General features: G+C 39.7%; 1 protein-coding gene and 1 long non-coding RNA gene across 2 annotated transcripts; one reads left to right on the forward strand and one right to left on the reverse strand.

Moving 5' to 3' along the window:
• Positions 1–1,773: 1,773 nt before the first annotated feature.
• On the reverse strand, positions 1,774–97,037 carry LOC109269983 (uncharacterized). Its single transcript, XR_002081358.2, has 3 exons — positions 96,959–97,037; positions 41,845–41,925; positions 1,774–2,209 (listed from the first exon to the last, which is right to left on the reverse strand). It is a non-coding gene; the product is annotated as an uncharacterized LOC109269983 (long non-coding RNA).
• MUSK (muscle associated receptor tyrosine kinase) lies at positions 10,394–106,833 on the forward strand. Its single transcript, XM_019454224.2, has 14 exons — positions 10,394–10,823; positions 20,970–21,096; positions 26,417–26,568; positions 31,411–31,538; positions 32,802–32,943; positions 59,023–59,147; positions 69,224–69,383; positions 79,215–79,221; positions 86,631–86,894; positions 90,104–90,279; positions 96,961–97,162; positions 97,656–97,847; positions 99,555–99,703; positions 100,850–106,833. The coding sequence occupies exons 1-14, from the start codon at positions 10,745–10,747 to the stop codon at positions 101,530–101,532; spliced, it is 2,586 nt and encodes an 861-aa protein (XP_019309769.1). The 5' UTR covers positions 10,394–10,744; the 3' UTR covers positions 101,533–106,833.
• Positions 106,834–108,974: the final 2,141 nt, after the last annotated feature.

Below are 108,974 nucleotides of genomic sequence, written 5' to 3' on the forward strand. Positions count from 1 at the left end.
GGGGATGACTCAGAGCTCAATGGGTTAGGAAGCCGAATAGAAGATGGGATATTCACTGAAACAAGAGATAAAGGAATTAAAAAAAAAAAAAAAAAAAGAATTCCCAGGCTTTAGGGAAGATGATGAGTTTAGTATTGGGCATATTGAGGTTATAGGACTTAGGATCAATTTCTCCAGGTACTAGCATCTTGGATTTATTTAAATTAAGACAGATTCTTTGGTCAGCAGAAATTTAGGCTCTAGGTCTTGAGAGTCTTGGAAAAGAAGTTTGAATTTCATCAGCTCTGAGACTATAATACCTTCCCAAGCTCTCTCCCACAACTCCCCATAACTACATCCCTCTCCCATACAGGGCTGGGGCAGTTGGGGAACAAACAGTGGAGAACACCATAGGTGGAGATACAGCTAGCTCTACTGGGCTAGCTCTTTTCTCGTCCTATCTTATCCCTGAGAGCACTTGAACATTAAGAATCATGTGTTACAAGTCAACCGAGAGCCATGTCAACCTGAAAAAGCTCTGAATTTATGCACAACTCGTATTTATTACACACATCGCATGTGCCAGTCACTATTCTGAAGTACCTGTTTTCATAGAACTCGCCAATAAGAAAAAGCGTGTATTTTCCAACTTTCCTGCTGACACCTTCATTTACAGGTGCGTGGAACCGGGTACAGTATGTGGAGGCATGTTGGCTTCCAGCTAATATTTTAGCTCAATGACAGCAGTAGAAAGCCATTTTAGAGCTGTGGCTTGTGAAAGTGGCATTTTGTCTCAGAGAGCCTTTTGCAGCAATGGGGAGAGAAAGCAAAGTTTGAAGGTTTCCTGTCCTTCCTCTCTGATTGCATTGCTAATTCTAGTTAAATATTAAACGTTTTTAAGATTAATAATATTATATCTCAATATTATATATCTTGAGTTTCAGTTGCTTGTGAGCTAGCCATACAGGCGACTAGTTATACAGGTGTTTCTGACAGAGATTTAATTCAGAGCTACAGGTAAGAGTCATACATATTTAGGTGTTTTCTAACGCTGTAAAATGGTCGAAACAACTCTTAGAGTATGGCACACTCAAGAGAGGTGTGCCAAAGACTTAACTTGGGAAAATAAACATTTAAATTCTGCATGAAGGAATGGGGCAGGGTGGGGAATTTATGAAGAGGACAACAAAAAAATAACAACAAGAAAACCAGGAAATAACTCTATCATAAAAAGGCCAAGTGAAAGAGAATCTTAAGCAAAAAGAATGGCCAATACTTTCACACGTTGAGGAAAATTCAAGTAAGATACATAATGAGTATGTACGTACGTATCTATTAGCTTAGCAAGTTGTGTGCTGCTTTTTTTTTTAAATTTCACTTTGATATTTAACCTTTGGCAATGTGTTTCTTTTTCCCCCAGGTGGATTTTAAAACTTTATGTAGTCAAATGGAGTCATCCTTATATGACTTCTAGGTTTTGTGTCCTATTAAAGGTTTTTCCATGAGAATACACACACACACACACACACACACACACACACACACACACACATATATACATTATAATGTATTTAATAAATAAATTTAATTAAATTAATTTAATTAATTAATTAATTTATAAATTAATAAATATAAATAATATAAATAAATGTAAATATAAATATAAATTAATAAATAAATTTAATTAAATTAATTAAATAAAATACATTATATTCATATATTATACATTTATTCATTTAATTATATTTTAGATGTATATATATTTCCTACAAATAAGTGTGTGTGTGTGTGTGTGTGTGTGTGTGTGTGTGTGTGTATGTATCATGTAACTCGAGAGAAAGGGTTAACTTGGGAGGAAGGAAATGTTTTGGAAGGCTACTGGGCAGCTTACAAAATACACAGGAATACCGGAGAGGCAGGCAGGAACCAAGGCAGTCAGGTGGCGAGCACCGTGGCCAAGCTCTCGACCGAGGAACAGCCCGGTCAGGGTGACGCAGCTCCGCCGCTGACGCTGGGCATGGCCACCAGCGCTGCCATCACCAGACACTGGATACTGCTGAGGCGCCGCCGTGGCTGCGTGCTGCTCTTGGCTCCGATGCCGTCGAACGCGTGATGCCGCCACCACTGGAATGAATTCTCACTACCTCCTTCTTTGTGTCACTTGCTCCAAATTCAGAGTCCCAGCAGACGTGTCTGATTGGCTGGGCTGAGGTCACTCATCTGTATCCACCTATCAGGGTCCACAAGAGTAAGTATTCGTTTTTCTCAGCTTACAGAGGCAGAGCTGGGACCTGCCGCTTCCACAACCCATAAAACATACGAAACGTTTCGGATACTCAGTTTAAGAAACAAAACCAAAAATGACTTCGCTATAGAGAATAATGCTTTCCTGGCAAAGATGATTTTATGCTTTGTACTTGCTTATAATATGCCATCTGTAGTTGTCATAATTTTTATATATAAAAACTTTAATGAAAACATAAATTGAGCGGCGCCTGGGTGGCTCAGTCAGGTTAAGCGTCCAACTTTGGCTCAGGTCATGACCTCGCGGTTCAGGAGTTTGAGCCCCGTGTCGCGCTCTGTGCTAACAGCTCGGAGCCTAGAGCCCATTTCAGATTTGGTGTCTCCCTCTCTCTCTCTGCCCCTCTCCCACTCATGCTTTGTCTCTTTCTCTCTCTCTCAAAAGTGAATAAACGTTAAAAAATTAAAACAGGGGCGCCTGGGTGGCTCTGTCGGTTAAGCGGCCGACTTCGGCTCAGGTCATGATCTCGCGGTCCGTGAGTTCGAGCCCCGCGTTGGGCTCTGTGCTGACAGCTCAGAGCCTGGAGTTTGTTTCGGATTCTGTGTCTCCCTGTCTATGACCCTCCCCTGTTCATGCTCTGTCTCTCTCTGTCTCAAAAATAAATAAATGTTAAAAAAATTAAAACATAAATTGAATAATATCATTGTACTGGACTCTTTATATATATATATATATATATTTTTTTTTTTTTTTCAATTAGCAATAGTCATGCCTCACTGACTGATTGGCTATAACACTGCTATTGCACAGAGCTACAGATGCTTTTTTTAAGACTTTATTTTTGAGAGCTGTTTAGGTTCACAACAGTATTGAGGAGGTACAGAGATTTCTCCTATTCTCCCTGTCCCTACACTTGCTTAACCTCCCCCTCTATCAACATCATTCACTAGGGTAGTACATATTTTGGCAAAGATGAACTTATCTTGACCCATCATCACCACCCAAAGTCCACTGCTTACCTTAGGGTCCACTCTTGCTATCGTATGCTCTGTGGATTTGAACAAGTGTATAATGACATATAGCTATCTTTATTATATCATATAGAGTATTTTCACCGCCCTAAAAATCATCTGTGCTCTGCCTATTCAGGCACTGTTCTCTTATTCTGCCTATTCTCCCACTGTGTCCAGAAACCACTGATCTTTTTACCGTCTCCATAGTTTGACTTTTTCTACAATGTCATATAGTTGGAATCATATAGTATATAGCCTTTTCAGATTGGCTTCTTGCACTTAGTGACAGGCTTTTAAGATTCCTCCATGTCTTTTCATGGTGCCATAGCTCATTTCTTTGTAGAGCTGAATAACAGTCCATTGTCTGCATGCGCCACGGTTTATTTATCCAGTCCCCTACTGAAGAACAGCTTGGTTGCTTCTAAGTTTTGGCAATTATGAATAAATCTGCTATCAACGTCTGTGTACAGGTTTTTGTGTCAACATTTTTTCACTCCTTTGGGTAAATACCAAGAAGTATGACTGCTGGATCATATGGTAGGAGTATGTTTAGTTTGGTAAGATACTGCCAGTCTTCCAAAATGGCAGACTCCTTTTGCATTGCCACCAGCAACGGGTGAGATTTCCTACTGCTTCACATCCTCGCCAGTGTTACAGATTTTGCCCATTCTAATAGGTGAGTGGTAGACAATTTTTAATTTTTTTTTGGTAATGTTTATTTTTGAGAGACAGACAGACAGACAAAGTGTGCGTGGGGGAGGGGCAGAGAAAGAGGGAGACACAGAATCCGAAGCAGGCTCCAGGCTCTGAGCTGTCAGCACAGAGCCCGATGCAGGCTCAAACTCATGAACAGTGAGATTACGATCTGAGCCGAAGTCGGAGGCTTAACCAGCTGAGCCACCCAGGTACCCCAGTGGATAAATTAAAAAAAAATTCCCTCTGGCAGCAGCATCAAGGGTCTAAACAGCCTGTGCCAGCAGACTGAGGCAGGGTGGATGACCTACAAGAACAACAGCGACCCCGCGGCTTTCTCTGGCAGAGGCCGATGGAACGAACGGACCTCCCCGGGAAGCATGGTGGAGGGCTTCTTCCCTCAGAATGATTTATATCATATGTGTGAACTTCAGGGTCTTTGAACTGTAGCCACGTCTGCATTTTCCATTGGGTTTTCAGACTGAGAGTGGGGCTGGATGAACCAGGGAGAAGCACCGTGTTCATGCAGGCGACCAACAGGTTGGAGGTCTCAGAGAATAGAGAGTACAGAAAATCTAGACAGGCAGACCCGTACTCTGGAAAAACCCCTATAACATGCTGGGGTACCAAAGATATACTTCAGAGAGGCCAGAGGTGGTATGACCGAGAAGCAGTTTAGTCTTTGGGGGTAAGCAGAGAGGCGGGATAAAGTGTGATATGCTGATCGAATGACTGCAAAGGTAACTGTTGCAGACAAATCGGAGAACTGGCGTGAAGTCTCATCTGGTGTCTGGTTTGTGCTCTGGGAGAAGCTGGAACTCTTTAAAGACACCAGCTGGGGTCTCCTTCCATTTGTCCTCCAGATCTACTTGTCCCCTGTTCTGTGCCTATGGAAACTGATTTCTATGAACTCTATCAATGGGCTTTCTTGCCCTCCAGTTCCTTATTGGGTTTGGCCAATGGTGAGGATCTGCCAGAAATCAAAAGCATTCTCGTGAGCTACCTGAATCCCTCAACCAAAAGTCTTAGCTCCTCATAGGAAGCTCTCCCATGACTTAGTCTTTAGATTCCGATAAGTGGTTTTCTGCCCCTTCAACCCTCAGGCCTAGAGATGGTAAAGAGCACCTGTTGGCGGTTCACAGTCTCTACACTAATTCTTGCAGTTTCCGAACACCTTACACCTATATATCTCCTTTTGTTCTAGTTGAGCAGGCCATCTATTTCATTTTGGGACCCAGACAGCAGCCTAAGATATAAATTTATAAATTTTATATGATACAAGTTGATCATTTTAGTAGACTTCTTTTCCTTTCAGAAGTTCCTGCTAGCATACAATTAAAGACTCCACATTCTACATTCATTTGATTTTTCTTCCACCTACCCCCACCCCGTCGCCTGCTCACCCACCCATGGGCTCACCGGCTCTCCACACTCCAGCAGCCCAACTCCACTGAATTTTTCAAGCTGAAAATCTGGTGTTCGTTTTGACTTCATGACCCAATCTTTTCCATATTTGTCTCCAATCTACCCTTTCCTCTCCAACCACTTCATTGTCCTTCATGGGCAAGAACAGTGGACTCAGAGCTGGTCTCCCCTCTGAGAAATGAACTTAACTGCACATAAGCAAAATGGCCCCAGGTCATGGGCTATGTTCCCCAGGTGGACCCCTGAATTAACTTGAAGCTACCCCACATCACTGAATCTCTCTCTTTCCGGGTTTTGCTCCTTCCATTGTCCATGTTCCTACCTTCTTTGTGCTGCCAGTATCTTATTGACTTATTGACTGTGTCTGTTCTCAATACACCCACTTTGCTCCCTAGCATCGCATTTCCCTCTCTCTTCTGGAATGCTGCTTCCCTGGACTAATGTATCACTAACAAATACCCTTTCCTCCCCCCACCCCCCAAAATAAACCCAACCATTCAACATCTGTCATTTGTGAAGCTGAGAATGGCTGGTGAGAAAAAAAACACACTAGGGTGTATGATATCAGCTTATGCTTTGTAACAACAACCTCAACTGTGGGCTCTCTTATTTTCCAGAATAACTGTTTTAAATCTTCTTCAACCTCACCTTCTACTTCACAGAGATGATAGAAGTCATTAGATGAGGGCTCAGTAAACTCTTCCCCATTCTCACCGACAAATATGCCTACTTACCCCTTCCTCATCATCTCCTATTACAAAATCCAGTGCTTAGAGCTCCAGTCCCTCCTGCCTTCCTGGAGACCTTGAACTACCTACTATCTTTTCTTTTTCTGTGTCTTTAACCTCTTTCTCTCTACAGGATCCCTCACAGCACACCTTCAAAATAAATAAAGAATGAGTTCTGGGGCATCTGGCTGGCTCAGTTGGTAGAGTATGCGACTCTTGGTCTAGGGATTGTGAGTTCAATGTTAGGTATAGAGCCTACTAAAAAGAAAAAAAAAAAGAATAAATTCTGTCTCTGTCCAACCCTTCCCTCCAGCTGCTGCTTAGCTTTCTCCTTGTCACTCTTCTTGAGAGAATCCTCCCCACATACTGTCTCTATTTCCTCACATCCTGTTCACTCTCCAGTTTGTGTACACCATCCAGGGGCTTAGCTCCTTCCCCACTGCTCCCCAGGACTGCCCTTCACCAAGATCATAAACCACTTCTATGATGCTAAATTCAATGGAAACCTTTCAACTCCTTCCTACTTGACCGCTTAGGGGCATTCAACATACTCCATGCTCGCCTTCTAGAAATGCTCTCTTCCCTTCCCTTGTGTGCCACTCTACTTTATTAGTATATAGCTTTCTACCCAACTAGCTGCTCTGTGTCCATCTCTTTTTCTAGCTCTTTATCTTTCACTGGCATTTAGAGGTTGGAACGTGTCATGGCTCAGATCTAAGGCTTCCTCTCCTTTCACGTGCTCCCTTCAGCATATCAGATTCACGTCTGTAGCTTGCACTGCAATCTACATTCCCAGGGCGTTTCACTTCTCGTAGAATGAAGCTCTTACTGAGACATACAAAACCCTGAGTGATCTCCCCTATCTGCCTCTGTACCTTTCCCCTTCCTGCACTCCAAACAATTTTCATTTCTATCACAGCACCATGGTCTCCATATCCCCAGCCATTTCCACATTCTTCCCCCACTGCCTGTTAGAGTCTACGCCCACACCTCCCGAGTCTGGCTGTCTGACGTTGAGTGATCCTGCAGCGGGGAGCCTCGGTGGCACTTCCTCAGAAGAGCATTTCTTGCTTCCCTAACTAGGCCAGGCTCATTTTTTTTCAGTCTCAGTTTTTATATAATCTTACAATGTACTGTATCTCTCCAGATTCTAATGCATTTATTTATTTATTTATTTATTTATTTATTTATTTATTTATGTAATTGTTTGTTATTCATTCCCTCACCAGACATTAAGCCCCATCTCTTGTTGCTGAATGTCCCACATACAGTAGGTATTCAGTGTAATTCATTCATTCACTGAACATTTTCTTTCAAGAGTCCTTTCCAATTTTATAAGGTATAGGCTCCAAAAATCCTGATGCACCTCCAATAGCTATCCTCACAGTCAATGGGGAGATCCCATCCATTAAAAAAAAATATAACCCTACCACTATCTCTTTGATTCCCCAGGAGTTTTCTGGAAAGGGCAATCCATGTGGCATTCATGACCCGTTGTCTGCTGACCAGTGAGGCAAAGAATTAGGTCATTGCCCTTTGTGATAATTAGAAGGGGCTCTTTGCCAAGCTTCACCAGATGTATGAGAGCCTGGTGCAGACCAGAAGCACTAACTTGGTGATGTGCTGACTCCAGCACGAATGGGGCTAGTGTCATCAGCTGCTGTGCAGCTGAATGCCAGTGTCTACTTTGAGATGTGGCTCAGAACGGTGCTACTCGCTCTTTGATCCTACTTCCTGGGAGTTTTGGCCAGCTTCTGAGATGAAGAAGCAAAGATAGCAGAGGTAGCCAGGCAAGCTTCATTGGTGTATTTATTATTTTAAATGCTTATTTATTTAAAATAGAGAGAGAGCAAGCAAGCAGAGGAGGTGCAGAGAGAGAGGGAGAGAGAGGATTCCAAGCAGCCTCCACACTGTCAGCACAAAGCCCAGTGCGGGCCTCGAACGCACAAACTGTGAGATCATGACCTGAGCCAAAATCAAGAGTCAGATGCTTAATCAACTGAGTCACCAAGGCGCCCCCGACTGTATTTTATTAACGGGAAGACTGGCCATCCGCCTCACCTACTCTCCTCATGCCCTGAGGACTGGTGCCCAGTCTCACTCCACAGGGCTGACTAAGTCTGCTATTGTAAGGCACAGCAGATTGTACTGTAGGATAGAAGGCCATTTCATATCAGGGGTACAAGAAATTGCTGCAAGGAATGTAACTGGCTGCCACACTTTGGAACCTGCTGTGGTGTTCCTACCTAAACCACACTCCTCATGGGCTTCTCTCAGCCAATGACCGCCTCATCTTGAGCCAGCACTCTCCCTCAAACTCTAGCTTCACTTTTCCCTCAATGGAGTTTTGTCTCCCCTTAACCCTGCATGGCACTGCGGTCACCTTCGGACTCAGGTCATGGTGGAATATGAAGTAGGAAATAACTTCCTGGGGTTCCTGGCCTAGAGGGGGCAGTTCCTACTGGATTCAAGACAGGTGTCATCATTGCTTGTTCTTTATTTTAGGGGAAAGGGGATGAAGAGTGCTCCCTTATAAGTCCTCCTCCTGGACATCTGAAGGAAGAGGGTCCTTGGGGGGCTCATAAATCCAAAGTCGACCAAATTTCCAGAACCCTGCACTTTCTCTAGTGTTATTTATGGAAATGATAGGTAGCCACACTGTTCAGCCTGCTGATTCCTAAATTTCACATAAAAAAATGGGCTCATCTTATTGACATTCAAATTTCTCATGAAATACACAGCATTCACAGGATGTTCTCAGCAGAAACCTAATCAAATCTATATGTCTTCTGTTAAAATTACACTAGCATTATTTTGATTGCAGTTTAAGGACTCAAACTCATGTTTAGCCAAGCTCCCCAAAAGGGTGAATCTATTAATTTAAATAACAAAGAAGTCCGGTAGACAGATCTGGCTTTGCACATTATTTCTTGTTAATGGAGCACAGAAGCTTCCAACAGCCCTGGATAACCTGGTCCTCCCAGGTCCTGATCTAGGAAGGAAGAACTGATTTAACACAAGCTCTCTGTGGTTCGGTAGCAGAGGTGTTCCACATGGAAAATATTGACAGTATATACAACAGACAAAGGACATAAATTATTTATATCGAGCATACATTTAAAATTCCTATAAATAAGAAAAATAAAAATGATGTAAGAGGAATACAGACTAAAGCCACAGAAGAGGAAAATGAATAACAATAAAAATATGAAAAATTCTCATTACCAATAGTATTCAGTGAAATAAGTATAAATTAAAACAATGAAGTATCATTTTTACTCTATTTAAATGTAAGAATTCAAAGGTAAATGTTGATAAGAGTGTGGGGAAATGGGTCCTCTCAACACATTGCTGGGGAGCAAATATATACCATCATACATTCATAATTTAGACAATTATATTGTCAGTAGAAATGATGGGTATGTAGTAGCATGGTAAAGTCTCCAAGACATATCATTCAGTGAGAAAAGGCAATTTGCGTAGTAGAACATTTCGGAAGCCATGGAGGTGCACCTTTAGGAAGATCTGCTGTAAGTAACTAATTTGGCTGACAGCCCCCAGCTTCCAGATCCATGGACTCATGAGGCCAAAGAATGAGGATGCACCAATAAGGCAAAAATCTTAAAACAATGTGGTAAGTGCAGTGATAGACATGTGCACAAGACACACACACACACACACACACACACACACACAGAGGAGGCAAACCCAATGCAACTTTGGGAAGATATAGAATTCTGGGTCTGGGATGGCACCCAGGAGGAGATCATGATCAAGTTGGGATGGATGTTAACTGAGTGCAGAGAGGGGAAAGAATTCCAAGCCGGCAGAACAGCCTGAGTAATTCACAGAGGGAAGAAAGCTGCATATAGAAACAGGTTGCTAAATATTAAGATAGAGGCACGGATTGTAACAGATGAGGCTAACAAGACAGGCAGGGGCCAGCAAGGCCTCCCATGTCATATTAGAGAGGTCTGAATAGGTTTTGATGCGGCCAAGAGGCACAGAAGCCTCTTGAGCAGGAGAAGAGATCTCTCTGAGAAGAGATCAGACGACAACAAGACACAGTAGAGGAGAACAGACAGGATGCTATCGCCATCATTCAGAGAAGATGAATGTCTGGAAAGGAGACTGGGACAGCATTATACTAATCGGAATCAACGGAGGGGAAGAAATGCAGGAATATGGCAGTTGGTACCATCTGTAGGAACTGGTAATGGGCTGGAGGTAGGAGGCGGAGTGAGCGATGGGGAGGAGCCTGATTACATACACCCAGGGTGGTGGCGTGAGCAGAGAGAGGTGGTGAACCGAATCAGATCAGGAAACCTATACCTCAGGGAATACAGTGATGGTTGCAAAGGCATCTGGTATTGTCCTTCTGCCACTGTCTTAAAAGGGATTCTAAAGGGATTTTCTTTCCCTTGTTCCTCCAGCACTACACTTGCATTACTGGCCTAAGTGGATACTCACCAGCTGGCCGTGTCCATCACTACAGCCAAGACTGAGAATTCCTGATTATACTTAGAGCCTGTGGAGCTGCTGACACAAACAGTCATTAGCAGACGACCCTTTTGTAACAAACTGTGCTTTAAAATGTAAACTGTGGGGGCATTTTCCTTGCGTTGTCCAGAAGGAACTTTCTCCTGCCTGAGCCTGGATTAATCATGAGAGAGCTCGTCAACATTCCACTGGTACATATTCTTACTTTGGTTGCCTTCAGCGGGACTGAGAAACTTCCAAAAGGTTTGTTTGAGGAATCTTGTCTTCTTGTTGCCTTGTCACAGTTCTAAAGTGCATGTGTGTGCTCTGATCACGACCGATTCATATTATGGCGGGCTTGGGTTTTACTTGGTGAAGTAGGGGTATGATGTATGGAGAGGGAGCAGTTGACTGACGATCTCCTTTCTACCAGTATCCCTCCCTCGCTTAAGTTCTGCAATAAAAAGTCTAGCCACACAGGGCATGCAGAGTCCTCACTTGTAGGAAAACATCAGCAGGTAGACTGCAAGTTATCAAGGTCCGTTTTGTTTATGCGTGTGTCAAACTTCAGGGTGGTCTAAATGGATGATGAAAACCTTTTCACATTAGGTTTGCTGGGAATATAATCAACCCTACTCCCAGATGTCCAGACTGTTTGCTTCTGAACAAAAGTCATTTCCATTTTCAGTTTCAGTTTTGCAAAATTCTTAGTAAATATTTTAGTTCTTAAAAATTGGAATTACAGAAAGACTCACACAATTTGCCTATATAACAAAAGCCTGAAGACAATGAGTTCTCAATAACTTTGAGGTTGGAGGCATGAGTTGGCTCAGCAAGAGACTGTGAAAGTTTTTTTTCAGAGCCTTTGGAATGTACCGGAAATAACACCACCTCAGGGAAAGGAAAGCAACTTAAGAAACTGACAAACACCTGTTGCAGCAGCAAGAATGTCCACAGTGATATGGTTTCTGGCCAGTGCATTATAAAACAGAGACTAGTGTATTTCAAATCAGGAAGAAAGACAGGAAAGTATGTGATTTACAAAGCGACTGAGGGTTTCTCTGAAAAATTTTTTAAAGACATGAAAAAGACTGAATGATGTCAATTAAAGAGTTTTCAGATTTAATGTATTAGAGTAAAAGAGTTCTGCGTTTTATGATACACTCAAATTAATTATTTTCCTTTTATGTTACTTTCCCAAGGAACTGAACACATTTGTATTGCGTAGGTCAGTGAAGGTAGTATGTGTATGTAGATGGGAAACACAGCTTTAGATTTTGTGGGTCATTAGAATTTCTGGAGCCCCAAGGGCAAGATTCACATGCTAACAAGGTATAGCTTTCTTCACAAACAATCTGATTTCGGAGACTTACGTTTTGTTTTCTTTTTCCATCTTACACAAGTAGAATAGTATCTTCAGATGTATTTAAACATTTAATTGCCAACTAATAGGTTAAGGTATCTCCAGATAAGGAAGAATCTAGATCTTTTCAACCAGCTAATAATAGCCAGAAAGACTTAACATTGGCTTTGGATTATTTTAATACTTCCTGATCATACAACGGATGTCCGGTAAGGTAGCACCTGAATGTTCACATTTACAGATTGTTTAAGTCTTATTTGTGCTCTCCTAAGCCATGAAGTTACATAAAAGTGACATGGGTAAACGCTAACATTTATTAAACTTCAGTCTTATAAGGAACAAAACAATTGATTTTGCTGGTTCAAATCAGGATTTGGTGTATTAAAAAAAAATAAACAAACCCACCTCCCTGTATAAACAACTCCTAATTTATATTCTGGAATGAAATGACTTACAGTTTCCAAACTTTACAGGTAAAGCCCTTAATTCAAATGCACACCGTCTCTATTTCGAAAAATTCAAAATATGGTGATCTAAAGATAAAGCCAAACATCTTGAACTTTGAATAAAAAAATCAGATTGTTAATCTGACTTTGTTTATAATTAATTTATTGCTCTGATTAGATTATAAAACCAAAAAATTAAAAGAATATTTTTGCCTAGTCTACTGTATTTACGGTAAAATTTAAATTAGTTACGGATTTAACACCAATCTTAGCCAAGAACACCAGGCCTAGTAGAACAAACATTCATTCACGACACACACCAGTTCTGAGAATAAACATTATCATAAAAACAGTCCTTAAAATTTTAAATGTTAGAGTTCATGGAATATATTGGTACAAAAAACAATAATATGCTATTATTTCATACTGCTGGAAATAATAAAGATGTTCCACACAAACTATCTCAGAGTTATTTTCTCTATTCTTGACAGAGAATAAAAAGAGTTCTGTAGCCAGGTATCTTTTTCCTAAGTGCTTTAAAAAATGAATGAATCAAGGAATCTGCACAATAATGTGTTACAAAATGACAGATTTTTAAATAGCACAAGGTATTTAGTGGATTCTCTTCTAACTCTCCACATACCATTTCCTCAATAAAATTAATAATAGACTTTGTAGAATTATTAGTTTCTTGTTTTAATTTTAGTTGGAGATTCCTAATGTTCAAAGACAAAAGGAAAAGTCACTTGTTCTAAATAATTACGACTAGTGACACTTTCAGTGACGAGCTCAATATCATAACCCACAACCAGAAATTTACAAACCATCACGTATGAAAGTAACCAACGTTTCATTGAATACTCGCCTTAACCACATATTTCAATAATAGTGAGTGCTTTATCAGGGAATATTAAGCGTGTGGTGGGATTTAAATTCTGTAGAAGTACAGCAGTTCACGTAAGCAGTACTGAGTTTCTTTAATACGCACAAAGAACTCCTGTCCAAACTCCACCTTTTTAAATTACCTCATTTGCTCCCATACCTAGAAGTGTTTGCGCCTAAGTGATTTATCTTCAGATATATTTGAGTAACTTCCTCTTCTAGATCGTATGCATACAAAGATAGGGTTCACAGATTCAACATATGACTAAGTCAGAGCAGGCACAGCTGTCATTGAAATCCAGGACACCGAGTCCTGGATGAATATTGACGTACATTGAAAGAGCAACTCATTGCGTGTTTGGGGAGACACAGTTGCTTTAAATAATACTGCCCTTCGAGAACAGAGAGAAAGAGCAGAAACGTCAAGACTTCTGCCATATTTCCAGAGTAGTAGGCAACTTCTCAGTGAACAAGGACTTAAGTCATGGGAGAAAGGGTCAAGGTGAGGGGAGAGAATGGGACCTGAAGGATGTGGCCCCATTCAAGAAAGTGAGCAAAGAGCAGACCAGAGTAATGCAGAGGAACTACGTGGGCCATGCTGAGGGCCCAGCTGGGGTTGGGAATTAACCTTTATAGTGGCCTTGATTTGCACCAGTGTTTCATTTCATCTAACAATACTATATGAACGTAGAGGCAAGCGAGGACAGCGGGTGAGACTAGTTCAAGGTTGGTGCTTCCCAGGGTCAGGGCAGCTGAAGGACTAGAGAGTAAGGGAGCTGAGATTATATGGCAACATACCGTGCAGTCTAGGCAGAATAATGAAGGCAGTGAAGTGAGGACATTTAAGGCCTGGAAGAGAGTGTTAAGATCAAGTTCCTTTTCCTAGTCTCCAATGTCTTTCTGTGTGTCTTTGGGGATGGCACGTAGTATTTGTGAGCCTCCATTTCCTCATAAAATGAACAAGTGCGTACTAGTGCTCAACATATAACATTAGGTACTATGCTAAAGACGGTCAGTGATTGCTGAAATGATCGCTCTTGGGTAACATGAACATTTTAGACGGGTCTCTACGGGACTATCTCTTAACCCAAATGAATTCACCCAGGAGAGGCAATTTCAGAAATTCTGAACAGGCTGAACCTAAACCCCTTCCGGTCTATGCCCAGTACCATTCCTGAAGGCAAGGACCCAAAGTGTGTTCTGTGACAAAGAATGAATGATACAATATTAATAAGTGGTTGAGATGATCAATGAAGCTTACAAGTTCCAAAGGCATCATAATAAAAAAATAACTTTTATTTTATTGTATCGCCAGTAGAATAAATGTGCCAGTTTCTAAGATAAGCCAAATGATGAGCAATACTGAATATCCTCTTTCTTTGGGGATATCTGAAAATTTTCCAACACCAAAGTGTTTTCTCATACTGAAAAAACAATACTGTATTCATGATATTAGAAAAAAAACACGAATATGTCCCAAGTCTGAGCTCTAATTTTACTAAAACAGAAAGGAGCAAATTCACCTGACTTCTTGGTGTTTACTCAGTCATTTGGTCATGTTCGTCAACAACTAGTCAATCAGAAGCTGGTCTGTCAATGGCCATGCGGTAGAGCCCATAAAAGGGTTAATATCATTTTCCTTCACATCAAGCAGCTAGGATTCAAGTGAAGTTACTCTTTGGGTCCAGAAAAGCATTGTGCTCATTTTCATGTATTTGTTATTCATGTGGTCCTTGGATTGAGGGGAGAAATAGTGCCCTAGTTTAAACAGACTCTGGCTGAGATGAAAGCTGGATAACAGAATGAAAGTAAACAGGAGACAGTCTGCTGAGTCAACAAATATCATTAAATACAACGATGTGATTTTGCCAGTAACAATTTGAATGTGGATTTGTTTGGGTAATTTTGAAAGATGGGCAAAGTGAACTTAGCCAACTATACCCTGCCTATATAAATTGATATTAACGTAAACCTTATTTTTCCCCTCTGTCTGTAATCAGTATTATGCTCAAGGCATGGAATTGCTTAGAGTTAAAAGATAGGAATTTTAAACCGACCTTCACCTTGAAGTTTAGCTCTATTATTTCCTACTTGTGTTATGCTTAGACAGCTATTTAGCCATTCTTATCCTCCATTCTTCATCTGCAGATGAGAATAATAATAGTATCTACCTTTATGTTTGTTGTGCTAAATGAGATAATGAATGAAAAGTATAATGCCTGGCCCGTGGCAGGTTCTTAATTTTGGATGCTAAAATTATTAAAAACAGAATCAAACGATGCACAAGACTATCACGCCACTGCTCATGGTGGGAAGGTGTTAATCTAATAAAGTTCTTAGTAACACCTCATGTATTTCTCCATAACTGTGTCAAGACATTCTCAGATTTACTTTCTTGATCTTTACTGATCTCCACAGTTTGTAAAAATATTAATAACATATGTCTGTTACCTTTGTCACTTCTGAAGTATCAGGTGAGAAGAAACTAATGAATTAAGTTTATTTTCTTATAAAAATAATACATGGCCATTAAGAATGATTTTGTAAATATAAAATACAGAAAAGCTTAAAACAGGAGGGCACCTGGGTGGCTCAGTCGGTTAAGTGTCTGACTCTTGATTCAGCTCAGGTCATGCTCTCTCACGAGAGAGATCTCTCACAAACCGTGAGATCGAGACCCACGTCAGGCTCTGCATTCACAGTGCAGAGACTGTTTGGGATTCTCTGTCTCCTCTTTCTCTCTCTGCCTCTCCCCTGCTGGTTCTCTCTCTCTCTCTCTCTCAAAATAAACTTAAAAAAAAAACCCTCAGACTAGAAAAAGTCACCTTGACTTCCAAGACTGTTTGAACATATATTTTCTCCCATTTTTTTCTATGTATCATAAATAACTGTCTATATACTTCTGCTACCTGCCATTTCTATTTCACATGAATGCATGAGCATATTCTATTTTATTTATCCTCTTAAAAAATACCATTCGCAGTGATTATGTGAATAATATCTTGTTTAGGTAAGAGTTGCTAATATATGCTTAATGTGTGCCTCCCTGAGACAAAAAAAAAGGCCCTGATTTGTTGCATTTGCTGATTTCTGACTCCAACCACAGTCGATTTCAAGCTAACAATGAACACTGAACTGGGAGGGATGAACACTAACGTGGCTTTCTACACTAATTCTACCAGACAGTGACCTTGGGTATAAATCACTTCAAGAGCATAGGTAATAGTAAAACGTAGTAACATAATTAGGAAGTGATAAATTTCGAGTATTATTAGTTTTTAATATAATTTATTGAATTTTAAGTTTTTTATTTTAGCTTTTTACCTTGAGTATAGTTGGCACACAATGAATGTTACATTAGTTTCAGGGGTACAGCATAGTGACTGAGCTTCTCTAGAGGTTATGCTATGCTCACCACAGACGTAGCTACCATCTGTCACCCTAAATGTATGTAATTTAGTTTTTAATAATGGCCGTATTTAACAGTTGTCTCACAGAATTCCGGAGAAATTAACACTTGGCTATAGCAAGCCAGTACAAGCCAGCTCCAGCAGACCGCAGTTACGAGGCAGAAGTGTGTGCCGAAACTTTCCTCCCTTTCAGCACGATTAGTACGATCCAGGACAATTCATCTGTTCTGTACAGTGAAAGTCATCTGTGTGCCTTTCCGCCTTGAGATTATTTCCTTGGGATAGATTCCCAGAAGTAAATATTAATGGTAAATCTGCAAGTAATCCAGAGACTGGGCGAACAATTGAACAGTTCGGGCTTCTGTTTCTAAATTACAGACTCAGATAACACACAGTGTTCCATATGGGGAAAGGACCGTTTTAAATGCTTTACGTGTATTCATTTAACTAATCCTCATGACAAGCCTATGTAGCGGTTTTATTATCATCTCCATCTACAGCTGAACATGCCTAGGCACCAGCTAGGTGACTTGATGCATCAGGAAGTGATGGAACAGGGATTTGAACTCAAGCCCTGTGCTAGCACCTCTGTCTGGCTGCTCATTGCTCTTGCTTTTTAAACAACGAAAGCATTCACTATCATCAATTCACCTTTGGGCCCATCATTATCTGCATCTCACAAACTTAATATTCAGTGTTTTTATTTATCTGTATGACTCTGCAATTGATTGCTTATTCCATCCACAGGAGCCCTGGTGCCTACGTATAAAAGATGTCATTTCACCTAAAAACTTTCTGCTCTTATTTCAACTATTTGCTTTCAACCTTTTCAAAAATTTATGCCTTTTATAAAGGCCTCAGAAATACAGCTTATTTAAACATTATATCAGTAAATCTGCTAACCCTAGGGATAGAAAAAGGTCTAGGACATGGTCCTTGGCCCCAAAGCTCAAGGTTTTTATTACTGAGTATGAGATAAAGACATAAGCGGATCATTTTAGTAGCATCTGTGTGCCAAGTGCTATCAGAGTGACATTTATAGGATGACCCATAAGGAAAAGGGCATTTGGCTCTGTCTAGCTAGTCTGAGAAACTGGGCTAAGATGCTCCTTAAACTGCATCTTAAGACAAGAACCACATTAAGGAGGAAGATGGGGGCTCAGTGGGACACTCCCAAGCACCAGGTTCCCTTACTCTCAGCCCATGAATTTGTCTCTGAGTTTAGTGAAAAAATAAGGTTTAGACTGTGAATGCGTGTTTTATGGCCAATGTGCCCATCTGTCCTAGGTGTCTCATGAGGCTGTCACCCCCTACCCTGCATCTAAAATACTGTTCACACTACTTACTTGGCTCTGATACATACCTTGCATTTTATCTAAAATGACCATATAATCAACTGTCCAAACTCGGGCACTTTTGGAATACAGGGGGCACTACCAATTATGCCAGGAGAGCAGGCGTAACTATTACGGCTGATCGTTCTATGTAACCGTCCATCCTTATTATCTAGATGGTGGGCTCTTTTCTTTTTCTTTAAACACCACAATAGAAAATCACCTTTTAATGGTTTATTGTCTATTCTTCTTCCTAAATATTTATACTTATATTCACATTCCTATTATTTACAAGCTTGTTTTCTTGATACATGTATCATTTCAAATCATCTTTTTCACTTAAAAACATATTTATACATTTTCCCATGATATTAGAAATCCTTCAAAAGTCTTCTTTTTAATATAACTTATTGTCAAGTTGGCTAACATACAGTGTATACAGTGTGCTCTGTTTTGGGGGTAGATTCCCGTGATTCATCGCTAATATACAACACCCAGTGCTCATCCCAGCAAGTGCTCTCTCTCCTCAATGCCCATCACCCATTTTCCCCTCTCCCCTACCCCGCATCAACCCTCAGTTTGTTCTCTGTACTGAAGAGTCTCTTATGGTTTGCCTCCCTCTCTGTTTGAAACCGTTTTTTCCCCTTCCCCTCCCCCATGGTCTTCTGTTAAGTCTCTCAAGTTCCACATATGAGTGAAAACATATGATATCTGTCTTTCTCTGACTTATTTCACTTAGCATAACACCCTCCAGCAGCACTTTCAACAATAGCCAAATTACAGAAAGAGCCCAAATGTCCATCAACTGATGAAAGGATAAAGAAGGTGTGGTTTATATATACAATGAAATGCTACTTGGCAATGAGAAAGACTGTGGGCTCTTCTAAGGCAGAGATGGACTTTACTTGCTTCTAGTCAACCTGGTGCTTGTTACATGGAAAGCAGTAAACAAATCTCTGATAAATAATAGTAACGATAAAGTGGTAATGATAATGATTTTCAATAAGGTCATGCAATGGGGTAGATTTCCAGACTCATGCAAATACAGGTATTGACACTTTCTTTCCCACACCATCCAGCCCTTGAGATGACCAGGACCCCACTCCGTTTGCTCTGGTAGATTCACAGGCTTCCTAAATGATTAAAGAGGGATGCATCCTACTACTAACCGACTCTCATCCTTCTTAACTTCCTTGTCCTTCTAACTCCTATAATCCAAGCGACTCTCATTTCATGGGGGGACAGGAGGAGAGAAGGATCAATGTCAAAGTCCCTCCTATTTTCTTTCTTTTTGTGGAACACACACACATGCAGAGGCACATACACACAAACAATAAAAAACAAAAACAAAACCAGAAAGTGTACAACTAGGGCTCCTGGGTGGCTCAGTCAGTTAAACATCTGACTCCTGCTTTCAGTTCAGGTCATAATGTCACTGTTTGTGGGATGAGGTCCCACACTGGGCTCTGTGCTGAGCACAGACCCTGCTTAGGTTTCTCCCTCTCCCTCTCCCCTTCTCTCTCCCCCTTCCCTGCTTGTGTTCACACACTCTAATAAAGTTTTTGAAAAACTTTAAAAAATAAAGTGTACGATTCACAGAGTTGTGCATTTATCATCAAATTAAGCAGAACATTTTCATTATACCTCAAAGAAATCCTGTGTCCTTTAGCCATCTCTTACCCCCTAATCCCTCCATCTTGCTCCCCTGATCTTAGGCAATCGCTAATGTATTTTCTGACTGTAGATTTGCCCATCTGGACATTTCACATAGGTGGAATCATGCAATATGTTGTCCTTCTGACTGGTTTCTTTCACCTAGCTTATTGTTTCCAAGGTTCATTCATGTTGTGGTATATATCAATACTTCATTCCTTTCTATTGTCAAATAATATTCCATCGTATGGATATATACCAATTTCATTTATCTGTTAATCTGTTGGTGGACACCTGGGCTCCTTTCACCTTTTGGCTATTGTGAATAACGCTACTATGAACATGGTTCTACAAATAAATGAGTCCCTACTTTCTATACTTTTGGGTATATACCCAGAAGTGGAACCACTGGATCATATGGTAATTCTATGTTTAATTTTTTGAGGAACCACATACTGTTTTCCACAGAAGCTGCGCCATTTTACATTCCCACCAGTAATGCACAAAGGTGCATCTACCCACCTGCTTGCCAAGAGGTGTTGTTATCTTTCTTTTTGATTAGAGCCATTCTGGTGGATATGAAGTGGTATCTAATTGTGGTTTTGATTTGCATTTCCTTAATGGCTAATGATATTGAACATCATCTCATGTGCTGTGTCTCCAACACAAATGAAATTTGTACAAATTCTTTGGAGAAATGTCTATTCAGATCTTTGCCCAGTTTTTTCAGTTGGGCTTTTTGTCATTTTATTTACTCTTTTTCTATTCCATTCACATGCAGATCTGATTTTTTATAAATTGGACGAAGCTTAAGCTTATAAAATCTCTTATTTGCAGGAGCCCCCATCTAAGACCCTCAGTGGACTCTAGCAATGTGTTAATATGAACATACATTATTATGAAGTTTAGAAAAAATTGTTTTTAAACAACTGTTAAGATCTCTCTCTCCATTCTGACTTCTCTTCCCTTCAAGCTGATCCGTGTTGGGTGGCCACGGATATTTTGTATTTATAATTTTCTTTTTTTTCCTCAATGTGTGTACTCAAATTTATAACTTTGGGCTTCATAAAAGCTGGATCTTCCCCTACTTATATAAAAAAATTCTAAGTCCTACTCTCCTGAGAGCCTTCTCTTTTGATTCTCAAACGTCTATTTCGGAAGTAGAAACAAAATTCTCTACATACAATCTTCCTTCCTTTTGACAATTTTCTGCTATGGGGAAATATAATTCTCATTCAGTAGGTGACGGCCTCTGACTGCTCACAGAGGGTTAGTAAACAGCATTCTAGAATGTTCTCATCTGATTTCTCCTCTCCTTGTAGCTCCTGTCATCACTACTCCGCTGGAAACAGTGGATGCCTTAGTTGAAGAAGTGGCTACATTTATGTGTGCAGTGGAATCCTATCCCCAGCCTGAAATTTCCTGGACCAGAAATAAAATTCTCATTAAGTAAGTATTCTGCCTTTTTCTGGTAAGGCTGCCCATGGCTGCCTTGCAATTTAACTTTGTCATCAATGTAACCACAGCTCTTGGTAGGACAAAAGCTTACCTTCTAAAATATGTAAAATGCAAATTTCCTCATTTTATAATTGTAAGATCTGCAAGTCAGTGAGGTTAAGAGAGATGCCTAAAGCCAAACACTGATTTAATTGACCTGGGGATGTCAGGGCTATTTCATGGACTCCAGGTTAGGACCCAGAGGAAGTTTCAAGGAATTAAGACACACGATGATATCCTAAGGCCGGGGGTACAGGACACATGTTCCAGGACATGCTGGGGAATTAATAGGGACCAGACTCATCTCTACTTCTATTCCAATAAAGTAAAATATGTTGTCCAAGAACCTGACCTCTTGGTCACCAGAACTTTTTCTTTTGAAAGTCAGAAGAGTTTCCTAATATATAATGAGGCAGCCTCTTAAACAGACAAAAACTCCCATTTGACATGAAAGGGTCATGCTATCTTTTCCTCATTTGCAATAGCTATCTGATCAAAAATACTCCAAAAACATCTGTAACAAAGGGAACCACTGGCTTCTCAGCAGGCAATATAGCTTGCAGTAGGACCAGAATTCTTGAGCTGGTATCTATACATTCGGGTCCATGAACCTGCACAAGGAAAACTTATGTCTTTATTTGCACTAAACTCTAATGAAATTTAGTGTTTCCTTCAATTATACATGTTGTAATATGGGAAATTACCCTGTACTGTGGTCACCCTCAGGGTGTCTACCTGGAAAACTATGACAGAAGTCCTGGAATAGGAAGGCTGAAAATAAGATGCTTGAAATACAGTTTATTAAATCCATTTGAAATCTCTAGAGAGAACAAGGGAAAAGAAATGGGATAAGTCAATGTACTCAGGAATCTTGGTTCACTCAATGTTTATATGGCCAGTTGCTCTTGTGCCTCGGACTTCCCCACTGTCATGCTCTTACAAGGACCAGAGTAAAGTCTGAGCCCACAGGTGGAAGGCACCAAAGCTAAGGACATAGACTTGCTCTGTTGGAGAAACAGAAGGACAAGCGCACCTGGCCATGACGATAGCTTGCCAATTAGCCTGCTGAACAGCCATGGATTTTATCTATGTTCCTTGGGGAGAGTGCACGGGACCATAAAGGGACCACGTTGTATGTCACCAACAGGTGGTTGATTTAGGGGTGACAGAGCTGTCAGTCTAGAGATGGCACGATTATAAGCTTGTCTTTCCATCCCTTTCTACTCTAAGTGATACTCTTCTTTATTCCATCATATTTTCTATTTATTCCATCAATCTTTGGCAGGTTGCTATTTCACTTATGGCCTATATTCAGCACATCTCACCAGCTCTAGCTATGTTCCACAAGTGACTCTCTTCCTCAATGGCTCCATTTAACACGAGTCATTGTGCTAACATCTCATACACTACTAGCTTTACAATTTATATGCTCAACATTTTCATGAGTTTTGTCTATTATTTATGTCTTTCTCTTCTATAATAAAATTAAATGTCTTTAAATAATACAGAAAAACCTCACTGTCAATATGCATCATGAATAACAGTGGTCATAAAAGCACCTGTGAAGGCAACACAGAAGTTACAGAGTTTTGTATTATATTACGGTTGTTGCTTATATCTTGGCATATGATTTATGCACTTCCCTACTTTGAAATTATAATAGTTGTTAGACAGGCAACATTCAATAGTCAAAGGTCAATGATCAAAGATTATTCTCTCCACTATGGCCTCTACCATGCCTGGGAAGGAAGTGTATATATTTGAAAAATATAGCCTTACGATATATATATATATGTATACATATATATATATACACACATATGTGTATATATATATATGTATACATATGTGTATATATATATATATATAGCCTTACGATATATATATATATATGTATACATATATATGTATACATATATATGTATATATATATATATGTATACATATATATGTATGTATATGTATATATATGTATATATATGTATACATATATATATATATGTATGTATATGTATATATATATATACATATATATATACACACATATGTGTATATATATATATGTATACATATGTGTATATATATATATATAGCCTTACGATATATATATATATATGTATACATATATATGTATACATATATATGTATATATATGTATATAGCCTTATGAAGTGTATATATTTGAAAAATATAGCCTTACGATCCTCTCAGATGTTTCTTTCTCAAGATTATAAGGAGATGAAGAAATGGACAATGGAAGAGTTTTTTTAATTACACAAAGAAAATCAACATTGTAAGAATGCTATGAATAAAGTCACTTAATAAATTGGAATCTTCCCTTTATTATAAGGCAAAAATGTTACAATAAATAAGAAATAAATGGAGTTATAGGTTTGAATAGTTAGCTGTTAGTCAAAGGATCTGTGAAATAAGAAGAAATTACATTTTGAAAATATATTTGTGTGCCCTTTTAGGAATAATGAATAGCTTTACCAAAGAAACTTGACAAGCACTACTTTGCCAGGTGATAAAGGTCAATATTGATAGTGAGAAATCATATCGATAGCAGGCACCCTTGTTTTTTATGGGATGAAATGGCCCTCTACTTTTGTGATCTTCCTCTCCCAAAGCCACAAACCAAATTTTATCATAATAAAAATATAAGGCAAACTCCAGTAGAGGGGCATCCTACAAAATACTTTACACGTACTCCTCAAAACTGTCAAGGTCATCAAAAACCAAGGAAAGTCTTAGAAACTGTGACAGCCAAAAGGAGCCTAAGGAGATATGACAAATAAATGTAATGTAGGGTCCTGGATGAGATCATGGAAGAGACAAAGACATTAGGTAACACTGAAACAAATCTGAATAAGCTAAGACTTATATAAACTAGTTAACAGTATCAATATTGGGTCATTAATCGTAACAAATGTACCAAACTAATCTGATTAACAACAGGAGAAACTAGATGGAAAGAGGTATATGGAAAGTATCATCTTTTCAATTTTTATGTAAATCTAAAACTGTTCTAATTAATTCTATTTTATTATTATTTTTATTATTTTTTTATTTTTTTTTAATATGAAATTTATTGTCAAATTGGTTTCCATACAACACCCAGTACTCATCCCAACAGGTGCCCTCCTCAATGCCCATCACCCACCCTCCTCTCCCTCCCACCCCCCATCAAACCATTAGAGACTCTTAAAAACTGAGAATAATGAATTCTATTTTAAAAATTATAAAGACTTGGGGCGCCTGGGTGGCTCAGTCGGTTGAGCGGTCGACTTCAGCTCAGGTCACGATCTCACAGCTCCTGAGTTCGAGCCCCGCATCGGGCTCTGTGCTGACAGCTCGGAGCCCGCATCCTGCTTTGGATCTGTGTCTCCCTCTCTCTCTGTCCCTAACCCATTCGCATCCTGTCTTTGTCTCTCTCAAAAGTAAATAAACATTAAAAAAAAATTATAAAGACTTGAGCGTCCTCACCACCCACAAGCAATTTACTCAAATTAAGCAACATTGATGCAACAGCTTACAAATTTGGAAACTTTCTATTTCACAGAGTGGCTGGACTCTTGGTCCACAAGTATATATGTGAAATATTCCAATGTACGTATTTTCCCACGAAAAACGTAGCAAAACAACATTATGTGACACTGAGTATCATGGCTTTCCACAATTATCTATTGTTATTTTGTGAACTACCCAGTGATTATACTATCCTCAGTCACAAGAGACCAAAATTTACTACATGCTTTTATTCCCTTTAGTATCAGGAAGTGATGGTGGGCACCTGTAGAGATTAGAACATCAAGAAACCACTTCCTTTTCCACTGTTTGTTTGCATTTTAGTTTCCTATTTCTACTATAAGAAGGTGTCACAAACTTAGTGGCTTAAAACAATATAGGTTGATTATCTTACAGTTCTGGGAGTCATAAGTCTGAAATCAGTCTCTCAAGGTGAAAAGCAAGGGTTGACAGGGCTGCATTCTTCCTAGTGGCACCGGAGAAGAATCTGATTTCCCACCTTCCCCCAGCCTCAAGAAGGCTACCTGCCTTCCTTGTCTCCTTCCTCCACTTTCAAAGCCAGCAATCACAGCCCTCTGGCCTCTGCCTCAACTGTCACATCTCCTATCATCCTTCAGCTTCCCTCTATCATCTTTTAAGGACCACTGTGATTACATTGGGCCCATCTGGATAAGCCATGATACTCTATTTTAAGATCCTTGACATCTGCAAAATCTCTTTTGTCATGTAAGGTAACATATTCACAGGTTCAGGGGATTAAGACCTGGGTTGAGGTGGGGGGCATTTTTCTGCCTCATGTATACATTTTGCATAAAGAATCTTTATTTGGTCATAAAACCCCACTTTTATGTTGATGCTTCCGCTCAAATTTTTCTGTTTCCCTAATTCCTTTCTTGACAAAAGCATGTAATTTAATGAGATAATATATGTAAAACATACACTCACAGTTTGAAGCTGTTTTGCTTCCTTTTATATTCCAAGGAAGTAGAACTGTGCTTGGCACTTGTTAGGCATTCAACAAATGCTTAATAAATGAATACTCAGCTAATTGTTAGTTACTCCTCTAAGAATTTAACTCTTCCCACTGGTAACATTTATGTACGTGTGTTTGTTCTCTAGCTGTTACGTTCTAGTAATTGTGGGGAGAAGACTCATATACCTTGGTAATAATATACTTTCCTGAATAAAGTAAACTTTATGTTTGGTCTCATCAACAGACATCACCTTTTGAAGGCACTTTTTTTTTCTTAAATTTTGAGAAAGGTAGAGAGGGAAAGAGAATAAGCATGGAAGGGGTAGAGAGAGAGGGAGAGAGAATGAGCATGGGGGGGGGGGCAGGGAGAGAGAGAGACAGAGACAGAGAATCCCAAGCAGGCTCCATGCTCTGTGCTGAGCCTGTCGTGGGGCTTGATCTCACAGTCATGAGATCATGACCTGAGCCAAAGTCAAGAGTCGGATGAGCCACCCAGGTGCCCCGGAAAGCATTTTTTAAGGACTCAGGTGCTTTGGTCATTGGAGCATAGGACCAATCTATTGGAGCATAGCATTCTAATCTTAGAATGTAATGCTAGCTTTATATTACCAAAAACGGTGATTCTATTATTCAGAACCCATCCAAGTTTCCTTTTGCTTTTAACCTGCTTCTTCCATTGACAAGTCAGCTACTGATCAGTTAATCACAGCCTGAAAAAAAAAAAAGTCACACAGGAGGTCCTAACCTGCCATTTCTGTCTGCGACCTGCAGGCTCTTTGACACCCGGTACAGCATTCGCGAGAACGGGCAGCTCCTCACCATCCTGAGTGTGGAAGACAGCGACGATGGCGTCTACTGCTGCACGGCCAACAACGGCGTGGGGGGTGCTGCGGAGAGCTGCGGGGCTCTGCAAGTGAAGATGAGTGAGTGGGAGAGAGCCTCCGCTCTTGATGTTAAAGCTGACTCGGTACACTCCGAAGCAGGCACTAAACAGTCTCCAGCACAGCTTGGAGGCTCGGCAGTCAGCCAAGCTCAAGTTCAAATCACACCCCTGAGGCAGTGAATTCTAGACCATGTATTCCTGTCCTCAACTACAGGCAAGCCCCTCAGTTCTCTAGGCTCTCCCGTTTCCTTGCCTGGACACAGCTCCCTATTTGCTCCACCTTGACTCCTTCCACCAGGGAACTTCCATCTAAAATCTTCTGCCTGCTCCCTTGAACCGGTTCCGTTACAACCAGACACGCTTTTTATCTCTAACTTCTTTGCAGACACTTCTACCCTTTTGCCTTATTTCAAACTTGATTTTCTTGGGTGACTTTTCAAACTTGAGTGGCCTTTCTGCTTCACTGGAGGCTACTTTTTCACCACCTTTCCTGTCTACAAGGCTAGCAAGGACTCGCGGTCAATCTCCTAGCTCTCATTGCTGCTTTCAAGCCATTACCTTTATATTGCTGTGCAAAATCTTCTCATGAGGGCATGTGCCGTTCTGACCATTCTCTCCTGTAACTCTATTCAAGTCACCTACTCATTTCCAGGTACTCCCCCTCAGCCCCCACCCCGCCCAATATCTACCAAAGACTTTGATTCCTATCTATCATATCTTTCGGTCTATCCGTCCCTACTCCTGCCACCATCCTAAGGGATTTTTTAACAAACCATGAAACAGCCTCTGGCCACTTTGTCCTTACAGCTCCTGACCTCCACAAGTCCAGTGATATTTGCCTTAACTTCTTATCAACCTATCCCATCAATGACCTTGTCACCCCCAGGAAATGGTCCGTATTTAAAATCTTAAGCTCCAGTATACCATACTCAGAACACGGACACTTCTATTCCCAGCGCTGTCCCAAGAAGAAAACACTTTCCCACACTCATGATGTGCCTCCATCTGTCTCTTTCTCAGCTAAGAACCAGAGTCAGGCTCCCTCCCTCCCCTACTCCCTCTGCAGAGCCATCACCGCATGTTCACATTCTCCTCCTTTCTCCCTTCCACCGACCCCCGTGGGGACTTACTCAGTTCTCTCTTCTTTTAGTCTTCTCTTGCACCTGGTGGTGTATCTTTAAGCACTCTTAGCACCCTCAGATCTCATGACCTCCTGTGCTGGAGGCACTAGCTGCTTGCAAATCATCTACCCTGTAATAATGTAACTTTTATTTTCTTCTCTCTGACATCACGCTGCTGAGGGCAAAAATCACAAAACAGCCATACTGGCACATACGAATCAGCAGGGTCCGGTTCCACTCGGAAACCTTACTGCAAGTTTTGCTGTGATTCTTGATTAGCATCACTATTTCTCATATCTTCTTTCTACTGTGTTGTCATTGTTTTTGTTGAGTTCGCTGCTTCTTTTCAAAGTGTGAGCATGTGATCATATATAATCTGAGCATACGTTTTCTGATTCTTTGAATCGCTGAAAGTCTCTGCCTTTGCTCCAGGATAAAAACTTGTCCAGGTACAGACAAGAATTTCAAAAGGCTTTTCCCTCAGCTTTTATTAAACAATTATTCACTATCATATGACACGCTATGCTGCAGCTGAGAAAGCTTTTTCTTATTCCTAAAGGTAAATCTAATGTTTATCTTTCTTAAAAATATTACTATTTTCTCTTTATTTCTAGAATTCATAAGATTTTCACATTCATAGGAATATATTAAATGTATTCTCTTACTATTCCTACTGAGTTTTAGGTAGGCCTTCTGAATCCAAAAATAAGGATTTTGTTTTTCAAAATGAGGTATATATTTTAATTTTTCTTCCTCTTTACTTTATCTCATTCTTAAATTTTTATTTTTTATTTATTTTATTTTTTTAATGTTTATTTATTTTTGAGAGAGACAGAGACAGAATGTGAGTGGGTTAGGGGCAGAGAGAGAGGGAGACACAGAATCTGAAGCAGGCTCCAGGCTCCAAGCTGTCAGCACAGAGCCGGACGCGGGGCTTGAACTCACAAGCTGTGAGATCATGACCTGAGCTGAAGTCGGACACTCAACCCACTGAGCCACCCTCAGGTGCCCCTTAAATTTTTAATTAGTACATATTAGATCTCTTTTTTTTCCATTTTTCGTGACCCCATTTTTTTCTCCTCATACTTTCTACATATCTATCTTGATATTCTACCTTATTGGAGATTTATTTTAACTTTTCCTTCTATATCATGAACTCAGTCTTCAATATGACCATTCTACTATTCTACACTTACACTGAGTACTTTTGATCTTAAAAACCCATGTTTTTAATTTCTAGGAATTATTTTTCTGCTCCTTTTTTTCCTCATAGCAAACTCTACGTGTTATATGATGCAATATTTGTTCCTCTCTGTAAGGATAACACTAATGCATTTAAAGAAAAAAATTCCTCTTTTCCTGGGGCGCCTGGGTGGCTCAGTTGGTTAAGCATCTAACTTGGGTTCAAGTCATGTTCTCACGGTTCGTGAGTTCAAAGTCCCACATCAGGTGATCATGAGCCCCGCATCAGGTGAGCTCAAACCCTTTCTTACCATTGGGTAAGCCCAGCTTTTCTCTCTCTCTCTCTCTCTCTCTCTCTCTCTCCCTCCCTCCCTCAAAAAATTCTGTCTTCTTTTCCTTACTTTATTTCTGTTTTCTTCATAAGTTTTTATTTTCTTTCAGTTCTTTGCTTCTATGTTCATGTTTTGTTTTTTTTTTTTCTCAAACCTCTATTAATCTTTTATGTTTGGTCAGACTTATAAATGAAATCCTAGATTCATCAGAATAGGAATGTAGTAGGGCTAGTGGGACATTGTGGGGAAGCTGGTCTGGGGGTTCTTCTGTAAGTGGGTAGGGATGTGCCCATAAGAAGGCATTCCTTACTTGAGGAGATCAAGTGAGGAAACTGGAAAGTTCTCCTTTGCAACATAATGAAGGCTTGATTCTAAAGACAGAGCACATTTAAGTATTTCATTGCTACCTTTTCTTTGAGAGTTTCTCATATTCTCTCTGGCACTAAATGTTCTTTACTTCGGTTCTATCCCAAATCTCCTCTTTTTTTCTTCTTTAGGAAAGCTCACCCAGTCATGTGGGTATACGGTGGTGTGGCCATCCCAGGTGCTACCATTTTAGAATGCTCCCACACTTGGTACAGAGCTTCTTCCTGAGATGCCTAAGACCCCCCAGTCCCATCACTACTCCAGCTATCCAAGGATCACTCCCAGGAGCTCCCTCTCCCAAATTCCTTGTCACCCATCAGAAAATGGTTCCATGCTGGCACAGCATGAAGGTCCAACATCCCGCTTTAGCCAGATGACCAGCTCATATTAGTCAGTGCTCACGGTTTCACCTGAAGAGTGTTCCCTGACAGCGGGGAATCCATGACTCAACATCAATGCTCACCTCATTCCCAGTGCACTTTATGTTCAACTTCCCAAAAGGGTTCTTCTCACTTCTCACCCAACAGATGACCGAGATATCTATTTCACTGAGAAGATAGGAGTTAACTGCTTTAAACAAAGGTTATCTGCTTAAGACATCTGCCATAGGGATCTTCAAGGAAACCAGTGGAAGGAATGGAAAACACTCTCTTTGACTATGTGATAGGAATATCGACTTTTAAGCTAAGCTTTTGCCAGCAGCTGTGTGACAACCCCACTCACAATTGAGGTGCCTCACCATCATCTAAATGTAGGGGTTCACTGTTGTTGATTAGGAGAGCTGTGTGCTTTAAATAGCAGGCAAAGTGACAACGTTGATATTTTCCTATAACATGCTTAAAGCCTGTCTTGTATTTTGTTTGTCACAATGCAAGATCATACCAATTCTAAATGGCACTAAATTAGACATCAGACCATGAAGTCTTTGCAAATATCACTTCCAACTCCCATCAACCCCCACACGCACAATTAAAGTAGAAGGAAAAAAGTCCTTATTCCATGCTCTTCTGTCAAAGTAGCACACTGATTACAGCACATGACCTAAAAGAAATAGAATGCATCCATTTCTCAGTAGTCCCTCCTGCAAAGACAGTCCTCTGTTTTATAACTGTAACACGAGACTAGTAAGGAAATAAATGTAGTTTTCATTCTATATGAATCCTTCAAGTAGTAAAAGAACAGACATCCTGATTTTGTAAATTCCTTCTACATGTTAGATTTAATCACTTCTGAAATCTTACTACTGGAGAATAAACAGAGGCTGGCATAATCTATTTCTTCTGAAAGAATTAATTTAAGAGTCTTTCACAGCACAGTAAGTTACAAAAGTTTGTCTTGCAGACTACAGTTACCCTAAATTCTATGACAGAATTTCTCCAATTACTGATATAAATAACATCTGCTTTACTTTCTAGAGGATAAATGTACCTAATTTTTCATCACAAAATTTAAAGGTCAAAGTAAGATGAAACTAAAGGGAAAGTAGGTCATAACTGAGAATGACATGAAAAATAGATCAAAAATGTCTCTTCAAATGTTTCCATGTCTGTTGGTATGAATTAAATAACGTCGAATTGTTATGGTGACAGTATACTTAGTCAACTTTTTATTAACTATCTTTTAAAGTGAAGAATACTATGACCTCAAACTCCTAATATGTTTCATGAGTTTGTGTTTTGCAAATAAGATATTAACAAAACAGACATAACCTAAACTTTGAAAAATGATTTCTGTCGATACCCGCTAAAAACCCCTCAGCATTTGATAAATTCTATAATGTCATCAATTATTCTTAGAGTGGATATTTAAAACTAAATAGAAAAGAGAAAGCTTAATGCAGCCATATTGCATTTTTAATTTTGAATTTTTATTTCCCTTTAGAACCGAAAATAACTCGTCCTCCCATAAATGTAAAAATCATAGAAGGACTAAAAGCAGTTCTACCATGTACTACAATGGGCAATCCCAAACCATCAGTGTCATGGATTAAGGGGGACAGTGCTCTCAGGGTAAGTCCTTATTACAAAAACGTGTCTATACAACATATTTTCAAGTAGGGCAATTTTTTGCAAACTCAGTTACGTGAGTCCAAATTTCTAGAATAAAATTTCCCCTTTTATAACATTTTAACCACACGTAAATATCCCTGTTCCCATACACACAAACTATAAGGCATTCCAACTGGGGGTGGCTAGGGGAAAAAAAGAGACGGGAACCAACAGTTCTTTTGAGGGATGAAAAAGGAGGCCAAGCAAAAGCAACGGGAGTGGGTTTTGTTGGCTGGTGGGGTGGTTCGCTCACGCGGGTTTTAACATTGAATCTTTGAGACACAGGTGACAAAAAAGATGAAACTAAAATCCAGGTTTTAGACCCGACAAACAGCTTCTGGGAGGAGAGAGAGAAAGGAGGTTTGGAAGCATGGATGGGAGAACCTCCGGAGTGGAGTTAGAACAGCAACACTCAAGACCAGTGAACTAACACCCTGACAAATTCCTCGGTCACAGAGCAGTCAGATTAAAAACCTAGTGCTTACATGTTTGTTTTGCACTGCTTTGGAATCTCATACCTACGTTTACTGGGAAATCATGACACTGTGTCATTACTGTCACCTACTAACTGTGAACGCAGTGAGGTTTTTCATCCTACTCTGCTCAGAATATTCCACACAGAATACACAGGTGTTGACATGCGTCCGTCAACTGGAATGAAGTATAAAATCAGTTAGCTTGGTTTCACTTGACATAAGACAAATAACGTGAAACTGTTTAAGGTAGCCTAGGTAATTTTCTGACTTTCCTTTTCTTATAAATATCAGTGGGTTTCCTACAATAAAAAAGTAGGAATTTTTGTATGAGACTGAATTTAGAGTCTCCAAAGGTAAATGTGGTATTTTAACTTCCAAGACCATCTTTTTTTTAATTATTTGTAGAATTTCCCAATTTTCAAAAAACGTATATTTTCCTAAAGATACCACATAGAGTGTTTTGAATCAAAGAGACTTGGGTGTAACTTTTAGGAAATCAAGTAAGCCTACTGTCCTCATATGATGAAAGACAGTGAAAATAAACTATATATTATAGAACCATTGTTAAGCTTCGTTTAGGTAATCTTATACTGTGTCATTTAATACAGTATGTTATACAAAATAAATGCCAAATGTTCAAATGATGCTTTTGATGCTAGCAGCGATGATAATGACCTGATGAAATAAGGCACATGTATCCTTGATAAAGCCATGGATGTTTTAAAATTCATGTCCCTATCCCTGGCAGGAGAATTCCCGCATTGCAGTTCTTGAATCTGGGAGTTTAAGGATTCATAATGTGCAAAAGGAAGATGCAGGACATTATCGGTGTGTGGCAAAAAACAGCCTCGGGACGGCATATTCCAAATTGGTGAAGCTGGAAGTTGAGGGTAAGGAGTTGCATTCCTTCCCATTCTGGTGCTGTTCGAGGGACCCGCCCATTCTACTCTGACGGCTGGACTGCTAGCTTGCAAAGGCAGAGATGTGGGTAGACCAGTCCCGTCCACTGTTCCTCATACGACACCATAAGTTCAAAACTATGGAAAGAAAAACTGAAAAGAGAACGAAGTGTTCACCAGTATAATAGGTCATATCCCATCTACTGCCCACAGTCACTGGTAATTTTTAACAAAACCAGACTAAATTCACTAAGATACTAAAACAGTAGAACACCAGTTCAGAACTTCGGTCTGGCTTGGACAATTCTCCCTTGCTTATGAATTTGAAAAGCCTCCTTTTATCTCTTTCAGCACAGAGACATGACTTTTTAAAACATCAAAAGAAAATAAGTAACTTCAGATTGTATTCTATCACAAAGGGTTGAAAAAGAATACAATACTGACTCCAAATGTCTGACTAAAAATGTTCCTAGCCCTATGAAGTTCCCTTGCCAAACTAGTTTCAATGTTTTAAAATGTTCTTTTAAAGTCAACCAATTCAGCAACTGGTTGGCAAGGTCTTCACTGAGAAATCATAATGCAGATAGGGCTCGGCGCTCTACCCACTAAAACTGCATCACATTTTGCTTACAAATAGAAACTACCAGCATGCCTGTGCTGGGTAAACAAAACAAATATAAAACTCTCCCCAGCTCCTCCTGGTCTATGCTATAGAACCCCTCCTACTTTTCTCATCTGTAAAGTAGAGTTGTTAGGAGTTGTCAGTGAGATAAGGTGTTGACGGTATCTAGCACAGTGCCTGGCCTTTTGTAAACACTCAGTAGATGTTGACTGTAAGAATCATCGCCTATTTTTCTGCTTTTCTCTAATGTGATTGATAAAGTGTTTGGACTGTCACACACTAGCCCAAATTATAGCTCAATGGGGAGAGACTCTGAGAGCTCCCCATGGCTTACTTTGATTTCTTCCTACTCATTTAAGCTCACGTCTCTTCCTTCTCCATCATGCACTTTTCTATTAGCTTTTAGACTATTTTTATTTCCTAGCTAGGCCATTCTCTCACAGCATTAATAATCTTACTTCCCACATTTGCTTCCAGTTGAGGTGACATGTCTATTATGTCATTGCATCAATTGCTCATAGAGTTTCTATTAACTTCTCATAGAAAAGAATGAGGACGATAGGAATAATGACTGTCAGACGTAAAAAAGATGTATTCTCGGCATAGTTGCTATAATTTAGTGTCTTCTGCATTAGCAATGGTATTTAAAGCTCAGTATGCTATAACCAGTTGATGTGACTTATTCAGTGAAAAATAAACATACCTACATTCAGACACATTGACTATCTGCCTGGATTCAGTATTTCCTTGAACTGTATGTGGAATGACACAGAATGAATGTTATCCATTTGTATAGAATATCATAAAGATTTTCCTCTTTAAGACATTAAATATAAGCCCTTTGTATTATAACATAGAATTCTGATAGTTTGGGTCCCTGTCTTCATAGATATTGAAATTGTTTGCTTTAGCAGTGACCTAGGGAAAATTAACACAATCACAATTAGTTGGAGTCCGTTACATAGCTTGGCCTTACCTTGTCACTTAATTTTGCATCACACCTATCAGTAAAACTAAATACTATCTTCTTTCTTCTTAACATTTAAGTGGTCATGCTCATCGCCTTAACAGTTAATAGACAGAGAGGTTTCTATTAAACTTGCTAATATTGAGAGCTCATAATATCATTTAAAGTCACTCTAACAGTAAGATGATCGTTTTAGCACATATCTATTTTTATTCCATTTGAGTCCCTATTAAAGCAGCTAATATATGTGAAAATTCGTGGCATGCTTAGCACGGTTGCTGGTACATAATAAGCATTCAATAAATGGCATCAATTATAATTATTACTACTAGAACATAAAAATTGTAACAAATCTGTGTAGCTTCTCTTGAAGCTCGAAAGGTTGGTTTCCACTTCAAGAAACAGTTTGGGCATTTCCACAAGATATAATGCAGATGTGATCTATTTAAAGGAAAGGCCAATTTAACCTACAATTCAGAACAGGTGAAAAACCAACTGAAATGCAACTGGCCCAACCCCAAAAGTGTCTGTAAATGCCTACTAACTAGGCAACAGAACTGAAGATAAAGCCAGGCCATAGCCGGTGAGGCAGATGAACATTCGTTATGTACTGTGTCAGTACCTCTGAAAATTCGCTCGACCAAATTAAAATGAGAACTGCACGATGGCACTCAATGCTGCCAGCTTCTAATGAGGAGCATACCAATCATGGGCTTGGTGGAGCATGCTCACTCAATCTTAGCTGCCATAACAAACATCAAACACCCTTCAACCCAAAAGTAAAGCTCCCTTTCCAGATTGCCATTCTCAGTCTGCTGGATGTCTGGGATGGCAACATGAAGAAATTCCACATTTCTGTCCTGTCTTAAAAGGTTCAAACAGTGACATACAAATTTACTAATGAAACCATCTCACTCACGCACAGCCGAACATGGACGTCTTTCCAAAAGGTGAGCCACGGGAAGGCTAACATTTTAAAATGCTAGATGCTCACGTGGATCGCTTTATTTAATCCTCACTAACAGTCGGTGAGGAAGGTCCTATCATTGTGCCATTCTACGAAACTGAGGAAAAGAGAGGACAACTAACTCACAGACGTGTCTAAGAGATTGATTAATGCTGAATACCGTCTGTTCTATCAGAGAACAGATAACCACATGTGACGTTGCCAAGAGCAGAGTCAGAACAGGGGCGAGAGAAAAAGCCAAAATTCTGTAAATGATGGAGAATGGGAACTGAAAAAAAGAGACAGTGGGGGTCAACAAATTTTTCAATGAACTTGGCAGAGAAAAGAGAAAAGGCAAAAAGGTGAGCAGGAATAGAGGTATATATGGTTTACAGGTAATGTTGCTTGGCAAGATTTCTCTTTAAAAATTTTTTTTAATGTTTATTTATTTTTGAGAGACAGAGAGAGACAGAGCACAAGTGGGGAAGGAGCAGAGAGAGAGGGAGACACAGAATCTGAAGTGAGCTCTAGCCTCTGAGCTGTGAGCACAGAGCTCGATGCGGGGCTCGAACTCACGAACCGCGAGATCATGACCTGAGCCAAAGTTGGCGCTTAACCAACTGAGCCACCCAGGCGCCCCACAAGCTTTCTTTTTTAAAAAGACTAAAATATTAAAAAATACTGAAAATGTTAAAATAGGAATGAGAAGAGCCTCCGAGAAAAGGACACTTGAACATAAAGGAGAGAGGTGGAATATTCAAGGGAATGTGGTGCTTGAGAAGGCAAAAACAGCACATTCAGGGGACAAGTAGAGTGATAAACCATAGACAGAGGGTGATCACTTGTCCCAGTTTGCCCAGGACAGTTCTGGTTCACACCTGTTGTCCTGGCATAATTATTAATAGAGTCCTCCTTTTACTTTCAAAAGTATCCAGGCTTCAATAATAAATTATATGATCACCACACTTAGGAAGAAGGAACTTCCTTCCTTGTAATAGGAAGGAGAAAGGGGTGTATTCCAGTATAAACGAGTTAATGGGTTTGGTGGATGGAATATGAGAAAGCTCTGTTGGTTTCTATTTCCTGTAGGAAGTAGAAAGTAAGTTTATCCTCTGAAAATACTTCTGTAAAGGGGGGTGGAGGGCTGAGGAGAGTGGAAAGATTTTAAAATAGCTGTGGGGTATGAGAGAGATGACTCACAAGGGGAACTAGGACTCCTAGGTAACATGAAAGTTTTAGCAAAGAATGGGACCGTGAATGTGGAGGGGCAGAGAAAGCAGAAGTTCAGAAAAAGGAGAATGGCACATCCAAAGGCAAGACACCATTGTGGAGTTTACCAGGGAGGACAATAGGGCAAAGGATTTGGGAATTATTGCAAGAGAATGGTTACAGCAGCGAATTATCTTTATGTACCAAAAATACAAATCTAGCATTAGACACTTACAGCGTCAGCAATATGACAGACAAGATAACATAAACGTCTTCCTACTATGAACACCCAGAAATGCTGGGTTAGTCATACAATCCACAAGAATAAAATTAAATGTCCAAAGGCCAGGAATGAATAGGAATAGAAAAAACACAGCATTAAGCTCATGAGCTGGTTCTGCATCGTCCTGGAGGTAATGACACAGGTGCCCATATCTATAACTTAGAATATTGATTTTAAGACTCTTAAAGGAACAGGAGACAAGGTCTTGGGCCCCTGGAAAGTGGAGGTTAGCACTGGGAACCTTCTATAAAGGTTAGAATCACACAAGTAAAAAAGATGGATCAGAAAAATTCTATTTGATGACAGAAAGGCAATGAAGAGGCTTGTCTGTCTCTGCACTGCAGGTGTGAGGGAGAAAACCACCACATTTTTTAAAAAACATTTATTTATTTTTGAGACAGAGAGAGAGAGACAGAGCACAAGCAGGGGAGGAGCAGAGAGAGAGGGAGACACAGAATCCAAAGCAGGCTCCAGGCTCTGAGCTGCCAACACAGAGCCCGACGCAGGGCTCGAACTCACGGACCGTGAGATCATGACCTGAGCCAAAGTCGGCCACTCAACCAACTGAGCCACCCAGGGCCCCCAAACCACCACATTTTTAAATGAATCAATCTGTATTCAGTGCTCAGGACTATATCTCACGTAGGTCTGATATTGAATTCATACTGCCAGCAGAGACTGGGGTTCCCCAGCTAGAGAAATTAACATAAAAATTGATTCCAGGCCAAAAAAAGTTAATAACCAAAAAGCTTAAAAAAATACCTGACCCAGGTTACATAGGATTTTCATAATAAAGCCATACTGAGGAGGAGTTCACAAGGCAAAATTCTAGCACCCACTGAAAACAAACTGCCTTAAGTGATAGTCAGCAGATGTAATATACAAAGGGATCAAAACCCCAGGAAATTTAGCTAACACAATACAATAGAGACTCAAAATTAAATATGTTTAAATGAATTAAGACACAAAAGGAGAAAAAAGAACGAAAAAGACATTAGAAGAAAAAAAGCAGAATTAAACATTTTAACAAATGAAAAAATAGGATTATAACTGACATTCAGTGGATGAGTAACAGTATGCTAGAGAAAGGAGATAATGTACACATTAGAAGTCATCTCTTCAGAACTTGGAATTCAGTGCAGAGAAATGGAAAAGATAAAACAGAACTAAAGAAATAATTAGGGATATGCATTACAGAAAGAGAGAAAAGAGAACATATAAGAGGGGCTATACCCAAAAGCATAATGACCGAGAAATTGCCAAAATGAATGAAAGACCTAAATCTTCAAGTACAAGAAGCACATGGAGTCCCAATCAGTAAAAACAAAGAACACGTATATAAATAGTTTCACCCCCAGATGCATCATAATAAACATCAAACAAAAAGAGGTGATCTTAAACTATTGAAGCAAAAAACCAGATTACTTATAAAAGACAATTAGGATGAAAGCAATAAAGAGGGTGTGAGGAAACCATTATTTGGTATCATCTAGTGGAGATCTTTTTGTTTGCTTCTAATAAAAATCAGACTTTAAAATATGTATACATTCGTCTCAATAATTTAACTTCTGATAATTTATCTAAAGCAATTATTTGCACAAGTGTATGTTCAAGATTACCACAAAGTTTTTTATAATAGCAAAAATATTTAAGGAATTTAAATTTGCATCAATAGGAGGCTGATAAAATATGTGATAAAGTCCCATGCAGCCATTAAGAAGAATGAGATCGATCTATACGCATTAACTTCTACAATTACCACCATGCATGTAACTTGGGTCTGTATTCCATCTCTGACCTTCAGTTTTCTCGCCTCTAAAAGAGGGGTAAAAAGCCTAGCACCTACCTCTTAGGTTGCTGCAACGATTACATGAATTAATACAGGCACACAGCAAATACTATATAATTATTTGCTGTTTTTTATTATTTATTAAGTACCTATACAGCGCTTATTATGTGCAAGGTACTGTTGTCCTTAGAAGTACTAACTCATTAGAAATACTAATGTGTTCATAAGTGAAAAAGTTACAGAACAGTATGTTTTATATATTCTATATTAGAGTGGATAACCAAGCCGTTAATAGCCATCATCTCTGCACGTAGAATTACATAGGAGGTTAACATCTATCATATACTTTATACAGTGCTATACTTTTTGGATTTTTACAAAGAGACCTTCATAATTAGGAAGAATCCATACATGTACTTATGCTTTTGAAGAGATTATTTCCTCAAAACATCATCCTATTTTGATAAAAATGGCATCAACCTTTCTGCGCATGATTTTATATACTACTTTTGCAGTTCTCTTGCTCCATTCTGTTCTAGAACAAAAGTTCTAGATTCAAACTTTGTTTCTGATTCCTATGTTGATTAGATATTCACAACACTTGGCTATTGGCTGAGTGTCTGGGATTGAGGGTGAGGTCCTGATGAACAGAACATGAAGCATGCCATTTCCTTGGGGAAGGAATCCATCCATAAAGACAGTAAGTTTGAGACCTGCAAGAGGAAGTAAGGGAGCCACCTGGATGGAGGGGGAAGAGAAGGGGTTGAGAGAATAGCACCTACTGGTGGATTCTCCCTCCCCCCAACCCCGCCGATTCTTCTTTCTTACTATGAGCAGACCCGGAATTTATGATCCCTTAGTGCTTGGTGGATCCAACAATAAAATCCAACTTGGGTTCTGATTTCTCAATGAGTATTTCCTACAAACGTTTGGGTGTTAACTGACTCATAAAATAAACAAAGGTAAGGTCCCATGGAAAAGTGAAGGACTACGCTAGGTGAGAACTATCCAGATATACTGATTTAAGATTGGTGGGAGGTATCTGTGGTTTCCCAAATTCCGTAGGCACTTGAAATGTAGCAAAGAGTTGTCAATCTCACAGCTGTGGAGGCTCTTTCTTAGAAAGGCTTAACCCCTGTCTCATGTACCTCTGTGACAGTGGCCTTTAGGACAGGTAATGAGGGCCAGAGAAATCTCCGCATCATATTTCACAGATTCTAAGATGTTCATTTTAAGTATTTACCGTATCTGGGGTGAATCTCGGAGACATCGGTTTCTTACAATCATCGTTGGCCAGTATTTATTTTCTTTGTTGTGCATCTTAATATCTCTGAAATTGAGATTTATCTTATTGGTCTTAAAGGCAATCACATTTGGTGTGCGGTTTCTGCCGTGAAGCTGAGATCTTTCCTTAGCTGTCTCCAAATATGAGAATATTTAATGATAAAACAGAAATAAGTCAATTGTCTTGGCTCATAAAGATTTCCTCATGGTTAACTAGTAATATTCTTTCCGCTTGAGATCATTTCTTTCAATCAGCTCCTCACAGAGGTGAAAGCATCATTTTCAGTGGCAGGGTTCCATGTAGTCTCCCCACCAACCACAATTATATTTGCTGCATATTAGTTTTGTTGGGCTGGAGACAGAGACAAAATGCTTCTCAGTGCCCTATAGAAGGAATTATTTTCTAAGCCGAAGGAATTATTTTCAAGTCAAGAGGCAGTCTAACCTGTTCCATGTTCTACTTTAGGTATGTATGTATCCAAAGAATGATCCATACTGTTTCTCTCCTGTATCTTCACTGAAACAGTTTTCTCCCGAGTACCCTAAAGGCCAGGAAGATAGACACACAGTGGCATAGGGATGTGGCAATGAATAGGATGATTTGGATGGTAGGGCTGGGATTTTCAAGGAAAGGCTGCATCATGGAGGCTTCAGATGACCTCTGAAGTGGAAGACGCTGATTTTTACTTTCCTGTTTTCAACCAGAAGGATACTCTCCCTTCAAAAAACCGTGTTTAATAAACACTATACCGCAGAAATTAAACACTTTTAATATGATAACGTAATTCTGGTTGTTTTTTAGCTAGAGCAGAGAGGTCGCTGTTACGAAGTTTCTAATCACTGGAGGAGATCCACTTAAAATTGTACAAATATCTCATTTTCTTGTATTTCCCTTACATTCTTTGACTTAACTATTTTGAAATGATTTACTTATTTGGAGCTGAGTGTGGATTTTATTACATTCCGTGAATTTCACGTTCAGACAAGTTCTGCTTTGCATATGGAAACTGGTTGAGTGTAGAATGTTTGCGGCTCGATTTAAAATAGATGTATGTTGGGATGTATTGGATTCCCTGTCAGTTGCATTTTCTACTATTACCTTGTTTACCCCTGGAGGTTTAAGCCATGAAGGAAAATACTGGGCAGAAGAGGAGCTGGAAGCAAGGGAGGGTTATCCGTCCACAATCGCCAGTGGGAAAAGGTGGCTTAGCACCAGTCCAAAACTGCAAATGAGAGCTCGAGAAACAGACCAAGACCAAGAACAGAACCCTCTGAGGGAGAGGGTTAGTGCAGGCTTCCCAAATGTTTAACAAGACCTCATGTGCATGGAGCCTCAGAAAGCAGAACCTTGTCTCAGCACTTGAGAGAGGCATTTTAGGGAGTGAGGAGGGAGGGTGAGCCAACTGGCAAATGTAAGTGGCCTCGGTGAATGAATCTCCATCACTTGTCAGGGCCCTTGAGGGCTGTCAGTCTGCTTCCCTGTAGTCTAAGGCTTTATCGTTAGGGCTGATTTGGTCTTTCAAAGGCTTTTTTTTTTTTTGGAAGATTATTTGCAGACATATGCAGTATATCAGACAACAGTAGAATCCCAAAAGATAAAAACAAATTATTATATACACACATTATATATATATGTGTATATATATATACATATATACATACACACACATCTGTATATATGCATATACGCACATACATCTGTATATATGCATATACACACCTACACACATATACGTGCACACACACACACACACACATGTGACGTCACAGAGGTAAATATCAATAGACGTACCTGTAAGAGATCAGCACGATTTTCCAAAATGTTAGACTTCTGTCTGCCTTCTTTCCTAGACATCAGATTTCCTTACTGCATCTGGAAAAGTGGAAGCCATCATGTAATGTTTACACACCATTTGATTTGCTTTTTCCTTTGTTTATGCTGCAGCTCTTAATATGACAAATGCCACAGAGAGAGGTATTTAAATCCCAATGTGTGTGCTGTGTTCTCAGTGATTGCAGTTTTGATAAAATTTGCGGTGGCCCTGTTCCCGGCATCAGTTCTATTTGCTTGATGCCACTAACAGGTTTGATTGCTGTCATGAGTACATTGTGTGTCTAAACACTGAACCAAAGAAAAAGGCATAAATCTTTGCTATCCCTGCGGGTTACCGTGGGGAAAATTAAATCTGCATGATTAGTAAGGTGCATGCTCTAAAAGAACAGTTCTACCCACTGATTTCCACTTGAGGGACTATTATGTTGTATTCCCATCTCAAAAGCTCTTGGGTGCTCTCAAGAAACACTGGTAAAGTGGCCCTTTAGTTGAAGAGTTGCCAGTGAAATTCTCTAAGGAAAGAAGAGGTTCTATAATGATCATAGCACTGAACAGATAATATGTCAAGTTAAAGAACAAGGTGGCCCTTTTTAACTGCAGGCGTGAAGGAAAAAAAATGTGACTCAAAGATTTGTCTTAAATTGTTTAAGTTGATCAAATTGTTTAATATAATGTGGATATCATATTATTTGAAATGAAAAGTTACTGTGCATACTCTAATTATGCATACTCTAATTAGAGTAAGCTTTGATTTTCACTTTTTAGGTATTAAAACGAGAGACACAAGTTCAAGCATACATACACAAAAAAGGAAAAGTTCTTTCCCTTTAATGCATTAATTCATCCAACACAGACTCATCTCACACTGTGCAAGACGGAGAAGGCCATGCCTTCACTGGCCTTAATTTCAAAATGTAACAGTTTCAAATCATGAAAAGATATAATGGAAAGCTATTAGAACTTCCACGGCAATACGGAATTCAAATAATGTTACCTTCAGTTATTTCCTTCAGAAATCAAATATATGACTTTCAAATTGTAATTAGTATATTCATCTCCAGGAATGATAAACTAGTCAAGCATGATTTTTAGAGTGAACTTCAATGTTCTGGCTGATAACATGGGCTCTAGATTCTCAAGAAAGCTGCATGGGCTCCAGAGTCTGTAGTAAACTCCGGAGTTCAGATCCTGGTTCAGATCCTGGCTCTACCACTCACCGCCTGTGTAATATCAGGAAGGTTACTTAGTCTCTTTGTGCCTCAGTTTCCCCACCTGTAAAATGAGGTCAGTAATACTCTGTACCTTATATGTTGTATTTAGATCACACAGAGCAGTCACTCAGATCCTAGTTTTCAGTGTTAGTTCTAGGACTAATGTAACTTTTGCACAATGGAAGCACTGATTTAAAAACACTTGTGGAGATAGTTACAGCTTTTTACTCTATGTGGCATATTTATCTTTGAGGTAGAAGCAATCAAATTCAATGGCAAAAACAAAACAAAACAAAACAAAACAAAACCCTACATCTTTCTTTAAATAGAAGCAATTTTTATTAATTTTGGTTCCATCAGAAGAGTAATCATAGATTTTAAACCTGAAGTCATAATCCAGTCCCTCATTCTGCAGATCAGGAAACTTGAGACTAGATCATCAGTACTTTTTCCCAAGGTAGCAAGGAGCCTGGACGTCTTGGTTCCCAGGCCAGGATATCTTCCACTGCCCCGATTCTTGAGTTTTTCCTTTCTCTATGTTTATGTTTCACAGACCAGCATGCCGGAGTACCCACATGCTTCAGCATCAGACAGATCTGGGTGCTAATCCTGACTCTGCCTCTTGCTAGTTACGTGACAATTTCCTCAACCTTTGCAAGTCTATGTCCTCATTTGTGAAATGGGGGCGCCATTAGTTGGAGTGTAGAGTTCTTACAAGTAGACTAAGAGAGCATATATACCGTGTCTGCATGGTAACTCTTTGATAAATATTGGCTGTTGTTGGTATTGTTGCCTGTTGTTTACGTGGTTTACATTCTACCCAGAGAATATTACTGGTTAGCCTTCTCCTATTTCACAAATAGAATGTCAACATTACCAACTGCTCCTCTTGTTTCCAAAGAACATAAATCTACCCTCAATCAGCAATGCTTTATACCTGCATGCTTGGTACTTGTTAGAGATTATAACTTTGGTTTGGCCCCACTGTGACAAGTGATAGGAGAAAGCTTCTCTAAGAAGCTGTGTGAAGACACGCCCTTACTGGCAAACTGGAAAGGGGCTGGTTACAGTCAACCTGTACAAAAAACATAGTCTACACAACAGGAAAGTCAAAGCAACCTTAGCGTGCATCTTGAGCTACTGCCTATTTTACTCACTACAGAAATAGCTGTTTGCCAAAAAATCTTGTTGAAAATATCGATCATTCCATCACTCACTGCTTCAAGGTAAATCCTAAGTGAGAAATTGCTTTAAAAATTTAGCACATGGGGGGGGGAAATGGTCTCTCCTGAGAAACTGGCCTTTTGTTTCCCTTCTTGTAGTGAGAATGCTGTACTTTATTTTTACTTTGTTCTTTTGTCCTATCTGGCATGTATCTCAGAATCCAACTTGGAGCTAAGTCATAGTATCCATTACACTAAACCAACCAGAAGTCTCCTCTTCCCTGATAGTAATGGGGTGTTATTTCATTTAATTCACTGTCATATGATTGATCATATTCACTTCAAAACCTCTACGGTTGGAAAGGGATGGAAAAAACCCTCGTTGATGGATTAATGAAACTCCTCCTCCAAGGTAGGGGTTCTCAAACTTCAGTGCACATCAAAAGCATCTGAAAATCTTATTAAAAAGAATAGCTCTAGGGTGCATTCCCCAGAGATTCAGATCTGATAAGTCTGTGTTATGGTCTTTTAACCATTTCCCAAATGATCCTCACCAGGGTAGTCTACAACCCACACGCTGAAAAACATTAACTTGAGGATTTCTACTTGGAATGTCCTTATTCCAGACGAAGCGTGAAAATTTAAGGAAGAAGTTAGCTTATCCATAATTAGGAGGGTAAGACTTAAAATGAGCTTCATATGTATTCATTTGTTGAGTGCCTATTATATTTCATGGAATGAGGCTATTCCTAAGGAAATGGAGATAAAGACATGCTTATTTCTTGAAAAGTTTTCAAATTCGGTGAGGAAAATGCGCGGACAAGCAAGTAATTACAATAATGAACGTTTAATTATTTGCAACGATAGAAGTTTGTGCAGGATGCATACACAGGACAGGGAGATGGTCGGAGGTCAGGGAACCTCAGAGAGGGGAGGTCCAACAAGGCTTTGATCAGTGAACAGCAAGCAGCTCACGGTACACATCATATATCACAGTGAGGGGGTACGTGGGATGCAGGCTTTTCATGAGAGAACAGGCTGCCACTGAGTCAGGAAGTAAAAGCCAGACTAGGGAGTATGAGAGAGTATCTATTGGGATGCCATAAGAACAAGAACTGGCTACAATTTGATTCACAGACTAACACTGAGATTATAACCCCTGGTATCTTTTCTTAGACATGGTTTTCAAAGGTTATCTTGCTAGCCTGGGGACCTACAGTTTGGAGGTCTGTGGTCCTATTTGGGCATCTGGAACTCCAACCCCAAGGCCACAGAAACGTCCCCAAGCCACTTTAGACAACGAGGATAATACGGTGTCACTTACGCTTAAGGTTATGCCTTCTGTTTCTTTTCTCAGCTAAAATTTCTGGTGAGCTAAAATAATAATTTCAAAATTAAAAAATTCTTGTTCTTAATATACTTTACCTTCTTTTATTGCTGTCAGAGCTCAAGTATCTTCCTTTTCATGAGATTAGGTCCAAAATGTTATTTAAAAGTACTCTAAGATTTTGATAAATGTATCATGGTTACATTAGATGTTAACATTAGGGGAAGTTGGGTGAAAGGTTCCTGGAAACCCTCTATATTATCTTTGCAACTCTTCTGTAAATCTAAAATCATTTCAGAATTAAAAGCGTTAAAATGTTTTTATTGTTTTTATTTATTTTTGAGAGAGAGAGAGAGAAAATGCAAGTGGGGGAGGGGCAGAGAGAGAGAGAGAGGGAGACACAGAACCCCAAGGCAGGCTCCAGGCTCTGAGTTCAGAGCTGTCAGCACAGAGCCCAACACCAGGCTTGAACCCATGAACCATGAGATCATGACCTGAGCCGAAGTCAGACGCCTAACCAACTGAGCCACCCAGGCACCCCTAGAATTAAAACCTTTTAAAAGGGTATACCAAGAAAGGCTTCTGTCCTGGTAATTAAGTAGCTTAGCATCTCCTCCCATTAAAACCAGAATATACACTTTCTCAAAGAATGAAAAACATGAATCACGACAGACGTCCAATTTTTCATTGGCTTATGGCTAAACTTCTAATATATTTTCAGAACCATTTTAACAAAAGTGTCCTTAATAGTTGCCCTATCTGCATCTAGGACTGAAGCAAAAACAAGTTAATTTCGTGTGGCTCTTATCTGATTGACTTTGATAAACACTCGTTGCTCAGACTCATTATTCACCATCCATATTTACAAGCTTGGAAAATGTTATTATCTCAAAGGCCACAGAAATGTTCCCAGCCCAAGCCACTTTAGAGAATCATGATGTCACAGAGCCAGGCCAGCCTTACTTTGAAGATGCAAAGGAAGGCTGTTTGTGAGGGCGCTGTGTATGTTTTCTAAAGGAGCGTGCCTTCGGATTCCTCCGGAGACGGAGCCACAGTGGATAACCCTCATGCATGCTGTGCTTCAAAGGAGACAGAAATGTAAACAGCGGCAGCACACCAGGGTCGAGTTTCTTTGCTTTAGCTACCAAGAAGTCAGAAAAGGAAAACAGGTATTTACTTAGGTTTATTGTTATTATTGTCACATGTTCTTTGAATGATTGGAAACCAAAAGAAGACTCTATTCAGAAACAGAGTACCACAGAGCCTTAACAGGATTACTTTTCAACAATCCTCTGGGCCAATTTTAAATAAAAAAGAAAACAACTAAAATACCCCCTTTTTTGCTGTTTGTGGTACTTGTCTTCTACCAGGCATCTCCAACACAACAGTTCTTGAAATATGATGCTAGACTAGGAGACGAACGGAGCCGATTTAAGAACGGACTCCATAATCTAGTATGGATTAGCATCCATGTCTTAATAAGGTCTGGAGAATGGATTTCTCCTTCTACAGAATGATTCCTCTCTTCTCAGCGAGGAATAGATTTCAGCACATGCTTTTAATACCAACACAAAGGGTACTCAACGCAGTAAGTATCTGGAACATAGCTCGTTAAGGCAGATTGAAATTTAAAAATGAAATAAGCGCTTTTTCTTCTAAGGCAGTTGGAGAAACAGCTTTCATCAGCCAGGAAGATACCATAGAGATGGAAATAGCTCTGAAAAAATAAATAAATAAAAGAGCAAGCTAGAAGACCCCGCTTCAAAATGAGCTTCCGGTACTTTCCAGCTGTGTGTTAGTTGCTATATTAACTGCTTTGTGCAAATCATTTCATTCAAAAATGAAAAAGCCCTAAAATGGTGTCCTGACATTACCAGATGGTCAGAGATGTCTTTAAGGTATTGCCGATGAAGAAAATGATAACCAATGTCATTCTACAAAGAGCAAAGAATGTGCTATTGTAGCTTCCATTGAGACTTCAGCTCTAGGTGACCAAAATCCTATGATCTTGGCTCTCCTCACTCTTGTAGTCTGAAGAATGGGAGCCATCCCAAAGTACTGCCTGTTTTTTCTTCTGGTCCATTTCTTTCTTCCACAAGATCTTGGTGACCTACATCATCATACTAAATGTGTTCATTTATGCAAGGGAATCTTGATGGCTTTCCTTCCTCCTATATAACAATACATTTCCCCTCCAAATTTCTTCTCCTATCAACTAATACAGTGAATCACGTAGGAAAAACATTTCTTGGTGTTGGATATTCACGATTTGCAATGGGATATGACCTAGCTGTGTTTTTACATAAATGCAAATAAAAACTCAAGCAAATTTATAGTCATAGAAGTAGAATATTACAAAGAGTCCTACTATTCTTCGAATTTGTGGGACTCTCTAAGTGTGTGTTAGTTTCTGTCTGGGGACCACAAACAGGTAAATTAAGAAGGTACGATAACCTCCCCCGCTCATGCTCTCTCTCTGTCAAAAATAAACAAACATTTGGGGCGCCTGGGTGGCTCAGTTGGTTAAGCGTCCGACTTCAGCTCAGGTCACAATCTCGCGGTCCGTGGGTTCGAGCCCCGCGTCGGGCTCTGGGCTGATGGCTCAGAGCCTGGAGCCTGTTTCCCATTCTGTGTCTCCCTCTCTCTCTGCCCCTCCCCTGTTCATGCTCTGTTTCTCTCTGTCTCAAAAATAAATAAACGTTAAAAAAAAATTTTAAAAAAAATAAACATTAAAAAAAATTAAAAAAAAAGAGGGGCGCCTGGGTGGCTCAGTCGGTTGAGCGTCCAACTTCAGCTCAGGTCATGGTCTCACGGTCTGTGAGTTCAAGGCCCGCGTCAGGTTCTGTGCTGACAGCTCAGAGCCTGGAGCCTGCTTCAGATTCTGTGTCTCCCTCTGTCTCTGTCTCTCTCTGTCAAAAATAAACACTAAAAATTTTTTTTAAAAAAGAAGGTACGATAAGAAAGTTCAAAAGTGAGCAATCAACATAGGGAACTGGGGTTAGCAAGCTTGGAAAAATGAAAATATTTGAAGGATTTTTTCTTTTTAGTCCAGTGGATAGAAGTAGAAACTAAATCTTGTGCGTGGTAATCATAAAGAGACTGATTTTGGTTTGATTTAGAATATATAAATGTGTATGTGTGTGTGTGTATATATATATATATATATATATATATATATATATATGTATGTTCATTTTAACAGAGTTTTAAATGGGTTGCTATGGTATACTGAGTTGCCCATAATTCAAAGTATTCAAAAAAATGAAGGATATACTATTTAACTTGGATGTTGTTTATATTTCAGATTAGTCCAATTTAAGAGAAGTCCACGGTTCTCTGTTCTAAATTTTTTTTAATGTTTATTTATTCTTTGAGAGACAAAAGATGAGTGGGGGAGGGGCAGAGAGAGGGAGACGCAGAATCTAAAGCAGGCTCCAGGCTCTGAGCTGTCAAGCACAGAGTCCAACGCAGGGCTCAAACTCAGAGTACATGTTCATGACCTGAGCCGAAGTTGGTCACTTAAACAACTGAGCCACCCAGGCACCACTGTGATTCTTTATTCTAAATGTCTTATTGAACAAGTCCCAAAAAGCAGAGAAGGGAAATGAATCACTGCCCAGGTCCCTTTTTAAGTATGCTCTTTTTTCTACAAGACACTGCTAAACTTTAGGGAGAAAAGAAAACAACAAAAGTATTCTGTGCCACTCCCTGCCTCCGCCCTGGAAAGGAGGTTGATTACACATCAGTCTGGAAGACAAGGCTGATGCATTACATATAAAGCAGTTAAATGAGAATAAAGACCATGAAGTCAAATATTTACAAATTGATAGGTGGCAAAACAGTAAGTTCCAAGGTCAAGAGGGATCATAGGCTAAGCAAGCAAGACACATGAAAAAATTAGGACTGCAGTCTGACCTTGAAATGACCAACAATCTCATATACTGAATGAGTGTACTCAAGCTTAGATAGGTTTTGCAGATTATCCTTGCATTATTTTCTCTAATTTAAAGTAATCTCGATTGTGTGTGTACGTGTGTGAATACGGTGCAAGTGTATATGAATATATCAGCATATATAAATATATACATACAGAGCTGCATATCTGCTCTTGCCCACAGAAAGAAACTTTGACAGTCTCTCTATGAACATGTAATTTCCGGTAGAACTGCTAAGCCAACTCCTAGGAAAACAGCAGATCTCAGACAATCTTTCATCTCCTGAATCGGTTCTGTAGATCTACAGTGGAAGAAATGGGTACATTCTTTCGAAACGTCACACTGCTCCCAATTCCAAACCAATCAAGCAAGATGAAAGCAGTGACGACAACCACACAGTGAAAGATCACACAGGGAAATCAGCACAGTCCTCACGGTCTATGCTGAAGAACGGTCCAGTAAAAGACCACTGGAGCAAAACTGAAAGAGACTCAGAATTTACCTGCACTTGCTCCGGGACCCGAAAAAGAGTAGTGTAAGAGAGGGAAAAAAAAAAAGGGGGGGGGGGGAATAAGATTCTCAAATTTTACTGAGGCCTTTGAACTTTGGTGGAAAACATTTTGGAGATAATAGCAGCCAGGGAATGAAGACACTTAATATTCCCATAGGAGTGCATGCCCATTTCAGCCACTCATAGTTACTCGGCTGGTGGAAAAAAAAAACCAAAAAACAAAAAACGAGATTTAGAAATAAGCACAATTGTGTTGAGAAACTAGGAAAACACGCCTAGCCCAAAGGCATTCAGACACAATTTGTCAGGTCTAATCTGGCCCAAGCATGGACCTTCACTGATTTTTCCTGATTAACGTCTATGTTAGAAACAGGGGGTCACTGCTGTTCCAAGGGTCCATATGACCAGTTTTCAGTATGAAAAAACTGGTGTCTAAAACCAGGCACTGTTGGGGGTGTTGTAAAAAACGATTTTCTTTGTTTAGGTCCATCTGACAGAAAACTTCTAACTGTCCTTTTAACCATAAATGTATTAAATTCACAACTTGTGTGTGTGTGTGTGTGTGTGTGTGTGTGTGTGTGTGTGAGCCCGATGCGGGCTCAAACTCACAAACCATGAGATCATGACCTGAGCCGAAGTCAGACACTCAACCCGACGTTCCTCAATTTACAACTTTCAAGTAGACTTTGAAAAAATAAAACGGGAATGTGTCACTGGCCTGGGTGGTGGAGACAGGGAATGTTCAGTCAGGGTAAAATTGAAATAGGAAATTAAAAGTTCATTTAAATTTAGGACTGGGTATTAAGTGCAAAAAAACGAGGGCTTCTTATGATGATGCTATGTCAGAACACAGAACTTGAGGTTTGAAAACTGAAGTGGCATTTCTGGCTCTGTACCTGCAGCAAAGCCCTGAGTCTCAGATTCCTTGTCTGGAAAATGGGCTGAATTAGGTTTAATTGAATCCTATTGAATCAATTAGGTTTAATCACAGGGACATGATCTGGGTACAGGGGATAATGTATAATGTACATGAAAATATCCATAACTTGTGAAGAACTACGCAAATGTATTATCAAGATCTTATCATTAAGTATTGCTATTTTATACTTCTGAACAAATGTTGCAATTGGCTTGTCGCTAATTCAAAAGGTCTAAATTGACACAAACTTCTCAGGAAAGAAAAATGAAAGCTCCATACGAGATCTGCACCTGATACAGTATTATGTTAAACATTTTGGAACAATTAATTTGGTTGTCTTCTCTTCTAGGATTTAAAACCGTTATAAATTCTCAATTCTGCATATGGATGTAGACATTTTTACATTTTTCTTTGTCGCTTGCTCCACTGGTAGTTTCCTACGCGAGATAATGGTTTGCTCCTCTCTGCTCGCTGAGCAGCCTCCTGGAGTTGGTAGGAGACAATCTCCGCTGGTGGTAGACTCTCTTCTGCAGAAACCCCCTAATCCTCTGTTTACCACAACATGAGTCTATTGCCATAGAAATGATAGTTGAGATCCCAGAGTCAACCTCACTGCCTTCACAGCAGGACCTTGTAAAAGGAGAAGCCATGCTAACAAAGGGAAAACACAATTTATCAGAATAGTAGGCAGTCTGTTGCCTTGAAAGAAAGGGTAATTGTCAACATTAAAACAAAAATGCATGAATGAGCTATGTTGTTGGGTATGCTGGAGTTTATTTTCTGTGTAGTACTGCCCGACTAAAAGTAGCAATTTGAAATTTTATGTCCTTTAATAGTTTGCTTGTAAAGGTCAGCAGTTTCCCTTGATTGCATGTTTCTTACTGAAATAAGAAACAAGCAGATTCTAATTAATCTTGTTGCACAACTGATATTTCTGTGCTCAAAGATTTTCCCTTTTCATGATGTGTTGTTTTTGTTTGTGTGTTTATTGTGTGTGTTTGTCTCGTTTCTATTAATAGAAGAAAGTGAACCTGAACAAGATACTAAAGGTATTTTTTTTCTTTCTGCACTGCTTCTTTTCCAATGTACGGTTCTATTCAATTGTTTATTTTTGCCGACCTTATAAACAAGTCTAAGTGCCGTTATTTTTTTTAGGAAATAAAATGATGTACGGGGAATACTGTCAGCATTTAACAGAGTATTATGAGATGCGATGCTTTATTTTATAATGTATTTATCGACCATTTACTTTTTATTAAGTCAACTCTGAAAATGCAAACAAAATGGCATAAATCAGCATGAGAATAGAAATCTCACACAGATTGGAAAAGGAAAAAGCTTCTCAGGGGAGTACGTGGGGGGGAGGGAGGGTGTTACAATTTTTGGAGAGATATAAAAATGTCAAGATGCCAGCTTAGGTTTTTATTGTTATTACTTCAAGGGGACAAGTATTATGCAACTGCTCCAAACCAAATCAAATCAATCAAATTTAAATTAGTTTTAATGGCACACAGACATATACCTATATTTAGTGGAATTACGTTTACAAGAAAGTAGTGGGAAATCAAATCTGTTTGGGGAAAAACCCTACTGTAGAATAACAGTTCTTCTTCCAAGAAAGCACCTTCTACCCTCATGAAGATTCAAACTTTGTGCTTTATATTTTCTGGATCAGATTCACAAGTTCTCATGCAATACAGTTTCGGCTTTAGGAATAAACCTTAGGCTAGTATTATTTGAAACAGCACCCCCTTTCTACTTCTAAACATCAGGCTTCTTACAACTAAATTTAGATAAAACCATTTCACCAGCTCCTGTGTGATTTTAATTTTTGTTTTTGCTTGCTTTCAATCTCCCTCCATCAGACATTGCTGGTTAGAACCCAGTAACCTGAAAAAAAAAAATCTCTTTAAAGGACACCAGAACAAAATAAATAAAGGAAAAAAATGAGAGAAAATAAAATCCATGTGAGTTCATTGTGTCCTTTTGAGATAATTGCTCTGAAACAGAATTTATAAGGGACCTAAGTATTCCTCTGGTCATACTCCCTTAACAAGACAAAAGCAGTAATTCATCTCAAGCCGAACTGGTCATTAATTTCAGGACTTAATTTGGGTCCCCTGCCCTAGGCCTTCCATTGCACCAGTGTGCAATTTCAGACTGAATAATAGCTCTATCTCCTTATTACTAATTCAAATCACCCCTTAAAATGACAATCAGTAATAACATTTATTATGTTTCTGAAAGTGCTTTAGAAATTGGAAAGGGGGGGAGGGAGAAAGGAGGTATGGATGAGAATATAATATAGTTATGATATAAAGGACTTTGGAATCAGTGGCTGCTTCAGCCCAATTCTGAATATAGGATTCTCAACCTGCAGTTAGCGCTGTAAACTTACCCAAGAGAAATCAAAGCTCAAAACTCATGAATAAATCCCATGAGAGAAAACCCAGGGATAAATAGATTGCCCGTGTGTATTTCCCATGATGCAGGTGAACAATAATGCGTTTGCCACAGGAAAGCAAGTGTGATAGAGCTTACAGTGAATTGGAGAATGATGCATATGACTATTTACAGAAAGAAGAGTTGCATCATGTTAAAAATCCATATCAAAACAGTTGCAAACATTTTCCAAATTACTAAGTAATGTTATACCCCTTCTATTAAGTAGTCTGTTTATGTAACAAAGACATTTTAACATAGTCTTGCATGCAAAAAAAAAAACAAAAAAACGCAAGTTAGAGATATACAATGGACATTTTACTTGATATGAAACATATCACATTACTTTTAAAATTGATGACCTAGAATGCATTTTTGGTTTGGGGCTATCACTAAGATAATGGGAGTTTATTATTGGATTACATTTAATTTTATTATTACCAGTGTATTATTATCCATGGAGGTTAGGCTGGCATTTGTTTTTAATTACAACTGGATTTACTGTTTCCAATGTCTGATAAATATGATGGAATTTCTTTCATCCCTCCTCCACCTCTTATGCTTGGAACTGGTAACAAACACAGATGGGTATAAAAATATCAGTTTTACGGCTGATAAAGCTGAATCAAAAAATAAAACTTTCTAGTTTTTCATCCAAGAATTCGACTAACATAACTTGTTTCCTCATCCTCCTCAACCCCTCCCCACTCTTTAATATTATAGGATGGAGAAGCCCTGACCCGGGACCCTCACTGCACATTAACCCCATACCCTTCTTGTTTAGAGTAGCTGGGAGAATGATGGCCCCAAGAGGACTGAGATACTCCTAACACAGACAAGTCTTTTTCTCCAGTCTCACCAATCAGAAGAGTCATTCATTCACTTATTCATTCACTCATTCACCAAATATTTATCGAATGCCTACCATGTGCCACACAGGGCTGTCTATCAACCAGCCTGTATTACTGAGCAAAGCAAGCTCTGGCCTTGTGATGCTTACATTCCAGAGGAAGAGGCAGCCAACTAACAAACAAACAAATCGATAGTTATGACACGGTGGTAAGTGCCACGAAGAAACACAAACAAGGGTAAGGAGATGTATTGAGACACATTTTGATAAGGAGACATCTGTGACCTTCTTTGGGGGAAGGAAACTGGCAAGAACGGTGAAAGCCATCTTTCAATAATGAAAAAAAGGGGGCAAGGTCCTGTTTTATCTTTTGGCAAGAATGTAGGCATGTAGAAGAGAACAGCTTCCCTTTAATTCCTGGCCTTTTTTTTTTTCCCTCCTACCGCACTAGACTTAATGTGTGTTGAGAAGCCGGTAGATCGTGACCTGACAAACGAGGGGGCACAAGCCACCCACATGGGGTTGGCAAGTAGCTCCTTCAGCATCCCGGCTCCCACTTTGAGGAAGTGAAACCCATGGGATCATTTTGATCAAAGGCATAGTTTCAACACATCCACACAAAGGAAGCAGAATCACGAGCTTTATTATCTACAAATCCCAGAAACATGGGTCTGAGGAGCATGCCCTGAGCCTAGGGAAGGGCAGATCTCTGACCCAGGTCACAGAGAAGACAGAGAGCAGGGTACCAAGCACCTATACTTATAAGGTGATTGGGGCAGAGGTCACTAACTTTTCTCAGCTTCACTTTAAGTGGTTACTTTAAAAGGTGCCCAGGGGGCACCTGGGTGGCTCAGTCAGTTAAGTGTCTGACTTCAGCTCAGGTCATGATCTCAGGTTGTGAGTTCGAGTCCCACACCGGGCTCTGTGCTGACAGCTCAGAGCCTGGAGCCTGTTTCGGATTCTGTGTGTCTCCCTCTCTCTCTGCCCCTGCCCCACTCAGCCCCTGCCTCACTCATGCTCTGTCTCTCTCTCTAAAGTAAATAAAACATTAAAAAAAATAATAATAAAAGGTGCCCAGGAAGAGCAAAATGGGAACTCAGGATGGACGTCTTAACCTCAAGTCCTTATCTAAATGTCTAGACTCTGGGTGTAGCAGGGTTATCATACTATAAAATCCTGAGACACCAACTCAGAAAAATAAAATTTTTTGGTTTTTTGTTTTTTTTTTCAAAAGGTTTTTCTTTTAATCACACAATGAAACCCATGGTCAGCCAAGGGTATATTTGTCCTTTTAGAGGAGAAGACCAGTTGTTTGTCAGCACAGTCACACCTTCATGAAGTCATTGAAAATGCTAACAGTTCTCCTTTATGTACCATCCTGTGCCCACTGGACCCCCCAGAAGGTTTTGATATGGGACAGAGCAGTATATTAAGTAAATTCACTGCAAGGTCCTATTGAGCTCTCAAATGGTCATCGACTCTATTTTCTTTACCATGTCACTTTATGCTTAGCTGTGTTGTGCAATATAGATCATTAAAAGTTTTGCAATGAGCCCAAGTGATATTCCAAATAATACCAGCCAAAAGAAAAAAAAAAGCTGTAAATTAGAACAAAATAAACCCTCCCTGATTACTGCATTTCCAGGAAGAATTTATGGTTCCCAAATGAAAACTCTTGCCTCTATATATTAAAGCAAAAAGAAGGGTCTAGATTTCATTCTTTTCCAATTTCTTATTCTCCTCTTCAGCCAGAAGGCTCTCATTCAGGTTCAAGAGTAAAGCATTATCTGCAGCGGCTGCTGGCTACACTTTTCCAGCACCTATGGGATTAAAATAATCCCACTCCCAATCTGTCAAGGATCCTCCTTTTTTTCAGATTCTGAGAGTCAATGGGACCCATACACTCAAAAAAATGTAAGACACACAAGTATCGCCCCAACCCCAACAAGTTATTTCAACCAAATGAAGAACGTGGATTCAGATATGTTGTGCAGTCTAGGTCTCCATTATTGTTTGCAGAAAATGTTAGAAAAGGAGAGAATACTTGGGAGCGCCCTTGCTGGGATGCCAGTCTGTGTCAGTTGTCAAGACTTCACAACCTGTGAGCTAAGACCGAGCTGGGAGAAATCTCCCGTCAAGTGATCAGATGGGTCACCATGTGTCACTCTGGTATATTTGGAAGAAATGTGTATCGCCTCCTAGCTGGCTGGCCTTCTTGAGAAATTGAGAATTTCCAATGTGCACAGCCTCTGTCACTTAGTCTTGATTGACATTTCCTTCGGACTCTTGCATTCTGCAACTTTTTATTTCCTATTTCACCTTGGAGCCTTGCTTTCCTGGGATTCCCATAGAGGTACAGACTTCACCCTCTCTTTTAAGGCAGCAATTTTAGGACGGGCTCCATAATTTGTGGGCCAGGTGCAAATGATAATCTGGGGCCCTTAATTCAAAAATCACTAGTAACTTCAAGACATGGACAGCAGAAAATCAAACCAAGCGTGGGGCCCTCTTAGCACGGTGCCCTATGAGACTACACAGGGCCACTCACACTTGAGGCCAACCCTGCGGACCATGATGGCTACTGTCACTCAATTTGCTATGGAATTTTCCAGCTGGAAACATCACCTGCTCGGGAAATTTTTCAGAGTCCCACACTTTGTTTCAATTTAGAATCGTCCCCCATTGAATTTTGATCTAAAACTGTTGTAGATATTTCCGAGGCTCTTAGGACAGATGCCTCTGCCAAATCTTCCTTCTCAGAGCCTTACTTTTCTTCAGTTTTGGGGTTTTCTAAAACTTGATGTTATTTCAATAGCAGATGAAGTGGGTATCTCATCACATGTTTTCTGGAGCTGTGGGGTAGGCTCCACAGCATTTTTTAAAAATATTATTATAAAATTTTCAACCTTACAAAAAAGTAGTTACAGTAATATAGTGAACTCCCATGTTCCCATTACCCATTGGGGAACAATGGTCAACAGCCTACCATTTTTGTGTCCTTGATTCCATTACTATTTTATTGCTTCTGGTTTCTTTTAAAGCAAATCCCAGACATTAATTCAATCAACCAATACGTACATTACTATAAGGATTTTTTTCTTAAAAGATATAATGCCATGTTCATTACTCCAGTCATCCCCAATTAGCACTCATTTCTCAGTACCATTTACTACCAGGACTGTGTAATTTTTATCCAAATGTATCAAAATATCTTTCTATATCTGACCTGTTGAATTAAGAATCCAAATAAGATCCACACATTGCATCTGGGGTTATGCCTCTTGAGTCTTTTTAACTCTATGATTGTTCCCTCTTTCTTTTTTACTTCCTGATACATTTTATTTATTGAGAAAACTAAATAATTTGTTCTGCGGAACTGTCTATACTCTGGATTTGAACTAATTGCATCCCCATAGTGTTGTTTCACATGTTCCTTAACCTCGGCTTTTTATAGGTTGGTAATCAGACCACAGGACTTACTAAAAGCGGCTCAGTTTTGTTTGGGGTGGGGGGGGGTGGGGATGTTGGGGGTAGATTCAGCTGTATTTTAAACATTTGGAGCATTTTTTTAACCACCTCATGCCTTGAAGATGGAGGCTTCCTTGCTTTTCCTTTCTTCTGGCTTTTGGGCCCAACATTGTATTTCTAACAGGCTCTTCTAGATTCCATCTCTTAGAGTCCTCAATTTCAAAAAATAGGAAGTTGAATTAATCTGAACCTGCAAATCTAAAATTAGAATCTGCAAGGGTGGCCTGAGTGGCTCAGTTGGTTAAGCACCTGACTCTTGATTTCAGCTCAGGTCATGGTCTCATGGTTCGTGAATTTGGGCCCCACGTTGGGCTCTGCACTGCCCAGGCAGAGCCTGCTTGGGATTCTCTTTCTCTCCCTTTCTCTCTGCCCCTCCCCCCCTCAAATAAATAAGCATGTAAAATTAAAATAAATAAATAAATAAATAAATAAATAAATAAATAAATAATAAAATTAGAATCTGCCAAAAACATCCAGTTGTCAAATCATATCTTCTCGGAACTTTCTCTTATCTAATCAGGAGGGATTCCGTCTCAGAATGGAATATTAATTACATATTCCCCTGCTCACACTTGGCCTAAAATGTTTCTTTGGGGCCCGATGTGCTCATCGCATTCTCTAAAAAGTTTGACAGATTTTGTCTGTCCTCCCACCATGACACAGTTGAAGATATAAAGCACTAATCATTTCATTACTTAATTAAATACTATTACTTTGGTCAGGCACTCTTCTGGGTACTGAACAAACAGGCTAGGTTTCTGGTTGCTGAAAACTCACAATCTACTGGGGGATGGGGGGGACGGGGAGGAGGTAGGCATTAGACAAATGAAATATAACTTCAGATAGTGGTAAGGTCTGGAAAGACAGTAAACCAGGATGATGAGAAAGTGAATGGGGGAAGGTTACACTCTATGTTGCGTGGTCGAGGAAGGCCCTTCTGAGGAAATGCCGCTCAGAGACTGGATGATACAAGGGAACTGCCGCATGGAGATCTGGGGGATGAGTGTTGTCGGCCGAGGGACAGCATGGACAAGCTCCTAAGGTGGAAATAAGCCTGGAGCATCCATGGGTGGTGAGAAATGTAGGGTTAAAGCATAAATGGCTTAGAAGCCAGGGCGTATCCGTAATACGGAGGGAACACGGAAGCGTTCTACATGGGAGAACGTGACTTGATTTGCATTTTTAAAAGACCACTCCACCTTGAGCATTCCCTATAGGAGAGTCACTCACCACTTCTGTTTTCCTAACAGTTTTTGCCAGAATCCTGCGGGCTCCTGAATCCCACAATGTCACATTTGGCTCCTTTGTGACCCTGCGCTGCACAGCAACAGGCATCCCTGTCCCCACCATCACCTGGATTGAAAATGGAAATGCCGTGAGTGCCATCGCTATGGGGACTTGTCTGGGGAAGATCACTTGAGAGGAATCTCAGGATGGGCCACATATTTGTAAAGTTACCCTGATCTCTGTCATTGTTCCCACCTGCACCTCTATTTTTCAAAGCCTTCCAGTATTTTCATCCTAACAGTCACTGCCTTAGAAATTGAACCCCACGGGTTTGCTTCTTTCCTTGTATCATGGCGAAGAGTAGAAAATCAAATTTTCCTTTATGCCTTTGTGTAAAAGAGAAATGGTAGCAATTCCTTCCCACACAGGTAAAACAATTTTCACAAAATTCACCAGCTCAAGAATTAGGTCACTCCTGGAGGGTACTTTGATGAAAAGTAATCCAGAATTAGAACCCATGACTGTCAGTTTAACCATCTTTAATTCATTTTTTCATACTGATAATAACTGACATATATTAAGTGATCACTATGTGCCAGGAGCTGTTCTAAGCACTTTACATATATGACACATAAATTTATTCATTCCACAAATATCTACTGAGCATCTCCCGGGTGTCAGGCACTATTCTGGGCATTATAGATATAGGAGCAAACAAAAGAGGTTAAGTTCCCTGCCCTCAAAGAACTGACACTATGATGGGGAAAGACAACAAATAAAACCAATATTCTATGCAGATAGTGTCAAATACTATGGAGGAAAATAAAGCAGGAAAATGAGACAGAAGTGCAACCTTAGGAGAAAGATTCCATTTTCAACAGAGTGGTCAAGGAAGCCTCATTAAGATGTAGAGAATTCAGGGGCACCTGAGTGGCTCAGTCAGTTTAAGCATCCAACTCTTGATTTGAGCTCACATTATGATCTCACGGTTCATAAGATCAAGGCTGACATCAGGCTCTGTGTTGACAGCATGGTGCCTGCTTGGGATTCCCTCTTTCCCTCTCTCTCTCTCTGCCCCATTCACACGCATACAAGCATGTTCTCTCTCTCCCTCTCTCTCTTTCTCTCTCTCAAAATGAATAAATTTTTCAAAAAAGATGAAGACTTTTGAGCTAAGATCTGAAGGAGGTAAGGACGAGATAACTGTAAGACAACTACAGTTATCTGTAGTAGATAACTATGGGAAGAAAACTGGGGCAAGTTTCTGAGATAAAGGTGCACGCCATACATCAAAGGAATAACAAGTTAGTATGACGAGAGGTGAATGAGAAACGAAGAAAGAGGTAAGGGGTGTGTCTAGGAATTGTGGATCATATACGCTTTATGTAGAGTATTGAAACAATTTTGGCTTTTAATCAAGTGAGATGGGATGCCATTTTAGGTCTCTTTCTCTTATCTGCTTTCCTGCTGACTCTTGTTCCTTGTGTTTTGTTTCCTCGTGTGCCTACTTATCTTTGACTACCTGTGGCTCATTGTTTTGGGGGAAGAAAGGTCAGGGATTAATACGAGGTCTAGATAAAGGTACTTTTCTCTAGAAAGAATTTTTGTTTATTTTTGCTAAAGACCAGGGGCAACTACTTATCTTGGACCATCTTAAACTAAGTTCAAAGTTTGAAGCTCCTTGGTCATCCCAGATCATTGTAACACAGTCTTCAATTCCATGTAGGCTAGGTCGCTTGTAGTTCACATTGGTATGTCCCTGATATCCGGTTCTTTGAGATGTTAGTTTATTGTATCTCTTATTAGACTTCTTACCCTTATGGAACCTGACTTTTGATTTCTGTCTCCTCACTCTTCAAGGCCATCCAAAGGAAACAAATTTTTCTGGGTTGGAAAACTGTCAGGGAAAATAGAAGCTTCTCAGTTTGTTACATTGGTTAAAAGTATTTTTTCACGATTTTAATTTTTTTCAGCCTACTGTAGAAAGTCTTAGATGGACAAATGTCTCAGCCTAGTGCTATATGCACACATAATAGCTCGCAACGCTCTTCTGCTACTTTACTGACTCTCTCAAAGTTGGCTCCTACTTACAGCCCTGCTATCTGAACTCTGGATTTTTCCATGACTCTACAGGGAAAATTCATCCATTCTCCTCTCAGTGAACTTTTAGATTTCAGCAACTTAGCTGATATTAATTTTTCTATCAACCCAGTCACATCTCTTTGTATCTTACAGAAATTGCTGAAAATTTCTGGCCCTTTGATTATGACACCCTTCTACCTTTCTATGGATTGATTTTTCCTAATTTTAGATTTTATTTACCTTTTGGGATTCAGGTGGAAAACAGAGAGTTAGTAAACATGTGGGCTGAGATTACCATTGTAACTGTTGGCCAAGCATGACTTCCATGTAATACAACCTTATTTAGTATTTTCTCTGCCCATCAAGTGTTTTCAGTAGGGCAAGTTCTTTTCTCACTACTGTCTACCTCACACAGGCTCTGTGGTTTTTCTGGTTGCTCTTAGGTGATTTTAAATCACTAATACCATCCCAATTTAGTAATTTTAAGTGCCTAAACCTGAGTAATAACCAAAGCTTCCAAATGCAATTCACAGATGGGACCTTTCCCTCCCCCCACCCCATCCCTTTTTTTAAGATTTCCTTTTTAAGTAATCTCTCCACCCAATGTGGGGCCTGAACTCACAACTCCAAGATCAAGAGTCACATCCTCTACTGACTGAGCCAACCAGGTGCCCCACCTTCCTTTCTTTCTTAAGACTACCACATGGATGCTACCTGCCTTCCACAACAGTCCTGTGGTTAGCTTCTTCTCTCACACTCATTCATTCGCTCTTCCTCCACTTCCTAACTGCTACTTAAGACTCCTACAGCTTTGGGGTTGGAAGGAGGGAGGAGCAGTAATTGAAGAGGAAAAGTTCTAATTTAAATGACACTCTTTTAAGTTGGCTTTACACCACTGTGCCCAACAAGTATTTAAAACAATTCTTTCCATCATGGACACATTCATGATTCTTCAGAAATCAAGGGATAGTCAAGATGACCCCATGACCCATTTTCCTCAGGGCAGCAATCTCCTTCTTAGCCCCTAATCTGTTTGTTGATGGGAAGCCTTTCTGTCAGGGTCCCATCAATGCCCCCATAAGATCTTTGGGGAAGACTGAAAATGAGTCCAAACCAGATCTTCTATAAAACCTCTGTATCCACAAACTCTTGGATCCAGACCACTGAACAGAGCTACCCCCTCTTTTCTCCTTCTGTTGGAGTTGTTAGGCAGCCCGGCTCTGCCCTTTCGATTTTACAGGTGGTTATCAGATACATCTTGGCTGTGTCAACAAACTGCAGGTGTGTCAGGGTCCCCAAGACCACCCTCAAGTTTGATGATTCACTAGAAGGACCCACAGAACTCAGAAAAGCCATTATCCTTATGGTTATAGTTTATTACAGTGAAAGGATACAGACTAAACTCAGTAGTAGGTAACCAGTTGTTCTCTCCCTGTGGAATCCCATGGAGAGCACCTAAATCTCCCAGCAATGATGTCAACCTGTATGGCGTCTTGTACCAAGGAAGTTCATCCAGCCTTGGGGTCTAGGGATTTTCCTGAAGGTCAGTTACATAAGCATGGAGGGCTCACACGACTGACCTTAGCTAGTCTCTAGCCCTTCCAAAGGTCAAACTGGTACAACATAGCCTAGAGTCCCTGCTGAACAAAAAGAACTATTCACCATAATTTGCACTTGAACATAAACCATCTGGCATGGCTCATGGTCTCAGATATACAAAGACACTCTTACGAGGCAGAATTTTTCCAAAGGATGAGAGGTTATCTCTTAGAAGCAAGTCAAAGGCCAGTCCTTTCTGGGTTTGAGTACAGGGTTTGAGCACCTCGAGTCCAATAAGTTAACCCTTTATTACACAGCAGGGGACATACGTCAATCCTTCAGGTGGTCCTATTGAAGACCCTCTTTCATGCTTTAAGAAGATGGGGTTCTTGGGGTGCCTGGGTGGCTCAGTCAGTTAAGCGTCCAACTTCGGCTCAGGTCATGGTCTCACAGTTCTTGAGCTGGAGCCCCACATCAAGCCCTGTGCTGATGGCTCAAAGCCTGGAGCCTGCTTCAGATTCTGTGTCTCCCCATCTCTCGGCCCCTTCCCTGCTCATGCTCTGTCTCTCAATAATAAATAAACATTAAAAAAAATTTTTTTTTTAAAAAGAAGATGGGGTACTTTTTCAAACCAGTTCCTTGGGTGGGGTGAGGATGGCTCTCACTACAGCTAAGCAACTCGAACCTTGATGAGTCATCTAGAGGGGCCTCAACCATATCCCTTTCTCACGTCCCCCAGGATAGTCTCTCTCCAACTGTTTCGTATCTTGGTTGCAGTGTGCATATGTTGTCATATTACAAAATATTAACAGCAACATTTCAAAGTCAAAGGAGTGTTCTCATGAGGAGAAAAAAAGAAACAGAGGAAAAGAAGGCGAGGATGGGAAAGAGAAGTAGGACACTAGACATGGGGAGGGAAGAAGGGAAGAGAGAGAGGTGTGTGGGAAGCAAAGCATGTCATGTGTGAAATTCCGGTGGATGTGGTTCACTAGGAAAAAGATGCCTACCTGAACTAATTCTAAACCTACCTGAACTAATTCTAAACCTACCTGAACTAATAATGTCATCCTGCAAAAGCAGGCTCTTTAGGGCCTACAACTCATTTATTACTTTGTTTTCACTACTGTGTTTGCTGAAGGGTTGTTTTTTCTTTTCTGATGCTTGTACAAAACCACTTTTCTCATCATTTGTGTTTAAAGCCAATTTAACTTGTCTCTTCGAAATATGGTAAATGAATTAATGTCACTCTACAGACTTTCTACATGAGGTATCAGAAATAAGAATAGGTGAGGGGTTGGCAGACTAAATTGGAAATGGCTCTCTTTAGCTAATGTAATGGTAGGGAAGTCTACTTACCTCTCAGACACAGATTTTCCCATATTTTTAATGATAGAGGTGTCAGGTGGCTGGAGAAAATGATCCCTAATAGGACATCAGGGTTAAAGTTCTCCATTTTTGTTAAGTTACAATCAAATAACTTGAGGTTCCTGTTCTTCTTTAGCTCTCTAATTAAAGTGTCATCTATAATTCAAATCTTGGGGCGCCTGGGTGGTTCCATCAGTTGAGCATCCAACTCTTGATTTCAGGAGGTCATGATCCCAGGGTTATGGGATCGAGCCCTGCATTGGGCTCTACAGTGAGCGTGGAGCTTGCTCAAGATTCTCTCTCTCCCTCTCCCCCTCTCCCCAACTTGTGCTGGCACTCTCTAAATTAAGTAAGTAAAAGAAATTTCAAATCTTATTTGGCAGTGTTTTGTGGCTCTTCTGTGGAAGTCACTGTAGTTGTCTTAAGCCTCTCAAGGTAGTATAAAAATATGTCCTAAGAAAGCTGGGGAACTGATGATAGGACTTTAATGATTTGTCTTCCTCTATGAAAACAGGAATAAAGAAAATGGGAAGACACGTGCTTTACAAAACCTTCAGTGTTTTCAAAGGCTCATAATAGTCTAGAACTGGAAGGTACATGATTAGTCTCTCTTGGAGTTCATGAGTAATAAAAAAAGAGTCTGATGGTTTGAGTTAGTTTGGGTCCTACTGAGACCCCAACTTAATCATTCAAGATGTGATTCACAGAAAGATGTGATTCACAAGATTCAAGATGTGATTCACAAAAGGCAGGAAGCAAAATAGACCCATTGCCTCTGATTCTTAAACAGGAATAAAACAAACTAATAGTGGTTTTCTTCTGGAAGAAAGCAGAAGTACATCCGTGGTTCTCATGGTCAGAGACAGGGTTGCTCTTATAGCCAAGTTTCGTTCGTGGTGATATGACCCGCGTCCAAACAGAAACCAAGACGATCTTGCTCATGCTGACACAAATCACAGGAAATGGAGGCAATCTCAGGCATTTAATGCACAAGGGGCAACCAGAAAATTCTACTGAGAACAGGAAGAGCCCACAGCCCTGGTATTATCTAGGGTGGACTGAACAAAGATGAATACAGAGCTGGGAGCTAATTGGCACAGAATAAAACAGAGTTTAAACTGTGGTTCTTCACTAACTCCAAATTCATGAACTAACTTCACTAACACACTCCTGAGAACAGTGAGTACTCTAACGGATGTGACGACTCCTTTCCCCCCCCCGCCTCTGTGAACACATCAATAACCTAAAAGCCTGAATGGTTAAACCAAAGAACAAGAGAAAGGCAAGCCACATGCTCTGAAGTGATCAAGAATTATTTTTTCTTCTCTTTGTACACAAATGTCATTCGTTTTTCATGGAAATCTGTAGTCTCAGATGAACCTCAGAACGAGTAGTAATATTCCTTTTGTTTTACAACATTGGAAGTAGTAGTTTCACACGGATAGAGCAGAGCTCACTTCTCTTAAAGAAAACAAACTTCTATTCCGATAACCAGACTTGATTTCAAGTTAGACTGGTAATATCTCCATTATTTTCACATTCAAGTAAAAAATGTAGAAAAATTACATGTCTCTCTTGTTTCTCCATTAAACACAGTTCTTAAAGGATTTTAAAAGCTGGATCATTTTAATTTTTTTAGAAGAATTTTATAAAAAATAAGTAGCCAAACTATCTATGTGGAAGATTGTGCTTTTGAATTCTCTTAAAGGTCAGCTCACCTTGACATGTATTTTTAAGAGGTAGTATTTTTGGTTTGAAGTACCTGAGCTTGGGAGTCTTCTCATCTTACTAGCTGTGTTAATTAAGATAATTACATGTATCAGCTGGAATATATTACATGAAACATGGCAGCAGCCAGATTGAAAGAGGCAACTACGGTGATGTCGATCAGAAACAATGTGGAAGATTTTCTCATTCTGTTACCCCCTTTTCTTTTTTTCAAATGTTGATTTATCTATTCTGAGAGAGAGAGCGCGCGCGCAGGGGAGGGGGAGCGAGAGGGGGAGAGAGAGAATCCCAAGCAGGCCTCTGCACTGTCAGCACGGAGCCTGATGCAGGGCTCGAACTCATGAATCCCTGAGATCATGACCTGAGCCGAAACCAAGAGTTGGATACTCAACCGAATGAGCCACCCAGGTGCCCCTAGCCCTCTTTCTATGACGCACATACAGACATTATTCCAACTCCCTACACATGGACCCTGCTGGGCCATACCCGATGGCTCCATGAGGCATTCTCAGCAAGCTGGAACTGTTTGTAAGACAGAGCCATTGAAGCCAGAGGCCTTCCTATGCTAAGGCCAATTCATGACGAAGTGATGAGACTATTCGTACCTGTGAATAGATTCTCTCAAAACAGCATTATTAATGTGTTAATGATACATAAAAATATTCCACAGGTCAATACTACTTTGCCACTTTCAAAAAGCTTTTACACACATCACCTCAGGTGTGAACCAAGGTGCCTATTTATGACAGGGTTTCCTGTCTGCCTGCCTCTTTTTGAGGTCACTGTCTCAGAAAGAGAACCGCACATACACAGCAGAGCTGTTTATCCAGCAACTTCAGGGCAGTATGCCTGACAGGCTTGCAGAAAATAACGTATTTACTGTAAATCCCAGATATAGTCACCTCAATTAAGTACTTGGTTTTGCCGAGACATACCTTGGTCAAAACTCGTAATAATCTGAACCTGAGGAGCAAAAAGACCGAAATGGAGGGAAAGGGGTGGTTTTTATTTTTAGGTCATCAAAAAATATGAAACTGTTGGTCAGGATGACCCATGAAGGAAGAAAAACAAATTCGCTCTCTGACTAACAAGGCCTGCTGTGCCTGAGTCACAAACCGAATCAAGCAAGGCCTCTGAAAACAGGAGGAAAAGCATTTAGGAGCCATGCCATAATCGAGCAATGAGCCTCATAGCTTGTTGGTCTCCTTGCTGAATTACTTCAACACCCGGATGAAGTCCAGGAGAAGAGAGGTCAGCCAGTTTAAAACTCATCCTCTTTTCTACCAAGAATGTTTTCATTAACCTTGAGGAGGAGTTTAGGAATGACTTTCTTAGGTGTGAACATGAAAATAACGCTAGTTTCGTCAACCTTGGGGAAAAGACTCCTTCCCAAGTCATCTCCCAGGCATTGTGCACACCTCGTTCTTGAAGGACGGATTAAGCTTGCAAAGGGAGAAGGCAATTGTTCTATAGATTTCACTTCTATCAACTGGAAAGGGATTGTCTTTATAAAGGAAACATCTCAATAGCATAAAACATGTTGACTGAGCATAGAGGCTTGAGGTCTTTAGTTTTTTTCTCAGTGTTGCTTTGCTCCTAAAATTCAGGGAGAACCCAACATTGCATTTCAAACTACTCAGTCTTTTCTGTTTAACTTGGAAACTCAAATCCATAAGAGGTTGCACTGCTGATAAATATGATAATGATGAATTTCATCTGAATTCCCAACTGAGTGTATGTCTCTTAAAGATATTTTTCTCTCTGCCTCGTCAATTTCTCACAGCGTCCAGGCTGCTTTTCTGGGGAAGCTACCACAATACTTGATCTGACTTAAGTGGATGCTCGCATGATATTTTTATCATAAAGGTTGGAAACAGTAGTGCATAGAAGGAATAAGAAGTCAAAGAAGCTAATTGAGCAGACTTCCCTGCTTAATTGCTACAGAAGGTATTTGGTTCCAAGGCTAGCCAGACACCTGGCAGCAGAAAGAATAAAGCTGGTTTCACCCCAGGGCTTGCCATCCCCTTGCTGGTCTACCCGTGAAAACAGGCAAAATAGCAAAATAACTGGCTCCAAGTTTCTTATTCCCAGCCTCATTTCCCACTAAGGGACAGAGAGAGATCTCTCAAGGCCACTCCTCTGACATAAGGTCAAGGTGAATCACTGACTGATTGTCATTCCGTTCAGATTTCCTTCCAACTGGCATGTTCCCCTCATACAAACAGTGACAATTAACGAATAATTATTGCAAAGATGGTACAGTGCTCAAAAAAATAGTGAATAGAATCGCCGCTTTAAAACATGCCACCACCTTCACAGTGACATTTAAGTCATGCATTTGTTTTGTTTATGGGTGATTTGTTGAGGTTGGCATTCTTGTTTTCTAATAACTCTCCATATGTTCTCTTCTAGTGCTAGGGAAGGCACTCTAACATAACAGTTAAAAGCACAGGCTTTGGGATCAAACTGGGGCACAAATTCTAACTCTGCAACCTAATAGAAAGTGCTAGGGGCGCCTGGGTGGCTCAGTCGGTTGGGCGTCCGACTTCGGCTCGGGTCATGATCTCGCGGTCCGTGAGTTCGAGCCCCGCATCGGGCTCTGTGCTGACAGCTCAGAGCCTGGAGCCTGTTTCAGATTCTGTGTCTCCCTCTCTCTGACCCTCCCCCATTCATGTTCTGTCTCTCTCTGTCTCAAAAATAAGTAAACGTTAAAAAAAAAAAATTAAAAAAAAAAAAGAAAAAAAAAATGCTAGGCAGCTGTCTTTCCCACAGAGCTGAAATGATGATAATAAACAAGCACATAAACTAACCTGCCAATTAGGTTAATATTGATACCCTGACTCTTCAAGGACGTTTGATTTTATGATTTGAATAGTATGACAGGATGCAAGTCATGCCTCAGAAACAGACTTGGCTTTATAACCATTTTTCTTCACAACCATCCATCTATCTGTTGTGCATTTGTGGAGGACAGAACAGGAGCTAACCTTTTAATAATGCTCGTAAGTGTGTGGGTTGACTGGCTGGTTTTGCTGATTTGGGCCAGGATTTCGTGATCGTGGCTGATCTAGTTCCTGTGACTGGCATGCGGACTGGGAGCTAGTTGATCTAGAATGGCCTCACTTGTATATGTGGTGGTTGTTCTTGGCTCCCAGCTGGGGCAGTGGGGATAACTGGACCGTGTGTGCCTCTTCCTCAAGCAGGCTAGCTCTGGGTTGGTCATAGGAGGTCACAGGCTCCAAGAGCAACAAGAAAGTAAGCCACAGGGTGCAAGAATTTTACAAGTCTGTTTTTGATTTTCTAAAATAGGTACAAGGCCAATTTAGATTCAAAGCATGGAGAGAGACGCTACTTTATGGGGGAAGAGCTACAAAGGTTTTGGCTATTTTTGCAACCTACCCGTGCCTTTTGATCATCACTTTAATACTTTCTCTTTCAAGTCAACCTGGTGCATCATATTAGGAAATCCTTGACCTAATTCTATCTGCTTTTTTCCCTCTACTCCACCAGGTTTCCTCTGGGTCCATTCAGGAAAGTGTGAAAGACCGAGTGATTGACTCAAGACTGCAGCTGCTTATCACTAAGCCAGGACTCTTCACATGCATAGCTACTAACAAGCACGGAGAGAAATTTAGCACTGCAAAGGCTGCGGCCACCATTAGCATAGCAGGTAAGATGGATTTTCATAATTGCATTGCTCTGGGAGAAGGGAGAGTTGGCACTATTCCACACAACATTTGGGGGGAAATCTGTTTTATTTCTTACTCCAGTCCCCTTTGGGCTATTTCTCCTCCTTGGGGACATTCCAGAGGTTGATCTAGATCATTGACAATGGGAGATTTATCACCTCGAAAATGAAATCCTCAAATACCTGTCCTAGTGATGGGTTAACAACTTCCAGGAGTTCATTTCTCTCTTTTTTCCCCCTCCCTTTCTTTTCTTTCCTCCTGCCCTCCTTCCTTCTTTTCCTGTTTTACCTTTTCTTTCTTTCCTTTCCTTCCTCCTTCTCTCTCTCTCTTCCCACCCCCCCTCTTTTTTTTTTTTTCTTTCATAGAGCCAATCACACTTTCCAGGGCTCTCAAAAAGTTGGCAGATATTTAACATGGTTGTGCCAATTTCTGCATGGCTATTTCTTGAGGGCATTTTTACTTAGGAGTATTTGATCTACTCTGTGGCCTTTCCTTCTCCTGTTTCATGAAAGTGATAGCAAGATTTACAGGTGTTTTCAAGGAAAAGAGCTGACATATGGATTTCTAGAATATTTGTGTTGAGTTATAAAGGTTTATTTTTAAAATATAAATGCCCCAAAGGCTTCTGAGAACATTTGTGGAATTCCTAGAGATGGAAATAATCCCTGTATCAGGAAATGCCAGGCATGTTACACTCAGAATGTGTCTACTGCCCAAGGGTCAGCAGAGATGCTTGGCCTCACATGTAAGGCAGGCACTGGCAGAACCTGTGCCCAGGGCCAGCTCCCCAGATCCTGCTATTTCTTATGGCTGTGCCACTTCTTTGATCTTCCACGATGGGGAACTTGCTAGTAATGTTTGGGATTTTAATATGAGGGGAATAGAGACCACAGAGAACTATACAGGGAGAATTGGACAAGGCCGGCCTTCTAAAGCATGCCTGTGAAGTAAGAAGATTCAAGGATTCCTTCTGCCTTCTTCTCCAGGGATATATCTGCTTGTAGAACCTTGATATAGCGTATCAGTTATTTTAGAATTTTCACTGATGGGAAATGATTTCTGCCAGAGGATGGTGAGAATTCTAAAAGTACATTCAACTCAATTTAACAAGTAATAAGGAAACAATTATTGTTATATATAGTACCTTGTTTATAAAATACTCTTGCATGCATTTATTAACTACTCGATCCAGGCCATCATTAGGTAGAATACAGGATGCACACGTACGTAACAAATGGGATAATTAACAATAGGGTGCCTGCCTCCAAGGGACTCTCAATCTAGAAAGGAAGTCAGTTACCCATATACATTATGGCACAGACCATGTTCTATTGCAGAAGCATAAACAGAGTATAAGAGCAGAACAAGAAAGAGAGAGAGTTTAAGTGTGGGAAAGAGCAGCCACTTAAGCAGGAGACAGGAGCACGAGACAGAAAGGTTAAACTGTGTTCAGGAAATGGCAAGTGGGTTGGCAAGCTTAGAGCATGATGGAGACTGGGAGTGAGGTGGAGAATGGGAAGAAAGGTTTGAAATGTGGGCTCTGGCCAAGTTGTGAACAGCCTGAGCAGGTTAAACGTGTTCTTCAATCAGTGGGAAGTCATCTAATTATTTTAGAGGAAGGAGACCAGCGATATGGTCAGATATATCTGTTGTCAAGTTAACAGATGTTGGGTGGAAAAGAGTAGGAGGCACGTGTGCAGGTAGGAGGCTATTCCAGAGTCTAGAAGAATAACGAAGGTCTGAACAACACCTTCAGGACTTGGTGCAGGGAAGACAGATACAGGATAGATACAGGATACATACAGATACAGGAAGACAGATACAGGATACATCCTGACAGATGTCAGGATAAAACCATAGGAGCTAAATTCTAGAATGTAGCAGTGTAGTAGAATGCATTAAGATGTGACAGCTTGAGGAAGGTGTCTAAGACAAATAATAATGGATAAAAAAAACATTTAAAAACAAGACCATGAGGAGGTCCAGGGGATAAGAATTAAAATTTTTGATGCATTTGAATAACCTGGGATTATTCTAGTCTATCTTATGTTTTATTTGATATTTGATCTAAAACCAATGTTAAATAAATAAATACCTATTTATAGTATCTATCCACCCTGGAGAGAGAATGAGAGAGACAGAGAGAGACAGAGAGACAGAGAGACACAGAGAGAGAGAGAGACATTTACATATGAATACTCAAATCAAATAAAATAAACGGATTTAATCCAGTTTAACCTATACCTCCACAGGGTAGAAGAGAAAAATTAATGTTGCTAATCTTGAGATAATTATTCAGTCTTTCACATATTCACTCCTTGCCAGGGCTCTTCCTTCCCTTCTTCCTGCCTCTCCCTAGACGGCAGGGGGAAAGGGACTTGGATACATGCTGTGGTGTCCTCTGGAACAAACCCCTACCCCATTCTCTGGTGAAATCTACAGCTGGAGAACTCGTGATCTCATCTCTTGGCTTTGTTAGGACCCAGAGGATCCCCCTGGCTGGCTCGGCACCTTTGAGGCTTTGAGGCTCCTCCTGTAACAGCACAGTCCTCTACATCTCAGTCACATCCTTCATCAAGCCCCTCTCTAGAGTCTACTTTGCAACCTCTGCAACGAGGTCACCCTGTCTCTCCCTACGAAGGCGGGCCTGCTGAATTCCAACTCAGCTCCTTCCTCATCTGGAGCCTGAAGTAACTTCTGGATCACATTCATGTTATATAAAATCCAAGAGAGTCAGACTGATTGACCCAGCTCTGCTGTCTACCCACCCACGTCATGCTACCATTTTTACACAAATGTGGCCATCCCATGTCAGAACAAGGGATCCCTATAACATTCCCTGCTTCTAGTTCCAAATAAGTCAGGAAAACTCCCTCTGCTTTGGCTTTTTCCTTAATTTATACCGCCCTTCTAGGATTTCGGTCAGAGAAAGGAATCTATGAAATGTATATGTGAATTCTTAATTCCTCTACCTTCCTCCTTTCCACCACATACCAAGCTGGAGGGACTCCTGTTTAGGGTAGCAACCTTCAGAGCCTATCATCATAAATACAAAGATGAGGGTGAAGGCAATGCTAGGGCAATAAAGAAGGAGAACCTAATATAATGGGTATATCTACATCACACCAAGGCAGATTCACTGCATGGACATGATCTTCAAATGCTGAAATGACTATAGAGCATGACTGTTACCATCTTGTATACAGCAACATCACCCCTGCATCCCTGAGCTAGCTCTAAGGAGAGCCTGATCCAACTTCTTAATTAGTGGAATATACCAACAGAGGAGACTGTGATACTAAAAAATTAATGGTATCTGCTGGTGGTAAAAAGAGCCTTAAGTTATGGCAAGCAGCAGAGAAAGGCAGGGTCTCAGGATGGAGGGAGAAGTGGTCTTAGGCATCAATACCGAGTGAGGATGGAGGCAATCAGCAATGGTAGCCTGGGGGGAAATAGCAGAAGTGTCTGCATGAGGAAAAAGATTGTGGAAATGCATGGATTGGCACACAGCAGCAGAGAGGACTAGAAATCTCCTAGAGCAGCAGAATTGAAAGCAGATGAGAAGCAGTGACCTAAGTAGGGGTAACAGTCATCTAGACTGTAACCAGCAAGGACCTGACTGTAGCCAATGGGCCTGGCAATGCCTACTTAGCAAGTGTTAGGTGCTGTAACCGATGTGAACCCTTCTGCACATGGGGAGAAAAATGTGACTAAAATGAGTGAAGAGGGACTCCCTTAAGGAGCTAATTCATTAAAAAAACGACACGATCTTTCTGTTCATCCCCTGATCTGTTTTTCCTGTTGGGTCCCACTGACTATGAGGCTTGAAGCTCCCCTACCTTTCCTAAAATTTCCCCAGGCAGATCTAATGAGAGTGTCTCATGAGTGCAAGGGAATAGGACTCTGAACCCCAGGAGACATCTGCCATTTTCTCTTCCTCTCCTTGGCCCATTCTTTTTAGTTAAATCTGCTAGATGCCTCATGATGATCCCAGTGCCATCACTGAAAACTACCTCTCAATCCTGGGGTGCTCCCTGAGGCAATATTCCAGGAAAGTGAGGCCACGTTGGTGAAAAACAGATCCATTAGCCACTTAATTCAGAATCATTTTAAAGAAGCATGGTCTTATGCTCCCCAGACCTCCTGGCGCTTGGATACAGCATCTGCTTTCTGCATTCCTGCTTTCAGCCCCCCTCCTTTGGCCTCAGAGGTGCAGAGCTTTGAGTCAGACATGGTGACTCCTTTGGACTCTCTGGCAATGCTTCCTTACCCAAACTCTCCTTGCTCTCATGTCAGCCATCCCCATCCTCCCCTAGTGTTCTGTAGTCAACGGCCTCCTTTGTCACATTCTCTGTGTTTCACTTTGAAGCTTTTACTCCATCTGTTTATTTACTCATCCCAGCAGGAAAACTGGGAATGGAAAAATCTGATCTGGTGCTCAGGATTATGTCTAATGATATTTCTAGCGCGTGAAGGGAAACAAAAAAATAAAGATCAGCCTTCATTTTCCCAAAACTCTTCCATGTGTATGTCCAAATCCTTATGTGTTGTTCGAGAAATGTGATAGACTTCTTTCTGACTCATTTACATTTGCTGTTAGTCATCAAACGAAGTCAGGAGAACTTTTGGAACCTCTCCCTATGAACCAGGAAGTTGCATTTCCTTCCAGCCACAACCTTGAAAGGCTCAAGTTACAATTTAAAATCACCAGGATGCTGGGTATTTGGCCAGGTGCCTTCTCTTTGTCATTAGAACCCTCGGCCCTGTGACAGAGACCAACAAGACAGCCCATGATCCCTGTAATGAGCATCATTCTGAGCCAGGTGCCACCAAAATAGGCACAGGTACTATTTCTACCAAACATTTAAAGAAGAATTACCACCGATGCTTCTCACACTCTTCCAAAAACTGAAGAGGGAGAAATGCTACAAGACTCATTTTACAAGGCCAGCATTACCCTGACACCAAAGTCAGATTAAAGGATACAACAAGGAAACTACAGACCACTTTCCCTGACGAATACGGATGCAAAAATTCTTAGCAAAATATTAGCAAGTCAAATTCATTAACATATTAAAAAGAGCACTTATCAGGGTGCTCCATCAGTTGGGCATCCGACTCTTGATGTCGGCTCAGGTCATGATCCTAGGATCGTGGGATCGAGCTCCACATCAGTCTCTGTGCTGAGCATGGAGCCTGCTTAATATTTTCTCTCTCCCTCTGCCCCTCTCCCCTGCTTGCTCTCTCTCTCTCTGTCTCTCCAAAATAAAATACAAAAACAAAAAAAGACACTCATCATGACCAAGTGGGATTGATCCCTAGGATGCAGGGATGGTCCAACATATGCAATTAAATAAATGTGATATGCCACATTTATGGAAAGATAAAAACCCTATGATCATCTGAATAGATGCAGAAATGCATTTGAAAAAGTGCCATATCCTTTCATGATAAAAATGCTCAACGAACTAGATATAGAAGGAACATACCTCAACACAATAAAAGCCATCTATGGCAAACCCACAGCCATCATACTCAATGGTGAGAGGTTGAAAGCTTTTCCTCTAAAATCAGGAACAAGACAAGGGTACCCACTATCACCACTTCTATTCAACATAGTACTAGAAGTCCTAGCTAGAGCAGTTAGGCAATGAAAAAAAATAAAAGACATCCAAATTGAAAAGGAAGAAGAGGGGCACCTGGGTGGTTCAGTCTGTTAAGCGTCCGACTTTGGCTCAGGTCATGATCTCGCAGTTCACAAGTTTAAGCCCTACATTGGGCTCTGTGATGACAGCTCAGAGCCTGGAGCCTGCTTCAGATTCTCTGTCTCCCTCTCTCTCTGCCCTCCCCCACTTGTACTCTGTCTTTGTCTCTCTCTCTCTCTCTCTCTGTCTCTGTCTGTCTCTCAAAAATAAATAAAACACTTTTAAAATTTAAAAAAAGAAAAGGAAGAAGTAAAATTATCTGCCTGCAGATGACAGGATCTTACATAGTGAAAATCCTAGACTCCACCAAAAAACCATTAGAACTAATCAACAAGTCCAGTAAAGTTGCAGCATACAAATCAACATATAGAAATCAGATGTGTTTTTATACACTAACAACAAAACATCTGAGAAAGAAAAGAAAATCCTCCCATTTACAATGACATCAAAAACAATAAAATACTTAGCAATAAGTTTCACTGAGAAGGTAAAAGATCTGTATGCTGAAAACTAAAAGAAAAGATTTTGATGAAAGAAATTGAAGACAAAAATAAAAAGATATCCTATTTCATGAATCAGAAGAATTAACATTGTTAAAATGTCCATATCACTCAAAGTAAGCTACAGATTCAATGCAATACCTATTAACATTCCCATGGCATTTTTCACAGAAATAGAACAAACAATCCTAAAATTTGTATGGGATCACAAAAGATCATGAACAGCCAAAGCAATCCTGAGAAAGAACAACGAAGCTGGAGACATCACATTTCCTGATTTCAAACTATATTACAAAGCTATAAAATTCAAAATAGTATGAAATTGGCATAAAAACAGACACAGACCAATGGACTCAAGAGCCCAGAAATAAACTCCCATGTATATAGTCAATTAATTTACTACAAAGAAGCCAAGAATACACAATGGGGGAAGAACAGTCTTTTCAATAAATGGTACTGGGAAAACTGGATAACCATACAAAAGAATGAAACTGGACCCCTACCTTATACCACACACAAAAAGCAACTCAAAATTGATTAAAGTCCTAAACATAAGACCTGAAAAAAAACATAAGCAGTAAGCTCTTTGACATCAGTCTTGGTGATGTCTTTTTGGATATATGTCACCAAAAGCACAAGCAAAAAAAATGATCAAAAATAAACCAATGGGATTACATCAAACTAAAAGGCTTCTGCACAACAAAGGAAGCCATCAACAAAATGAAAAGGCTTCCTATGAAATGGGAGAAAATATTCTCAAATCACGTATCTGAGAAGGGGTTAATATCCAAAATATATAAAGAGCTCATACAACTCAAGAGCAAAAGACAAACAATTCCATTTAAAAAAAATGGGCAATGAGTCTGAACATTTTCCTAAAGAAGACATATAGATGGCAAACAGGTACATGAAGAGGTGCTCAACATCACTAATCATCAGGGAAATGCAAATCAAAATCACAATGAGGTGTTACCTCATACCTATTAGAATCACTATCCAAAAAAAGATGAGAGTTAACAAGTGTTGGCAAGGATGTGGAGAAAAGAAAACCCTTGTGCATTGTTGGTGGGAATGTAAATTGGTTCAGCCACTATGGAAAACAGAATGGAAGGTTCTTAAGAAATTAAAAATAGAGGTAACATGTGATCCGGCAACTCCACTACTGGGTATCCATCCAAAGGAAAAAAAAACAGGACATCGAAGAGGTATCTGCATTCTCGTATATGTTGCACCATTATTCACAGCATATCAAAACAGTAGATACCAGTTACAAGATACGGAAGCAACCTAAGCTTCTGTCAACAAATGGATAAGGAACATATATACATATATATAATATCTTATCATATATCTTCTAGTATCTCATATACATATATACATACAATGGGATACTATGCAGCCATGATAAAGAAGGAAATCTGGCTATTTGTGACAACATGAATGTAACTTGAGGGCATTATGCTAAGTGATGGAAGTCAGAGAAAGACAGATATATATCACAAATATGTGGAATCTGAAAAAGTCTAACTCATAGAAACAGAGAATACAGTGGTAGTTACTCCATGCTGGGTGGTGGAGGGAAACAGATGTTGGTCAAAGGGTACACATTTCCAGTTATGAGATGAATAAGTTCTGGGAATCTTTGTACATATGGTGATTATAGTTAATAATACTGTATTATACTGAAAGTTGCTATGAGAATAGATCTTAAGTGTCCTCACCACAAAAAAGAAATGGTAATTATGTGACAGATGGAGGTGTTAGCTAATGCTAAGATGGTAATCATTTTGCATTATATAAGTATATACCTTAAACTTAACATCATATGTCAATTATATCTCCATAAAGCTGGCGAAAAAATAGACCCAGGGGTGCAGGGGAGGAAAAGCTTGTATTTTCCACTCTCAGTGGCATCAACAGGTCCCTCCTGTAAGACTAAGGTTCCGAGTTCTGTCTATCTTTAGCCAGCCTGAGAGTATAGGAATGAGTCTGTGTTCCCATCCCTCCTCTAATATAAGCCACTCACTCTAATCCCCACCATTTGCAATGCCCCTTCTTTGGACTGACCTCAGGGTCTGGGGTGTCCAGTCACTCAATTTAAAACTCAAATAAATATATGTGGCATATCCAAAAATAGGCATAGGGAGAAATACGATGTGGTAGTATTGGAGTTCCCCACGCCCACAATGGACCACATATTTTTCGACTCTGTATTTTAGGAGTTGATGTTTCACACTATTACCGAAAAAAAAAAAAAAAAAGGAAGTTTGAAATATTTTCACAATGGATATAGCTAACTGAATGTACTAACTACCATGGATCATGGTCTCTCTCATGGCTTATAGTCACATTCCCGTGTCCCTGCAATGTTCTTCCCAATAAAGAGACACATGGTGATGAGTAGGGGCGCGTGACCCCCTCTATCACTCAGTGCTTCGTCCAGGACAGGTAGAGTGCTCTTACCAACAAAACAGACACTGCGCCCTCGTGCTTGGTGGTGGCTATCTGGTTTCAAACTGATTAAAGGTGTTTGTTTTTGTTTGAAATGAAAGGGAAAAGAATATACGAGTAACAGCCAGTAGCCACACTAAATTGCTACCAGCTGTCCTGCAGTTAGGCATAAGGGGCGAGCATTCTTTTTACAATTGGGCAGCTTTCTCATATTAAAGTTTACTGTGTGTTTTAGAAGACAGCCAAAATTTTACTGACTTTTCCAGATAAATTTAAGGATACTGAACATATTGACGACTGTTGGAAATTTTGGGAATTTTAAAAAATCTAGTTTTGAAATCAAAGCACTTATTTATAATTACAACGTTCTTGGAATCCCCGCCTGCTCCCCACCCTCCTCCCAAAACAAAATGTGACTGGGGGAATATCTGTTAGAAACACATGGAAGGCCCTCTGATTCTCTTAATATTCTCAAGACAACCAAGCATCCTTAAATGAGTTTCATTTTTCTTTCCTTGCTTGTCCACAAAATAGAAGCCTATCTAAGCTGAGTACCTCCTCCCAAGCACTATGGCTGGGTTCTCTTTGGCACTGACTGGCACATCTTCACGGTATTGAATCCTCCTTTTATATCTCAAATTGAGGGCTCTTTCATATACATAACCTTGGCCTCTGGTATTTCAACAGGTTTCTCTGCTCAGCTGCTATTAGAACCTGCCTTTACCCCTCCAAATTATATACCATTTTCTCTAGAAGAATTTCCTGATGACTCCTTTCCTCTTTTCTATCTGCCCAGTGGCAGAGTTGTCTTGTGGTTTGGGTCCCGTGGGTGCTTTATATAGGCTGGTCTGTGATCTTCAGGCTTGATACAAAGTCCCTTGGTGGCTAGGAATTTAAAGCTGCCTGGGCTGATAATGGCTGAGGTGGACCCAGCCTGAAAAGGATAGTTCCTGGAGACCCTGTTTGCTCTTCATCTCCTCCAAATATGCCTGTTAATGCAGTGTCTGGCATCCTAACTGAAGAGAACTTTCCAGAAACTTAGGAATTAGAGATATCAAAGCTATTTCTTGCAAATCTTAAGGTTAAAATGTACTAACTTTTGTTTCTTTTCCCTTTTAATGTGATTTCCTGTGGGGCCTTCCTTTCCTGTTAATAGAATGGAGGTAAGATATCTCTGTCACATCATGTTTTGTTGTGATTTTTTGTTTGCCATTTATTGCTATTTGCCAAATACTGTAATCTTTCAGAAACCTTCTAATGAAGATAGGTAAAGTCTATTGAATACTTACTATATATGCATCAGACACTGTGCTAAGAACTTTACATGCATTATTTAAATTTATCCTGGGGCACGTGGGTGGCTCAGTTGGTTGAGCGTCTGATCTCAGCTCAGAGCATGATCTCACGGCTCATGGGTTCAACCCCTGCATCGAGCTCTGTGCTGACAGCTCAGAGCCTGAAGCCTGCTTCGGATTCTGTGTCCCCCTCTCTCTGCCTCTCCTCCCGTCACACTCTGTCTCTGTCTCTCAAAAATAAAATAAACATTAAAAAAATTAAATTTATCCTCAGGACTTCCCTATGAAATAGGTACTATTATTAACTCCTAGCGTACAGAATAGGAACTAAGAGAGTTTCTTTGAACTGGAGAGTTCCAGTGACTTATACAAATAGTAAGTGACAGGCTTGGAAATTGAACCCAGAACAGACTTCCCAATTTCCACTCATAGTTTTATCCTGTAGATAAGAAAGTATCACCTTGTCATATAATATTTTGCAACTTACAGTGTTTTATTTTCAGTAAAATTGATGGACTTTCATAAAACTCTGAAGTGTCATAACTTTTCATCTAATTTTACAAGTAACAAAACTAAAATTCAGAATTATCAATTAATAATACTGATAATTATAATACATGTGTTGTGGTGACATTTATGATCACCACTTTTTTTTCATATTAACATTTCAGTGACTTTATAGGCCAAGACCTCTGAGTATTCCTATTCTTTAATAGAAGGAACCTGATACACTAGGAGCTGTCCAGACCACACAGCTGGCAAACTGTAAAGCTGTCAATCTGAGCTCAGGTAGACAGACTCAAGAACTTAGACTGGTAACTACTCTACTAACCCAGATAGCACAGTTACTGAGCAGGACCTAGAACTCCAACCACTGATTCTAATTCCATGGAATAAAATAAGTCATTGCATTAGAAAACTTGGTTAGTTCTCAATCTTGTGCCAATTCATGCAGTTTTGATGCATCCATTGCTTTATCACAGTTCTAAGAGATCGTCCTGTCCCCAAGGATTCTACAGTGAAACGGAGTATCTACTGAACAGATATACAACATAAATGTGGTAAAAGTTAAATTAAAACACGGGCTACCACGAAAAGAGATGCCATCTTTCCTTCACATGCCATTCATTCCTCCTGTCCTTCCTATGCATTTTTATTTATTTATTTTTAATGTTTATTTTTGAGAGAGAGAGACAGAGCACGAGCAGCAGAGGGGCAGAGAGAGAGGGAAACAGAGAATCTGAAGCAGGCTCCAGGCTCTGAGCTGTCAGCACAGAGCCCGACGCGGGGCTCAAACGCACCAGCCGTGAGATCATGACTTAAGCTGAAGTCAAACGCTCAACCAACTGAGCCACCCAGGCGTCCCTTCCTATACATTTTTAAACCACTCACTCTGTTTCTGACATTATATTGGAATGCAGAAAAACAAAACAACTTGTATGTATTCACTGCCCCCAAGGAATTTACATTTTACTAGGGGTGTACGTGCACACACAAAGATTAATTACAAGACAACATAATAATGGAAGCATGAACAAATTCCAAGGACTCAAGGACAGAAATAAATCTTTCAAATGCAAGTAAATGCAAATGAAAAATTTAAAGCTAAAGAAAAAGTCCATACTATTTTTCACCTGTGGTAACGTAAGCACTCTCGAACTGCTGGTAGAGGGAAAACTGCCGTAACCTCCCTAGAGAGCATTTGGCAGTTTTTATTAAGAACCTTAAGACGGCTGTAGCTATTGATTGGATAAACCCACTTTTAGCAATCTATTTTAAGAAAATAAGTGTATGAGCAACAAAATTGAAAACAGTATTATATTTGTTAGTGAAATTTATGAGTAATGTCAGTATCTACCAATAAGGGAAACTGTTGTGATTAAAAACCATGCTTTTGAAAAACTGTAATAGAACAGGTAAATGTTTATAATATCAGGCTAAGTAAAAATGCAGGATATAGGAGTGCCTGGGCAGCTCAATCTATTGAGCGTCGGACTCTTGATTTCGGCTCAGGTCATGACCTCATGGTTGGTGAGATCAAGCCCCACATTGGCTGTCAGCATGGAGCCTGCTTGCGATTCTCTCTCCCTCTCTCCCTGCCCCACGCACATGCGTGCACCCTCCCTCTCTCAAAATAAATTTTTTTAAATGCAGGATACAAAAATATATTTACAGGATGATTCTAAATATACTTACACTGTATATACAACTATATATTATGTACATACACTATATACAATATATGTAACACTATATATGCTTATGTATTTACTGATTATAACTGATATATGTACAAATATGTAAAATACACAGTGTTTATATATTTGGCTAATATAATTAATTTTCAAATTTTTACTTAAAAACTTTTTCTTCTTTACATCATCATTCCTTACATCTTTATTTTACACAAAAACTAGGCATGAATTTCAGCCCGGCGAACTACAAGAGGTGTTTTTCAGAGGACATCATGTCCTTCTTGAGGACACTGGATATGGCATTTCAGCAAAAGGACATTTGATCTATGTCACAGAGCAGGGGTTGGCAAATGTCTTCCATAAAGGCCCAGATATTAAATATATTTGGCTTTGTGGCCACACAGTCTCTATTGTAACTGCTCAGCTCTGCTGCTGCAGGGTAAAAAGCACTGTGGGTGACTCATAAATGGTTGAACATGGCTCTGTTCCAAAAAAATGCTACTTATGGATACTGCAATTTGAATTTCATGTAATTTTCACTTCTTTTGATTTTTTTCACTTAAAAATGTCAACACCATTCTTAGCTCACAGGCAGTATAAAAACAGGCAGCAGGCAGAATTTGATCTGTGGATTCTATTTGCTGATCCCCGCCTTAGAGAATCAATTATATACAAAGATACTAGGCAGTTAAGAATAAAAATTATTCCAGTTTGCTTTGGACAGTGGAAGGGGTATTGAACCCGCCATCACACTTGTTAGGAAAGTGCAGTTGCTACATAAGGGAACATTTGCAGGGCAGTTCCGCCTCATCCACAGGTGATACGTTCCAAGACCCCCCCAGTTGACGCCTGAAACACAGAAAGGCCTGAACCCGACATATACTATGGTTTTTTCCTGTATATACACACCTGTGGTAAAGTTTAATTTCTAAATTAGGCGCAGTAAGAGATTAACAACAGTAATCATATGACAGAACAATGATAACGATATACTGTAACGAAAGTTGTGAACGTGGCCTCTCAGACTATCTTATTTGCCGCACTCACCTGTCCTGTGATGCTGTGAGAGGACAAAATGCTTAGGAGAGGAGGCAAAAAGAGGTGAGTGACGCAGGTGTGAAAGTGTGGTGTGACCTGTGACCTTCTGCTGCTGCGTCAGCAGGAGCATCTGCCTCTGGCCCTTGGCTGACCGCAGGTATGATACCAGGACAAGCAAAACCGAGGATAAGGAGGAAACGCTGCCCCAGAGGAGAGCTCTCAGCCGTGCCCCGCCCAGGGAGGGTGGAGAAATGTGCGAGAGTTTCCACTGGAGGAGCGGGGCTGCCTTAACCCAAACTAGCCTCAGCTGGCCCTCTGCAGGTGCCCCCGGGGCAAAGTAATGTGTGTTCAAAGGGAGAAGAGGTCTCCTTCCTAGAAACTGTAAGATCACATTTAAAAAAGTGCTCTATCCATTCCTTGATTTCTCTTCCTGTTGCTTCATTGTTGGTGAACAGGTAAGGGCATTAAGGAAGTTACTCCTGAAATCATTTGCTGCACTATATGCTAATTTGGATGCAAATTTTAAAAAGTAAAATTAAAAATAAAAAAAATGCCCTACTGGATGTGATTCCTCTCTGTTAAAGTGGAGAGAAATAAGAGTAAAAGGTGTAGTGAGGCTCCTTTAAGTGTTCAGTTTGACCAAGCAGAGTTGTGTGTTTTAAGTTAAAGGAGGGACCTGAGATCATATATCCATTGCTGTCTCTGAGAAGAAAAAACTTTACAGAAAGGGAGGTCAGCCAGGTTTCATTTGTCAAGAGGCAAGAGAGGGACTGGCTCTACGTGCAACGTGAACCAGCATTTTTGGAGCTTGTCCGGCAGACCATTCCAAAATAACCAGCATTCTGTGAACAGATCCCTGTGACCTCTGCCCCACTGTTCGTAGGACGGCCAGGACCCGCTGCTTTCGGGGTTGCTCCATTTGTAGTCCCCAGAGCTGTGAGCAGGGAAACACAACTTCAGTTGAACAGGGAGGGGTCTCGTCATTTGCAAAAGAGAGCGGAAGACACCCGTGGAGATTTTTTGCATTCATCTTGTCCCCCAGTTTTTGCCGTGAGCTCCTGTTAAAACGTTTAAGTGATAGGGTTAGGAGGATGAGGAACAATGGCCCCACGTGCCTCCGGCTCTTGCCTCTAAAATTTGATCACCACAAAAAATTACAGGTTTATGAGTCTGCAAAAGAGAGAGGAAAAAGAAAAGTTGTTTAAACTCTGAAACTCTGGGCAGTCTCTGTATATGTGTATGTGTATATATCATTATACATAACATATATGTATTTGGTCCTGTATATCCTTGACCTTGTACAGCTAATCCTAGCATAGATGTATTTCCAAAGCTAAGTCTTTAATGCCCCTAGGAACATCACAGAGGCACAGATAATTAGTAAGAACCATGTATGTTGTATTGTATGGTTTTTTTCCCAGCAGGCAAAGGGTTTTCACAGGTTACTTCTCTGCAAGCTGGTAGAAAGAACCGAAATGACAACCAAGATCTCATTTCTATTCAATACGTATTCTGCTGTTTTTCTTTTTTCTTTCGCATTATGTAACTAATAAATAAATGAGGACTCAATACTATCAGGCCAACTGAGGTTGTTTCAAAGATTTTTCTTGGCTTTTATTAAGACAGCCAGCAGAAATACACACAAAGAGATTGCTTATTAATTGCCAGTAATTCTCATTTCTGAGGCTATTTTTATTAATTTTTCTTTTGTATACCTTTTCTGTTTGTTTTTTTTGCTTATATAGTTAAAGGAAAAAGCATGAATTTTTTAATTCAAAAACTACCTATGGAAAAATAAAGAGAGTCATTCAATGGTTAATACGTGATGGCAGAACCTGGATGAATAATGCTCAGCCAAGAAACACTAGGGGAAATATCTAACTTTTACATGACATGGTTTTTGTTTTAAATGAAAAGAATCCCGCCTGCTTTTATCTATCCCCCAAGGTATTATACCAAGGTATTATATTAATATGTGAGACCATTTGGTAAACCAGTTTGAAGTATTTCTGGTTATTAGGTATTATTCTTCAATTTCTTAGAGCCCAGCATCCTTGCTTCTCTTGAACTTTCTTAGTGTTACCATAGGCCAAGTTTCCTTGGGTGTTAGCTCAACCTTATCTGGCCCAAGTTTTCATGAGAGTTTTCTGTTTTCTTATTCAAGGCCTTTATTTAAAAATATTTTTTAGGGGCGCCTGGGTGGTTCAGTCGGTTAAGCGGCCGACTTTGGCTCAGGTCATGATCTCACGTCCGTGAGTTCGAGCCCTGCGTCGGGCTCTGTGCTGACAGCTCAGTGCCTGGAGCCTGTTTCAGATTCTGTGTTTCCCATTCTCTCCCTGCCCCTCCCCCATTCATGCTCTGTCTCTCTCTGTCTCAAAAATAAATAAACGTTAAAAAAATTTTTTTAAATAAATAAATAAAAATAAAAATATTTTTTAAATACTTAGTTATTTTTGAGAGAGGGAAACAAAGCGTGAGTGGGGGAAGGGCAGAGAGACAGAGAGAGGCAGACACAGAATCTGAAACAGGCTCCAGGCTCTGAGCTGTCAGCACAGAGCTGAATATGGGGCTTGAACTCAGGAGTGGGGAGATCATGACCTGAGATGAGGTCAGATGCTCAATCAACTGAGTCATCCAGGCACCCCAGGCCTTCACTTTTAAAATGAACTATGAACTAGAAGTAATGCCATAAAATCATGCTGGCTAATTAGTAAAAGGCTAGTATGAATTAGAGAAAGATTCTATATTATAAAACATTATTTCAAAGTATAATATTTCTTGAAAATTCACTGTTTTACCTGAATGAGCTGTATACCATTTAATAGATTTTCTTTAAACACTAGTCAATGATGGTTTCTAATCCAAGTATCAATTGTTTGAATTCAAATGGGGTCTCTTCACAATTTAAAAATTTCCCACAAATTCCAACTTAATTTTCTTAAAATCCTTTATATAAAGATAATGAAATGTGAAGTTCCAACAGTTGTACAAATCTAAATGAGAATAAACTTAGTTTTTTGTCATTGTTAACAATATAGATCTGATGGAAAGCATAAGAACATGTTGAGACCGTCACAGTGTCTACATATAATAAGTGCTCAATAAATATGTGACGGGGGAGTATAGGAGTTATTATCTTAATTCCCAGCATTCCGCTAGGGGGCAGTGGATGAGTGCAGAGAGTACCAGCAGTATTTTTCCATTCTGCCTATTATTCTCCTCAGTTGTTACAGCAGATAAGCTTTTAACCTTATTTTTGTGCTAGCTCTATAGAATTTAGATTTTTTCTTCATATATTACCCATTAACACACAATCTGAGTTCCAAATAATTCCTTACATCACTCAACAAATTAGAACCTTGGGGCTCTGGGTGATCAGATGACTCTCCCCAAATCATGTGAAGAGAAAATAGCAAAGCTAAACATGCTACTTAGCTCCTTTGAAAGCCATATCCAAGCTTCCTCCTCCCTATGTGGCTTTCTTTTTCTTCTTTAATGAAATGCTGGGAAGACGTCTGAGTGAGAGAATCTGAGGATAGAAGGTGTTGCAAAGATGCACGTGTTCCACAAAACTCAGGTATTTAATAATCATAACACATAAACTATGTTCAAAAACCTGGCTCACCACAATTATTATGCTTAATCATTTGTTAATCATCACAATGAATATGTTTTTAAGATGTCTTTTACTCGCTTAAATCAGCTCCATTTGTAAGAAGCATATGAGGTGGCTTACCTAAAAGTAGTTAAGTTCTATTTATAGTGTAAATAATAAAAACACTCAAATCTATTCAGTCCTTGATAGTTCTCAAAGCTGTCCACATCCATTTTCACATACAATCTTATAATAGCCCTCTGGAGTAGCTGGAGGTGATATAAATACAGCTGGAAATGAAAACAGTATTCAGATAGAACATTTCAGCCAATTTGCTAGTACAATCTTCTCCTATTTCTGTGATGCAGAGGTGGAAATCAAAAAAAAAAAATGGACTGAAGGCTAAGAAACACCATGTGATTGGGTACGTTGTTCATTTCTTCTTTCAGTAAATTACAGAAAGATAACAAAGGCTACTGCGCCCAGTACAGAGGGGAGGTATGTAATGCTGTCCTGGCCAGAGACGCTCTTGTTTTCTTCAACAACTCCTATGCACACCCTGAGGAGGCCCAAGAACTACTGGTTCACACGGCCTGGAATGAACTGAAAGCAGTGAGCCCATTTTGCCGGCCAGCTGCTGAGGCTTTGCTGTGTAACCACATCTTCCAAGAATGCAACCCTGGAGCAGTACCTACTCCTACACCCATTTGCAGGTAAAATAAAAGAAGAAAGACATGGGAAAATTATTTTGATTGCAAACAGGAAGAGTTTTCAAAAGAAGTTGTCATGTGCAACAATAAAGGCAAAAGGTGGCTTTTGCCCAAAATAGAAGGTAATTAATTGGACAGAATTCCTACCATCTAACTCCCTGATGACCTCCTATAATACAAGGACTCTAAGCTTCTAGAAAATGTCATAAAAGGTACAATATTCTCTTATACTTGCTATTTTTCATATTGTTGTCATATTCATAAATATCCCTACTTTCTATGAAATAAATATATACAACCTGAACAAACATGGACCTCATGAGTAAGCTAAGATAGCGAAGAGAAAATGTCCGTTTCAAATGTTTCAGCATTATTTGCCAATGAATAGGAGATCTTGGTGAGCATTTCAGAGTATTATTTTATATCATATGTATATTATTTTAAAATACATTCCACCCAATGCTCTTACTGAAGTACTAACACCCTTTCTCACGGTGGGGGGGAGGGGTTGTAATAAATAGTTATTTCTTTAAAACCCCCATACTCTTTAAACATGGAAATTCATAAATCCATATTTGATAGAATTATCTTTGCCTTTATTTACTTCTTATGGAGAAAAGATAGGAAGCAATCTGGCTTTTGAGCCAAATAGAATACTATTTTCAAACACTATTTGTACTTCTTTCTAGATACATGTGACCTTGGCTAACCAGTTTCCTCATCTGTAAAAGAGAGAGGATTAAAAGATCGGGTGAACCCATGGTATACGTTAGAAATGGACATTGTTTGCTTTTGAAGAAAACACATGAAAACTACCAACACAGCACATTTCCACCTCTGCTTTGATAAAACCAGGCCACTATTTTTAGCTTTTACATATGATTGCATCATCATATATCCAACTACCTGGTAGAGATCTCTGTTATTTATCCCTCATGCTCACTGTCATTTATATCATAGAAAATCTTTCTGTTTCTTAAGCTCTCAATTTTGATTCATCTCTTGTTCAGCTAGAGTAGATGATTTTTAGAAGATTACACGTAAACATTTTTCACCATAATGTTGTGATCGTGTGTGTGTGTGTGTGTGTGTGTGTGTGTGTGTGTGTGTATTTCTCACTGACTATTTAGGTCTTATGTTGCATTCAGTTTTCCTCAAAATCTTGTGCACTCTAATTGTTTTTTGGCTGTGTTGTAATGAAGAACATATAGGGCAATCCTGAATTTTGTTCCTTTGTAGGGAATATTTTTCTCTTGCCAAATGGTAGGAGGATTCGTTTTTAATCTTTGAGATTCACAAGATTTGTCAAATTCATCTGGGAGTAATTCTTTTTTCATTATTTTCTTTCCTATAATTAATATAAAAATAACGGATAATGTACCTTAATTATCAGGTTTACCTCCTTCTTGTCCTAACAATGTTTTCTTTTAGTATATCTTTGAGTATTTTCCATTTTTTCTGTGCTCTAGTTTTCTTATTGGGAAACATTATCCGAACTCTGGGTTTCTTCCTGGCTCTTCCGTCTCAGCTGTCTCCTCATACATCATTTTCACTGTTCATGCATTCTGTCTGCATTCAGTTTGGACTTGTAAAGTTTTCCTCTGTTACTTGTTCAATGTCTTCCAGTGACATTTCTTTACTGATTTTAATGACAATTTTACTTTTGGTGTTGATTTCACTTCTTTGTGGTCTTTATTTTCTTCAGTTACTACTATGTTCAAGTTAACTTAGTTTTCAGTTTATTTTCCATTTCATCCTGATTTTTTTCCTTGCAAAAGACTCTTCTATAGGGGTCATCTTGAATACATGGCAATGGAAGCAAAACAAAACAAACCTTTCTCTAATGTGTTCTTCCGATTAGAATAAAAAATAGCTTTCCAGGGTATTTGCTTCCTCCACATGATGTGGGCTGTGGAGTTTCTTTCACCTGCCCCCTATTGATTTTTGCACAGTTTAACTGTGCTGTATGAATGCAGAAAGTTGTGTTTGTGTGATCCCGGGGAGGCGGGGGGGGGGCCAAGGCATAAGCAGAAGCAAGCTAAGTAATTCTCCTCTGGTTTTTCAGGGTCTCCTCTGGTTTTCAGAGGCTTGAAAGCCTCACTGCTCTCCCTTCCACTGCGGACACATCAAGAATTCAAAATCCTATTGTTGTTCTCATGACTCCTATTGTACCCTATCACAGTCATCTGCAAAGCCCTTTCATTCCACACATGTTCAGTTGGCCCTTACTGACAGGTGGTTGCCCAGAAAAGTGGCAGTGTAGGCATGACTATTTTAAAAAGACACCATTATGACACAGATATGTATATGCACACACATACATACACAACCACAAATTCCTTCCTCGCTGAATCCTTTAGCTATTGAATGAACAACATTGCTATTATCTCTAATTTCTTTAATAATCTCTAATTTCCTTTTATTTTTAATCCAAAATGTCTTACTTTGGAGTTAACCAGGTTTCTCCTATGTAGTCTTATCCTATTTTTTATAAGATAAGCTTGAATAAGTATTAATGCACAAAATTATAATTAGTATAACTAGTCTTTCTTCAGTCTCTTCACTTACAATAAAACACATGAATGAACATAACATTTCATATGCAAGTAGACATTACCCTGACTTTCTCAGATGGAAGCATATGCGGAAATGGGACAGGGGGTGGCTTCTCCAAGGCCAGGGTGGATAGGAACCATATGCCCTCCTGTAACCTGCCAGGAAGGTGATGTCTTCTGTTCTGATGGGCAAAGCATTCAGACAGGCCAACTGTGCCCCTCAGTCCCTGCCCATTAGCCCTGAGATTACAGGAGAATCTCTCAGGCTAGACACTGATTGACAATGATCTATGACTTTTATTATGTGTATTTTTAAAACTCAATGCACCTTGTTTCTGTGCCTTTGTATTTATTTTACTATGAATATGAGGGAATGCATATCAGGGATTTCTTTTGAGCTTAAAAATTCTTTTCCCCCTCAGTAGTGTTAGCTACACTATGAAAACCAAACAAGACAGCATTTCGTCTCAGGGATATACACTATATTTCATAAAGTCTCACATTATTTACAATAAAGGATCCTTTTAAAAATGCTTTTGCAAGAGCAGACAATGTACTGTGATGATATTTTTGAAAATACAGAATCTAGGCTCTGCCACAAATTTGGCTTTAATATGCTGTGACTCATCAAGTTTTGTTCTCCCTAAAATATTTTAGAGAATACTGCCTGGCAGTAAAGGAGCTTTTCTGTGCAAAAGAATGGCTGGCAATGGAAGAGAAGACTCACAGAGGACTCTACAGATCTGGAATGCACCTGCTCCCCGTGCCAGAATGCACCAAACTCCCCAGCATGCACTGGGACCCCACGGCCTGCACCAGACTGCCATATTTAGGTAACAGAGTTCTCTCAATACTGTAGAGGTTACAACAAATTTACTATTTTGAAGAAACTAAGTTGTGAGCTTAAATCTCCTAATATTTCTAAGCATTTCTAACTTATTTTTTGAGTTCTGCCCTTTTTAGAGACCTAATCACAGAATCCTACTGTCCACCCTAATTGCACAGGTCAGCATAAGAGTTTACTCCATTTGGTTCAAAAAGAAATTAAAGAGCACTTTTAACTGCTGCTTAAGATCTTATTTCATAAGGGGATCTTATAAAAGCTTGTAACGGTTTTTGGAATGTGCAGAGAATGGCTAAGAAACCTCATATTATGTCAGATGAGTGGAATAAAAGAATAAAGTCCCCCTTCTTAGCCAACGAAGCAGATTTCTAAGCATGCAAAAATAAGCCACATGGTTGAAAGTGCTGATCTCACAAAACAAAGCTGAATCGCTGCATGTTGTTTAATGAACTTCGTTTGTAAAGAGCTATGTTGTTAGCCCTAACAGCTGGTTTAATTTCAATGACACAATCCTTTCTCATTCGAATGCAAAGCATGTTGACCAGTTGTATGCTGAAAAGCTGAAAGAGAACTTGCATTTCTTAGCACTCTCTCACAGAATATGTGAGATATCTGGATGCTCATTTAAAACAAATTTTTATCCTTTCCCCCTCAGATTATAAAAAAGAAAACTTAACAAGTAAGTAATTTTGTTTGTGCCCTTGAACCCTTATGTGTATGTAATTGGATTCGTGCATGCGTATTTACACTCCTACTACATGATGTCCAGAACAGGATGTACGTCCCTTCTCAAAGGCTGTTTTCCTCTGCTTACTGGGGTAAAACATGAAGGAAGATCATCAGAGATCTCAGCTTACAGCTTCTAATTAGGCCATGAAGAGCAGCATATTTAGTGAATGATACAAATGAGATCCCCTACCCCAAGGTTATAACTTCATTTATCCTTTCAATGGCCACAAAATAAGCAACTGAAAATGCCACCTTCTGATTTTGCATTCTTGATTTTTATACCATCTAATTATTCACAGATGAAAACAAGTATTTATTTCTTCATTGAGCCGATTCATGATCTTCATTTGTGACAAGAGATCTTTCCTTTGGAAGATATGTTTTTTAAGACATCTGATTTCCAATATGAAGTTTACAGGGTCAAATCAAATGTTTGGGTTTTTTTTTTAATGTTTAATTATTTTTCAGAGAGAGAAGAGAGAGAGAGAGACAGAGCACAGGCAGAGAGAGAGAGAGGGAGACACAGACTCGGAGGCAGGCTCCAGGCTCTAAACTGTCAGCATAGAGCCTGATGTGGGGCTTGAACCCATGAACTGTGAGATCATTACCTGAGCCGAAGTCGGACACTTAACCAAGTCACCCAGGAGCCCCCAAATCAAATGGTTTTAAAAGTGGATGCCTCCAAATCCCTAGGAAGGAACTCAAGATGGTTGCTTGCAAAGAGAGGCCTAGACACGAAGTTGAATCAGATGATGCTTTAACCCTACCAGAATGCAGACATCTTCAGAATGAAATTGGAAGAGTTTTTCATTTCAACTAACTTCCTCTGATTTGAGCTTTCTAGGGCTTCAATCATACTCATTTCCTATGAGGTATATTCTGGGCCTAATTGCCTCTGCACCTGGCAAAGTGCCAGGCCTTGATATTACCAGCTTCCTTCAAGAACTAAGACTTAAAAGTATAAAAACAAAGAATGCCACTGGTCCCACTTGAATCACTCCGCATTAATAAACAAGAGCGGTATGGAAACCCTATAAATCTATTATTCTGTAAGCCTGTCAAATTGTTATTTCCAAATTGAAGGAAGGAAAAAGAAATGCTTCAATCCTTTGTCATATAAGTAGCTAAAGCCTACTTTGACTGGACTTTTAATTGGCAACGGTGGTCTTTGTTACCCTTTGTTTACTCATTCATCCATTCAAGCACTCACTGGGGGTTTACCATGTGGAAGGTGCCGACCTTCAGTCCTAGATCAGACAGGGACACACACAGAAAGCATCCATGTTTCTGCCTTGTATACCAATTATAAAAATTGTTAGCTACAACTAGCTAACAATAAACCAATTTCCTACTCTTAACCTATTTTTATGAAATCTTTGGTACATGTCAGAAAATGAACTCCAAATGTCATAAACGGATCATTTCACCTGACCATCTCATGGAGAATTGTCTAAAAGTATGCTCCCTGGTTAAATGCGATTATTACTGAAGAAACCAGCTTGAGCTTTTCAGGCAGGTTGCTAGCTAAGCAAAGAAGTCATCCTTATTCAGTCGAATATTATAAAGCCCTCAAATATTTCTTGAAGTTTCTTGATTTCTGAGTAAACTCTATAAAGGATATTTCCAGTTCACTTAGAAGGGTGACAGAAGATTTTTTTTTTTTTGCTTGAACACACACAGTAAGATTTCAGTAGTTTTCATTTGTATAACTTCTTTTGCTGAAGTGAAATATCTTTTTGAGCTGGCGATGTCTTTGTACTATTTACTTTGTCTGCTGAGCAGACATCTCACTATTCCTGAGTTCCACAAGGCTGCACATACTTCGTGTGTTTCCTCAGATGGCTTTGTGGGTGACAGAGTCTCTGTTTCCTTGCAATGTTCAGATTAGCTTGCTTTCACCTGCAGAGTTAAAAGGTAAACGAGCTGGACATAGCCTTGAGTGACATTTCTTTTTCTCTCAGGAATCTGTAGATGTGATTTCGCTCTTTTCCAGCTTCTAGGTTTGGAAATGACTGGTCGTCTGGTATGAGTCTGCTTACTTTTTCCTATAAGCAATGTGTTTCTGTTTTGAAAGCAGCTTCGAGGATTTTCTCTTTATCCTTGTTATCCGCATAGTGGAAATCCTATGTGATGGGGCATCACGGAACATCTCTTTCCAACTCTGCATTCAGGACCTTCTTTGTCTTGGTAGCTTGAAATCGGCCATGGAGGTCAGGCTGCAGGCAGGTGATATTTCTAAAGCAAAAGGCTGATCACGCTACTCCACTGTTTAAAACCCTCTGATGATTCTCTCCATTTACTGCCAGGCCAAGTCCAAATTACCTACCTGGGCATGCAAGGCCTTTTATGACCCAGACCTGGTATCTACAGCCTTACCTAGACACACTCCCCCAACTCAACAATGAAACTTTCAGATGCATTTTTAGGGAAGCATGCCGACTCCTTGGTTTGGACCCTGATACATGCCACTCCTTCTTTGTGGAACACTACCTCCCTACTTGCCCCCTCCCCCCCCCTCCACTCCACCCACACACACATACCTTCGACTGCTTGTTCCCTTTTTATTCAACTTAAACACTTACTCCAGAAAACCTCCCTAGTTTGCCTAGACCTAGAATTGAGCTGTCCCAGGCCGTTCACAAGCTTATCAGTCTTACAACATTTTATTAGAATTACATTTTATTAGAATTATCGGTTTACAAATTATTTCCTAGCTAAACACCTTAACACAAAGACTTGTCGTGTCCACCATAGTACTCTTGAGACCCAATGTCATACTAACTTAATGACTACCTTAATGTATGGATGAATGAGTGAATAAAAACTCCCCTGATGTTCAAAGGAAAAGGGTGGAGGTAAAATTGATGACAGAAGACAAAGATAAAAAGATGCTGGAGATGTGGATTGATAATTTAGATTCAAAGAGATAATCGATGTCCCTCTAGGGAAGGCCACAGCAAACAGATCAGAGGCAATAAACAAGGAATAACAAAACTAGCCAGAAAGGAAGATATAATTAAATCCATAAAGCAAAATTATTGTTCAAACAATGCCAATTTTTGCATTTTGAAAATAAATCTTACTAAGTCCTCATGGATCACTCTCTTAATATGTGTGATTTTTTTTTTTTTTTTTTTTTTGAGAAAGAGAAAGAGACGGAGACAGAGTGAGAGCAGGGGAGGGGCAGAGAGAGAGACACACACACACAGAATCCAAAACAGGCTCCAGGCTCTGAGCTGTCAGCACAGAGCCTGATGTGGGGCTCAAAACCACAAACCGCAAGATCATGACCTGAGCTGAAGTCAGGCGCCTAGCCCACTGAGCCACCCAGGCGCCCCAATATGTGTGATATTTTTGATAAAAAAAATTATCCTTATATTTACTAATGAGATTATACTACCAATTTTACAAATTACATTGCATTCCTTTCCATGTTAAATAAGTATGAACTGCCCTGTAAAATCCAGATACAAAAATAGTCACCTCTTTCTGCCTTTCAATGATTACTCCTACTTTATTATTAGCAGGAAGTCTAGCTTTCCCCTCCCCACCCATCTTGGATTGATTTTTTAAAAAACCTTCAGATGACTCAGTCCAAAGAAAGTCAGATCGGCTTTCAAGCCAATCATAAAGGAACCCGGAAAGGCTAAGTCCACTGTTGTTGTGACACCTGATGAGAAATGCTGTCATTGCTCCGAAATGCACTGCTGTGCTGTTCCTGCAGTTTCAGTCCTGTGCTGATATTCTTCCTGTCACAGAAGGGACCAGACTTGGTCTCCATGGGCTTTAAAACCATTTGCCAGCTACCAGTGCTCAGGCCGTAATAACTGTGTCCACTGCTACACTAAGAAGTCCTACATGGACACCCCTTGTAATCTCTGCTTTTGCAAGTGTCCTATTTCAAACGGCTTTAGGCGTCTGCTACAATAAAAGTTTTCTTTTGATTTTGTGATGTGTTATATTAATATATGTCTGTATATCAAACATATAATTCTTTTGCTATATTGCAGCCACTTTCTAACATTTCGTTTAGGATTGTTTAAATTTATGTTCCTTAATCTAGGAACGCACTTTTCTTTGGTGCTAATGTTGCCAGGGTGTGATATTAGTATTATAATAACTTTCTAAAATAATTTCATAGATTTTTCTCTTACTGTAACATTTTCTAAAATCTGGGAATTTTATTTCTTCTGAGACCAAAAGAATGTCTCCGTAATTCTATAAAGACTTTTAAATGTCCTGGTTATGACTATCTTCAGATTTTCTGATTTTTCCAATTTGGCAATGTGGTCCTATCGTTTTTCTAAAGATTTAAAAAATGTTATTCCATAATTACATTCTACTATCATAACTCCTTTACCATTCCTAATTTCATGTTTATGCTTTTATCTTTTAAAAATTAAAATCCTACTTACCAGACTACTTTAATAAAGATAAGACCAAACCTTGACCTATTTTTAAATTCTAGCATTTGTGGTATGTGTATTCTAACTTATTAATTACTGCTTGTACCTGGCTGTTACTTTATCACCTATTTTTGTTTTCTGTAGTTTTTGTTTCTTTTCCAAAGTCTTGAGTTAAATGTCTAGTTCATTTACTTTCTTCCTTTTTATCTAATGGAAAGAGACAACACCGAGTTTCCCATTGAGGACAGCTTTGGCCAAAGCTCACATCCTCTATCAGCAAACTATTTTCTAATCTGTCACTGTGGCTACTTTTTAATCTTTGATTGAAAAGTTATTGAATTTTTTATTTTTCTAGATGTGCCATTGGATTTGACTCAGTCTACTGTTAATTGCACTTTAGTCAAGGAGTAATTCCACATGATTTTTGCCTTTGAAATTTGAGATTTACTTTTGTGGCCTGAAAACAGACCAGGTCTGTCAGTATTCCGCAAATATTTGAAAATAGGGTTTATTCTTTCTGTGTAGGGTACAAAGGATATTGTTTGCTATTAGAACATTCTTGTCAATATTATTAAAATACCCTGTATCTGTGTTTTTGTCTTTACCAGTCAATTAAAAGAATATAAATTAATAAAGTTGTTTTAACAGATACACAGTGGACTTTGTACTCTACAGAGTGATATGAACATGGCATCTGTCGGTTTCCAGGGAAATGTAGATTTTACCTTGTTTTCATACTGCACTGACTTTTTAAAAAAAATTTAAATAAATAAATTTATTTAAATTTATTTAAAAAAAATAAATATTTATTTACTTTTGAGAGCAAGAGTGTGTGAGCAGGGGAGGGGCAGAGAGAGAGGGAGACACAGAATCTGAAGCAGGCTTCAGCCCTGAGCTGTCAGCACAGAGCCCGACGCGGGGCTCAAACCCACAAACCGCGAGATCATGACCTGAGCTGAAGTCGGATGCTTAACCGATGGAGCCACCCAGACGCCTCTGCACTGACCTTTTTAATAGGAGTTTGACAGTTCAATTTTTAGATGAACTAACTTCTCATTTGTGTCTAATATTTCCACTCTTCATCTCCTGTTATTTTTGTTTTGTTTGTAAATCAGCAGTAAATGTGTATAAAAGCTCAACTTTAGACAGTCCTGTCCTCAAATATAATTTCATGAAATTATTTTATTTAATAACCTAACAATTTCCATAACTGTTGTCAGGTCATAAAAAACATGATGCAGTGTGAACAGCACTAACCCAGGATCTGCATTTGTCTTGGAAAAAAAACAGTTCCTTTCTCTGGGTCTCATCTTTAAAATTCTGTGATTCTGCAAGTTGGATTTACTTGGACCTCTGGATTATCACACTTGGACTTTAGAAATATATAACCAGGGACGACCTGATCCATAAAAACGTATCCTTAAAATTAAATTTGGCTTACTAAACTTGCTTGAATTTAGCGAAGATTCCTTGACTACAAACATTGCTTCTTAAAAGTTTAAGAATGAATGAAAAAAATTATTGTTCACTTACAGCATTCCCACCAATGACGTCCTCAAAGCCAAGTGTGGACATTCCAAATCTGCCTTCCTCTTCTTCTTCCTCCTTGTCCGTCTCACCTACATACTCCATGACTGTAATAATCTCCACAATGTCCAGCTTTGCAATATTTGTGCTTCTTACTGTAACTACTCTTTACTGCTGCCGGAGACGAAAACAATGGAAAAATAAGAAAAGGTGAGATTCTAATTTAAGCTAATCACATGTAGTAATATATTAAAACCTATAAACTTAACATGGGAATTGGGGATGGGAAGAGGGATCTATACAACACGGCCGGTCTCTTTAGGACGTCTAATGCCTTGCTTTAAGATCAAGCACCCCACCATGATCTTTAAAAATACCAATACCTTTTTGCAAAGGATCACATGTCCTAATGTTAACTTTGCACAGTAGAGAGAATCTAAACAATAATTTGGAAGAATATGGCTACTCCAGCTCAGCCCCATTGCTATGCCAACTGGATAGTGACAAAATTCCCACGAAAATGTGCTTTTTGACTCCAGACCAAATGAAATATTTCTTGCTCTAAAACTGAAGGATCTTCAGTTGCCTTAGTATAATTTGTTTTGTTTCCTCCTAGCATCCTCTCTCTTTAAAACCCGAGCCTGAGTACAAAGATCTCACCTGACCCTGAGCTCATTATCAATCTTGCCTGTCTTACCTGCAGAGAGTCAGCGGCGGTAACCCTCACTACTCTTCCCTCTGAGCTCTTACTAGACAGACTTCATCCCAACCCCATGTACCAGAGGATGCCACTCCTGCTGAATCCCAAACTGCTGAGCCTGGAGTACCCAAGGAATAACATTGAATATGTGAGAGATATTGGCGAAGGAGCATTTGGAAGGGTCTTTCAAGCAAGGTAAAGTTACCCATGTGAAAAATCTTTCCACCGAATTTGTACCTGAAAGGCTAGGAGACCGCTCCTTTGATGCCTACGCTGAATGTATGATACCTATTATCAAATAATTCTTCACATCATTAACCTCATCTCATGGAGTACTTATACTCTGAATCTTAATAATTTTTTCTCTCTGCTGGAAAATAGGGCTGGGCAGAAGGAGAGAACCTTCATTTATGCTGTATTCAAATTATAAGCAATTAGCAAAGTTTAATTATATTTCCTTTTCAGAAATCATTTTATCACACATTTTAATCATAATTTCTTGCCTTGTTTTTAGTAAATAATTCTAAAATTTACTTCTCTTCCATTTTCTATTGCTATATTCTTCACTTCATCTAAAATTTACTTTGAACTAGTGTTTCCATTTAAGAATTCAGACTCTTGAGGCACCTGGGTGGCTCAGTCAGTTAAACACGTCTGACTTCAGCTCAGGTCAAGATCTTATGGTTCTTGAGTTCTAGCCCCGCATCAGGCTCTGTGCTGACAGCTCAGAGCCTGGAGCCTGCTTCAGATTCTGCGTCTCCCTCTCCTTCTGCCTGTCCCCCATTCGCATTCTGTCTCTCTCTCAAAAATAAATAAGCACTAAAAAAAATTTAAAAAAGAAGAATTCAGAGTCTGATACGTATAGATATTAAATGGATGTCCATGGAGTCATATGATATTTGTCTTTCTCTGACTAATTTTGCTTGACCTCACTCATATGAGGACTTTAAGGGACAAAACAGAGAACATAAGGGAAGGGAAACAAAAATAACATAAAACTAGGGAGGGTGACAAAACATAAGAGATTCTTAAATATGAAGAACAGAGGGTTACTGGAGGGGTCGTGGGAGGGGAGATAGGCTAAATGGGTAAGGGGCATTTAGGAATCTACTCCTGAAATCACTGTTGCACTATATGCTAACTCATTTGGATGTAAATTTAAAAAAATAAAATTTAAAAAATAAATAAATAGATATCCATGGAATGGCAAAAATAGAAAAAGGAAAAAATCATGCAAACATGCCAGAACATAATGAGCTCAAGGAAGCAGTACATATGGGGGTCAATGCTAGCCCATTTACTGCCTTTCTGTGAACTGGAAGGAAATACCCTTTACGGATGGATGTGGCTCAAGACACACAACTGGGCCAGAGAATGTGGACTTAGTTTTAATCACTAATTGTCATTCTGTCCTGGTGTTCTTGGGCAGGACACAACCTCAACTCCACTCATAGTAGCCCTGGTATGGAGGTTACATAATTAATGAAAACCTCACACAAATACGTACTGGGAACCAAAAATATGCAAGGCACCATTTGAGGCTTTAGAGGGATATAAAGAATAAGCCATGGTCCCTGCCTTCCAGGAATTTCGAGTCTGGCCAGACATTAAGGGTTTAGGATGGTAATGACAATCTCATTGGATCTGTGTACTTTAGAATTCCCGAAATGTACAAATAATGCATTTTTCAAACTTAATCTGTGTTGAAAATAGTCCCAATGATTTTTATTAATTGGAGTCAAGGAGTTTTAAGTACGATCTACTGTTGGCATCTTAACTCTGATTCTGTGGCTCTGGGAAAGGCTGCAAAAGTGGAAGGAATGTATATGAATGTGGGTAGATTAATGTGGATAGATGGTGTTCCCGATCTTTGATTTCTTTCTAAACAAATGTATCTCTCAGGGCTCCGGGCTTACTTCCCTATGAACCTTTCACAATGGTGGCAGTGAAGATGCTCAAAGAAGAAGCCTCAGCAGACATGCAAGCCGACTTTCAGAGGGAGGCAGCCCTCATGGCAGAATTTGATAACCCTAACATTGTGAAACTCTTAGGTATGACTATAGAAATGAAGAAATGCATTGCATCCCCCAAACAGAAGCTTCCCAAGTTTTCCTCCTTTACCCCTACATTTGTGCTTTTTTTCCTTCACTTCTTTGTCAGAGAGCCATCCCTGTTCCTTCCCATTTGTTTTCTGCACCAAGGAGTGGAACGTTACGTTAAATAACCTCAGTTCAAAACATCGCTTTTTTTTTAATTACTCAGAGAAGTATGTTGTCATTTAATTTTCTCTCTAGAATGTATAAATATACTGATTGCTAAATCCCTGGAATTAAAAACCAGGCCCAATATAAATAAGCCAAGATGATAGCATTCATTATTTCTCTTTCTTTTTGAACAGAGACTTCTAATTTTTGCCTGAAAAAAAGAATAATAGGTCTAATAATCTATTTTTACAGTGATGTGAAATTGCACCCAAATGATCTAATATTTCAAGGTGTCCTATTTCCCTCTCAAATACAGCAAGAAATTAAGTTTTGCAAATGTCCTCCTGGCACTAACCCTGAGACTCCATTTATGTTAACATTTTTTTTCTTTCTAGAATGAACATCCTAAAAGCTAAAGTTTGAAAAATTTTACTGAGCACTTTACCTAAGATTTTGGATTGTGTTATCCTTTCCAAATGTCATACATCTTCTTTACCATCCTTCCCCACAGAAAGAGCGGGAAGAGTAAGTAGCTTACATGCTCAAAGCAAGCGCCATTTGTAAGTTCACTCGGCAAACAAGTACCGAGTACTTGCCGTGCCGCACACGTGGTAGGTGTATGGGATTTAAAAAAAGAATAAGACATGACTTCTGCTTTCAGAGCGCTAAAACGTTGGAGGAGAAACCTCAAACAAATGTACGATTGTCTCGGGACAGTAGGTCCTCCGCTAAAGGCTGATAGAAGGCAAATCTGGTAACAGGCAGTGTCTACAGTGGAGGCACTTAGCAGGAGTGATGGATAAGCTGAATCTTAAAAGGTAAATAGGCAAACGTTGACACCCAAACAAATGGGGTCAGGGTTCGAGTGCGATGCCGTCCACAGAATACCGGGGCCCCTGTTTTCTGATGTGGCCACCAAGTGCTTTGGGAGCGCTCTTTCCCCCGCGTCACTTGAGACACCCACCCTAACGAGGGCCGTGATTTCGGTTGCAGGCGTGTGCGCCGTCGGGAAGCCCATGTGCCTGCTCTTTGAATACATGGCCTACGGCGACCTCAACGAGTTCCTCCGCAGCATGTCCCCGCACCCCGTGTGCAGCCTCAGTCACAGCGACCTGTCCGGGAGGGCCCAGGCCGCCAGCCCGGCCCCGCCACCGCTCTCCTGCGCGGAGCAGCTGTGCATCGCCAGGCAGGTGGCCGCCGGCATGGCTTACCTCTCGGAGCGCAAGTTCGTGCACCGGGACCTGGCCACCAGGAACTGCCTGGTGGGCGAGAACATGGTGGTGAAAATCGCCGACTTCGGCCTCTCCCGGAACATCTACTCGGCGGACTACTACAAAGCTAACGAGAACGACGCCATCCCCATCCGCTGGATGCCCCCCGAGTCCATCTTCTACAACCGCTACACCACCGAGTCGGACGTGTGGGCCTACGGCGTGGTCCTGTGGGAGATCTTCTCCTACGGCCTGCAGCCCTACTACGGCATGGCCCACGAGGAGGTCATCTACTACGTGCGTGACGGCCACATCCTGTCCCGGCCCGAGGACTGCCCCCTGGAGCTGTACAACCTGATGCGCCTGTGCTGGAGCAAGCTGCCCGCCGACAGACCCAGCTTTCCCAGCATTCACCGAATTCTGCAGCGGATGTGCGAGAGAGCGGAGGGGACGGTGGGCGTCTGAGCGCGGGGACGCTACGCGGGACGCACCGCAGGCCTGGCTCAGACTCTGGGAGCTGCAGGAATCCGAGCCGCTTCTCCCACCTGGACGACAGCACGGCGGACGGATACGCGCGCGAGTACCGGGGCGGCTAGCACCACGCGCGAGTAGCGGGGAGGTCAGTTTCTCACCAAGAGCAAAGTGCAGAGCTCGTCCCGTAGACCACTCCAACTTGGAAAGGCTGACGAGGACATGGTTTACGGGGAAGCAGAGCATCCTCTTCAGTTCCTGACTCGCCTGGCAGCAGAGTGAGACTCTGCTGGATTAAATTTTAATATGAAATGTGATACAGAGCTTCATTTTCAATAGAGTTTACTCCTGTCCATATGAAAGTAGTATATCTTTCTGTAAGACACTTAGGTAAAATACAGAACACTAGGAAGAAAAAACCATTCTTTGTCTCCCACCCAAAGATGACGGGTGCTGGTTGTTTTTGTTTTGTTTTTTTAATTGAATTTCTTTCTTGCATTTGTGCATAATTTTATATTTGTTTGTGTTCTCCAGAGTTGTGGCTATACTTTACTGATAGAGGGCTTCTAAGGAATAAAATGATAAATCGGTAAGGCCATATCCCCACTGTGATTTTTAATTTCCTTTTCTGTCTTTATGCTTCTTCTCCTTTGGAAGTTTTTCCTTTGTGGGCACTTGTCCTAAATTTCATCTGCTTATTTTATTCCTACAGTTTTTCTGAAATATGTTTTTGTATTTATCTTTTTCTTTGAAAATTTTCTCTGTATCTTTGCTTTCATTTTATTTCTTTCACTTTGCAGGGCTTTATGTCCTTTTTTGGTTATTTTTTTTTCTTTTCATCTCATATATACAATGAATACCCAGGCAGAAATAATAACTTTTAAACTAACACCGTAGACTAATGTGTATATAACTTTTGCAAAGTAATACCATTTTCTTCTGTACTTGCTTCTGAAGCTACACATTTCAAATTTGTCATCCACTAATGTATTGCCACAGTCTATTAAATCTCCTAAACCATAGTTTAGGAGATTTCTCAAGATGGTCTTATGGCTCTAAGTTATTTCAAACTTGATGTTTTTGTGCACTTTGATATTTTTTTCCTTCTAGAAAACAATTCCACAGGCAATAGCATTAATACAGTGTTGGTTACCAACTTTTTTGTAGGACTATTAACCCTGTCTTGTTACATTTTATGATTGTTTAAGAAATAAAAACCCTCTCGAATTCAGATCCCTGATGCACAGATTTTTGAGAGGACCCCCCCCCCCCAGGATATATGTTTTTCTAAGGTCAACATGAATAAAATGAATTCATTTCTGAAATGATGTGAACCCAAATACTCCTGGAAAGCAAATAAACAGCGAAGAGAAAATTACAATCTACTGTAGACCAACTTACTTTAATTCAAACTAATTGGTAGTTAGGGCAATGAATTTTTAAAAGGAAATTTTCAGCTGCCTGCTGGAAGAATCCAACTGAAATCAAATTTTCTTTCATGCAACAACTTGTTGTCTTTGCTGGAAAACCTGCCATTTCTTGTTCATAGTCCCTCCATGCAATCTAGACAAAAGCATCAGAAATTACCCTGGATTTTACCCACTCCTTCCTCCCTGATATTCTATCAATTTTACTTTTTAAAACCCTCCTTCCTGCTCATGTACCTTTCCTTCCAGCCCATCTGACTATTACAGATTCTATCACAACCTTCCTTCCATTTCAGGCCCAAGCAGATTCCATTGCTATGACAGCGTGAGGACATGCTTATTCACAATTCTGATTCATATAACAGAGAAGTCAGAGCTCAGGACTGAGGCCTAGAGAGGTGCTTTAGATAAAAGTCATGATTGTAAGTCCAAAATTGAGACAGTCATCCAAAGGGCTAGCTGAAGAATAAGGTTGCAGCCTGAGTCCATAACAAAAGGCCAAGCGGCCAACAAAGCAGAAAAGCTGGAGAGGCCCAGCATCCAGTGTGGATCTTTTGTGTGGATATCCATGGCATACTTTAAATGGTTCACACGTGTGTGTCATATATGTTGTGCAAGCTTCAAAGAAGTCCTCGCATTTCCTCAGCTGAGAAAGTTTTATTATATAATTTTTTTAATGTTTATTTATTTTTGAGAGAAAGGCAGAGAGCCTGAGCGGAGGAGGGGCAGAGAGAGAGGGAGACACGGAATCCAAAGCAGGCTCCAGGCCCTGAGCTGCCAGCACAGAGCCCATCGCAGGGCTCGAAGTCACGAGCCGTGAGATCATGACCTGAGCCCACGTCCGACGCTTAACCGACGGAGCCACCCAGGCACCCCTGAGAAAGTTTCATTATAAAAGAAAGACATGGAAGCCAAGCCAATCAGAAAAGCTACCCCAAAGAAAATCAGAGTCAGGACAGGAACTCCGAGTACCCAACGTATGGCTCCTGCTGCAGGCATCCCGTCTCAGAACCGGGTGTCCACAGCTCTGGTTCTGTTGTTCACCAACCACTTCGAGCTCTTCTCTGTTTCCCTCCCTGCCGCTGAATAACTGCCCTTAACTTTCCTGACTCTTCTTCGCGGCCTCTACAGCCTCATGGATTCTCTGTGTGTTTTGGGGGGCTCTGGTATTCAAGATCCCAAAGCAAACAAAGCGCAGAGATATGGGGAAATACAGTGAGAGAATGAGTGAGTTACTAAGCAAGCATTAGGGAAACCACGCGATTTTCTTAAATACTTGCAGTAACTGAAAAATCAGCAAAAATCCCATTATAATAATGGTAGTAATAAAAATACCATCAGCTAGTACTTAATGAATGCTTACCATGTATATTCAAAGGTCTCTAAGTATAGTAACTTTGATAGCACACTGTCCCTGTGATGTCCGTACTATCATTATGCCCATTTTTATGTGAGTACACAGGCAAAGCGAGATTATGTAACTGACCCAAACACATAGAGCAACAGAGCCTGGTTTATGACCAAAAGAGGCTGAGCTCTCAACCACGACACTATGGTGCTTCAGATGAGTACAGAGGGAACAACTGAACTTGATGACTATATGGACGGGATTTGTAATTCGTACGTAGTTTCAAAGGACACCCTATAGCCCTTATACTATTAATTGTCTCTCCAAGTCTTGAATAGCAAAAAAAAGTATATTTGGGGATTGCTGATTCAGTCACAAAGTCAAATAAACGGTGTGTTTACTTTTTTGTCAGTTCTAAGGGCATTTCCAGGTGATGTTAAGGTCACTACCTTATTTCCTTAGTGCTCACCTTCAGGTTCTGTATCTTAGGAACATGGACCCATTATTTACCAGTACTGTTTTCTTTGTTAGATACAGATCTTTCCCATTGTAAAATCACTGTATAAATTTATAAGGGGAGACAAGAGAGAGACACAGTACCATTGTTATCAAGCGTCAGAACAGACACCAACAAGCTGTGTTAAGTGGTCGAATATCAAATGTAACAAGAATACCGGGGTAATGCATGTGGCACCAAAGGAACATATTCCCTGGTTCTGTGATGAAGCAGAAAACGAACACTTCTCTCCACTTTACAGTGTATTATAAACTGTTTGTTCCATGTCATTGGCTATTCTTCTAGAAGTCCAATTTAATTTCTGAATAAGGTTCCATGTTATGGATATTACCATAATTTAGTTAATTTATTTTTGGACATTTGAGTTTTTCTAATTTTCACTATTACAAACAATATTGTGATGATCATCCTTATTTGCATGTGTGCGTAATTATCTCTTTATGGAAATTCTGAGAAAGGGAATGTCCGGGCCAAATGGCATGCACAACATTAAGGCTTTTGTTAAGTATTATCATATTCTCTAGAAATATTGTTCCCATCTGCATTGTACAAGAGATCTCGTAGCCCTAAAAATTTACTGTCACAGAGAATTAATTCTCTTATTTTTTTTAGAAGACTTGTCTATTTGGTGATAGAAAAAGATGATCTCCTTTTGATTTTATGCTTTAAATTACTAGTGAAGTTGAATTTTTCTTGTTCCTAGGTCACTTATAGTTTTTATTTTGGGAATCATCTATAGCCTGTTTTTCTGCTGTGTTGTTCTTTTCTCTAATTGACTTGCAAGGGTCATTTTATAAAACAAATATTGACACGTTGTCATACTTTACACAAAAGGGAAAATATATACATGCTTTTACCTTAAAATAGCATTTACTTTTTTATTGCATAAGCAATACTTTATTGCACAAGCAATACATAATCTTTTGAAAAGAAAATAAGCAATAATATGCAATAACAACACATAGTGTAAAATAATGGGGAAAATGAAAAAACACCAACCAGTGGTAACTAACATTAACAGCATGATAAATAAAGTTCCAGCTGTTTTCAGATAAGTGTATAGGTAGGTAGGCAAATAGATAAATGATAGATAGAGATAGACAATCATTTTAAATGAAAACCAGATCATACTGTTATATTCTTTTGAGCTTTGTTTTTTCACTGAATGAATCATAAACATCTTTCGCATCAATAAGTATTCATGTGCCTCATCATTTTTGGTGGTTGAAAAATATTCCATCATGCGGACCTATAATATTTAACTATTACTCCATTGTTGGACATTTATTTTTATTTTTCATTATAAATACAATATTTTGATTATTAATCTTCTTGCTAAATTTTGTAAATATCTATTTCAAGTGATTTCTTTAGACACAACTTCTAGAAATGTAATTTCTAGAACAAAGATTATCTATACCCTTTTAATACTTTTGAATATGTTGACAAATTATCTTCCAGAATTAATTTATCAATATACACATCTTCCAACTAGATGAGAGATGAGCCTGTTTCTTTCAAATTCTCCAATCCTGAGCATTTTAATACTTGCCAGTATAATAGCTTAAAATTCTATTTTGTAGCTTATGCTTATATTTCTTTAAATGAGATAAGATTGAATATATTTTTAATGTTTTGGGGACAATCGATTTACTCTGTGATTTGCCTCCTCCTTCTATTATTTTTCTATTTGGTGTATCTTTTTTCTTATTGCTTTGTAAAAAGCACTTTAAATACTAAGGAGCTAAAATTTGTCATACACATTTTAACCACTTTTATCATGTCAAAAATATATACTTCTATTTGTCTTTTACTATAAGAATTTATTAAACAGGAAAGAAGGGTGAATTTTCAGTCTTTTGAGATAATTGTGGCTTTTTTCTTCATTAATCTGTTAATAAGTAGAAATGTATGAATTGATTTCCAAATGTTGCAATATCCTTATGTTCTGGGAATAAACTCTCTTTGGATGTGTCACATTAAACTTTTAATTTACTACCAAACCTGTTTTGTTAACATTTATTTGCATCCATATTTATAAATTCATAAAATTAAAAGTTTACCATTTTCTTCTTTGTTAGAATTTGGTATTAGCATTATGATAGTTTCAAAAACTTAGGAGTTTCTTCCTCTATGATCCTGGTTGGTTTATTTTAAAATAATGCTTGGGGCGCCCAGGTGGCTCAGTTGGTTAAGCCTCCAACTCTTTGTTTCAGCTTAGGTCATGATCTCATGATTCATGAATTCAAGTCCCACATTGGGCTCCGTGCTGTCAGTGCAGGGCCTGCTTCAGATTCTTTCTCGCTCTCTCTCTGCCCCTCCCCTGCTTTCTCTCTCCCTCTCTCTCTCAAAATAAACTTTAAATATTAAAAATAAAATAAAATAATGGTTACTTATTAATAATAGCAATACGCACACCTGTTTTTTTTAAACACTCCTAAGAAGGGTACAAATAAATTTAAATATCCCCCCATCCAATTCATCTCTAGTCCTAGTTTAAGTGCAAACCACTTTACCCACTTCTGGTTTCAGTTCTTCTGGTGATTATCACTGCAATTCTAATAAATACACTTACTTTATAACAAATATTCTTCCTGAATTGATCAATTAGAAAAGCTATGTAATAGCTGGGCAGTTCAGAGTACTTTTACTCAAACTCCTCTCGAATTTCTGAGATGGCAGTTCAGATGTACTTTTACTCAAACTCCTCTCGAATTTCTGAGATATGTTAATTAACTTCTTATTATCAGTTATATTGCTTATTGTTATATTTTTTAAAAAATTTTTATGTTTATTTATTTCTGAGACAGAGCGAGACAGAGCATGAGTGGGGGAGGGGCAGAGAGAAGGAGAGAAAGAGAGAGAGAGAGGGAGACACAGAATCCAAAGCAGGCTCCAGGCTCTGAGCTGTCAGCCCAGAGCCCGACACGGGGCTTGAACTCACAAACCGTGAGATCATGACCTGAGCCAAAGTCAGTTGCTCAACTGACTGAGCCACCCAGGCGCCCCTCTTATCATTGTATTTTTAAAAATATACTTACACAGGGGCGCCTGGGTGGCTCAGTTGGTTAAGTGTCCAACTTCGGCTCAGGTCATGATCTCCTTGTTTGTGAGTTCAAGCCCCACGTCGGGCTCTGTGCTGATAGCTCGGAGCCTGGAGCCTGCTTTGGATTCTGTGTCTCCCTCCCTCTCTCTCTGCCCCTCCCCTGCTCATGCTCTGTCTCTCTCTGTCTCTCAAAAATAAATAAATGTTAAAAAAAATTTTAAATATATATATTTATATTGCTGCATGCTGTCAGCTATACCCCTGTTTCTATATTTGCATTTGGTTCTGCAACACATTAAGATTTGAGTATTGACAATAGGTTGGTTCTAATCATGAAGAAAAGGAACAATATCTATAATAATGTGATTATGTAAATATGCATTGCTAAAGAAATGATATTCAATTATTTTAATGTTATAATGCATTTTAATATGTGTTCTTTTTTATAAATAATATATCATTTAAAATATCACCAAGTTTTCAAGTTCTCTTCTGTTATTTTTTTCTTCCTTTCTTCTGCCTCTCTTCTCTCGTGCTTTTGTTTTCCACAAACGTCACTGATTTAACATAGAGAATTACAAAGAAGAGTTGCTTTGATTCATATGGGGAGCGGGAGTGGGCTTCTGCTGCAGATTTGCTGGTCTGTTTATGCAGCAGGCCTCTCTTCAATGGGATGGCTGCACCTATGGGCTCTGAGTATGTGGTTCGTGGGGAGAGCAGAAGCAGGCCGAGTGAGCACTCCCACAGTTGCCAAAGTGATGAAAAGCCTCTACTCTGTGGATTGAATACTTCAGTATGTCTCACTCCCGGAGGGGCGGTTTTTCCTTCACCCCTCTTATCCCCGGTGAGAGTCTGAGATTCTTCCCATATTCTACTCTGCTTCCCTACCAGGCAACTCTTCCAGTCTATTCAGAAAGCATTTCCGGGGGCTCCAGCTGGTGGCAAAACCTCTCAGTCCACCTGTTCTATATGCGAGCCTCGCGTCAACCACCCTGATAGACAACCCACAGCCCATCCCTGCTCTCTGTATCTGCTGACTCAGAGCCCGGACTCTCTGTCTACTCTGGTGAAATCACTTCCCACCTCTCCTGACAGCTG

Source organism: Panthera pardus, unplaced genomic scaffold (assembly GCF_024362965.1).
Source record: "Panthera pardus isolate Hobbes unplaced genomic scaffold, ASM2436296v1 HiC_scaffold_20, whole genome shotgun sequence".
In the NCBI taxonomy this organism is placed as follows: domain Eukaryota; kingdom Metazoa; phylum Chordata; class Mammalia; order Carnivora; family Felidae; genus Panthera; species Panthera pardus.

Excerpts from the sequence above, each read along its gene's own strand:
- MUSK (XM_019454224.2), top strand. The coding sequence starts at position 10,745 with ATGAGAGAGCTCGTCAACATTCCACTGGTACATATTCTTACTTTGGTT. Across the intron at positions 59,148-69,223 it reads GGATTGAAAATGGAAATGCC|GTTTCCTCTGGGTCCATTCA; the intron begins GTGAGTGCCATC and ends CTACTCCACCAG. Across the intron at positions 86,895-90,103 it reads ACTCCTACACCCATTTGCAG|AGAATACTGCCTGGCAGTAA; the intron begins GTAAAATAAAAG and ends AAAATATTTTAG.